This window comes from Citrus sinensis, chromosome 6, assembly GCF_022201045.2.
Source record: "Citrus sinensis cultivar Valencia sweet orange chromosome 6, DVS_A1.0, whole genome shotgun sequence".
Classification (NCBI taxonomy): domain Eukaryota; kingdom Viridiplantae; phylum Streptophyta; class Magnoliopsida; order Sapindales; family Rutaceae; genus Citrus; species Citrus sinensis.
The window spans coordinates 1,556,824-1,701,002 of NC_068561.1; the positions used below are offsets into that span (position 1 = coordinate 1,556,824).

Below are 144,179 nucleotides of genomic sequence, written 5' to 3' on the forward strand. Positions count from 1 at the left end.
CCAGCTTGCTGGTATGATGATGATCTTGTGCACAAGGATGTTACGAACAATGTGGGGTATAGTACCCTGAATGAGGAACAATGCGGGGTATAACACCCTAAATGATGAATGATGAATGATGATGACTACGAGGCATGAGCTACCAATGTTTACGCTTTAATGTTTTTATAAATGTTTTTATATGAATCCACCCCTTATGCTAAATGAAGATATAAAATGTTTAACGATTCTTGACAAAGGTTTTCAAATATTGTGCATGGATTTGCTTATCGAGTTGACGGCTCACCCCTCGTCTATAATATTTTGCAGATTGATTAGAAATGTGGCTTGGGTGCTTAGATGGAGAATTTTTCTTAGTGGATCTTTGGAGTTGCTTTAAAGATTAAATTTGGTTAGACTTTTTATTTTGGATTAGAGACTTTACTTTGGAGAGTTTATTTCATATGTTTTATGTAAGGATTCAGTTGAAGTATGAATAATAGTTGTTTATCTTGAGATTTATTAATAAGAATAAATGATGTGAGGTTTCATTCCAATTTTACCCTTGTGTTTTCATGGGTAATTTTTGGGGTGTTACATTATTATCATCTCTTCATTGAATTTCTAAAACTAGACAAAGATCTCTTTAGAACTGCTTTCATTACCTTTTATCAAATTTACAATATTTTCATAGCATCTGACTCTATCATCATCAAAGGCAATAGCAACTTGGACTTGAAATCTAATTGCTTCTGCCTCTACATGCTGCCAAAATTTTTGTTATAAACCTATACAATTATACATGTGTGATAAAATTACTATTCCCTCCTGCAACCTTATTTTGTCTAAGATCAAATTTCACTTTCTTCGGTTTGATGAAGCTTTTAACTTTGTTGCCTTGTGATTCATAAGACTGTAACGGAAAAAGACATAAAACAAAGTAATGAGCCTTTTTTTTAACTCTCACAAAGATACAATGTAAATTTATTTCACTTCGACAAAAGCTACAAGAGAATATTGTATCATCTAGTTATATTTGTTTGCTTGTTGAATAGTTTCACATTCAAGGAGAATTTTCTTGACCGATTGTAACTCATGGACAACATTAGTCATGTTCATTCGATCTTGCGGTGACTCCATTGAACAAGCAACTCCAATTCTAATTAGAGAAATGAGACATTCTAATCTTCTACTAATTCTTGCTTGCCTTTGCTTATGGTTATCAGTGCTAATCAAAATTTCACCATCATTTAGAAGTATTGGATCCACAATATCCATCACACGATCAGGCAAGGCCATTCTTGCAAAGTTGTGAAGATTCAAGTCCCCCTCAAACATAACATCTGTGGGTTTTTTTGTTATCACCATTTCTAATAGCAATATTCCATCTTATTTTGTCTAAGATCAAATTTCACTTTCTTCGGTTTGATGAAGCTTTTAACTTTGTTGCCTTGTGATTCATAAGACTATGACTGAAAAAGACATAAAACAAAGTAATGAGCCTTTTTTTTAACTCTCACAAAGATACAATGTAAATTTATTTCACTTCGACAAAAGCTACAAGAGAATATTGTATCATCTAGTTATATTTGTTTGCTTGTTGAATAGTTTCACATTCAAGGAGAATTTTCTTGACCGATTGTAACTCATGGACAACATTTGTCATGTTCATTCGATCTTGCGGTGACTCCATTGAACAAGCAACTCCAATTCTAATTAGAGAAATGAGACATTCTAATCTGCTACTGATTCTTGCTTGCCTTTGCTTATGTTTATCAGTGCTAATCAAAATTTCACCATCATTTAGAAGTATGGGATCCACAATATCCATCACACGATCAGGCAAGGCCATTCTTGCAAAGTTGTGAAGATTCAAGTCCCCCTCAAACATAACATCTGTGGGTTTTTTTGTTATCACCATTTCTAATAGCAATATTCCATAACTATAAACATCTCCATTTGTTGACACCTCACTTCCAAGGCCATACTCTGCCATTCAATATAAGATTTATTAAGAAGTTAGGAGTTGCAAAAAGAAATTAAAAGACAAAATATATAAATTATGAAATAGAATATAAGTTATAACCTGGGGCTGCATAGCCAATTGTTCCCCTTACACCAACGGAGCTGGTTAAAGCTGGATTTGAGACTGCTTGATGAAAAATTCTAGCTAGTCCAAAATCACCAATTTTAGCAGTCAAGTCATTATCGAGAAGGATATTGCTTGGCTTTAGATCACAATGGAGAATTGGTTCTTGGCAGTGGTGATGAAGATAGTCTAGTGCAGATGCCACATCAATTGCGATACTTATTCTCCGAAGAAGGGTGAGTTTCTGAATTTCAATTTCTTCATCTCTTTGTGCAACTGCTTCTGGATGCAACCATTTTTCAAGACTCCCATTTAGCATGTACTCATAAACAATAGCCTTAAAGTCATTACCTTGAAAATCAATACTTGAGCATGAAGTTATGACCTTGACAAGATTTTTATGACGGATATTTTTCAAGGCTTTGCATTCAGCCTTGAAACTCTGAGAAGCTCCTTGGCGTTGAAGGTTAATCACTTTGATTGCAACAATAGTTCCATCTTCATCAAGTAATCCCTTATACACTGAGCCAAAGCTACCCACTCCAATCAAGTGTGTTGAAGAAAACCCATCAGTCGCTTTGAAGAGGCTTTTATAACACATCTTTGGAAATGTTTTTGTTGTCATTGGTCTTGAAGGTTGCCTGGAAGGCTCCCTCCTCCATTTGTACCAATAGAAAATGAAAAATGACACCATGACTAGTCCTGAAAAGGCACTTACAGTTGAGATTATTATTTTCAATCTTCGAGAGATCTTCTGACTACTTGATTTATTCTCGGTGCATTTGGGCAGCTGGAATTCAGGTATGCCCCCACAAAGTCTATTACAACCCACAATTGATATTGCACTTGCATTTGCAAAAATTCCTTTTGTTGGTAGTTTTCCCTCGAAATCATTGAAGGATAAGTTAAGATATTCCAGAGAAAGAGTCTCGAGGAATATTGGAATTGGGCCAGACAAATTATTCCGAGAAAGATCAACCTTTTTAATACTTTTCAAATTACTGAAAAATGAAGGAATAGATCCGTGGAAGTAGTTTCCCACTAGATAAATATCTTCAAGACTAGAGCAAAGACCAAGTTCACTTGGAATTTCACCAGATAAGTCATTACTAGACACATCAAAAATCCTCAAAGCTTTTAGATTACCGATTCTTGGAGATATAGATCCAACAATGTGGTTTTGGGCTAAAATCAGTGAATTTGAAAGAGAGGATATATTGAAAATCTCTTCTGGGATCGTTCCACTGAGGTCATTTCCAGACATTTCTAAAAGTGCCAATCGTTTCAAATTTCCAAGACTAGAAGGGATGACTCCGGATAAATTGTTATTGCTTAATACAATTTCACTTAATGATGACAAATTTCCTAGAGTGGAAGGAATTTTCCCTGAGAAATGGTTGCCTCCAAAATCCAAGCCCTGTAAGTTCAAAAGCTTACCCATTTCTTGAGGAATTGTGCCTATAAATTGGTTTTGCTCCATCGCTAATAAATATAAGTTAACAAGGTTACCTATCCCTGAAGGTATGCTTCCATATAACTGATTAAACCCAAGGAACAAAACTTGAAGTTGACTTGACAGATTAGTTATTGAATGTGGCAATACTCCTCTAAATTGATTTCTACCAAAACTTAGAACTCGCAATTTGCTACAATTGGCCAAAGAATTAATAAACCCCATCTCATCACTTTCCCCGCTTCCTAAATTACTAGATTGTAAAATTAGGTGTGAAAGATTTTTCATGCCTCCAAAATTGACTGAAAATTTTCCAGAAAAACTGTTATTCGCAATTTGAATAACTTCTAGTTTTGAAGCATTGGATAAAGATACAGGAATGGATCCAGTGAAGAAGTTTTGGTCGATTTGGAAGAATTTGAGATTAGGAAAATTAAGACCTAAACATGATGGAAGACTCCCATGGATTTGATTTTGAGACACCGAAAAATTGACAAGGAAGGAAAGATTGCAAATGGAAGGAGGGATTTTACCGGAGAGGTTGTTTACGCCAATTGCAAGACTTTTCAACTCTTTCAATTGACCCAATGAATCTGGAATATTTCCTTCAAAAGAGTTGTAAGATAGAGACACAAGTTCGAGGAATGTTAGATTCCCGAGAAAGGGAGAGATGCCTCCTGTCAAATTGTTTTTGTGTAAAGATAGTCCTTTGAGTTTGTATAGAAAGACAAACTCAAATGGAATACTTCCTACTAGCTTGTTTTGTCCTAAAGATAGTACTGTGAGCCTGGAACAATAAGACAAGTTGGCTGGAATTTTCCCAACCAGGGAATTATTTGCTAGAAACAGAGCTTCTAACCTGAACAAACGCCCAAATTCAGGAGGAATTTCACCTTGGATAGTGTTATCCATAAGATTGATCTCTCTCAGGAAGCTGAGGTTGCCAATATGAGGAGACAATGAGCCACTCAAGGCTTTTGACATCAGATCAAGGGCTATGACTCGTCTGTGCCTGCGACCGCATGTAACGCCGTCCCATTCACAGAAATGGCGAGAATCATTCCATGAGTTCAGGATTCTTTGAGGGTCATGAGCAATCATTGACTTAAAGGCCTGGAGGGCTGCACGGTCTCCCTCCTCAAAGGCTGCAACATGCAACAGTGTGATGAAAAAAAGAAGCATGGGTGGAAAATAAACGGAGTGGGTATTCATTTCTACAAGTGAGGAGGCAATTTCCTTGGCTTGCCTTTGTATGTGAGCTTCACCTACTTCTGAGAGTTGTAAATTCAAAGACAACAGGACAAGTTCAGACATAACACAAAGACGACGCCTTTCTTCCCTTTTTATTTTTTTTTTCCTTAATTTGAAACTAGACTTGACTTGGTCATTTTCAAAATATAAATGTCGGCCATTATCAGTTTGTTCACAAGAAAAAGCTAAGAAAATATAAATGTTGGCCACTATCAAATTGTTAAGGAAATTTGACATGATCGTTGGCCACTTGACAAAAGCTAAGGCAAAGTTGACATGATCGCAGGCCACTTGACAAAAGCCAAGGCAAGTTGACATGATCCACTTGAGAAAGTGAGTGGATTTTAAGCCTTTTGCGAAGCGGTAATACTGCACACTGCACTAGAAGTCTTGCGATGTGGTAATACTGCACACTGCACTTGAACCTAAGACTTCAAGGCTTCTATTATTAAGAGTGGATTCCCTTAGCTTTGCGTCAAAACTGAATTTTAGTGAGAGAGTGCACAAAGTATTTTATACGCTTAGTTCTACCGCCTAAATTCCTTTAACTCCCCGTTATTCTATAATAATTCTCCATTTAAGCATTATTATAAAATAACTACTTATTACAATTAATTATTAAACTTAATTAACTAACAAATATAAGTTAAGGGTAATAAATATGATATAAATTATGCCAACCGAAAACCCTCAATCTAAATTTTGCTAGTTCTCGAGCAAAACAAAATGTAAAAAACTGAAAATAAAATCTTACTGCAACACTTTTGCTGGTAATTTCGATTGCATTTTGCATATTCAATAAGCCTTTAAATCTCTAGGTGTCCATAGTGAATAAGTTATGTGAGGAGAGGAATGAAAACATTCAGCCTTTTACTATACACATAAACAAGTTCTTCTTATTAATTTAAATTTTTTTCGGCAATTTGTTTTGTATTTTTGACTCCCTTATTGTGTAAAGCTAACAATGAGCCTATGGTCATGGCTTAAGTCAAGTGCTTGGATGATTGAATCGCTAAATCTTCATGTGATTAAAAAAAAAAAGAAGAAAAAGATTGTTGAAGACTTCGATACTGCTAGGAAGCTTTTACCACCTTTATGTTTTGTTCTTTCATTACTCTAAAGGGTAAGGTAGTCTTTTTATTAATTTGTTAATCCAACAGTAAGATGGTCATAGCTTGTCCTATGGACTATGCAGAAATTTGCAAACATTATATGAGGGATGATGTAGTTCATCACATTTTGACAAGCTTCTGGTTTATTTGAATTTTAGTTAAACAACAAGTGTATAATTTTGTCACGTTTGCCAATTTGTTTCATTGATATGGTTTCACCGTCATTGTCACCTAGATTACACGATTGTAGGGCGTCCGTCATTTATTTTATTTTATTTTATTTTTTCCCCTCTGTATTTGAATTATGAGTGGATATTTGTTCATGTCTTTTAATAGGGGGCAGAGTATCTATAGTTTTAACTCAAGGAACATGTGCACATAAGAATGATGATTAATTTAGTTATCAAAACTGTCCAATTTCTGAAATTATTTTTAATTTCTCTTTTTATAACTATCTTTAACTTCTTTTTTTAAGGAACTTAAGCCACCAGTTGCAAATTTTATTTTCATCCGTCCTTTAATGCATAAAGTTTTCTCAAAGAATTTTAGCAATTCTTTCCTCCACTCTTCAGTTTCGGTAAGTAAATTATTTTTAATTGTTGACCTTGGAAGTGTTTTTGGTCCCAACCATGTTCTCTTAGGATCTAGTTTTAAAACTTTGGCAAGACACTCCCACACTTTGAGATATGATAAGTTAGGCATATAGCCTCTTCATAATTCATAATGTGTCTTACATATTTTCGAACAAGGTATTCTATTTTTAACATGGCAAACAGACAATATCGCTTCCCCCCACAAGTTCAGTGGTGCCCCAGAACTTATTTTCATGGCATTTACCATGTTCTTCAAAGTTCTGTTTTTCCTTTCAACTACACAATTAGATTCAGGTGAATAGGGAGGTGTCCCTTCATGAATGATATCATGATTCTCACAATAAGCATTTAACATACTTGAATCATATTAACCTCCTTTATCAGTTCTTAATCTTTTAATTTTCTTATTAAATTGATTTCAAAATCACTTTTATAAATTAAGAACTTTTCAACTGCTTCATCTTTATTTCTCAATATATATATTTTTGTATAGCTTGAGAAATCATTATTAAAGGTAATATAATACCTTTTGCTTACTCTGGTCATGGTCTATTTCAAATCACCAAGGTCACTATGAATTAAACTAAGAAGTTCAATTTCTCTATGTTGAACTTGTTTACATGTCTTCTTTGTGCATTTGGCTTCCACACACACTTCGCATTTGTCATTAGACAAGCTTAAACTAGATAGTAAACCAAGTTCTTTCATTTTCTTAATATAAGAAAAATTCACATGACCAAGTCTCTTACGCCAAAGATTAATAGAGTCAATAACATTAGTAGGAGAAGAAGCTTTTTCATTTATTATGATATTGAATACATTGAGTTTGAAGAGTTCTCTAGAGCAATACCCTTTCCCAACAAACATCTCATTTTTTTATCATTACAATTTTGTCACCCTCAAAAGACACTTTGATCCCAGCTTTGCCCAATATAAAACAAACATTAGATTGTATCCAATCTCAAGAACGTGGAGTACATTACTCAGTGAGATGATTTTTTCATATGTAAGCTTGAGAAGAATTTTACCCTTGCCTAGGACTAATGTAGACTAATAATCGCCAAGGTAAATGACTTTTTCTCCTTCCCTCACGGGAGTATAGTCAAAAAAATGAGTTTTTATTACTACATATATGTCTTGTAGTACCAAAATCAATTACCCAATCTTTGCTTCCATCCACCATGTTCACCTCAGAGATAACTATAGCAACAATGATGTAAATGACTTTTTCTCCTTCCCTCACGGGAGTATAGTCAAAAAAATGAGTTTTTATTACTACATATATGTCTTGTAGTACCAAAATCAATTACCCAATCTTTGCTTCCATCCACCATGTTCACCTCGGAGATAACTATAGCAACAATGATGTCATCTCCTTCTCCTTCAACCATATTGGTTTTAGGAGGTTTTTGTTGTCTCCCTTTCACTGAGCTTTGTGTCTGCATTGATTAGCATAATGAATAATTTTGCCACAAACAAAACAATTACCTTTCTTATTAGCAATGAGCCTTTTGGGGTTATTAGAGTGTCCATCATTAGGATTGTTCTGCGTTTTATTAAGTTGAGGAGTGTTCTCTATTAGATTTGCATTGGAACGAAATTCCTTTGCTTTATCAAATACATCTCTAATTTTATTCTTCTCCTCAATCCTAATATGTATAATAGCATCTTTAAGACTCACTTGCTTTTTCTTATGCTTTGACGTTTTGATATAATCTCCCCATGATTCTAGTAGTTTTTCAATTAAACAACCAGTCACAAATCGTCAGGAAGAAATATTTCCTCCTTTTTAAGATTATTAACTAATACATGATATTCATAGATTGCTCAGACATATATTTATCATCCATCATCTGATAATGTAGAAAATCACTAATATATTATTGAGTCTCAGTATCTTCTACCATATATTTTTTCTTGAGTAGTGCCCATATCTCATATGCATTCTAACATGGATAATAAATATCACAAAGGGAACTAGCAAGAGAATTAAGTATTGTATGCCTGCAGACCTTATTACCAGCATTCCAAGTCTGGAGTTTCTTGTCGTAATCTTCAGTGCCCTCTTCTAGTAGTGATGATTGTAGGTAGTCAGCAAGGTTATAAACATGCAGTACATGGAAGACCTTTTCTTGCCAACACTTGAATTTTTCACCATTGAACAATTCAATCTTGGAGGCATCTGGCAAGTTTTTTCCAGTGTTGGAAGTGGAAGCAAGAAGATCATAAACAAAGAGATCAAGAAGTCTAGGGGCTGCGAGTGCAATAGGTGCAGTGGCTAATGAAGGTGGAAGATCACTCATATTTGGTTTGAAGATTGTTGAAATTTTGATATGGAAACAGCGAAAGTTTGGAAGGAAACTGGGTAGAAACAAAAACAAAAACAGTCAAGGCATGCGACAACACTGCCCTTAAGACCAAATTCTGCACCTTAAGATACAATATCTCGGTGCAAGATGGTGTAACAAAGACAGTTTAATCTTTAGGATACAATGATTCTACTATTGTGAGGTTGCACTCCAAATGATAGTGTAGAATAGTAAAATGTACAACAATGAAGGCAAAAGCAAGAAGAACAAAGAGCAAACTTTTCCAGATAAAAATAATGTGATCTAATCGCCCTTTTAAATAGATACACACCCTAGCCCTTTTTTCTTTCAAAATTCAAATTATAATTAAAGAATGATTAAAAATAAATCCCAATATGATTAGGAATCGAATTCTCAATATAATTTGAATTAAAATAAATAAAATTAAAGCAAAGCCAAAATTATAAAAAGCAGTCAAGCTGGCTGTCGCGGGATGAGTGTTTTACGCAATGAACCTGCGTGGCACTCAGACAAATTTTGCTGAATATTGCTAAATAAGCCTTGAGCTTCTCGACTAGCTAAGCCTAGAGGTTTTCAAAGAATTAGAGAGAATAGAGCAATGGAGCCAAATGAGAGAAATTGTATTACTAGCAAGAAAGATTACAAGAGAGCTTACAAGAGTGTTTGAGTTGCTTGCTCTAAGCTTGTTGCTCAAATGCTAAATGCCATGCCCTATTTATAGGGGAGGCTTGCCAAGCTTTAAAACTCTAGAGAATTCTACCACTTGCCTAGAATTCTAGATATTTACATGAGCTAGAAATGTGTAGAGAATTCTAGATATGTACAAGCTTGAGTGTGCTAGAGTTGCCTAGAATTTTTCGGAATCGGGCCAAGCTAGCATTCTTGGCTTTGTCTTGGGCTCTCTAGCCTGAAATTGTGGGCAATTGGGCTAGGAACTTGGGCAGTCCGCAACATCCTCCCCCACCTAAGCTCGTGGCGTCCTCATCGCGCTCTCATGCTTAAAATTCTTGATGTGCTCAGTGAATTGCACAAATCGTCTTCACGTTCCCAAATGGCTTTGCTCTCGAGGAGGTTTTTCCACTTCACGAAGTACTCATTGTATGGTGGCACGCCTCTCCTCCAAATCACGCGATCTACAATGATGTAGTCCACATCTTTGTCGAATGCGGTGACAACAGTAGTTGGCGCACACCTCGATTTTCCGCGACTTGGGTCTTTTACATCTCCGTGATATGGTTTGAGAAGGCTCACATGGAAGACCGGATGGATCTTGAGTCTTGGCGGAAGTTGAAGTTGGTACGAGACGTTGCCCACACGTCGTACAACTCGAAAGGGTCCCTCGAAGCGCCTCACTAACCCCTTGTGAACTTTCCACAATGTCTTGAATTGTTGGGCAGGAGCTTGATCATGACTTGATCACCTTCCTTATACTCAAAATGTCGTCTCCTTGTATCCACCCACTTTTTCATCTTCCTCGCGGCCTTGTCGAGATAGGCTCGTGTGATGTCCGTTTTCTAGTGCCATTCACGGGCGAGCTTGTGTATTGCAGGGCGTTTTCCTCCATAAGTTGAGGGTATGGCGTTGAGGGTCATGGGTTGGAACCCCATGACGATTTCGAATGGACTCTTGCCCGTAGCCTCACTTCGCTGCAAGTTATAAGAAAATTAGGCGATGTCAAGTAGCTTCGCCCAATCCCGCTGGTGAGCGCTTACATAGTGCCTCAAGTACATCTCAAGGAGGCCATTGATGTGCTCGGTCTGTCCATCCGTTTGTTAGTGAAAGCTTGTTGAGAACTTGAGATCGGTACCCAACATCTTGAAGAGCTTCATCCAAAAACGCCCAGTGAACCGAGGGTCTCGGCCACTCACAATGCTCTTCGGAACTCCCCAAAGTTTCACAATGTGCTTGATGAAGAGACGGGCTGCCTCGTCAACTTTGCAATCGGTTGGTGCAGCAATGAAAGTTGTGTACTTGGTGTAACAGTCGACAACGACCATGATGCTACCGCACCCTTCGGATTTAGGCAGTGAGGTGATGAAGTCCATGGAGACATTTTCCCATTGCCTTGTTGCGAGTGGTAGCGACTTCAATAATCCCATTGGGAGTTGATGATACCTTGTCTTGTTGGCACACAAGACAAGTTCGCATGTATGCCTCAATGTCGTCCCTCATGTGCGGCCAAAAGTACGAGGCTTGAACTAGTGCGGTGGTTTGCTCAATTCCTGGGTGACCAGCCCACTTTGAGTCGTGGCACTCCTTGATAACTTCTTTCCGTAAATTTCCCCACCTTGGCACGAACAGCCGATCTCCCTTGGTGAGGAGGATGCCTTCCTCTTGCCAAAATCGCCTTGTCTTGCCTTCGAGCACCTTCTCCAGCAAGTCATTCGCTAACGGGTCTTGTTAGAGGTCTTCCTTGATGCGTGAGACAGAGTCGGACTTCGGTTAGCTCATGCTAAGTTCGCCAATTCGGCTTTGCGGCTCAGGGCGTCCGCAACGACATTGGCTTTACTCGGTTTGTACTCGAGCCGATAATCGAATTCCGCAAGAAAAATCTTTCCACCGAGCTTGCTTGGGACTCAACTTTTTTTGAGTCTGAAAGTAGCTCATTGCTACATTGTCCATTATGATCGTGAAGTGTGAGCCAAGAAAGTAGTGTCGCCACACTCGCAAGCAATGTATGATTGCAGTCATCTCCTTCTATTGCACCGTGTAGCGGCATTCTATGTCGTTTAGCTTTTGACTCTCGAATGCTATGGGGTGGCCTTCTTGCATGAGGACTCCACCTATGGTGAAGTCGGAGGCATTCGTTTAGACTTCGAAGGGCTTAGTGTGGTCTGGAAGAGTGAGGATGGGTTCCTCCGAAATTACCTTCTTCAATTCCTCGAATGTGCGTTGGCACTCTTCGAACCAATGCCACGTTCTGTTTTTCTTAAGTAAATCCGTCAAGGGTGCCGCCTTGGCTGAGTAGCCCTTGATGAAGCGTCGGCAGTAGTTCACCAACCCAAGGAATGAGTGAAGCTTGGGCACTTTCAAAGGAGGTTCCCACTCGAGGATGGCCTTCACTTTAGCATTTTCCATCATGAGTTTTCCGCCCGCAATCTTGTGGCTAAGGAACTCCACCTCTTGTTGAGCAAATAAGCACTTCTCCATTTTGAGGAAGAGCTCATTGTCTCGAAGTACTTGGAGGACTTGTCATAAATGGTGGGCATGCTCTTCGAGTATGGTGCTATACACCACGATGTCGTCCAAATACACGACCACAAAGCGGTCGATAAATGGTTAAAGCACCTTGTTCATGAGCATGAAAAATGTGGCAGGTGCATTGGTGAGGCCAAATGGCATGACAAGGAATTCAAAAGACTCGTACCTTATTGTGCTTGTTGTCTTAGGTTCATCTCCCTCGGCAATGCGCACTTGATAGTACCCGGAGTACAACTCGAGTTTGGTGAAGTATCGCGCCTTACCAAGCTGGTCGAAGAGATTCGTTATCAATGGAATCGAATACTTGTTCTTGATAGTGATCTTGTTGAGCACTCTATAGTCGATGCACATCCACAGCAATCCATCCTTTTTCTTTTGGAAGAGGACTGGTGCACCGAATGAGGCCTTTAAGGGGCGAATGTAGCCTGTGTCCAACAAGTCTTTGAGTTGTCTCCGCAACTCCTCAAGTTCAGGTGGCGCCATGCGGTAGGGAGCCAAGGCTGGTGGCTTCGCGCCTTGTTCCAGCTCGATCGCATGATCTACCTCTCTTTGCGATGGGAGCTTCTTCAGAAGTTCGGGAGGCATCATGTCCTTGAACTCAGTGAAGAAGTTTTGTATTTGTGGAGGGACTTGGCTTGGTTTGTTTCCGCAATCTCCTTCCTCGTTTAGTTCCCGAATGGAGACCAAGAAGTTTGGGTCCTTCTTGAAAGCCCTTTTGAATTACATGGCTGAGACCGTCTTCTTCTTGGACTTGCCTCGTTCCGTGGGAACCATGCATGCTTTACTCCCGTCGAGGATGCTTAAGGAGTTTGTAGCGAGCAGCAGGAAGGCATGGACTTGGTCAAAGAATTCCATGCCAAGGACCATCTTGCAGTCATCCATGGGAACGATGGAGAAGTCAAGCTTTCTGCTCCATGTTCCAAGCGTCGTGTGCATGCCTTGTGTGATACCCGCAATGGGCTTGGCGGGTGAGTTTACTGCTTTCATCGTGCCTCCTTCCTTGGTGGTCTTAAGGCCTAAGCGCTTGGCTTCATCTACGGATACGAAGTTGTGCGTCGCTCTCGTCTCTAGCATTGCCCAAACAGACTGGCCGTTTATTTTTGCGCTCACGTACATGAGCCATTTCTTGGCGAATATAGGCTGTTGGCGATTGAGTGCGCCGAGGTGTTGGAGAGAACCCATGCTGAGTTGGGGTTCTTCCGCGAACATTGTGGGATTGCTCTTGAGTTAGGCAGCAAGAGCGTTGAACGACTTCTTTTCCGGACAGTTGCATACCCAATAAGTGCCATTGCATATGAAGCATGGACTTCGAAGCTTCGGCGGCTTTTTCTTATACTCCGACTTGCTTTGCTCGTTCTTGTTGATAGGAGGCTTTTTCTGCCCCCCAATCTTTACGGTTGTTGCCTTTGTCCTTGCAACTCTCTCCCCCACCTTTGCCTTGGTTGGCCCTTTTGTCTTTGGATTTGGTGGAGTATTCGGTGATCGATTCTGTAATGGCGATGGCATCGTCAAGTGTTTGAGCGCCACGCCTCTCAAGCTCGGTCTTGGGCCAATCCTTGAGGCCATCTTAGAAGTATAAGAGTGAGTCCTTGTCGGAAATGTCACTTATCTCGAGCATGAGGGTAGTGAACTCATTGATGTAGTCGCGGACACTACCCGTTTGTTTAAGGCAACGCAGGTGCGCTCGCGCTTCTTTCTCCGCATTGCTTGGGGCGAACTGCTTTCGAAGTTCTTGCTTGAAGTCGGCCCAAGTATCGATGGTGCAAATGCCCTTGCCCATCTCTCTATGCTTTCGATGCCACCATAGTTGTGCAGCGCCTCGAAGATAGGTGGGTGTCGTGCCCACTTTCGATGCCTCATCTCGTACGCCCATGGCATCGAAGTATTGATCTAGCCCAAAGAGAAATTGTCCACGATAGTGGCATTGCATGTGCCATCGTAGGTGTCGGGCTTTGGCACGTCAATGCGTCGCGCATCACTCGTACTTGCGGAAGCTGGACTAGCGGAGAGTGTGTGCTTGTGCCACGCCCAGTCCGAGCGGACTTCCTCCACTTCCGCGTGGACAGTGCGTAGTTCTTCTTGAACAAAGCTGCAAAGTGTTGTGCAAATTTTAATGTACTCGCAAGCGCACGAATCTATTGTAGTATAGACTAATGGTGACGAGTGTCGATCCCACGAGGAGGTGGATTTTAATTATATATAGAATTAATTTTGTAAATGGGTAGTTGGATTTATGGTGGAAATGATTTGGAATATGCTAATACTTAAATTAAAATGGCGAGAATAAATTCTAAAATTGGAATTGCAATGGAGAGAATAAATTGAAGAGAAAATCTATTAAATTGACGTACTTGGGTATCTGGATCCGTATCAACATGCATCATGGGCTAAATAATCCGTATTAATGCCAATTAAATCATGAGGGGGGAATCCACACCTCATGAACCACGCTCTAATCAATATGGTGCTAAGGGCTTATCGTGCCAAATAATAATAACCTTGTACTAGAGGGCCGGTGAAACCAAGGCGGTACTAGACAAGATTAGTATTATTTGTCGACGAGAAGTCAAAACATCCACAAAAACTAGAGGGGAAGAGAAAATAAATTTACCAAATTAAGCCCATGACACATGTTGAGACTTCACCTTCAACCCAAGCTTGAAAGAAAATTAGCCACTCATAATTGAACTAGGGGCAAAATGGGAATTTATTAAAATACGAAGAAAATACAAGATGGAAAGGGAATTACAGAAAATGGATCCCAAAAATGGATTCAGAGATATCAAATTAGGGGGGAGGCCCCCTTTTTATAGATACATGAGTAAATCATGGCCATCAGATTAAAAACAGTTTGGACGCTCAGGATTGCGCTACGTCATCAGTCAACAGTCCACGGTTTGACCACGCGGATGAACAGTAACACGGTTTGACTCGGATGAACAGTAACGCGGTTTGGTTAAAAATAATCCTGTTTGATGCATGTACCGTACGCGAGATTTTTCATCCACTGATATGCTGCCACGTCACCATCAACAGTACATAAGAATTTTAGCCCAATAGGATCGTGACACCTCATTAGTCAATGCCACATCATCGGTCAATGCCACGTCATCGATCCGTCTATGTGAACAGTAACGTAGATAGTACCGTACACGTGAATAGTAACGTAGATAGTACCGTACACGTGAATAGTACCGTACATATGAATAGTGCCATTTTTCCTTTTATGCTCCTCCTAAGGTTTTCAACCGTCCTGAGTTCAAAAGTGATGTCCGTTTTGCCGTCTGATCTCTCCTTTATTGTGAAATGACTATAATGCCCCTAAAATACATAAAATACTTAATTAAAATAAAACACATGTAATTAAATCACAAGAATGTTAAATACATAAAAGTAAGGGTTGTTAGTAAGACTTGAAATGTAAAATGACGGTTTTCTCTTTTATAAATATGCATTTTCTAACACTCAACACACCCCCCAACCAGCTTATTGCTAGTCCCTAGCAAATAAAGCGAAAACAAAATTCAAATTCAAAAAATATGTATATATATTTTTAATAGAAACACTCGTATTTATTCCGTCAGATTAATTATAGCAATCAAATAAAAGTATAAGCATTATCTCCAGTCTAAAGCAACATCACACCCACATCAACCATCCACATGAATCAGCCCAGTAGACTTTGTCATAGCTACTTTCAAGAATGACATGTCAATCCCCAAAATCTCACTGGAAGTAGTGACACTCTCACAAAGAAATTAAAACCAATAAAAATAGTCACTCCAATGAATGGTAATTGAGAGAGAAAATAATAAAGAAGTGATATCACATGCTCTCACCAAGATGAAATAAATATGCCATCAGCTTATAAATAATACGAACTCAAGTCAAACAAAAATGCTAGTCAACCCACTTTATTTATCTTTTTTTTATTATTATTATTATGCATCACTACATCTTTTTAGCCCATATAACTAGCTTCTACTTCAAACTATAGTTCCCTAAAATCAAGAAGGACTTTTATTAGGACGAAACGTAGGCTAGGGACATGGCTAACAAAGAAGGAAAATAAGGAAAACAAAGTGTATGTTTGAGAAAAATGCAGAGAATTTTTTTTTTTTTTTTGGAAGTTGCAAGGTGGATTTCACCTATTTTTATTCTTTTGAAACAACAACTTTTGTTTTTGTTTTTTTGTTTTTTTTATTTGGCATAACTTCACTGAACAAAATAATTATTTACATTTTCTCAAACATAAATAGGTGATGGAACTTATAAGATATCGGGTAACACTCCAAATCGGAGTGGGTCAAGATGATAAGTTGACAAAGAAAAGGTTTTTTTTTTTTTTTTAAAGGCTCAAAAGGGGTAACTATGGATATTTAATAAAAGGGATAGCTAGAAAGGCTCAAACGGATCAAAGATGGCCTCTCCATCGTCTTTTAGGGCTCTAAATAATCATCCATATCTACTAGTTAGATGGGCCTCCCAATGTAGCAACACACTTTTTTTTCTTTTTTTCTTTTTTTCTTTTTTTTTTAATTAAGGGTTAACTCAAAAAAAATCTAGAGATCGTGTATACAATAATAAACTGTTAAGCTGTATAAAGAATGTGCAAAAGGGTTACTCTCCAAGAAAAATGATAAGCTCAAAAACTCACTTGGTACTTATTATGACATGTTCATTCCTTCAAGCAACTCATATATGTCTCCGACATCAACATGTAGAGTAGCAAACATAATGTAACATCACTTAAGACCAAAGATAATACAAATACTAAAATTTGAAATTAATCATGTCATCCAATGTTAAAACAAATCACACAATTTTTATTTTTTTATTTTTTTTTATTTTTTTTTAAACAACATTCTACCCCCCAACATATTCTAAACATAAAAGAAAAATATGCATGCAGAAATGTGAAAATGATGTAGAAAAATTAATTAGAAAAGTTACACTTAAAATGATAGAAAAAGAAAATGATTTTTTTTTCTTAAAGAAGATGCGTTTCTAGAGGCACTACACTCCATATTCAGCCATCTTCGACTCAAAAGTTGGAAAATGTATATTTATAGAGGAGAAAATAAAAAGAAGAAGAAAAATAAACATAAAAACAGAATAAAGAAAAAGAAAATGTCTGAATTTTTTTTTTGTTTTTTTTATTTTTTTTTAAACGATGAAGATGCGTTTCTAGAGTCACTACACTCCATATTCAGTCATCTTCAACACAAAAAGTTAGCAACAGTTAGTTTCTACAACAAAAAAATTAGTAAAAACTTAACCAAAATTCCATAATTGTCGACTATTCCCTCCCCCCAACCAGAACGAAACATTGTCCTCAATGTTTGAAAGGAAAGAAGTAGAGTTTAGAAGACATCACCTGGGTGGTGCAACACAGAAAACAATATTTACAAGCGGAGAGTTAAATCTAATTTGTACTTCTTACTGCGGCTACTGTTACCATCATTATTTGGATGCTCCAACATAAAGGTCCAGGGGTCTGGCTCCGGTCTATAAGCTTGTAATAGATCAAGTAGCTCATTAGCAGTGTGAGCACAAATAAAGAGTTTTTTTCGCATTAGAGGGAATGAAATAGTTTTTTATTGCATGGTTAAGAAATGCGATAAAGCCATCATAAAAGTTATTGACATTTAACAAACCGATGGGTTTCTGGTGGATGTGCAGATGGGCCCAAGATGCTAGTGTGATAAGTGCCTCTAGTGTTGCAAGATCTCCTGGAAGGAAAATAAAAGCATCCGCATGATTAAGCATTTCAATTATTCTTTCTTGCATACCTGAGACGACTAACTCTTCTCCAGTTGATGAGTCAGACGAACTGCCCAATGGTTTTAGGACTCTTGGGATGATGCCTAACACTTGACTTCCTCTGATAAAAGCTGCTTCTGAGACCATTTTTGATAACCCTCGGTTACCTCCTCCATACACCAAGTGTAATTTTCTCGCTGCTATGCTTCGACCAAGATCTATAGCTGCCTCAACGAACTCTTTATGTTTGCCATAGGTAAATCCAGAAAGCACACAACTGTTCTTGAATTGTCTATTTGGAGTAGCTGCCATTGGAATATTTCTCAAAAATAATTTGTGAGTGCTTGACAAAAAAAAATCACATTTAAGAGTCTTGGTGACAGTGGGTCACAGTTGTGTATGAGGTAACATGTCAGTATCAAATAACGTGTAAGCACGTGGCTTGCGAGTCAAAAAGGAAACAGTAAAAAGGAAAAAGCAAACAGTAATAAGGAAAAAGAAAACAGTAATAAAATTATTAAAGACAATAATGTAAACAATAAAACAACAATGAAGTGAAATAAAATAACAGTAAAGTAAAAAGGATATTTACAGGTAGTTGCGACTGTGGCTCACATCTTCCTCTGGTTTTACGTCCAGAAACGGCTTGACGCCCTCTATGGGTCGAGGATAGGCTTCCTATCCAGTTTTCTTATAAACTGGCAAACAGGGTCGTTTATAGTCAGACTCCCGAGACTATATCGTGCATGCTCTTTCTGGAATAATGGCCATAACTGGAGAATCGCTCCTTGCACATATCCACTGGGATGCGTTTCAAGAGACAAAAGGATATCATCCAATGACTCCTTATTCAAGCCATCCCTAATGAATTGAATCTTATCTTCCCTGTTATCAGACATCATTCCTAAAGAACATGGATTTTTATTGCAACTCATTCTAACACACTTATGACAAGCAACAAAAATTCTTCGAGCTCGTCGTTTTCTTGCATAATTTCCTTTACCACAACCAGGCATGTATGCAATAAATTTTGGAGGTAACTCACCTACCGATCGTACTTTAGCCTCGATTAACCAATGGATGTCAGCAGGTATGTTATTCCTCATGAGTAATCGCATGCGTTCGGACCGAGCTTTATAGATCGTAAGGAGGGCATTCTGAGGAAGTGAAGGGAATCGCTTGTGAAGTTTCGCTAGAATCTCGTTTCTGTCCATACCTTCGCCTCAGAATATCAGTTATTATGGGAAACTGAAGTAACCGACTTGATTGTCACGGAGTACCGTTATCCGCCACTTCACCGGGGTAACAAACTAAAGCACACAAACAGAAAAACAAATTAAAACACACAAAGAAAATTAAAATCGTCCTCTTATTGAATTTACCTCAAGCTCCAACTGGATGTCGTAAACACTTCTCTCAATGTCTCTGAGTTGGCGTTCTAAACCCTCAACATAGGCTACTAACTCTGGTGGTTGTAGAGCCCAAATGCGATGTGTTTTACAAAATTGAATCTGCTTTTTGAGATGAGTTTTGACACGTTGAAGTGGTTTAAGAATGTTCAGGAGGAACGGTCTAAGTAAGGTACTCATGATTAAAAATGATAAGAGAAAACTTAATAGTTAAACAAACACACTTATGCAAAAATAATTTCAATTAGCAAAAGAATAATATAAAGAAAGAAAGAAAAAATCAAATCAACGAAAAGAAAAAAAATCAATTCAAATCTGGTGGGTCACTCAAATTTATTTCGGTGTCTTCTCCATGTGGTTGGTATTCTAGATATGGCTTTAATCTTTGACCATTAACTTTAAACGTGACACCGTTCTTTGGGTCCTTAATTTCAATTGCCCCATGTGGAAAAACAGTATGAACAATAAATGGGCCAGACCAACGAGAGCGTAACTTACCTGGGAATAGGTGCAAGCGAGAATTGAATAAAAGCACTTTCTGATCTGGAGTGAATGATTTTCTCATAATTTGCTTATCATGGAAGACTTTCATTCGTTGCTTGTAAATCTTGGCATTTTCGTATGCATCATTGCGAATTTCTTCAAGTTCTGCCAGCTGTAATCTTCTTTTTGAGCTGGCTTGCTGCATGTCAAAATTGAATTTCTTGATGGCCCAATATGCACGATGCTCGAGTTCCACAGGTAGGTGGCAAGCTTTTCCATACACTAGCCTGTAGGGTGACATCCCAATCGGGGTCTTGAAAGCCGTTCTATATGCCCATAAGGCATCATCAAGTCTTAATGACCAATCTTTTCTGTCCGGCCTCACCGTCTTTTCTAATATGTGCTTTATTTCTCGATTGAAGATCTTAACTTGGCCACTGGTTTGCGGATGATACGGGGTCGCCACTTTGTGTGTGACTGAATACTTTGTCAAAAGAGCTTTGAATGCTTTGTTACAAAAGTGGGCACCACCATCACTAATTATTGCTCGAGGGAATCCAAAGCGTGAAACAATGTTGCTTTTCAAAAATGCTATCACCACCTTGTGATCATTGGTCCTACATGGAATTGCTTCTACCCATTTTGATACGTAGTCAACAGCAACCAATATGTATTGATGGCCAAAAGATAGGGGAAAGGGTCCCATGAAGTCGATACCCCATACGTCAAAAATCTCAACCACTAAAATTGGATTTAGTGGCATCATGTTCCTTCGTGTAATGCTCCCCATTCGTTGACACCTATCACATGAAGAACAGAAAGTGTAAGCATCTCGAAATATAGTTGGCCAATAGAAACCACATTGTAAAATTTTAGTCGCTGTTTTCTTAGCACTGAAATGGCCTCCACAAGCTTGTTCATGGCAGAATGAAAGAATATTCTGAATTTCATTTTCTGGGACACATCGTCTAACAATTTGGTCTGCACAATACTTGAACAAATACGGGTCATCCCAAAAGAAATTCTTTATTTCTGCAAAGAATTTAGCCTTGTCTTGCTTGGTCCAATGCTCTGGAAGTTTACCTGTAACAAGATAATTAACTATATCAACATACCAAGGTAATACTTCCACATTCATCAATTGTTCATCTGGGAATGACTCATTTAATGGTAATGGTTCTGTAATTGTGTCAAAATGGAGACGAGAGAGGTGGTCGGCCACAACATTTTATGTCCCTTTCTTATCTTTGAATTCCAAGTCAAACTCCTGCAAAAGTAACACCCAACGAATTAGTCTGACTTTTGCATCTTTCTTTGTGAGAAGATATTTAAGAGCAGCATGATCCGTGAATATAATTATTTTACAACCAATGAGATATGATCGAAATTTTTCCAATGCAAACACTACTGCTAGCATTTCTTTTTCAGTAGTTGAATAGTTCAACTGTGCATCATTTAATATCATACTAGCATAGTAAATAACGTGGGGAATTCGATCAACTCTTTGTCCTAATACTGCTCCTACTGCATAATCAGATGCATCACACATTAGCTCAAATGGTAAGCTCCAGTTTGGGGCCTGAATGATGGGTGATGATGTCAACAACTGTTTTAATTTTTCAAACGCCATAAGACATGAATCACTAAAGATAAAAGGTACATCCTTAGCAAGTAAATTGCATAAGGGTCTAGAAACTTTGCTAAAATCTTTAATGAAACGTCTATAGAAACCAACATGCCCAAGGAAAGATCTTACTTCTCTGACTGTTTTGGGTGGAGGAAGATTAGAAATGAGATCCACCTTGGCTTTGTCAACCTCAATACCTTTGCTCGAAATGATGTGACCGAGAACAATACCTTGTTTTACCATAAAATATCACTTCTCCCAATTTAAGACTAAGTTCGTCTCGATACATCTCTGCAGAACTAGCGTTAGATGATGTAAATATTGATCAAACGAATCACCAAAGACAGAAAAGTCATCCATAAAGACTTCAAGAAATCGTTCAACCATATCAGAAAAAATGCTTAACATGCATCGTTGAAATGTAGCAAGTGCATTACATAATCCAAACGGCATCCTCCTATATGCAAAAGTGCCAAAAGGGCAAGTGAAAGTGGTTTTCTCTTGATCTTTTGGTGCTATGGGAATCTGATTGTATCCTGAGTAGCCATCTAGAAAGCAATAAAATTCATGGCCTGCTAATCTATCAAGCATTTGATCGATAAATGGTAAAGGAAAATGGTCTTTACGTGTGACAGAATTCAACTTTCTATAATCAATGCATACACGCCATCCTGTAGTTACTCTAGTGGGTATCAATTCATTATCAGCATTGGTAACTACTGTGACTCCTGACTTTTTGGGGACAACTTGTACAGGACTGACCCATGAACTATCAGAAATTGGGTAAATGATACCTGCATCTAATAGCTTAAGGACTTCAGTTCTAACAACTTCTTTCATGTTAGGATTTAACCGACGTTGCATTTCCCTAGTAGTTTTAGCATTTTCATCAAGGTGAATGTAATGCATGCAGTCTACTGGGTTTATACCTTTTATGTCTGCTATGGTCCATCCTAATGCTCCTTTGTGCTCTTTTAAAACATCCAACAACTTAACTTTTTGTTCGTCATTTAGGGATAATGAAATGATTACCGGCAGAGTACTTTCTTCTCCCAAAAATGCATATTCCAATGTGTTGGGCAATGGTTTGAGCTCGAGTTTCGGTGGTGATTTTGATGATGGGATGAGTTTCTTCTCTGATGGTGCTAGTTGTTCAACTCTTGACTTCCATTTATTAGTGTCCATGGATGGTGCTGAGTCAAGTAGAGCGTTGACCTCTTCGACCGATCTGTCAATATCAAAATCCAAACCAAAGTGAGTTAAACATGTTTGTAAAGGATCATCACTAAGGTTTGAAACAAAAGTATCATCAACTAATGCTTCAATTAAATCCACATCAACAATTCCATCATCTGCACTGTGAGGTTGTTTGGCAATGTTGAAGATGTTCAGCTCCATAGTCATGTTGCCGAAGGACAACTGCATATTTCCAGTCCTGCATTGAATGTGAGCATCCGCAGTTGCCAAGAAAGGTCGGCCTAGAATAATGGGGATGTGCTTCCTTGAATCCTGTATTGGTTGAGTGTCAATTACAATGAAATCAACAGGAAAATAAAACTTGTCTACCTGGATAAGCACGTCCTCCATAATACCACGAGGTATTTTCGTGGACCGATCTGCAAGCTGTAACACCACTGGAGTTGGGTGTAATTCTCCAAGTCCAAGTTTCACAAATACTGAATAAGGCAACAAATTTACACTAGCTCCTAAATCCAACAAAGCATTCTCAATTGTGTGGTTCCCTATGCTACATGAGATAGTGGGGGAGCCTGGGTCTTTGCATTTTAAAGGAATTTTATGTTGGAGTATAGAACTAACGTTTTCTGTTAAAAATGCCTTCTTTTGAACATGCATATTTCTCTTTTTAGTACAAAGGTCTTTAAGAAACTTGGCATAAGATGGAACTTGTTTAATAGCATCAAGTAGAGGGATGTTAACACTTACCTGTTTGAAGATTTCAAGAATCTCACCTGTGGTTTTTCCCTTTTTGCCTTTAGCTAACCGCTGAGGAAATGGAGCTTTCGGAACATATTCTCGTGGGTTGGTTTCTTCTTTCTCCTCCGATGATGATTCCTCAACATTCACAGGTACAATTTGATTTTCTTTTGTCACCGGCATCTCCACTTTGTTGTCGACTTCTTTTCCTTTTCGCAAGGTCATGACTGCTTTAACCTCTCCATGCTGCTGTGGTGAACTAGTACTTGCTTCATGTACTCCTTTAGGGTTAGGCACTGGTTGACTTGGAAATTTGCCTTTCTCAACAGTCATTGCCAAGGTCTGAACTGAAGAAGCAAGTTGTCCCACCATCTTCTCGAGGCTTGAAACTGATTGAGCTTGTGAATTGAAGCCTGCTCTCAACTCATTTCGTAGTCTATCAATGGTGCGATTCTGTTGCTCAATCGTGGAGTGAGTAACATTCTTGAGATTTTGGAATGAATCCTCCCATGGTCTGGGTTGAGAGTAGTTCTGGTTCTGATTATATGGTCTAAATGGGGGCTGAGAGGCTTGAGGAACTTGAGGAATTTGTTGCATTGGTGGAGCTGGAGCTGCTGGTCCATTCTGTTGGAATCCTTGAGACCATGAAAAATTGAGGTGGTCTCTCCATCCAGGGTTATATGTGTTGGAGTATGGGTTGTAATTTGATGGCTTTCTCATTACACCTATGGCATTGGCTTGATCTGAGTATGAGTCATGGTCATGTGGCTCTGTTGATTTAGCAGTCGATAACGATGCTATTTGTCGAGCAAGACCTTCAACCATCTCCTTGACTTCTTTGATTCCCGAAGTTGACTCGCCAATTTGAACCTCATTTACTCCCTTAAATCTTCTAGTATTCCTGAATGATCGACTCCGTTGTTGGGAATTATCTGCTTGTCGCTGGAAGAATTCCCAAATTTCTGATGCACTTTTTGACATTAGCTCTCCTCCACTTGTTGCCATTAGCCATTCTTGCACATTCGGTAGTAATCCCTCCAAAAAGTATTGACATTGGTGCCATTTCTCGTACCCATGATGTGGACACTTCAAGAGTAGCCCATTGAATCGCTCCCATGTTTCGAAAAATTGCTCGTCCTCTCTCTGGGTAAACTCCGAGATTTACCTGCGAATAGCATTGGTTTTATGCACTGGGAAATATTTATTCAAAAATTTCGTTACCATTTGTTCCCATGATGAAATGCTATTAGCAGGTAAAGTATTTAACCATGAACGAGCTCTATCCTTTAAAGAAAATGGGAATAATCTGAGTTTTACATCATCATCTGAAAAATTCTCATATTTAAATGTTTGACAAATGGCATGAAAATCATTCAAATGATTATATGGGTCCTCATTTTCTAGGCCATAAAATATGGGGAGACAATTTAGCACACTAGGTTTTAGTTCAAAACTCCTAGCAGCTACATTTGGGTATCTTATGCATGATGTGCTCAAATTAACTAAGGGACTAAAATAGTCCTTAAATGGCCTCTCCTGTGGTGCTTGTAAATCCATTCCAAATTTATTTTTAATGTGCTTTTGTGTGCGAAGTGTTTTTTCTAATTCAAATTCTATAGGTTCAAGATTAGGAAATAATGACCTACGACCATGCATGCAAAATAAAAATAAAGATGGGAACAAAACAAATAAAAATAAAGAAGAGAGAGAAATTACGATACTAACCTTATTGCGCTGTTACAACCTTTCTATAAAAACGCACTAAAACAAATACGTGAAATAAATTAACTAAAAGTAAATTAATAAGAAAAAAAAATTACAAAGAAAAAATAAATTGAAAATTAAATTACAGAATTTTAAAGAAGAGAAAAATAAAATAAAATTCTTAACTCAAAATGTAAATTCACTCTTTTTTTTCTTTAATAAAAAAAATACAAGAAAACAATTTAAAAGAAATTATTCACAAAAATTAATTCTATGAATAAAATTACTTACCTCCCCGGCAACGGCGCCAAAAATTTGTTGTGCAAATTTTAATGTACTCGCAAGCGCACGAATCTATTGTAGTATAGACTAATGGTGACGAGTGTCGATCCCACGAGGAGGTGGATTTTAATTATATATAGAATTAATTTTGTAAATGGGTAGTTGGATTTATGGTGGAAATGATTTGGAATATGCTAATACTTAAATTAAAATGGCGAGAATAAATTCTAAAATTGGAATTGCAATGGAGAGAATAAATTGAAGAGAAAATCTATTAAATTGACGTACTTGGGTATCTGGATCCGTATCAACATGCATCATGGGCTAAATAATCCGTATTAATGCCAATTAAATCATGAGGGGGGAATCCACACTTCATGAACCACGCTCTAATCAATATGGTGCTAAGGGCTTATCGTGCCAAATAATAATAACCTTGTACTAGAGGGCCGGTGAAACCAAGGCGGTACTAGACAAGATTAGTATTATTTGTCGACGAGAAGTCAAAACATCCACAAAAACTAGAGGGGAAGAGAAAATAAATTTACCAAATTAAGCCCATGACACATGTTGAGACTTCACCTTCAACCCAAGCTTGAAAGAAAATTAGCCACTCATAATTGAACTAGGGGCAAAATGGGAATTTATTAAAATACGAAGAAAATACAAGATGAAAAGGGAATTACAGAAAATGGATCCCAAAAATGGATTCAGAGATATCAAATTAGGGGGGGGAGGCTCCCTTTTTATAGATACATGGAGTAAATCATGGCCATCGGATTAAAAACAGTTTGGACGCTCAGGATTGCGCTACGTCATCAGTCAACAGTCCACGGTTTGACAACGCGGATAAACAGTAACACGGTTTGACTCGGATGAACAGTAACGCAGTTTGACTCGGATGAACAGTAACGCGGTTTGGTTGAAAATAATCCTGTGTGATGCATGTACCGTACGCGAGATTTTTCATCACTGATATGCTGCCACGTCACCATCAACAGTACATAAGAATTTTAGCCCAACAGGATCGTGACACCTCATTAGTCAATACCACATCATCGGTCAATGCCACGTCATCGATCCGTCTATGTGAATAGTGTTGTGAACAGTAACGTAGATTGTACCGTACACGTGAATAGTACCGTACATATGAATAGTACCGTACATATGAATAGTGCCATTTTTCCTTTTATGCTCCTCCTAAGGTTTTCGACCGTCCTGAGTTCAAAAGTGATGTCCGTTTTGCCGTCTGATCTCTCCTTTATTGTGAAATGACTATAATGCCCCTAAAATACATAAAATACTTAATTAAAATAAAACACATGTAATTAAATCACAAGAAGGTTAAATACATAAAAGTAAGGGTTGTTAGTAAGATTTGAAATGTAAAATGACGGTTTTCTCCTTTATAAATATGCATTTTCTAACACTCAACACAAAGTTTTAACAACTCATCATGAAAGGATCGAAACTCACCTCGGATAGTGTTCGCTTGGTCTTAGATGAGGGCCTTTGTTGCCATAGTGAAGTCGTCATACTCCCCTTCGAGACCATCCACTCTTTCCTCTAATCCATCGAGGTTGTCCTGAACGGCGGACAATGCAGTTTCGAGAGTGGCTTCACGAGGCTCCAACGCATCCACAGATGGGGCCTTGGACTTGCCACGAGTCTTGCCTTGGGCACGTCCTTCCTCGTGATCGCGGCTTGGATCCGGTGGGGTTTCCACGCCAACAATGCCCTCTTGTATTGAGTTTGAAGGGTTGGTCATTGCTCGTGACCTAACTTGCGTGGGTGTCAACCTTAGCTCTGATACCACTTGTCACGGGATGAGTGTTTTGCGCAACGAACCCGTGTGGTACTTAGACAACTTTTGCCAAATGTTGCTAAGTAAGCCTTGAGCTTCTGGACTAGCTAAACCTAGAGGTTTTCAAAGAGGTAGAAAGAAGAGAGCAATGGAGCCGAATGAGAGAAATTGTATTATTCGCAAGAAAGATTACAAGAGAGCTTACAAGAGTGTTTGAGTTGCTTGCTCTAAGCTCGTTACTCAAATGCTAAATGTCATGCCCTATTTATAGGGGAGGCTTGCCAAGCTCTAAAACTCTAGAGAATTATGCCACTTGCCTAGAATTCTAGATATTTACACGAGCTAGAAATGTGTAGAGAATTCTAGATATGTACAAGTTTGAGTGTGCTAGAGTTGTCTAGAATTTTTAGCCCGAAATTGGGGCAATTGGGATAGGAACTTGGGCGGTCCGCAACATGGCGCACACATACGATACCCCCAATCCCCAGGGGGTTCCCCCTCGTGCCCAATTAATAAATTCCTAGAGCAGGCTCTATTTTTGGACTTGGTCTCGTGCGCATTAGCCCCCTCTTAAATCTTAATGGCCTTGTTATCATATTATTTTTAGTTTCTATATATAAACCAACTTATGCTCTCATGTCTAAGCAACATGGGATATTGATATTTTCAAATACAACTCATATCTCTAACATCAATATCCACTGCATATCCAAACCTGAAAATTTGACAAAACTATATGTTTGGGAGGGATACTGTTTGGGACAAATGCGTCGAAGGGACCAGGAATGACAAGCAGACATCTGATGGCGGAGTTCTGCGAACCGATGTGTTCCGTTAAAGCCTAGCGCGCGGAAGAACAGGATCAGAAACATCCTGCTCGTCCACGATGTTGTCGTCCGCGAGGCCAATTCCTATAAAAGGCATGAGGCCATTCCGGCTAGAGATCGAGAGGCGAGGAGACCCGGTCGACGGCAGTTGGCAAGACGTGCTCTCCAGCACGAGAATCTAGGCACAACGGCCACGCTTTCCCCAGAACCGCGACGTAACACGCAAGATCTCACAGAGCCATGACAGCCACACTTTCCCCAGAACCGTGGCGTAACACGCAAGGTCTCACAGAGCCGTGGCAGCCACGCTTTCCCCTGAACCGTGGCGTAACACGCTAGATCCCATGTTTTGCCCATAACGCAGCAGTTGAAGTCCCATACCGTCTCGAAAAGAGCGGAAGACTGAGATTCAGAGGAAGCCTATAAAAAGGTAGCCAACGAAGGTAAAAGGGTTGGCATTCTTGAGAAAAGGGGAGAAAACCACAAGAAACGCCATAAGACCTGTGGCAAGCTTTTCCCGAACCTTCATATCTGACTTGAGCGTCGGAGGGTTTGCGCCGGGAAAACAACCGGCGTACTCTGACTTATCTGTGTACGCAGGGACCTCCGGAGAAGAAGCCTGGCGAGGAGACCTCCTGGTAGTGACGAAGTTGATCGAGCAGAGATCCTGATCGTAGAACGAGGAGAACCGGAATCTCGCATCAACATTTTGGCGCCGTCTGTGGGGATCCAGAGCAAAAAGCTTCTGTCGATAGCAAGAAGAGGGGGGGAGTAAGCGAAAGGCAATGGAGATAGGAGGAAGTAGCGCACAAGGGGGTGACATAAGGCTTAACGATTCCGTGACGCTGAGGGAGGTAATCAGCGAAGCACGGGAAAAAGTCATGTTCGACCGGATGGAGCGAATGGAAAAGCAGATGGAAACCTTGACAACCATCCTGCATGAGCTGCGGAACGAGCGAAGGGTAACCCAAGAGGGAAGGGTGAGAGGCGGTGGAGCGGCACCAGGTACCGATAGTGCGGAGAGAAGTCAAACCGCTGGGAGATTTGGTGGTGAGAGAGGTAACGTACCTCTGCGAGGAGAATTTCATAGAGAAAGAGAGCAGTCCCCGGTAAGACAGACTTGTGACGGGGGCGACGGGGTGGTGAATGCAGAGGAAACGGAACTGAGGCAACACTTACATGATGTAGAGCGAGAGCGGGATCAAGCTGCAGCGCGCGACCCTGGTCGCGCAGGACAGCTGGAGGAGGAAGTGCGAAGGCTAGCGCAAATAATTGATGACATGCAAGGGAGGAACAAAGCCCCTGGTTGGAGGATAATGCTGGACGGGGAATCACCGCTCGCAGCAGAGATCATGAGGGCAGTTATTCCGAGAGATTTCCGCCTCCCCGACCTCAGATACACGGGAAGAACTGACCCGCTGATGCACATGGAGCGCTTCAACGACATAACGGGGGTACAGGGATTATCTCCATCCCAAAGGTGCAGGGTGTTCCCACTATCCCTTGAGGGACGTGCACGAGAATGGTACAGGAAACTTCCTCGGGGCAGCATAAAAACCTTCGAGCAGATGTGCCAGGAATTCGCAGAGCAGTTTAGTGGGGCAATGTCACCGGAAGATGACATGATGGAGCTGAAGAGCATGAAACAGGGGGAGCAAGAAACCCTTCGGGAATTCATCAAGAGGTTTCATCGGGCTGTCCTCGACTTGGGAGCCTTCAACCACCCTCAGGCGTTAAGGGGACTGAAAGAAGGGGTGAAGATAGGAAGGCTGTGGTACAATTTGAGAAGCCCAGCTATTCAAACGTATGCAGCCGCATACGAACAGGCTAAAAGAGACATCGAGATTGAGGAGGAGAAGGCTGCACGGATCAAGACAGACCAATTGGAAGGGTTAGGGAGGAAAGAGAAGAAAGCATCACCAACTAATGGGCCGATCAGGAGGAGGGACCACCAGATCTCCGGTAGTGGAGCAGGAGGTAGGGTAATTGCTTACCAGCCTCATCAGAGGCCGCCACAGTATCAGCGCAGCAGGGCGCCGCCTCCTCGTTCCCCAGCTAGGGAGCCTTGGAGAAGACATGATCTGGCATCCGGCGATCTTCATCAACATTCCCACGGTAGCAGGACGAGCAGACCAGAAGCACTCCCACCGCCCCCAACTCACAGTGGGGCAAACAGAGAAAGAGCAGTGCATCTGGTCGACCGGAACCAGGACTATGGGCGGTACACTCCCTTGAAGATGCCCCTGGATGAGGTGTACGAGGCCATAAAGGGTCGAGGGCTGCTGCACCTCCCTACACCAATAACAAAGCTACCCAACAGGAGGGATAGAGGACGTTATTGTAAGTTCCATGGCACCCATGGCCATACCACAGCAGAGTGTAGAGATCTCAAGACCCAGGTCGAAGATTTGGTGAGAAATCGGTACCTGGACGAGTTTATGGATGGGACTTTCCCGACGGTGGCCACAACGGATGAAGGGGAGCAGAGTGAAGGAATCTTGAGACGCGAGCCGCCCGCAGCGAGGGTGATAGCTGGGGGCCCAACGTTGGCCGGAGATTCGAACAGATCGAGAAAAAAATATGCCAGATACGCCATGACCAGTAAAGAGATACTCTTCAACACCCCAGCAGCCAAACGAGCAAGGGTCAGGCAAGTGCCAATCATGTGGACGGATGAGGATGAGGAAGGGATTCTATACCCCCACGAGGACGCTTTAGTCATCAAGGCTACGATCGCTAGCAAGAAGTTTGACCGGATACTGGTTGATACGGGGAGCTCAGTTGATGTGCTATTTAAATCAACTTTGGAAGAAATGGGAATAGCCGACCGGAAGTTGGAATACACCAACACCTCCTTGAAGGGGTTCGGAGGAGGGAAGCTGGTCCCTCTGGGCGTGGTCGAACTGCCTATCACAATCGGGGGCCCCCCGACAGAAAGAACAATGATACTGGACTTCGTCGTAGTGGACGAGGAAGGTCCTTACCAGATGATCCTAGGTCGGCCATTTTTAAGGATGAGCAAAGCGGTGCTGTCCAACCATTATCTGGCTCTGAAGTACCGGGTGAATGGGGTAGTCGGAGTGGTACGAGGAGACCAGAGGATCGCAAGAAGCTGCTACTCCTCGGCAGCAAGGGAGGCGATGCAGATAACATCCCTCGATACCCGAGTGGAAAACAAGACTGGCAGACAAGAACCCGTAGAGGATCTGGAAACAGTAAGCATGGGACCAGAGAACCCGGGAAAGACGATCAGAATCGGGTCGAGACTTGAGGGAGAGCAAAAGCAGGAGTTGGTGAAATGCTTACAGGCTCACGCCGACGTGTTTGCCTGGACACATGAGGACATGCCAGGGATTGACCCAGAGGTAGCATGTCATAGGCTGGCAATAAAGAAAGGTGCTCGGGCAGTAAGGCAGAAGAGGAGGTGCTTCAACCAGGAGAGGTATGAGGCTGTAAATGATGAGGTGGAGAAGCTTCTGAGAGCAGGGTTCATTCGGGAAGTCAATTACCCGGAGTGGATATCAAATGTGGTGTTGGTAAAGAAGGCAAACGGCAAGTGGAGGATGTGTGTGGATTTCACAGACCTCAATAAGGCGTGCCCAAAAGACAGCTTCCCTTTACCAAAGATCGATCAGCTAGTAGATTCAACGGCTGGACATGGTCTGCTTAGCTTCATGGACGCATTCTCGGGATACAACCAGATCCCCATGTACGAGCCGGATGAGGAGAGCACGGCTTTCATCACTAACCAAGGTCTGTTCTGTTACAGGGTGATGCCATTCGGTCTCAAGAATGCTGGGGCCACCTATCAAAGGCTGGTGAATAAAGTCTTTAAGCCCTTGATCGGGAAAACCATGGAGGTGTACGTGGACGACATGATCACCAAGTCCAAAATCCCGAAGGAACATGTCAGACATCTCGAGGAGACGTTCGAGCTTTTGAGGAAGTATAAGATGAAGCTCAACCCGGAGAAGTGTGCTTTTGGGGTCGAGTCAGGGAAATTCCTGGGATTCATGGTGAGCCATAGGGGGATTGAAGCAAATCCCGAGAAGATCCAGGCGATTGTGCAAATGACGTCTCCTCGAAACCTGAAGGAGATGCAGAGCCTCACGGGGAGGCTGGCGGCGTTGAGCAGATTCATATCCAAGGCTACAGATAAGTGTCAGCCATTCTTTCAAGTGATAAGGAGGGGAAAGAAAACGGAATGGACCCCAGAATGCGAGGAAGCCTTCCAGAACTTGAAGCATTACTTACAGCAAGCCCCGCTACTGTCCACACCGAGGGATGGGGACAAGTTGAATCTGTATTTGGCGGTATCTGATCGGGCCGCCAGTTCCGTTCTAGTGAGGAAGGAAGAAGGAATTCAGTATCCGATATACTACACCAGCAAGGCCCTGCTCGACGCTGAGACCAGATACCCAACGACGGAGAAATGGGCACTGGCCCTTGTGGTTGCTGCTCGGAAGTTGAGGCCGTACTTTCAAGCATTCCCGGTCTCGGTAATCACCAACCAGCCATTGCGTCAAATTCTGCACAAGCCGGATGCCTCTGGTCGGCTCGTCAAATGGGCTGTAGAGCTGAGCGAATTCGACTTAGACTATAAACCCCGCGCGGCGATAAAGGCCCAGGCAATGGCCGATTTCGTAGCTGAGTTCGCGGAGCCCGAAGTATGCTTGGGTCAGCAAGATGCAGATGTAGGCAACGACGAAACTCAAGTATGGCAGATGTCTGTGGATGGGTCATCAGGAGAGCGGGGTTCAGGAGCAGGGATTGTCCTGGAAGGCCCAGAGGGGGAGGAGATCTCTTATGCTGTAAAGTTGGAATTTGCAGCCACAAATAACCAGGCAGAATATGAAGCCTTGATAGCAGGGCTGGAATTGGCTAGGGCCGTGAAAGCGGACAGAGTTAAGATCAGAACCGATTCCCAGCTGGTTGCGAATCATGTCAGTGAAAGATTCCAACCAAGAGAGGAGAAGATGGAACAGTACCTAAGGATAGTCAGGCAGATGATGGGGAAGTTCGAAGCAGTGGAGGTGATACAAATCCCCAGGGAGTAGAATAGTCGAGCAGACATTTTGGCTAGGATGGCAGCCGTCGCCGACCCAAAAATGCCAAAGTCGGTCCCCCTAGAAGTGAAGTCTCGCCCGAGTATCGAGCAAAATTTGGGGGTGTTGCGGATAGAACAAAAAAGCTCGTGGAGGGACCCGATAGTTTCATACCTTAGAGACGGGGTCTTACCACCAGATAAGCTACGGGCTCGGAAGATTAGAGCTCAGGCCTCGAGATACACGATGATCGATGGGGTACTGTATCGACGAGGATATACATTACCGTTCCTTCGGTGTTTGGACGATGACGACGCGGATTACGTGCTGAGGGAAGTGCATGAAGGAATTTGCGGAAATCATTCTGGCGGGAGGTCCCTGGCCCACAAGGTTCTAAGGCAGGGATATTTCTGGCCGACGATGCACCAGGATGCGCAAAGGAAGACCAGGAGCTGTGCAAGCTGCCAGAGTTTTGCGAATTTCTCTAACCAACCACCAGAGAAGCTCACCTCCATGGCCTCCCCTTGGCCATTCGCTCAATGGGGAATTGATCTGATCGGCCCATTGCCAAAGGGACGAGGAGCAGCAACACATGCGATAGTCGCTATAGATTACTTCACGAAGTGGATAGAGGTAGAAGCCCTTAGCAGGATCACAGAGAAGAAAACAACAGACTTCGTGTGGAGAAACCTGGTCTGTCGATACGGGATCCCATATGCCTTGGTAACGGATAATGGCAGGCAGTTCGATAATCACAGCTTCAGGGATTTCTGCCAGAACCTCGGGATAGAACTGAAGTATTGCTCGCCTGCTCACCCTCAATCGAATGGACAAGTAGAAGCAGCCAACAAGACAGTCAAAAGGCTTCTGAAAACCAGGCTCGGAGCAAAAAAGGGTGCGTGGGTTGACGAGCTGTCAGGTGTGCTATGGGCATACAGAACAACCCACAAAACCGCAACGGGGGAGACACCGTTCGCTTTGGCTTTCGGACATGAAGCGGTCGTGCCGGCTGAGGTAGGAACGACCACACACCGGACAGATCATTTCAATGAACAGGAGAACGACGAGCAGATATGTTTGAATCTTGATCTGCTAATGGAGAGGAGGGAACAAGCAGCCGAGCGATCAGTCACTTACCAACAGAGGGTTGCTCGGTATTATAACCAGAAGGTGAACATACGGCAATTCAGGGTCGGAGACTGGGTACTGAGAAGAGTGAATCAGAGCACCAAAGATTCGACTCAAGGAGTGCTGGGACCGAATTGGGAAGGGCCGTATAGAGTCAAGCAGATAGCGGGGCCCGGAGCTTACAAGCTGGTTCGCGCGGACGGCCACGAAGTGAAACGCCCATGGAACGCAGCACACCTCCGAAAATACTTCCAGTAAGACTTGCTCACATTTTAAAGCAATTTCTGCTCATGCTGTCTATCTTTTATTTTTATGTTTTATGTCCGAACAATTTCATGTAAGTCAAATCCTGCCATTAATGTAACGTCGACGAATTTATTTCGCTTGAAACCGAAAAAAAAAAAAATCCTAAGGCATGCAAAGGCTCGCCAAGTCTCAGAGCCTGTCTTATGGCGAGACAGAAGCCAAGCATGCCAGGATCTGCTCGGCCACGAGAAGGCAGCAGAATCCAAATCGTTTGAAGAAAATCCTAAGGCATGCAAAGGCTCGCCAAGTCTCAGAGCCTGTCTTATGGCGAGACAGAAGCCAAGCATGCCAGGATCTGCTCGGCCACGAGAAGGCAGCAGAATCCAAATCGTTTGAAGAAAATCCTGAGGCATGCAAAGGCTCGCCAAGTCTCAGAGCCTGTCTTATGGCGAGACAGAAGCCAAGCATGCCAGGATCTGCTCGGCCACGAGAAGGCAGCAGAATCCAAATCGTTTGAAGAAAATCCTGAGGCATGCAAAGGCTCGCCAAGTCTCAGAGCCTGTCTTATGGCGAGACAGAAGCCAAGCATGCCAGGATCTGCTCGGCCACGAGAAGGCAGCAGAATCCAAATCGTTTGAAGAAAATCCTGAGGCATGCAAAGGCTCGCCAAGTCTCAGAGCTTGTCTTATGGCGAGACAGAAGCCAAGCATGCCAGGATCTGCTCGGCCACGAGAAGGCAGCAGAATCCAAATCGTTTGAAGAAAATCCTGAGGCATGCAAAGGCTCGCCAAGTCTCAGAGCCTGTCTTATGGCGAGACAGAAGCCAAGCATGCCAGGATCTGCTCGGCCACGAGAAGGCAGCAGAATCCAAATCGTTTGAAGAAAATCCTGAGGCATGCAAAGGCTCGCCAAGTCTCAGAGCCTGTCTTATGGCGAGACAGAAGCCAAGCATGCCAGGATCTGCTCGGCCACGAGAAGGCAGCAGAATCCAAATCGTTTGAAGAAAATCCTGAGGCATGCAAAGGCTCGCCAAGTCTCAGAGCCTGTCTTATGGCGAGACAGAAGCCAAGCATGCCAGGATCTGCTCGGCCACGAGAAGGCAGCAGAATCCAAATCGTTTGAAGAAAATCCTGAGGCATGCAAAGGCTCGCCAGGTCTCAGAGCCTGTCTTATGGCGAGACAGAAGCCAAGCATGCCAGGATCTGCTCGGCCACGAGAAGGCAGCAGAATCCAAATCGTTTGAAGAAAATCCTGAGGCATGCAAAGGCTCGCCAAGTCTCAGAGCCTGTCTTATGGCGAGACAGAAGCCAAGCATGCCAGGATCTGCTCGGCCACGAGAAGGCAGCAGAATCCAAATCGTTTGAAAAAAATCCTAAGGCATGCAAAGGCTCGCCAGGTCTCAGAGCCTGTCTTATGGCGAGACAGAAGCCAAGCATGCCAGGATCTGCTCGGCCACGAAAAGGCAGTAGAATCCAAATCGTTTGAAGAAAATCCTGAGGCATGCAAAGGCTCGCCAAGTCTCAGAGCCTGTCTTATGGCGAGACAGAAGCCAAGCATGCCAGGATCTGCTCGGCCACGAGAAGGCAGCAGAATCCAAATCGTTTGAAGAAAATCCTGAGGCATGCAAAGGCTCGCCAAGTCTCAGAGCCTGTCTTATGGCGAGACAGAAGCCAAGCATGCCAGGAACTGCACTGCCACGAAACCGCAGCAGAATCCAAATCGTTTGAAAAAAATCCTAAGGCATGCAAAGGCTCGCCAGGTCTCAGAGCCTGTCTTATGGCGAGACGGAAGCCAAGCATGCCAGGATCTGCTCGGCCACGAGAAGGCAGCAGAATCCAAATCGTTTGAAGAAAATCCTGAGGCATGCAAAGGCTCGCCAGGTCTCAGAGCCTGTCTTATGGCGAGACAGAAGCCAAGCATGCCAGGATCTGCTCGGCCACGAGAAGGCAGCAGAATCCAAATCGTTTGAAGAAAATCCTGAGGCATGCAAAGGCTCGCCAAGTCTCAGAGCCTGTCTTATGGCGAGACAGAAGCCAAGCAGGCCAGGATCTGCTCGGCCACGAGAAGGCAGCAGAATCCAAATCGTTTGAAGACGATTCCCAAGGCATGCAAAGGCTCGACAAAGTCTCAAAGCCTGTCTTAGGGCCAGACAAAAGCCCAGCATGCCAGGATCTGCTCGTTCGCGAGAAGGCGAGCAGACTCCGAAGCATTCGGAAAGTTTTCTACGGCACGCAAAGGCCTCACCAAGTCTCAAAGCCTGTCTTACGGCGAGACAGAAGCGATCAGCGTTTCAGACGAAAATTAATTCATGAGTACGACACGAGATAGTAATCAACAACATTTTTATTAATGGCTAACAGAGGGGATAAATTTCATAAACGTTGTTCATTACAATACAAGAAGAAATATATCAAAAAGATGGTGGATCAGTAAGCCGAGCAGCATCGGTTGGCTGGACCTCCTCGGGTACGGGGGGGGTATCACCAGTTGCGTCCGGGGGGGTGCTCGCCTCGCCAACATCAGCAGGGACTGCACGAGGAGGAGAGTTACCCTCCTCAATCACGATCGGCTCTAACCCCTCGGCATCTTCCTTGGCCGCCTCCTCGTCCATATGTTGAGCAACACCAGCTGCAAGGTCATCCATCTTCAGATCAGGGTGTTGCTTCCCGAGGACGGCCATGATACAACGATAGGAATGCCGAAGTCCCTGGTCGTACTGGTTGTCGGCCTCCCTCTCCAAGTTCTCTACATGAGCTCGGTGGGAATCGCGGAGAGATTCGAGCTGAGCCTCATACATAGCCCTCTGCCCTTGGAGATCCTCCTTAACCTTGGTCAGCTCCTCCTCGAGGGTAATGGCTTTTGCTTGAGCAAGGGACTCTTGCTCTATCAGCTTGAGGTTCTCAACGTTTAGCTCCCCCGCCTTTTTCTCGGCAACGTCAGCTCTGGTCGTCGCCGATTGAATGTCCTCCTTCATCTTCCTGTCGTAACGGCCAACCTTGGCCTTATAGTAGGTGGCCATGCAGCTGAGATGGAAAGCACTGTACTGCATGGCTCCCACCAGCTCGCCCAGGGTACAACCGTCAAAGCCCTCCAGGTCCTTCTTGCTCACGAGTTTAGACAACTCATTGAGATAGGGAACCAAGTGTTCTGGTCGGCTGTCGGGTAAGCGAGACCGAGGCACAACAGGTGGAGAAGAGGAAGCAGGATCAGTGGCTGCTCTACTGGATTCCCCGACTTTAGCAGAGGCAGGAGGGAGAGCCTGCAAGGGAGGAACCTGCTGCACGATGTTCTTTCGCTTCGCAGCGGGAGCATCTTTGTCCTGGTCCCTATCGGTTGTTGGAGGCCGAGAGCGTTTCCTGGTCAGAGCTCCAATCACTGCGTCCTCCATCTTATGGCCAGGAAGTATCAACCGAGACTCGAGGAAGTTGTATGTAGATAGCAGTTCTCGGCTCGAGCAGGAATTGGCCAATACAGCCTCGACCCGTTTAAGCAGACCAGGTCGGAGCGGGAAGTGAACACCCCAGGAAACTACAGCACAAACAGACACTTGATTAGAGACAAACCAATACAGCAGGAACAATTATGGATACAAGACATCTAAAGCGAGCAGGCAACCTGGGACCGTGAAACGGGGTGGGACGCGACAATCCTTCCCGTCTATTTGTGCAACTTGACCCCAGGGACCCCCAGCAAAAAAGAATTTCCTCTTCCAAGTCCCACCACCACCAGTTGGAAGATCAGTTATGGGTTTCCTGCTCTTGGTACCAGATTGGAAGTAGTACCAGCCGGCATCTTTAGGGCTGCTCTTCAGCTGGTACAGGTGCTTCACCTCATCAACCGTGGGCTCGCTTTGGCTACATCTGTCCCACAATATGAACAGACCAGAGAGCACTCTCCACCCGTTGGGGTTCAGCTGACCAGGAGCCAGATTTAGCCCGTTAAGTATCCGGGCAAAGTAAGGCTGCAAGGGACACCTCAGCCCATACTTAAAGCTCTCCAGATACAGGGTAACGTATCCCCTGGGAGGCCGGCTAGGTGTATCCTTCTTTCCTGGGATCTTAAGAGGTATCTCACCAGGAATACTATACCTAAGTCGGAGGTCATTGAGCTCGTCAAACGTGGTCGTACACGACATGTAATCAATGGCATAATCACGCGACAAGGCTCTACCTCCTACTGTACCCCGTTCTTCTGGTCGTGATGCTCCTGATGGGGACGCCTCACCAGAATCATCCCCTTGACCCTCACTCAAGGTGTTCTCCGATCCAGAAGATCCTTCTTCATCGCTACTGTCGCTCGAGGAGGTTGTTTGGGGAGACATCCTCCTAGCGCTAGTACCAACACTAGACCTAATGGGCTCTAAGGGGATCCCGGGATCAAAAGCAAAATCAGCGGACAGACTAGGCAAAAAACCTAGTTCGTCGTCACCAACCTCAACGACCTTCTCCTTACCCTTCGACATATCCTAAGTTCTAACCAAAACACCACCGCCAACTACAACCTCAAGCAAAGCAGAGAGAAAGGAAATTACCTACAACTAACCAATACCGAAAAAAAATAGAAGAAATACCTGAAGCAGGGACTCGGTCAGAGAGAGACAGGGATGACAGCTTTGGCGCCGAGGTTCATTCGCCGGAGAGACAAGAATGGAGAAAATGACGAGTTCGTGTTTGAAGATTTTGGGTTTCCTTACTGAGAAGCAAACTCTTGGGCTGCCAGCATTTAATGACGCATATTCCGAGAATCCCGTAACCGTCGGTTTGAAATTCAAATGGAGGGGGGGGATTTCTGCCACGTCACCTCGTCCGCAATTAAATGCGACATGACTCCTGGCAGCCTTTTCCAAACCCACGCGAGCGAGTACTATCGAGTTTCTACTGCTGGTCCACTACATTACCCAACACCAGAAACTGGGGGACCGGTGTTTGGGAGGGATACTGTTTGGGACAAATGCGTCGAAGGGACCAGGAATGACAAGCAGACATCTGATGGCGGAGTTCTGCGAACCGATGTGTTCCGTTAAAGCCTAGCGCGCGGAAGAACAGGATCAGAAACATCCTGCTCGTCCACGATGTTGTCGTCCGCGAGGCCAATTCCTATAAAAGGCATGAGGCCATTCCGGCTAGAGATCGAGAGGCGAGGAGACCCGGTCGACGGCAGTTGGCAAGACGTGCTCTCCAGCACGAGAATCTAGGCACAACGGCCACGCTTTCCCCAGAACCGCGACGTAACACGCAAGATCTCACAGAGCCATGACAGCCACACTTTCCCCAGAACCGTGGCGTAACACGCAAGGTCTCACAGAGCCGTGGCAGCCACGCTTTCCCCTGAACCGTGGCGTAACACGCTAGATCCCATGTTTTGCCCATAACGCAGCAGTTGAAGTCCCATACCGTCTCGAAAAGAGCGGAAGACTGAGATTCAGAGGAAGCCTATAAAAAGGTAGCCAACGAAGGTAAAAGGGTTGGCATTCTTGAGAAAAGGGGAGAAAACCACAAGAAACGCCATAAGACCTGTGGCAAGCTTTTCCCGAACCTTCATATCTGACTTGAGCGTCGGAGGGTTTGCGCCGGGAAAACAACCGGCGTACTCTGACTTATCTGTGTACGCAGGGACCTCCGGAGAAGAAGCCTGGCGAGGAGACCTCCTGGTAGTGACGAAGTTGATCGAGCAGAGATCCTGATCGTAGAACGAGGAGAACCGGAATCTCGCATCAACACTATACAGCGAACTTTTTATCAGCATTTTGAGTATATATGTGTATATATATATCCTGATTCGAATTCTCGGGAGTAGAAATACAGCAAACTTTTTAGCAGCATTGCTATAATGCTATTAAAGGAAACATAAAAGGGGTTACATTTTGAAATTTTGTCCAAAAAGTCACAAGTTCTCAAAACTATTATCGTTTTTTCCAAGTGCATGTCGCATTCTGATGGTCATTTTACACGTAAAATTTGGAAAAAAAAAAAAAAAAGGGAAAGGCAGATCATAAAGTGACAATTGAACCACATGATGACTATCTTTTTTCTTCAGATTCAAAGTCTTTCGCTGTATGTTCATTTTTCAAGCATTTGACAAGATAGCTGGGGCCGTAAGTTTAGACAAAGAGAAGCCAAAACAAAGACTGGGTGACACGCAAAAAGATCCAATTACAAGGACCTGAGAATAAGGACCGCCAAATATACACATTATCAATGATTAAAAATTTTCAGTTAAAAACTGCTCTTTCCAACTCCAATGCAAAATTTTATTGAATATACAGAGCAGTAATTTTTTAAATAATTTTATTTAATTAATTATGTAAATTTAAATCTTAAAAAAGATAAGAGTTAAAAGAATAATTTAGATTTTATTTTTATTTTTTTAAAGGATGGAGTGATTGAAATTCATTAAATTACTTATGAAATTTATTTTAAGAAAATATTTTTTTATTCTAAAAAATATCCATAACCTAAATTGCTAGACCCCAAAAAAAAAAATCCCTCAATCTATTTACTGTACAATCATTTTCTTCGAATTTTTTTTTCTAAGTCGTCTCCTGGTCTTTCTTTGTCATCAACACCTATTAAAGGAATGAAGCACTGTTAATGATTGGATTAGGCTTCAATCTTTCGGATTTTGTTGATATATTTTTCCTAGTCAAGTTTATTGGAATTCATGTAAATTGATTATCTTTTCGTGGTTAAGCCATATAATTAAGCAAAACAGCGCCATATGAGAATGCAAAAATTTATGTCAATTTTGTTATTTGGGCGCTATTTTTTTTAATGATTTAATTAACTTAATTTCAATCATTTAAGTCATTAAGTCCGTTTGCTTTTTCAACTTAATGAAAATTTTCAATGATTAAGTCTTTAAGTTATGAAGCCAATTTTTTAGGTTTTTACTTAATCTAAAACGTACGAATTATTTCATCAAAAGATATTCTCCAAAATATCTCTATCTAATTAATTAATTTTTATCCTTACCAAAATAAAATTAATAATTAGTATTATTACCCATATTTATAACTTGTGACAATATAGCGGTAGATTATTATTATTTTTATCTTTTTATTTTCTTCAAATTAGCATTACTTATCTTCACAATTTTTTATGAATATTTTTCATATAAAAAATCATAAACTATAATAAAATTGATTAATATATACTAATTTAGAATATAAAGGATTGTATTTAATTAAACATAATTTATATTATATTATCTTATTTAAAAATAAGGACAACACCTTTCTTCTCATTCTCCTTTTTTCCCCCTCTCTCTCTTAATTGAAACTAGACTAGACTTGACTTGTCATTTTCAAAATATTAATGTTTGCCACTATCAATTTGTCCACAAGAAAAAGCTAAGAAAATATAAATATTGGCCATTATCAATTTGTTCACAAGAACAAGCTAAGCTAAGTTGACATAATTAATATTCAGCACTTGATAAAGTGGGTGGATTTTAAGCAAAGCTGATACGATTAATGTTGGCCACTTAATCAAGATTAATGTTGTCTAAATAAAATGAATTAATAAACTGCTTTATTAGTAATAAAATTTATTGTTCAAACTTTTATATAAAGAAAAATAATAGATAAGACGCACTACCTTAGTGCGATTACAAGCCTATCTTATGCATAGATCAAAAGGATTTCACATTATGATTCACTTGACCTGTGAAAATAACAAAAATTTATACTGAGGTTGTTTACCGGACTCGTATAAATTTTCCTCCCACTTAAGATAATAGTTGTAAAGTATAATATTATCTATGGATATCCGAGGCGTATCCAAATTTGAAAATTTGACAAAATTATACAGCAAACTTTTTAACAGCATTGTTGTAATGCTATTAAAGGAAATATAAAGGGGTTTAGAAGTCAGAAGTTCTATCGTCAGATACTCCACAATCCTCAGATACTCCATGACCTGAGCCTTCCATCACTAAGTAGATTACGGATGCGGGGTCCCCGATCACCAAACCTATGAAGAACCAAGCTAACGTTACAAATTCTACGTCCGTTCAGGAGCTGATTGCCCAAGATGCCACGACTCATGATTATAGGGTCCGAGAACCTCGTGATCAAAGCTTGTCTCCCCTGCGGAGCATTAGTGAGTATAATCCTCATCTTCATCGAGCATCCAGCACAAATTTTAGGCATTACAATTCTCATACTGATAATGATGATAGTTCTGACGAGCACCTGGCGAATAATGAACATTTTTTGTCTGCACTTGAGAATTCTAAGAGAATTGACTTTAGCCCTGATTTTAGCATTCCTGGTCAATCGAAAAAGGGCTTTAAATTACTTGTCGGCCGCAAGTATCGTAAGACATATTATCACCGTCTACATTAGTCATTTTTATTATGATTCTCTTGTTAGGCTATGCCTTAATCTTTTCTTTTTCTGTTGTATTTTTTTCTCTTGATTGGAGGTTTTAGGTTTTGCCCTCCTCCTTATATCTTTCATTATCTGTTCTAAATGACAAGTAGGGGTCCTGCCTAACCCCCCACCACAAAGTAGTATGCTTATATATATAAAGGGGTTAAACATTTGAAATTTTGTCCAAAAAGCAGTAAGTACTCGAAACCATTATTGTTCTTTCCAGGTGCATGTTCTGATGTTCATTTTACACGTAAAATTTGAAAAAAAAAAAAAGGAAAAGCAAATCATAAAGTGACAATTGAACTACATGATGGCTACTTTTTTCTTGAGATTCAAAGTCTTTCTTTGTATCCTCTCGTAATTTTCTAAATTTCAGAAGCAGGACGCGCATTTGACCATAAGTTTAAACAAAGAAAAGCCAAAAGAAAACTTGTTTGGTATTAAGGTGGTGTAGTTTAAAAGTAGTGGTTTTGAAAAAACGCTCTATAAATATAAACTAAAAGTCATAGTACATAGTAAATATGATTTTTAGGTAATAATTTTGATAAAATTAGTAAAAATATAGTAGATTTCTCGTCATACAAGTGTAAAATTAAATTAATTCAGTTTCTAAGTTACAACAACTGGTGTTTACCAAACACTTTAGTGCTGTAACTTTTAAGTTACAGTTACCCAACGTCAATCCCAAACAGGACGTTAGACTGGATGACATGCAAAAAGATCAAATTACAAGGACCTAAGAATTAGAAGCACCAAATATACACATTATATCAATTGAAAACTGCTATTTCCATCTCCAATGCATAATTTTATTGAATATATGGTGGAGTGATTTTGGAATAATTTTATTTAATTAGTTTTGTAAATTTAAATTTTAGGAAAGATAGGATTGCAAAACATAATTTAGATTTTATCTTTTTTTTTTAAGGATGGAGCTATTAAAATCCATTAAATTGTTTACGAAACCTATTTTCAAAAAAAAAATTAATTCTAAAAATATCCATAACCTAAATTGCCATATATATATATGTATATATTCACTGTATAATCATTTTCTTTATTTTTTTTAAAATCATCTCCTAGTTTTTTCTTTGCCATCAACATTGTTGGTAGAATGAGGCACTGTTAATGATTGGATTAGGCTTCAAACTTTTGGATTTTGCTTATATATTTTTCCCAGTCAAGTTTACTAGAATTTAGGGATGGCAATTGGTCGGCTCGGGCTCGGTCTTGAATCACTAAAATTAAAGGCCTGACCCAAAAAAAAGTTCGACTATTTATATTTTTTAGTCAGGTTGGGTCTGAACCGCTGATTAGGGTCAGGTCAGGCTTTTTTAAGGTTGGCACATTTTAATCAAAAAAAATTTTAATGAACATTTTAATAAAAAAACTTAAAGTTTATTATCATCAAAATCAATATTAATGAACATATACATGTTAACAGAAGTGATTGTGAGCAGTGAGATTATAGATTAACAATATATAATTTGTACAATACATCTCTTGACAGGATTTCAATACTTAATCATACAATTCTTTGGTCAGAGTGTGTCAACATAATTAGTATGTTGAAAATAATCATTGGAGAAAATCAGTAAGTGTTAAGGAGCAAAATGTAATTAAATTGAGTACAAAGCATTGTTCGGTAAAAAAATTAATATGGTATGGGTTGAATTATTATTTGAGAATATTATCCTAGATAACATACAATTATGGAGGTCAATTCCATTATTTTAGTAGAGTATATTTGGATTAAATAATTGGGTTAGTTTAATTGTAAGCCTAGTTATTATCTAATTATTATAGCCACTATTGTATGTACCGATATGATCCCCTGGTTAGCTCATTTAATTGACTGCACCACTATTGGGTTAATAAGCAAAATAACGGTCTATTTGGGTTAAAGCCTAAATGTATTATTTAGTGGGAGACTGCATTTAATATGCTTGTGTGTAAGGGACCTTGTGTTAGTTTACAAGGCAGCCCCTATAACAAGTTGCGCTACTTTTGGTTTTATCTTTTTTAATTTAAATCCAATTTGATTTAATAGAATTAAAAAAGAAGATAAATAAGGAGCCTAGGGTTTCCACCAAATAGAAATATAAAAATGTTTGTATTCTCCACAAAAAGAGATACGGTAGCCATATAGATCAGAGAAAAAAGAATTTTTCTCCCTAATTTTGAGAGGAAATTTTTTCTCTTACTAGTTGCTTTCAATCGTGACAAAGAGACCTACACGTCAAGTGCAAATCAAACTTGAGTTATAATCTGGAAGATTGTTGGTGACGAATCGTAATCTACCAGAATTGGTGGTGACAAATCGTGATTTGGAAGCCTAAATTTATTCTACAAAAATGCAAAGGTACGATTTTTAGATTATAGTAATTATATATATTGTATGAGAATTTGATGAGGTTGGAGAGCCACGCAGGACAACGAAGGTGACAAAACCAAATTCCAAGTATTAAGGATGAGGTCTAGACGTGTGATTTGGGCATGCAGGACGTGAAACTCATGCATGCAAGGGAGTAGGAATCGGAGCAATATTCACTAGTGGATAATTTGCATAGTATCGCCTTAAAGTAGACGTTGGAGGATTCATAGTTTGTTTAGCTTGTGTTTTGGGGGACAAATTCTTCTAGTTTGTATCACTCATGCATGCAAGGGAGTAGGAATCGGAGCAATATTCACTAGTGGATAATTTGCATAGTAACGCCTTAAAGTAGACATAGTTTGTTTAGCTTGTGTTTTGGGGGACAAATTCTTCTAGTTTGTATCCATTATAATAAACCTCCCATGTGGCCTATTGAAAGAATTAAGATGGACCAAAACTACAACAGTGATTGGGAATTCTTGTTTTTCATGAAATATTTGAGATTTAGCCCAAAAAAAGTGATGGATTATAACATCTCAACTATGTTGTAGACTGGTCTGTTTTATGATTTTACAACTTCATTTATTGATTCTAAAGGATAAAATTAAAAAAAATAATAATATGTCTCTTTAGTGTGTGAAAATAATAATCGTCATATAAATATATTTTGAAAAATTATTATTGCACCACATTTCTTTTGCCTTATATTCATCCAACGACTACAAAATTATAACATGCTCTCTACACCACTTTTCTTTTTAAATTTATATCAATTAGCCACTTTTACACTAACACCGTTAAATAATTTAAACGAAATAATAATTTTACCCCTAAAAAAATTAAATGACCATTTTATCTTATAAAAACTTTCTAAAATAAAATATATATAATTAAAAAATACCACTAAATTTAAAAAAATAAATCCAAAATAGATGTGCTCTGTTGATTTTTATTAAATTTAGATTTTACAAAATTTTAATAATTATTTTTATTAAAAAATTATAATTTTGCAAAATTTATTAAAATAACTGAATTTATTTATTAAAAAATAAAATCCCAAAATTATAATAATTTAGAGGATTTTTATTAAATTCCAAAATTTCGTAATTATTTTTATAATTATAATTTTTATTAAAAATAAAATTTTTGGATTTATTTCTTTATTAAATGTAGGGGTATTTTTATAATTATAATTTTTTTTATTTTTAAAGCTTTTACAAGATAAAATGATTTTTTAATTTATTTAGGGGTAAAATTATCATTTCGTTTGGCAGCTTGCGTTTCTTTTTTTTTTTTTTCCTTCTTCTTTCTTTTCCAATTGCTTTTTGTTTTAACTTTTGTTTTTGCTTATAATAATAATAAAAAATAAAGATAATTTTTTAATTTAATATAATATTATATAACATTTTTATTTTTAAATTATAATTTAATATAAATTAATAAATATATAATTTTTTATTCAATAATATTATATTATATTTTTATATTATAATTTATTAATAAATTTATAATATAATATAACTAATAATAAATATTTAAATATGAATAAATTTGAATAATATTAATTTAAAATTAATAACAATATAAATATTAATATAATAAAATTTAAAATTTAAATTAATTACAAAAAAATTAATACAGTACAGTGTAGTGTCAAACATTGTACAATATTATTATAATACAATACTAATACAATACAGCATAATATAATACATCAGCATTAAAATAATGCAATACAGCATAATACAATACAGTGTACCAAACGCAGCCTAAAGGTGTCAACTGGGAGCGTTTTGGTCTTAACAGAATCGAAGCAGTCACGCTAGTAAGCACGTGATCACTTGCGAAGCCGAGTTCGTTATTACGACCTCTTGGATACGTGTCAAGCATCTGTGCATTTTGGGTTGTCAAAGCTGTTATGAAGTTGGTTTATAAGCTGAGCTTTCAGTGTGTTTGATAGACAATTCAATCTGAAGCGAGAGAAAGAATAATCTTATTCTCTGTAATCTCAGTAATATAGCTCTGTAATTCAATCCTTGAATCATTAATGAAAGCTTGCCTGATGGATTCACCCGTATATGTAGGTCATGCAAAAGACTGAACAACGTACATCTGTGTGTTTATTGTGATTTGACTTGCAATCTACTCTTAATTCATTCTTTGGTTCATTTTGAAAGTCTCTTTTATAATCTGTTTGTGTTATTGAATTGATCTGATTTGCTCAATCAAGTATGTGCAAACTTGAATTGATCTTGTAAAGATCCCTGGGCAGAGTTTTGATCTTGTTAAGTTATCAAGAACAGATCAGACTCTACACTGCCAAATACAGTGTCAAAAAATTTTTTCTTTTTATTATGTTGTATATAATACATTAACCACAAATACGGTATCAATAAAATTTATTCGCAATAGAAAATGTTCCTGCAATCAGGTTATAGATTTCAATCCTGAATCCTTAATGATTTGAGCATGCACGTAAGAGAAAGCTTGAGAATGTCGTAGAACAATTGAGACGTATTACAAGAAATTTAAGAAATATATATAAATGCTGGTGTATAATCAAGTCTAAATGCTGATACTTAATGTTTCATTGGCGTGAAATATAACCGCTGATCTCAAAATATAAAAAATAAAATAAACTGATAATTAACATTTTACTGGAAAAACTACCATAAGTACCCAAGCCAAACCTGTTAAAAAGATTTATTACAATCAAGTCTAAAAAACAAATTAAAGTGTATTATCTGTTTTGCTTTTGGTAGGGGGGGACAAAAAATTTGGGAAATAAAAAATCGAATCGAACTGCTGGTTCTATTCGATTTCGTTTAATTTTTAAAATAAAGAAAAAATAGATCAGTCCAATTTTTAATAAAAATAGAATTTTCGGCTTGGTTTTGGTTTAACTCTATTGAACCTACAGCTGAAAATTGAAAGTTAAAAAAAAATCACTTCTAAATAAAAGGCACACAAAAACCAAACGGACATATGCCAATAGGTTATGTATTTTTATTTAATTCAATTTAATTATGATTTAAAGAAAACCAAACCGTGACCACCTCTAATTTTTTTTCTTTTATTTTTATTTAGTGTAATAAGAAAATTAAATTTTAGTTAAATGGAGTTAACATGCTCTACCTTCCAGGGTTTATTACACCACTAACATCATCAATGATGCTTATCTTGACTTGCTGTGACTTGAAACCCAACAGCTTTGCAAATTCCTACAGAAAAAATTGCCCTGCGTAAATGACTTGCAAAATGACAAATATAAACAAAGATAAATTAGTTTAAATGTTTATGGGTACAGTTAATTGATTTTTTAAATATTTTATATTAGACCTTGCTCCTTGTCAAGGTTTGTTGAGCACTTTCGATCAACAGGTCAAGCTTTGACTTCTAGCTACTCTATCTGACCTTAGATGGTCATTTGGCTTCCTATATTTAGTGATAACATGCAATGGTTTGTCTACACATCAGCGGTGAATTGGGGATTTTTTGGTGCACAAATTTATGCATTGTCTTCTAAAATGAACCTAAAATTACTTTTGACTGACTAAAGATCATCAGCACAACTGCTTAAGTGATAATTTTTCTTATTTAGATATGCATACTGATTTTGTAGGTGACAGATGAGATTCCTTTTCTACTTATTCAAGCACTGGCATATGTGATCGTCGGTTATCCAATGATCGGATATTATGGTTCAGCATATAAAGTTCTTTGGAATTTCTATGCGATGTTCTGTACAATGATGCTTTACAATTATCTGGGAATGCTACTAGTGTCATTGACACCAAATTTCATGATTGCTTCAATTTATCCGAAGTTTTCTACACATTAATCAACCACTTTTCTGGATTTTGATTCTTGGACCGGTAAGCCTCTAAAGTCTACCATAGACACTATGTTAACATTTCTGTGTATCAATGTGTGTGTGTGTGTGTGTGTATTAGCAAAATGTTTTGAATATTAATTTTGATAATAAGTTTCCTGCAGAAAGTTCCCAACGAGTGGATTTGGTTGTATTATATGATGCCTACCTCTTGGGCACTAAATGGTACGATTACTTCACAGTATGGAGATATATATTGACGAGGAAATTACTTTATTTGGTGAAACAAGAACATTGTCTTCCTTCTTAGAAGATTACTTTGGGTTTCACCATGATTGCTTGCCGATTACAGCTACTGTTCTTATTATCTATCCTCTTGTTCTCGCAATTATTTTTGCATATTGTATAGGAAAGTTGAACTTTCTCAAAAGGTGAAAAAATTTTTTTTAGAGAGGGTGTAATGTTGCAGCATATATTGCGTAGAATTAGAATTTATATTCTTGATCAATATTGCAGCAAATCGTTGAACACAATTTAGCTCTTCTATGAGCTGAACAATTACGATGATATCATCTCCTCTGTAATTTCTAAAACTGCCTAAAAGATCTCTTTAGGGCTGCTTTCATTGCCCTTTACCAAATTTACAACATTTTCAAAGGCAATAGCAACTCGGGCTTCAAAGATTATTGCTTCTGCCTCTGCAAGCTCAACATCACCATTAAAGCCGGAATTTGTAACAACTGCCCTTAGACCTGCCAAGTTCTTTTAGGCACTAACATCCACATCTACATTAAGCTTGTACTAATTTTCTAAAGAGGGAGTCCGAATTGGCTTATTAGTACTGTTTCTACGTTGTTTTATCATCACATTCATAGACCAAAGGGAAAAAAATCCGAAACTTTTTTTTTTTAATTTGACACGGTTTGAATACATATGTAGTCGAAATTCGCAAAAGTGCATAGGTTGTGTTGATGCGAGATTCCGGTTCTCCTCGTTCTACGACCAGGATCCCTGCTCGATCAACTTTACCACGACCAGGAGGTCTCCTAGTAATGCTTCTTCTCCAGATGTCCCTGCACACACAGACAAGTCAGAGTACGCCGGTTGTTCTCCCGGCGCAAACCCTCCGACGCTCAAGTCAGATATGAAGGTTCGGGGAACGCTTGCCACAGGTCTTATGGCTTTTTTGTGGTTTTCTCTTTTATCTTGAAAATGCTAACCCTTTTACCTTCGTTGGCTACCTTTTTATAGGCTCCCTCTGAATCCCAGTTTTCCGCTTTTTTCGAGACGGTCTGGGGCTCTGACTGCTGCGGTATGGGCAAACGGGGGATCTTGCGTGTTACGCCACGGTTCAGGGGAAAGCGTGGCCGTCGTGGTTCTGTGAGATCTTGCGTGTTACGCCACGGTTCAGGGGAAAGCGTGGCTGTCGTGGTTCTGTGAGATCTTGCGTGTTACGCCACGGCTCAGGAGAAAGCGTGGAGTTCGTGCCTAGATTCTCGGGCTGGAGAGCATGTCTTGCCAACTGCCGTCGACCGGGTCTCCTCGCCTATCGACCTCTAGCCGGAATGGCCGTATACCTTTTATAGGGAATTGGCCTCGCGGATGACAACATCGTGGACGAGCAAGATATTTCTGCTCCTGTTCCTCCGCATGCCAGGCTTTTATGGAACACACCGGTTCGCAGAGCTCTGCCTGAGCTCTGCCATCAGATATCTGCTCGTCATTCCTGGTCTCGTCGACATATTTATCCCAAACAGTATCTCTCCCAAACACCGGTCCCCCAGTTTCTGGTGTTGGGTAATGTAGTGGACCAGCAGTGGAAACTCGACAGCACTCGCTCACGTGGGATTGGAAAAGGCTGCCAAGAGTCATGTCGCATTTAATTGCGAACGAGGTGACGTGGCAGAAATCGCCCCCTCCATTTGAATTTCAAACCGACGGTTATGAGGCCCTCGGGATTCGGCGCAGTTATATGCTGGCAACCCAAGGGTCCGTCCTCATTTGGAAAGCCAAATCCTCTCGAACGGCATATTCACCATTCACTCTGTCTCCGTCTACGTCTCTGTTTCTCCGGCAAAGAAGTTCTGGCACGAAGCCCCCCCTCCTTGCCTTTCTCCGATCGAAGCGGTACTTCAGGTATTACTTCTCTCTCCTCGGTCTCGAATAGTTTGTAGATAACTTCTTTTTTCTTTCGTTTGGGTAGTAGTTGGTGGTGTTGTGGTTAGAGTTTAGGGAATGTCGAAAGGCAAAGAGAAGGTCATTGAGGTTGATGACGACGAGTTGGACTTCCTGCCTAGTCTGCTCACCGATCCCGCCTTTGACCCCGAGGTCCCCTTAGAGCCTGTTAGGTCTAGTGTCAGGACTAGTGCTAGGAGCATGTCTCCCCAAACGACCTCTACGAGCGGGAGTAATGGTGAGGATGGATCTTCTGACTCCGAGGATACTTTGAGTGAGGGTCGAGGAGATGATTCTGGTGAGGCGTCCCCATCGGGAGCGCCGCGACCAGAGGGGAGGAGTACAATAGGAGGTAGAGCCCTATCGCGGGATTATGCTATTGATTACATGACGTGCACGACCACGTTTGATGAGCTCGAGGACCTCCGGCTGAGGTATAGCATTCCTGGCGAGATACCTCTCAAGGTCCCGGGAAAGAAGGATGCTCCCAGCCGGCCTCCTAGGGGATATGTTACCCTGTATCTGGACAGCTTTAAGTACGGGCTGAGGTGTCCCTTGCAACCTTACTTTGCCCGGATACTTAACGGGCTAAATCTAGCTCCTGGTCAGCTGAATCCCAATGGGTGGAGAGTGCTCTCTGGTCTGTTCATATTGTGGGACAGATGTTGCCAAAGCGAGCCCACGGTTGATGAGGTGAAGCACCTGTACCAGCTAAAGAGCAGCCCCAAAGATGCCGGCTGGTACTACTTCCAATCTAGCACCAAGAGCAGGAAACCTATAACCGACCTCCCTACTGGTGGTGGTGGGAATTGGAAGAGAAAGTTCTTTTTTGCTGGGGGTCCTTGGGGTCAGGTCGCACAAATGGACGGGAAGGATTATCGGGTCCCACCCCGTTTCACGGTCCCAGGTTGCCTGCTCGCTCCAGATGCCTTGTATCCATAATTGTTCTTGTTTCATTGGCTTGCTTCTAACCAAGTGTCTGTTTATGTTGTAGTTTCTTGGGGCGTTCATTTCCCACTCCGGCCCGGCCAGCTCAAACGGGTTGAAACTGTGCTAGTCAATTCCTGCTCGAGCCGGGAACTGATATCCACATACAACTTGCTCGAGTCTCGCTTGATACTTCCTGGCCATAGGATGGAGGACGCTGTGATTGGGGCTCTGACCCGAAAACGTTCTCGACCCCCGACCACGAAGAGGGACGAGAGTAAGGATGCCCCTACCGCGAAGCGGGCCAACATCGTGCAGCAGGCCCCACCCTTGAAGATTTTACCTCCGGCTCCTGTAGAAGTCGGGGAAGCTAGTGGAGTAGCCACAGATCCTGCTACCTCTTCTCCTCCTGTCGGGCCTCGACCTCGCTTACCGGACAGCCGAGCAGAACATCTGGTCCCTTACCTCAATGAGCTAACTAAATCCGTGAGCAAGAGGGACCTGGAGGCCTTTGACGGCCGCACTTTGGGTGAGCTGGTGGGGGCCATGCAGCATAGCGCTTTCCACCTCAGCTGCATGACCACCTATTACAAGGCTAAGGTTGGCCGCTACGACCGGAAGATGAAGGAGGATATCCAATCGGCGACGAACAGAGCTGACGTTGCCGAGAAGAAAGCAGGGGAGCTGAATCTCGAGAATCTAAAGCTGATAGAGCAAGAATCACTTGCTCAAGCAAAAGCCATTACCCTCGAGGAGGAGTTTACCAAGGTCAAGGAGGATCTGCAAAGGCAGAAGGCTATGTATGAGGCTCAGCTCGAGTCTCTCCGTGACTCCCACCGAGCTCAGGTCGAGAACTTGGAGAGGGAGGCCGACAACCAGTACGACCAGGGACTCCGGCATTCCTATCGTTGCATCATGGCCGTCCTCGGGAAGCAACACCCTGACCTCAAGATGGATGACCTTGCAGCTGGCGTTGCTCGGCATATGGATGACCTTGCAGCTGGCGTTGCTCGGCATATGGATGACCTTGCAGCTGGCGTTGCTCGGCATATGGATGAGGAGGCGGCCAAGGAAGATGCCGAGGGGGTGGAGCCGATCGTGATTGAGGAGGAAAACTCTCCTCCTCGTGGAGTCCCTGCTGAAGTTGGCGAGGCGAGCACCCCCCCGGAGGCAACTGGCGATACCCCCCCCGCACCTGAGGAGGTCCAGCCAACCGACGCTGCTCGGCTCACAGATCCGCCGTCTTTTTGATATATTTCTTTTGTTGTAATGGACAATGTTCATGAAGATTATCCCCTCTGTTAATCATTAACCAATTAATAAAGATATTTTTTGATTACTTTCTTGTGTTGTAATTATGAGTTAATTTTCGTTTGAGAATCTGCTTTTCTTTGTCTAGACGAGCAGGTTTCGGCTTGGCTCATGGTTTTGCCGCATGCCTTTTAAGATCTCTCAATGCCTGGGATTCGGTTTGCCTTTGCGCGGCCGAGCAGATCCTGGCACGCTTGGCTTTGGTCTCGCCATAAGACAGGCTTTGAGACTTGGCGAGCCTTTGCATGCCTTGGATAATTTCTTCAAACGTTGGGATTCTGCTGCCTTCTCGTGGCCGAGCAGATCCTGGCATGCTTGGCTTCTGTCTCGCCATAAGACAGGCTTTGAGACTTGGCGAGCCTTTGCATGCCTTGGATAATTTCTTCAAAGGTTGGGATTCTGCTGCCTTCTCGTGGCCGAGCAGATCCTGGCATGCTTGGCTTCTGTCTCGCCATAAGACAGGCTTTGAGACTTGGCGAGCCTTTGCATGCCTTGGATAATTTCTTCAAAGGTTGGGATTCTGCTGCCTTCTCGTGGCCGAGCAGATCCTGGCATGCTTGGCTTCTGTCTCGCCATAAGACAGGCTTTGAGACTTGGCGAGCCTTTGCATGCCTTGGATTCTTCAAAGGTTGGGATTCTGCTGCCTTCTCGTGGCCGAGCAGATCCTGGCATGCTTGGCTTCTGTCTCGCCATAAGACAGGCTTTGAGACTTGGCGAGCCTTTGCATGCCTTGGATTCTTCAAAGGTTGGGATTCTGCTGCCTTCTCGTGGCCGAGCAGATCCTGGCATGCTTGGCTTCTATCTCGCCATAAGACAGGCTTTGAGACTTGGCGAGCCTTTGCATGCCTTGGATTCTTCAAAGGTTGGGATTCTGCTGCCTTCTCGTGGCCAAGCAGATCCTGGCATGCTTGGCTTCTGTCTCGCCATAAGACAGGCTTTGAGACTTGGCGAGCCTTTGCATGCCTTGGATAATTTCTTGGTTTCAAGCGTAAAATTGCTTCATTAATGGCAGGATTCGACTTACATAAAATTGTTTGGGACATAAAGCGTAAAAGATAAGCGATAATGAGCCTGAGCAGAAATAGCTCTCAAATGTGAGCAAATCTTACTGGAAGTATTTTCGGAGGTGTGCTGCGTTCCATGGGCGTTTCAACTCGTGGCCGTCCGCGCGAACCAGCCTGTAAGCTCCGGGTCCCGCTATCTGCTTGACTCTATATGGCCCTTCCCAATTCGGTCCCAGCACCCCTTGAGTGGAATCTTTGGTGCTCTGATTCACTCTTCTCAGTACCCAGTCTCCGACCCTGAATTGCCGTATGTTCACCTTCTGGTTATAGTACTGAGCAACCCTCTGTTGGTAAGTGACTGATCGCTCGGCTGCTTGCTCCCTCTTTTCCGTCAGCAGATCAAGATTCAAACATATCTGCTCGTCGTTCTCCTGCTCATTGAAATGATCTGTCCGGTGTGTGGTCGTTCCTATCTCGGCCGGCACGACCGCTTCGTGTCCGAAAGCCAAAGCGAACGGTGTCTCCCCCGTTGCGGTTTTGTGGGTTGTTCTGTATGCCCATAGCACACCTGACAGCTCGTCAACCCACGCACCCTTTTTTGCACCAAGCCTGGTTTTCAGAAGCCTCTTGATGGTCTTGTTGGCGGCTTCTACTTGTCCATTCGATTGAGGGTGAGCAGGCGAGCAATACTTCAGCTCTATCCCGAGGTTCTGGCAGAAATCCCTGAAGCTGTGATTATCGAACTGCCTGCCATTATCCGTTACCAAGGCATAAGGGATCCCGTATCGACAGACCAGGTTTCTCCACACGAAGTCTGTTGTTTTCTTCTCCGTGATCCTGCTAAGGGCTTCCACCTCTATCCACTTCGTGAAGTAATCTATAGCAACTATTGCATGTGTTGCTGCTCCTCGTCCTTTTGGCAATGGGCCGATCAGATCAATTCCCCATTGAGCAAATGGCCAAGGGGAGGCCATAGAGGTGAGCTTCTCTGGTGGTTGGTTGGAGAAACTTGCAAAACTCTGGCAGCTTGCACAACCCCTGGTTTTCTTTTGCGCATCCTGGTGCATTGTCGGCCAGAAATATCCCTGCCTTAGGACCTTGTGGGCCAGGGACCTCCCGCCAGAATGATTTCCACAAATTCCTTCATGTACTTCTCTCAGCACGTAATCCGCGTCGTCGTCATCCAAACACCGAAGGAACGGTAACGTGTATCCTCGCCGATACAGTACCCCATCGATCATCGTGTATCTCGAGGCCTGAGCTCTAATCTTCCGAGCTCGCAGCTTATGTGGTGGTAATACCCCGTCTCTAAGGTATGAAACTATCGGGTCCCTCCACGAGCATTTTTGTTCTATCCGCAACACCCCCAAATTCTGCTCGATACTTGGGGTGGACTTCATTTCTAGAGGGACCGACTTTGGCATTTTTGGGTCGGCTACTGCTGCCATCCTAGCCAAAATGTCTGCTCGACTATTCTGCTCCCTGGGGATTTGTATCACCTCCACTGCCTCGAATTTCCCCATCATCTGCCTGACTATCTTCAGGTACTGTTCCATCTTCTCCTCTCTTGGTTGGAATCTTTCACTGACATGATTCGCAACCAGCTGGGAATCAGTTCTGATCTTAACTCTGTCTGCTTTCACGGCCCTAGCCAATTCCAGGCCTGCTATCAAGGCTTCGTACTCTGCCTGGTTATTTGTGGCTGCAAATTCCAACTTTACAGCATAAGAGATCTCCTCTCCCTCTGGGCCTTCCAGGACGACCCCTGCTCCTGAACCCCGCTCCCCTGATGACCCATCTACAGACATCTGCCATACTTGAGTTTCGTCATTGCCTATAACTGCATCTTGTTGACCTAAGCATGTTTCGGGCTCGGTGAATTCAGCTACGAAATCGGCCATTGCCTGGGCCTTTATCGCTGCGCGGGGTTTATAGTCTATGTCGAACTCGCTCAACTCCACAGCCCACTTGACGAGTCGACCAGAGGCATCTGGCTTGTGCAGAGTTTGACGCAATGGCTGGTTTGTTATTACCGAGACCGGGAATGCTTGGAAATATGGCCTCAACTTCCGAGCAGCAACCACAAGGGCAAGTGCCCATTTCTCCAACGGTGGGTATCTGGTCTCCGCGTCGAGCAGGGCCTTGCTGGTGTAGTATATCGGATACTGAACTCCTTCTTCCTCTCTCACCAGAACAGAACTGGCGGCCCGATCCGATACCGCCAAATACAGATACAACTTGTCCCCGTTCCTCGGTGTGGACAGCAGCGGAGCTTGCTGCAAGTATTGTTTCAAGTTCCGGAAGGCTTCCTCGCATTCTGGGGTCCATTCTGTTTTCTTTCCCCTCCTTATCACTTGAAAGAATGGCTGACACTTGTCTGTAGCTTTGGATATGAATCTGCTCAACGCCGCCAACCTCCCCGTGAGGCCCTGTGTCTCCTTCAGGTTACGAGGAGACGTCATTTGCACAATCGCCTGGATTTTCTCGGGATTTGCTTCAATCCCCCTATGGCTCACCATGAATCCCAGGAATTTCCCTGACTCGACCCCAAAAGCACACTTCTCCGGATTGAGCTTCATCTTATACTTCCTCAAAAGCTCGAATGTCTCCTCAAGGTGTCTGACGTGTTCCTTCGGGATCTTGGACTTGGTGATCATGTCATCCACGTACACCTCCATGGTTTTCCCGATCAACGGCTTAAAGATTTTGTTCACCAGCCTTTGATAGGTGGCCCCAGCATTCTTGAGACCGAATGGCATCACCCTGTAACAGAACAAACCTTGGTTAGTGATGAAAGCCGTGCTCTCCTCATCCTGCTCGTACATGGGGATCTGGTTGTATCCCGAGAATGCGTCCATGAAGCTAAGCAGACCATGTCCAGCTGTTGAATCTACTAGCTGATCGATCCTTGGTAAAGGGAAGCTGTCTTTTGGGCACGCCTTGTTGAGGTCTGTGAAATCCACACACATCCTCCACTTGCCGTTTGCCTTCTTTACCAACACCACATTTGATATCCACTCTGGGTAACTGACTTCCCGAATGAACCCTGCTCTCAGGAGCTTCTCCACCTCGTCATTTACAGCCTCATACCTCTCCTGGTTGAAGCACCTTCTCTTCTGCCTTACTGCCCGAGCACCTTTCTTTATTGCCAGCTTATGACACGCTACCTCAGGGTCAATCCCTGGCATGTCTTCATGTGTCCAGGCAAACACATCAGCATGAGCCCGTAAGCATTTCACCAACTCCTGCTTTTGCTCTCCCTTCAGTCTCGACCCGATTCTGATCGTCTTTCCCGGGTTCTCTGGTCCCATGCTTACCGTTTCCAGATCCTCTACAGGTTCTTGCCTGCCAGTCTTGTTTTCCACTCGGGTATCGAGGGATGTTATCTGCATTGCCTCCCTTGCTGCCGAGGAGTAGCAGTTTCTTGCGATCCTCTGGTCTCCTCGTACCACTCCTACTACCCCATTCACCCGGTACTTCAGAGCCAGATAATGGTTGGACAACACCGCTTTGCTCATCCTTAAAAACGGCCGACCTAGGATCATCTGGTAAGGACCTTCCTCCTCCACTACGACAAAGTCCAGTATCATTGTTCTTTCTGTCGGGGGGCTCCCAATTGTGATAGGTAGTTCGACCACGCCCAGAGGAACCAGCTTCCCTCCTCCGAACCCCTTCAAGGAGGTGTTGGTGTGTTCCAACTTCCGGTCGGCTATTCCCATCTCTTCCAGTGTTGACTTAAATAACACATCAACTGAGCTCCCTGTATCAACCAGTATCCGGTCAAACTTCTTGCTAGCGACCGTAGCCTTGATGACTAAGGCATCCTCGTGGGGGTATAGGATCCCTTCCTCATCCTTATCCGTCCACATGATTGGCACTTGCCTGACCCTTGCCCGTTTGGCTGCTGGGGTGTTGAGGAGTACCTCTTTACTGGTCATGGCGTACCTAGCATAATTTTTTCTCGATCTGTTTGAATCTCCGGCCAACGTTGGGCCCCCCGCTATCACCCTTACCGCGGGCTGCTCGTGCCTCAAGATTCTATCACTCTGCTCCCCTTCATCTGTTGTGGCCACCATCGGGAAAGTCCCATCCATAAACTCGTCCAGGTACCGATTTCTCACCAGATCTTCGACTTGGGTCTTGAGATCTCTACACTCTGCTGTGGTATGGCCATGGGAGCCATGGAACTTACAATAACGTCCTCTATCCCTCCTGTTGGGTAGCTTTGTTATTGGTGTAGGGAGGTGCAGCAGCCCTCGATCCTTTATGGCCTCGTACACCTCATCCAGGGACATCTTCAAGGAAGTGTACCGCCCATAGTCCGGGTTCTGGTCGATCAGGTGCACTGCTCTTTCTCTGTTTGCCCCGTTCTGAGTTGGGGGCGGTGGAAGTACTTCTGGTCTGCTCGCTCTGCTACCGTGGGGGTGCTGATGAAGATCACCAGATGCCAACTCATGCCTTCTCCAAGGCTCCCTAGCTGGGGAACGAGGAGGTTGCGCCCTGCTGCGTTGATACTGTGGTGGCCTTTGATGAGGCTGGTAAGCAGTGACCCTGCCTCCTCCCCCACTACCGGAGGCCTGGTGGTCCCTCCTCCTGATCGGCCCGTTCCCTGGTAATGCTTTCATCTCTCTCCTCCCCAGCCCTTCTAACTGGTCTGTCTTGATCCGTGCAGCCTTCTCCTCTTCAATCTCGATGTCTCTTTTAGCCTGTTCGTATGCGGCCGCATACGTTTGAATAGCTGGGCTTCTCAAATTGTACCACAGCCTTCCTATCTTCACCCCTTCTTTCAATCCCCTTAACGCCTGAGGGTGGTTGAAGGCTCCCAAGTCGAGGACAGCCCGATGAAACCTCTTGATGAATTCCCGAAGGGTTTCTTGCTCCCCCTGTTTCATGCTTTTCAGCTCCATCATGTCATCTTCCGGTGACATCGCCCCACTGAACTGCTCCGCGAATTCCTGGCACATCTGTTCGAAGGTTTTAACGCTGCCCCGAGGAAGTTTCCTGTACCATTCTCGTGCACGTCCCTCAAGGGATAGCGGGAACACCCTGCACCTTTGTGATTGAGATAATCCTTGTACCCCAGTCATGTCGTTGAAGCGCTCTATGTGCATCAACGGGTCAGTTCTTCCCGCGTACCTGAGGTCGGGGAGGCGGAAATCTCTCGGAATAACTGCCCTCATGATCTCTGCTGAGAGCGGTGACTCTCCGTCCAGCATTATCCTCCAACCAGGGGCTCTGTTCCTCCATTGCATATCGTCAATTATCTGCGCTAGTCTGCGCACTTCCTCCTCCAGCTGCCCTGCACGACCAGGGTCACGTGCTGCAACTTGATCCCGCTCCTGCTCTACATCTTGCAAGTGTTGCCTCAACTCGGTTTCCTCTGCATTCACCACCCCGTCGTCCGCGTCACAAGTCTGTCTTGCCGGGGACCGCTCTCTTTCTCTGTGAAATTCTCCCCGTAGAGGTGCGTTACCCCTCTCACCACCAAATCTCCCTGTGGTTTGACCTCTCCCCGCACTATCGGGACTTGTGCCACTCCACCGCCTCTCACCCTTCCCTCTTGGGTCACCCTTCGCTCGCTCCGTAGCTCATGCAGAATGGTTGTCAAGGTCTCCATCTGCTTTTCCATCCGTTCCATCCGGTCGAACATGACTTTTTCCCGTGCCTCACTGACTATCTCCCTCAGCGTCACGGAATCGTTAAGCCTCATATCACCCCCTTGTGCACTACTTCCTCCTGTCTCCATTGCTTTTCGCTTACTCCACCCCTCTTCTTGCTATCAGCAGAAGCTTTTTGCTCTAGTCCCCACAGACGGCGCCAAAATGTTGATGCGAGATTCCGGTTCTCCTCGTTCTACGACCAGGATCCCTGCTCGATCAACTTTACCACGAACAGGAGGTCTCCTAGTAATGCTTCTTCTCCAGATGTCCCTGCACACACAGACAAGTCAGAGTACGCCGGTTGTTCTCCCGGCGCAAACCCTCCGACTCTCAAGTCAGATATGAAGGTTCGGGGAACGCTTGCCACAGGTCTTATGGCTTTTTTGTGGTTTTCTCTTTTATCTTGAAAATGCTAACCCTTTTACCTTCGTTGGCTACCTTTTTATAGGCTCCCTCTGAATCCCAGTTTTCCGCTTTTTTCGAGACGGTCTGGGGCTCTGACTGCTACGGTATGGGCAAACGGGGGATCTTGCGTGTTACGCCACGGTTCAGGGGAAAGCGTGGCCGTCGTGGTTCTGTGAGATCTTGCGTGTTACGCCACGGTTCAGGGGAAAGCGTGGCTGTCGTGGTTCTGTGAGATCTTGCGTGTTACGCCACGGCTCAGGAGAAAGCGTGGATGTCGTGCCTAGATTCTCGGGCTGGAGAGCATGTCTTGCCAACTGCCGTCGACCGGGTCTCCTCGCCTATCGACCTCTAGCCGGAATGGTCGTATACCTTTTATAGGGAATTGGCCTCGCGGATGACAACATCGTGGACGAGCAGGATATTTCTGCTCCTGTTCCTCCGCATGCCAGGCTTTTATGGAACACACCGGTTCGCAGAGCTCTGCCATCAGATATCTGCTCGTCATTCCTGGTCTCGTCGACATATTTATCCCAAACAGTATCTCTCCCAAACAGGTTGCTAGAATGTTATTGCCTCTATCAGGCCCAATATTCATTCATTGAGGCATTTCATCAAATAGTTTTGGATTTTCATCAAACAGTAGGCTTGAGAAGTTTCCCTTTTATCAACCACTGGCAAAATATGTTCAATGATCCAAGCAAGGGTAGTTTGGTCTGCCTAGTTCCCAACAGTTCCTACGCCAAACGAAGATCAAACGGATATTACAATAAACTAATCAAGCTCAAAATCAACGCGAACAACAAAAGTTCATCATATTGCCGCCTTAATTGGAATACTCCGTACAGCCAAAATTTTTATTATAAACCTATCGAATTATACAATTGTGACAAAATTGTTATTCCCTTCGACAGCCATGTTTTCCCTGTCTAAGATCAAATTTCACTTCCATTTGATGGAGTTTTCAACTTTGTTGCCTTGTGATTTATAAGAATATGACTGTAAAAAAACATAAAACAAAGTAATGAGCCTTTTATTTATCTCACAATATACAATGTAAATTTATATCACTTGGGCAAAAGCTACAAGAGAATATTATATTATCTAGTTATCCATTTGCTTGTTGAGCACATTTTCATGTTTAAGGAGAATGTTCTTGACTGATTGTAGCTCATGGACAACATTAGTTATGTTCATTCGATCTTGTGGTGACTCCATTGAACAAGCAACTCCAATTCTGACCATAGAATTGACACAGGCTAATCTGCTGTTGATTCTTGTTTGCCTTTGCCTATGGTTATCAGTACCAGCCAAAATTTCACCATCATTTAGAAGTATTGGATCCACAATGTCCACCACATGATCAGGCAAGGCCATTCTTGCAAATCTATGAAGATTCAAGTCTCCCTCAAACATAACATCCGTGGGTTTTTTTGTTGTCACCATTTCCAACAACAATATTCCATAGCTATAAACATCTCCATTTGTTGACACCCCACTTCCAAGGCCATACTCTACCATTAAAAAAACATAAATATTTCTAAGAAGTTAGAAGTTGTGAAAAGAAATTAAAAAATTAAAAAGAAAGTAAATTATATATTAGAATTTATGTTATAACCTGGGGCTGCATAGCCAATTGTTCCCCTTACTCCAACAGAGCTATTTAAAGTTGGATTTGAGACTTCTTGATGAAATCTAGCTAGTCCGAAATCACCAATGTGAGCAGACAAGTCATTGTCGAGAAGGATATTGCTTGGCTTCAGATCACAATGGAGAATTGGTTCTTGGCAGTGGCAATGAAGATAGTCTAGTGCAGATGCCACATCAATTGCAATGCTTATTCTCTGAAGAAGGGTGAGTTTCTGAATTCCAATTTCTTCATCTCTTTGTGCAACTGCTTCTGGATGCAACCATTTTTCAAGACTCCCATTTGGCATGTACTCATAAACAATAGCTTTAAAGTCATTACCTTGAAAATCAATACTTGAGCATGAAGTTATGACCTTGACAAGATTTCTATGACGGATATTTTTCAAGGCTTTGCATTCAGCCTTGAAACTCTGAGAAGCTCCTTGGCGTTGAAGGTTAATCACTTTGATTGCAACAACAGTTCCATCTTCATCAAATACTCCCTTATACACAGAGCCAAAGCTACCCACTCCAATTAAGTGTGTTGAAGAAAACCCATCAGTTACTTTGAGGAGGCTTTTGTAAGAGATCCTTGGTAGTGTTTTTCTTGTCAATAGTCTTGAAGGCTGCCGGGAAGGTCCCCTCCTCCTTTTGTGCCAATAGAAAATGAAAAATGACACCATGATTAATCCTAAAAAGGCACTTGCAGTTGAGATTAGTATCTTTAGTCTTTGGGAAATCTTCTGACTGCTTGATTCGTGCTCGGGGCATTTGGGTAATTGCAATTCATGTATGCCCCCACAAAGTCTATTACAACCTCCAACTGATATTGCACTTGCATTTGCAAAAATTCCCCTTGTTGGTAGCCTCCCCTCAAAATCATTGAAGGATAAGTTAAGATATTCCAAAGAAAGAGCCTCGAGGAATATTGGAATTTGACCAAAAAAATTATTTCGCGAAAGATCGACCTTTCGAATACCTCTTGAAGTTCTAAAAAATGAAGGAATGAATCCGTTGAAGAAGTTTTCTGCCAAATAAATCTCTTCAAGACTAGAGCAAAGACCAAGTTCACTTGGAATTTCACCTGATAAGTCATTATTAGACACATCAAAACACCTCAAAGCCTTCAGATTACCGATCCTTGGAGGTATAGATCCAACGAAGTGGTTTTCGGCTAAATCCAGTGAAACTGAAAGAGAGGATATATTGAAAATGTCTCCTGGGATAGTTCCACTGAGTTCATTTGCGAACATTTCTAAAATTGCCAATCGTTCCAAATTTCCTAGACTAGAAGGGATGACTCCTGATAAATTGTTATCGCCTAAGAAAATTTCATATAATGATGACAGATTTCCTAGAGTGGAAGGAATTTCCCCTGAAAAATGGTTGCCACCAAAATCCAAGCCCTGTAAGTTCAGAAGCTTACCCATTTCTTTAGGAATTGAGCCTGTAAATTGGTTTTCCTCAGTCTGTAATGAATATAAGTTAACAAGGTTACCTATTCCTGAAGGGATGCTTCCATATAACTGATTAGTCCCAAGGACCAAAATTTGAAGTTGACTTGATAGATTAGCGATTGAATGTGGTAATGCTCCTCTAAATTGATTTCCGCCTAAACTGAGAACTTGCAATTTGCTACAGTTGGCCAAAGAATTCATAAACCCCATCTCATCACTTTCCCCGCTTCCTAAATTATTATATTCTAAAATTAGGTATGAAAGATTTTTCATGCCTCCAAAATTGACTGAAAGTTTTCCGAAAAAACTGTTACTCGCAATTTCAACATATTCGAGTTTGGAAGCATTGGATAGTGATATTGGAATGGATCCGCTGAAGAAGTTTTCGTTGGTTTGAAAGAGTTTGAGATTAGGAAAATAAAGACCTAAACTTGGTGGAAGACTTCCATGCATTTGATTTTCAGACACCGAGAAAATGACAAGGAAGGAAAGATTGTAAATGGAAGGAGGGATTGAACCGGAGAGGTTGTTTCCGCCAATTCCAAGAGTTTTCAACTCTTTCAATTGACCTAATGAATCTGGAATATTTCCTCCAAAAGGATTCCCAGCTAGAGACACAACTTCCAGGGATGTTAGATTCCCGAGAAAAGGTGGGATGCCTCCGGTCAAATTATTCATGGGTAAAGCTAGTTGTTTGAGTTTGTATAGAGAGACAAACTCAAATGGAATACTTCCTACTAGCTTGTTGTTTCCTAAGACTAGTACTGTGAGCCTGGAACAATAAGACAAGTTGGCTGGAATTTTCCCGACGAGGGAGTTATCTGAGAGAAGCAGAGTTTCTAACCTGCGCAGACGCCCAAATTCAAGAGGGATTTCACCTTGGATAGTGTTATTCATAAGATTGATCTCTCTTAGGAAGCTGAGGTTGCCAATTTGAGGTGACAGTAAGCCACTTAAGGCTTTTGACCTCAGGTCTACGGCTGTGACTCTTCTGTGCCTGCGACCACATGTAATGCCCTCCCATTCGCAGAAATGGCGAGAATCATTCCATGAGTTCAGGATCCCTTGAGGGTCATGAGAAATCATTGACTTAAAGGCCTGCAGGGCAGCAAGATCTCCCTCTTCAAAGGCTGCAACTTGCAACAATGTGATGAAAAAAAGAAACATGGATGGAAAATAAAGAGAACGGGTACTCATTTCTACAAGTGAGAAGGCAATTTCCTATTTTCCTTGGCTTGCCTTTGTATGTGAGCTTCACCTAGCTTTGAGAGTTGTAAATTCAACGACATCTTTTTCTTTCTTCTTTTTCTTCTTAATTTGAAACTTGACCGGCCTCGGTCATTTCCAAATATAAATGTTTAATCAAATGACAAGAGAAATGTGAGCATATTATACTTTTGATGTTGTCCATATTTTCTTGTTTGAGCTTTGATATTGACAGGCGTGATTTTGTTCAAATTTTGGATCTTTATGAACTAATTTCAAGGTTGTTCCTTCTCCAGTTTTCCTTCTTTGTGGACAAATGCAAGTCTATTCCACAGAAGGTTCCTTGGCCTGAGCTGTTTGTCTTATGCAACATATTCTATTCCACAGAAGGTTCCTTTCCCTGAGCCGTTTGTCCTAGGCAACATATTTAACTGCCCAACAAAAAGTAAAAACACCTAACATTTCCATATGGACTCATTTTCATGATTCTAAAATTTAATATCATATCATAACTCTTTCATAAATTAGTTTTCAGAATTTAATATTCCAAAGCACATTAGAAAATAATCAATATGAATATACGACCAAGTCAGCTTGGGAATGCTACATATATTTTCTCTTTCTTTGTAAAAATTTAAAAGTAATAATTTCGGCTTGGTTGGTTGTTTATGTTTTTTTCAAATGATGCTCTAAGAATAAGTTGTTTGATTGATTAGTTTGCGTTTGATATGTGTCCCATGGCATAGAGACATGAATTCATGCATGCCCACATATATGCTTGAGTATGTGTAAGCTGTGTGGATTTTTCTCTAGTTGATGTCAGTATGCCCGCTACTGCAATTCTGCACACCATTTCGCAGGAAAATATGTGTATCTTTATAGTACTTGTGTCAAATTCGGTGCCAAATTCAGCACTGATATAAGAGTCCATGTAGCTGAACCTATCGTCTCATGAGAAAGACAGGTTTTGCCTCTCCAAAGGAAGCAATGAGAGTTTTCCTGAGATTGGAAGAAAGATTGTTTGTTTGTTTGACATTGAGAAGAGAGGTTCTAGCTAGTATAATTTTTTCATGTTCAACCATTTGCAATTATCTAAACATAGATCACAAATTACATGCATGTGGTCTATGCCTTATACAATGTGGAAACATTAATTCTGCAAACAGATTCACTTTTGCTGAAAGTTCGACCTTCCTACACAAAAATACAAAGAGAGAAGCAAAAAACTAAAGGAAATACTGTGAGAAAAACTGCCACAGAAGGTAACCGATCAAAATGAAACCCAAAGTATTCTTCTAAGAAATCAGCTTTAGTTATCTTTTCTAGAAGCACCTGTATTTCCCGGTCTATATCTCCATATTGTGAAGTGAGCAATCCCTCCATTGTCCAAGATGCTGGAGTCAGACTGTACGACCACATCCACCATTTCGGAATTTGCTGAAAATTTATATTAACAGTCATTCGAAACTCAAAACTATCAACATATTCTATGCTAAGCAATCTTCTTCAAGTTCTAATTCTGTTCAATGCATAGATTTGGAATCAGTAGTAGCTTACCGGTTTAGGAATCAAAAATCCAGAAGGACAGATAGAATGTGGTGTAGAAAGCAGAGAACAGAACTGAAACAACCATGATATGTGGTGTCAACGACACAAGCAGCATTCCCAGGCAACTGAAGTACAATGTTGTGCAGAATATCGTATAGAAGTTCCAGAAAATCTTATACATCGACCAATAATATCCAATCATCAGGTAAGTGGTGATCACATTGGCAGCTGCTTGAATAAGTATATTAGGAATCTCAACCAGCACCTTAAAAAATAATGATAAGTGTGCTTGGTTCATTATACATGCTCTGGATTCCAACTAGGAGTTATTGCCTAACTTCTCTATTGAAAGAATCATTTTATTATTCCATAATTGCCTAACTTGTATGTTATATTGGATACATAGCTTGGTTCACTTTCGCACGCACTAAATGCAATCAGAATTTTATCTATTTTGGCGTTCTTTTTATTTAAGGGGAATTACTGTGTAAACCTTTAGCATCATAAATATAGTTGTTTTAACATGGGGGTCAAAATGCAATCGAAGCTTTGTAGTGTTTCACAAGTAAGCTGTATGTATATTAGGGATGGCAATGGAGAGCGGAGGGGAGGAGATCGATCTCTTGTACTCATCTCTAATATTCTATTTTTAATCCCAAAAAAATAATATAACAAAATTATACAATTCCAAAAGAATAATATAACAAAATTATACAATCCCAAGAGAATGAAATGATCAGAATGTCCTAACAAAAATTATCTATATCTTCTAACACCATCACGTGACCAAAATTCAAAATATATTTACAGTCACTGAGTTGATCTAGTATACTTGCAACCTCCTGTTGGGGGAGGGGGGAATATAATAAAACGGGATGAGTATAAAACTTAGTGAGTGGATAGTAATTTTTTGAAAATAATTTTAATCATATCATTTCTAAACATGGTTTCATCAAACCATATACGGGAAAACATTAATAAATCATTTAACATGTAAATCATATTACTAACCTTCAAGAGCATAAATAATAATATATGTAATAACCATAGAAATCATATCACAATATCATATAAAATACACAAATCTGAAATCATCACTAAACAAGCACCCAGGGGAATAATTTCGTCATATCCGGGCCTCAATGGATGGACAATGGCATATTATTTAGGTACCATCATGCTCCGGAGCTATACAGATAGACGGGAAAATGTCATCTCATATCTTATCATATCTGTGCACGGATGATCAAATCCCCAAAGGATAAAAACGTCCAAGCACACGACCCCAAGCCTCTATGTGTATTCAAACCAACTCCAAAGGCCTCATCATATCAATATCATTGTAACTAGAGAAAGGTATTGTCCAATAATTTACAAACAACGCCTTATACACGTATACATGAACATAAAATCATACTATAAATCTCATTTCCTTTCTATTTAACATACTTTAAATCTATCTTCTTTTTACTATCACATTTAAATCCATTTTTCTTGTTTTTAAAATACTATAATATATTATCCAAAGTCGATACGGAAAATCATTAACCAAACATTTCAATAAAATATCAATGCGGGAATTAAATTCATTTTGAGAAAATCATTAAATCAAAACATTTAAAATACTTATTTCGCAAGCATGTTTTACTATCATAATTAACTATGAAAATAGGTTTTGTATATTCCACTTACAGTGACGATGCTCAGATTTGGTTATCGTCCACACCTGCGGACTAGTTCTCGTTCGCGAATCCTCCTAAATCAAGGAAATCACATAATTATTTTTCGTAAATCTAAATTATGACTAAATTTATTCAATAAACTCGAAACGAACATCTATCTATAATTTACAATTCTGTGAGTGGAATATACAAAATCACCAATAAAGTCCGTTAATCATTAAAATACTCCAAAATCATAAATCAACGAATCACCATCGGAATTGTAATTACCAGCCAATCCTTAATTTCAGGAATTACTAAAATATCCACAGGGTTTCAAATTACAAAATCGCCCTCAAAATGGAAATTACCGAATTGCCCTCGCAGGTCAACGCTGACCGGAATTTAGTCAACGGTGGCTACGAAGCTCAAGTCTGAAGGTTTCGGCCACAATGGGTCCAACGGTGCCAGCGGTGACGTCCCACGCAAGACGACGGCGGTGGAAATCTAGCTCGACAACTGTGTAACTCCAACGGCTGAACCACCGCAAATCGACCGCTTTCGGTGGCTTTGAATGGTCGAAGATTCAAAAGGGAGTCGTGGGGAACAAAACCCAGCTGGTGGCGTCACCCAAAACTTGCGAAAATCCCGGCGGAGCAAGATGGAAAAGTTGCAATTTTTCAAACTTTGGTCGCCAACGTTCTGGCTGTTTTCCGGCTACCTAGACGGCGGGGGAATTATGGCCGGTCTTCAAGCTTCAGATTGGTACCTCGCTCGACCGATAAGGTGGCCGGAAATTGGAGGTATGTCCGGGTCGGGTTCGCGGTTTGGGTCGGGTTTCGGGTCAGCTTTTGGTAGCTTCCTCTCTCTCTCTCTCTGTCTCTGTCTCTCTCTCTCTCTCTCTCACGTGTGAATATGTTTGGGAAATTTACAAAAATAGCCATAAAATTTTAGCGTTTTTCAACTTTAACCCCCCAAAGTTTTTTTTATCATAACTAGCCAAATACCCTATTTTTGGACTACATTACCCTCATCACTTTCATCAAATTTACAAAGACATGCCACTTTTCCCTTTTCAATTCCAGCACTATTAAACCTTACCTCAACAACTTTTAATCTATTGATTTTATCATTTGAGTTCGAAATTGAAGTGAGTTTTTATTGCAAACGTTGTTATTTTTCATTAACAAAATAATGTGACTTGTTAAAGTAGTTAGCTTGAGTTGAGAAATGAAGATTAATCATTGAAACTCCTGAAAAATCGAGCAAAACAGAAGCCCAAAACAAGTGAGACAGGCGCCTGTCTCACATAAAACCAGCAGGTTTATGTGAGACAGGCACGTGTCCCACTTGTCTGTCTCACCAAAATATGTGCGACAGGCAAGTGGGACAGGCGCTTGTCGCACATATAAAGCCATTAGTTTTATGTGAGACAGGCGCCTGTCTCACTTGTTCACACTAGTTTTATGTGAGACAGGCAAGTGGGACAGGCGCCTGTCGCACATAAAAACCCACTGGTTTTATGTGAGACAGGCACCTGTCCCACTACATGTCTCACTAAATATCAGTTATTTTTCGAAAGTAATAACTTGGGCTACATGTGTCCGTTTTAGGCGTATAATATATCGTTTTGAAGCTTACGATGAGACGAAGCAAATCCAAAATTGTATACTTCATTTTATCCACATAAATGTACTGCATATTCACTTTACTAGGTTTTGTAGCGTGAAATCTTATCTCTTTTGTTTTGTTTTTTATAATTTTTAGGTTTAATGGATTCCGTTGTACTTCAATTATTTAAAGGTTTAAGTACTTTTGGCATCTTATCTTGAATAACTCAGCATTCGTGTTAAGAAATCCAAAAAATCTCAAGAACTAATTTTATTTCAAATTAGGAAGCAAGAAATTGCAGATATCAATTTTCTCCAGTAGGAATAATAAAATAAAATAAAACAACTAATCTTTGAAGGGATGTGTATATAGCATCATAAAAATAGAACGTAGACTGTAAATTATATGATATTGATAATACACAAACACAGTACAATATAGATATTGCAAAACTTAAGGTTTGGACTTGTGCACATCATAAAATGGATTACCAAAATCCCCATTGTATTACATATATTGCTCTTTGAAGTCCAAGTTTTAGCTGTCAAACCAACCAGTTCAAGGGATTCTGAATATAAATATTCAGCTAGCATAACATGAAGCTCCGGGGACCCAGTTTTAGGAGCTCCAAACTCTATAGACCACCTGCAAAACAAAAGAACTATAAGTTGAGAGCAGTTATTTCCATGCTTAAGAAATCACAACATCCACCAAAAGCAAAAAGTCCAATAATACAATGAGGCAATGATTTCTCACTTAATAGCAGCCTTTAAGAATGATGAGCAGCCCTCTACACGCAATTAAGCTGCACCAAGCACCAAGCGCGCTGTCTCTTGGTGCGACATGCACCAAGAGGCAGCACCAAGATCGCGCGAGTTGCGCGCAGGCTGGCACACGCATTTCGCGCGCGGCATGCGCATCTCGCGTACGCGAGGCCGCGCATGTCGCACGCAAAATGCGTGCGACAGGCTCATCCCGCGCGCGCGGATGGGCATGTCTTGCGCATCTCGCGTGCGACAGCCACGGCCTCGCGCGCGGGATGCAGCATGGCCTTCCCTTTCACTTCCCTTTCCCTTCCCTTTCTCTTCCCTTCCCTTTCCCACATGCATCTCACCCACCACCGCCATTAAACACCAACAACAGCCCAAACAACAACAGCCCAAACAACAACAACAACAACAACTCACCTAGGGTTTCCAATTTTTTTCTTTGATTTTGGAGATCTCCGAAGATTTTCAACGTGATTTAGCTTGTTTCAGCCGCCGACAACTTCCTCCACTGCCGATCTACGCCACCGATGATGTATACGAGATTCCGGTGATGAGATTTTGGTGAGAGGGGGAGGAATTTCGCTTGAGAGAAACGTGAGAATGATGAGGGCAATTTCGTCCATAATTTGGTGATTTGGCTAATGTTGGTAGAAAAAATTTGGAGGGGTTAAAGTTGAAAAACGCTAAAATTTTATGGCCATTTTTGTAAATTTCCCAATATGTTTCCCCTCTTTCCAGCTTCTTTTTTTATTTTTATTTATTTTCCTTTAACTACTTTTTTTTTTCTTTCCTACATATGTTACATCTCGTCCCTTTGAAAATGGGAGTGATAAAAATTCTCAAATAATAAAAGGGAATTCCCAAAGTATCTGATTTTTTGAATAACTGATATTTTTATTTTTTAAAACTTAATTTAATCATATTAAAGTATAGAATTATATTATCGACACAAAATTATCAAAATAAACTAAAGTAATTAAAATAACTTCCTTCAAAATAAGTAAATGTAATCAAAATTATAAGATAATTTTTGAATTAAGCAAAAGTGGAGCTTCAAATTAAGTTGAACACATCCATAAGGTGATCGCTTAGTATAAATCATCAACAAAATTATCTTCACCAACCTTCAAGTGTTTATATTAACTATTATTTATATTATTTCTATAAATATTATGATTTTTTTTTACATCCGCACTGTTACAATCTCAAATTTAAATGTATTTACTAAAAATTTTAGAAGAATTAAAATAAAAATTAAAAATTAAAATAGGGAAATGGGGGAGTGAATGAGGATCTCACCAAATCCTCATTCCATCTTAATAAGATTTTGGATATTAAATTGTCCTTATCTCTCCCTAAAAAAAATGAGTATATATAAAATTATCATTGTACCCTATCCTAATGGGGAAAATCTATGGAGCCCTCATCCTCATGGAAATTTTTGTCATTTACCCTATCACAATGGAAAAAATCTATGGAGCCCTCGTCGTCATGAAAATTTTTGCCATTCCTAACGTATCTATGGATGGATTATCCTCATGAGAACTCCTGATCAAAAGGGAAGAGAGATTCTTACAAGTCTTTAGCTTCTCTTAATTAAATGGATGAGTTTTGGGCGAAGAGCATTTACATGTATGGATTCGTGAAGGTGAAGAATGCGTGCTTGAAGCTTAAATCAAACTATTTTACTATAATTGAACATATTGTATATTAGATTGAAATGTATTGTATTAAGTGTATTAAAACTTTCTTTTAAAAAATTGTATATTTTCCTCATTAAACAATATGAGATTAAGCACACATGGTGTGAATTGATAACACCTCCTTTATGGTATAACATTTATCTACAAAAGTTTAAAATTTAAGCTCATCATAATAGAGGTAAATTTTTTTTTTTAGTTCATCATGCACTCTACTCTATTTTAAAAAGATAATAATAATGATTCTGCACCCAAATGAACCAAAAATTTTTTTTAAAAATGGTTTAGAAGAGCTTTTTGACTTTAATTAATGGAAATTCTTTTTTTTTAATATTATATAATCTTGCAAACCTTTTGATACGTGCATCAAAAAGTATGCTAATCTTAGGTAGTGTTTGTCTTTTTTTGTCTAAAAATCTGAATGGGCCTAAATTTTTCTAAAGTCTAAATAGGTCTAAATACGAAAATTTGAATAATATGTTTGTTTTTCTTTTTTTAATATATGAATATAAGTGGTATCTTATTTGTTTTTATAATAAAAAATATCTTAAACTTGATTCTTTAACATTTACATCCTTGTAAATTAAAATAAAGAAAGAGGATTCTATTTTATAGTTTAGGAAATAAATTATTTTATAGAGATATTTCTAGAATATAATATTTACTTATCATTCAGACCTTTTTCTGTTCAGATAAAAGTTACAAAAGTCTACTTTTTCTATTCAGATGTAAATGTTTGAAAGTCAGAAATAAGTTACAAAAAATAAACAAGTAAATTTTAAAAAATCTTGAAATTAATAAAATTTCAAACTTCAAATATTTAACAAACAACCTCTTAGTCTCAGTGTAGCATATAGTTGAAGCACAAACACAAACCCTCCGCCTTGATAATAAGGTGTAGAAGTGATCTACCGCTCGGTGAATTTAGTAGGAATTCAAATATTTCCAATGCAATATGTGTCAGCACTCCCAAAAAAACAAATTCCTTATTCGGTAACGTAAATAAATACAACGCATCACCATCAAACTTCGGATCTTGATACCAATCAATCAAGCGATGATTTTGAGTCGAATTGTGTACATGTGTACAGATTCTGAATTGGAACCAGAAGGATAATAGAGGCCGGATTTTGATGCATGCAGACAAAATAGGCTAAAATTTGAAACTACGGCGGCTGATTCCATTCAATTGATCTTTTATTCTTTGAACCTTTAATTGCATATATCCAATATTCATATCCCCATCTGTAATTAGATACCACGAATCAGAATTTTGTCAATTGATTTCCTTCCCCCAACAACCCCCCCCCCCCCCCCCCCCCCACCAAAAAAAAAAAAAGGGGCATTTTGTAATTTAAGCATGTGCACTAAGACATTCTTTGCCGTTTGTGTATCTGATGGACTCTGTATATATTATCTTTTTCTTTTTCAACAATGCTACATTGATAAAAAAATTAGGTAATAAAATTTTGACAAAGGCATCAACAGACTAAAATATCGAGATAATTATCAATCAACTTATTTTTTGTCAAGATATTTTAGTCTTTTTATGTTTTTGTCAAAATTTTGTAACCACTTTTTTTTTTTTTGTGCGTCAAAATAGCATTTTCTTTTTTTTCCCAAAGATAAAAGGATGAACAGAGTTCAAATCAAACTTTTAACTTTTATTTCTTTAAAAATTAAAGGAAAATTATCAACCGTCACCCGTTTTTTCTAATTTTTTCAAAAATACACAATTCTTTTTCTTTTTTTTTGCTGGAATCCACATGAAATTACATTTCTTTTCACTTTTCCACTTCCGTTTGGAGACCGTTTAGAAAACTAACGGAATATTGTGTAAATAACTTTTTTACCCTCAAATATAAAAGATAAATTTCCACCTACTACCTTTTTTAAAAAAAATACACTATTCTTAATTTTTTTTTTTGCTAAACTCCACTTGAAGTTATATTGTTTTGCACATTTCCACCACTGTGTCATTATGAAAGGACAATTTTACCCTTATGATGTCAGCAAAGTTCTAACGGTATTATAACGAGAGTGGACCAATGAAAAAAATGTTAATTTCAGGTGGAGCGAAATGGTGAAAAAACAGGTGGACGGTGGATAATTTCCCAAAATTAAATTTGAGTGACTTGTCAAATAAACTGCTTTCACATGACTCGGTTTAGACCATTGGATATTTAGTTGAATTTTGCGAGCAACTTGGTTGTTGGAATTTAGCTAGATTTGGAAATAACTAGCTAGCTAGCATAAAAGCGTCATGGCGGGATGTATAATAATTAATAATTTGACTGAAATTTTTGTTCAGCAGTTACGTGAAAGGAACTTGCTTTAAATTTAAGAAGTCGGCAACATTAATTAAATTATATTTATTACTTGTGAGACACTACAAAACTTTGATTGCATTATTGCAGTTGTTTTCTTTTAGAATATGATTTGTCCATTAATACTTTTGCAAAACCTATTTCAAACTACCACAGATTCATTCAAGTTATACAATAATATTGACTAAAGAGACTACTTGAGTACATGCATTTTGATCGAATAAAAGGTTTGAGTTATCCAAAAATTAGACAAAAGTAAAATACAAATTTCAGAAATCATCACATTTCGTACCAATTCCCTGGTTTTGTTGTCACATTGTGACATAACAAGTACCAATAAGTCTAGTTAAATTAATCAAATTCACGCTCTCATTTCTTCCATATGCCCTGTCAACTGATGAATATCAGCGTCGATCGATGGTGGCGTTGGAGGTATGCTCGTTCTCAGCAGCGACGTCGATAACAGCGGCACGGCCAATGTTGGCTTTGGCTTCCATATCCTTCATTGGGACAACACAATCTCTGGTCAAGGATACATCATTATTCTTTATATGTTTGGCTTCATCTTTGAACTTGTTATAAATATCACCTTGGTAAAAGTTTTTGGTCCTTAGCACCAAAATAATTGAAACAATACAAGCAAAAAATGTTGCTGCTGAGATTGTAACAAAGGCCACTCTGTAACACCGCGCGCCAATGCAATTCAAGTTGTCTTTTCCTTGCTTCAAAGCCTCTCTGTCATAAAACCGACCAGCCACTCTCACATTGAAAATATATGACCCAATCAGACTTGAAACTGATCCCACATTGTACAACGTTTAGTAATGTTTAAGGCCAAATAGTTCTGATATGATTGTAACCAATAATGACAATTGTGCTCCAAGGCAAAAGCCTATAATTATTGAAGCAAAGTAGACAGAATTATGGACAGCAAAGGCAATCAAAAGATAGCCAATACAAGAGAATAGAATAACAAGAGTGAGCAGCAGAGGACAAGGGAACTTATACTTGGCTAAGAAGATCTCAGAGGCAAAACCGGCAACAATTCATCCCAGGAAATTCCATATGCTTATAAGCGATATGAAACTCGCAATGCTATGTGTCGGATAGCCTAATGTCTTGCCTATCTGACCCATGTTGTCGATGGCTGCCAATGTGCCGCCAATGCTACAAGTTGTTGCTGTGAACAGAATTAGCATATCAATGCTGAAAATTGCTTGTAACAAGGCATAGTCGTCCCCTCTCTCAGGTTTCTTGGAAACATTTTTCAACCTAAAAAGTGTCAAGAAATTTGTTTTCACATTCAATGCTGGAATCGCTTGATCATAATGAGCATCAAAGGCTTGTAATTTGTTGCCCTTCCAGATATTTAGTTCTTATTTTATGACCACAGCAAGTGGGATAAAGAGTGAAAGAGCAACTACAACTGAAGCAGTGGCAATATACTCACTTCTTGTAAACCTGAGCTTGTTTTGAATGATGATTGTCACCATTATAAATCCAGCCAAGACCAGCAAAATATAGAGGAAACTGTAGAAAACTTTGAGCTCATTTCCTGGCCTAGCGATCTTAATAATCCGAATTGTTGGAATAAAAACAATGGGAACAATGGTAGGAAGACAAGCAAGCAGTAAGATAAGAGCCTTTGTGTTGTCTCCATTTACGGCATGGTAGATTTGTGTCATGATTGCACCACTAAGACCAATAAGACCCTTCAAAAGGCCTATAACAATGCCTCTGCTTTTCGGAAAATTCTTAACACATGTGACTAAAGCTCCAGTGTTTGGAAATGACTCTGAATTTGCACCAATCAACATGTACAAACACATTTGCCACACATGGGGTTTGGCGCCTAAACGATGAGAAACACTCAACCAGATCATAAAAAAGCCAAAAAAGTTCATGATTGAACCAGATAACAGAAAAATCCATGGCGGCGCAACCTCATAGGTTAGCCTTGCCAGGACTCCAAGATTGCCGCCCAAGTCCTTGAAGAAGCTTATCAAATTGAGTGTGGTCTGATCATAGCCTAACGATGATTTTATGTCGTTAGAGTATAAACCAAACATGTAAGATGAGCCATTTACTGACATGATTAAGAGGGTAGCAAAGAACATGAACCATCTGCTATCAAGCAAATGCAAGCCAAAGCCCTTTACCTCTCTCCAATTGGCGCCAATACAATTGAACTTGGACATAACCATTTTACTCTCAAGTTTTAATTCCCTCTAGTAACAACTGCTTGAAGTTTGATTTTGATGAAATTTTGTAAGAGAAGCTGGATCAATTTAGCAGACTTTTTGAAATGAAAAAATAAATTATTATCTCGTGACCCATAATACTACTTATTTACAATTTTTCTGTGCAAGCGAAAAATTAAAAATATTGGTGCTAAATTAAATTATATGATTGTCTTGCCTTAATTGTCGGCTTTACTTGTCTTCTTGTTTATGAAATTAAATAGAGTTTAAATTGAGGTCAATGGCATGCTAAGGCTACTTGATACTAATTAATTAAATGAAATTGATTAATTTCGATTTCATCATTTTGTTGCTTTTGATTTGTCTGCATTAAGGAAAAAGCAATAAAACAATTGAATAAGTTTGTTAACAATATTGAGGGCCAGTTCCATAATATTGTAGTATTTAAAATAATTGTTATTAGTTGTGTTGTGGAAAAAATTAATTATAAAGAGAATTAGTTAAACGTTTTATAAAATTTATTTTTAAAAGTATCATGAATTTTAAAAGCAGTCGTATGTGCTTAATAAAATTCTATAAAAAATATAAGTGACTGAACTAGATATAACGTTGGATAAAATTTATTTACACATTTTTATATAAATAAACTTGTTTTACACAAATAATTCATTTAAGTGGAATGAGGTGTTGAGGTGTTGAGGTGTACATAGCCCTTCATCATTATGCTCCATCATCATGGTCCTACCATGTTATGTTTATGAAGCATCTAATTGAGTGGAGATTAGCTTTACACTTTGGATGCCATTAAAGGATTCCTTTAGAGCATGTTAGGTGAAGTGGTGCTATGATGAAAGCTTGGTGGAACATGTTAGGTGATGTGCATTGTTATGATTATGTTTGTGTTTCATTCACTAATCACTATAAATACCTATGCCATTTGTGTTGTATGCATCAAATGTAAGAAGAACAAAGCATAAGAAGCAAAATAGCTTCTAAGAGTGATTTGTGAAGAGGGTGTGAATTGTTCTTGTAATGTTTTTGAGTTTTCTTTAATAAAATTTGTGTTTTATTCTTCAAATTCTCCAACAAAGTAGTATCAGAGCTAGTTTTCGATGCTATATATGGTCATATAGCATATCAGATCGAAGATCTTGACGAGAGGAACGCGACATCACAAAACTCAGCCTGATCAGAGTCCAAATGCGCCCACACTTGCTGCCAGAAGTTTTCTGTCCTAAAGTTAAGTCAACTCACCAAGTTGAACCGAGTTGAACCAAATCGAACCGACCCAAACCAAGCCAAACCGAGCCGACCAGGATCCAAGTTGACCAGAGTTGACTGTTGACCACTGTTGACCATTGATCGAAAGTTGATCCGAGTTCCTCCCCAGGTTTTTCGACATTCCGAATCCATCCGTGCATTCAGAATCGCCAAATTCTCACTCAATTTGTGAGTTATGGAAAATAGTGGTATGATGTCATTTCAAGTTCCACAATTAAAGGGAAGTAAGTTCGACAACTGGAGTATCAAAATGAAGGCTCTATTGGGTGCACATGATGTATGGGAAGTTGTGGAGAAAGGCTTTACTGTGCCACAAAATGAAGTTACTTTAATTGTGGCGCAAAAGGAGAATTTGAAAGACTTAAAGAAGAAAGAGAATAAAACAAAATATATCATCTTTCAATCATTAGATAAAGATGCTTTTGAAAAGATTTCTGGTGCAACCTCTTCAAAAGGAGCATGGGAGAAGTTAGAGCAAGTTAAGAAGGTTTGTCTCCAAACATTAGGAGGAGAATTTGAATCCTTACACATGAAGGCATCCGAGTCGATTTCTGACTATTTTACTCGGGTTGTGACCATTTTCAATGAACTAAAAAGAAATGGTGAGGAGTTAAAAGAGGTAAGAATCATTGAAAAGATACTTCGATCAGTAGATTCGAAATTTGACCATATTTGGTGACAATTGAAGAAACAAAAGATTTGGAAGCAATGACAATCGAGCAACTTCAAAGAATATTGCAAGCCTATGAAGTAAACTGAAAAAGAAGTAAGGAATTGAAGAACAACTTCTCAAGATGGAAGTCAATCTAAAGAAAAGAGAAGAAAATTCCGACAATGGGAGAAGGCAATATGTTCGAGGAAGAGGTCGAGGATGAGGAAGAGATCGTGGTCATGGACGAGGTTGGAATTTCAATAACAACTCCAATTATGCAAAAGGAGAAAGCTCAAGTAGAGGATGAGGCAGAGGCCATCCAAGATCGAGGTATGACAAATCCCAAGTACAATGCTATAATTGTCAAAAGTTTGGGCATTATGCTTCAGAATGTAGAGCTCCAAATACCAAAATTGATGAGAGAGTAAATTATGTTGAAGAGAAGAATGGTGAAGATGATATACTTTTACTAGCACGCAATGACACCAGTGGAGGTCAAGAAAATACATGGTATCTTGACACAGGTGCTAGTAATCACATGAGCGGAAACAAAAGTATGTTTGTAGAACTAAATGAATCTATGAATGACAATGTTGCTTTTGGAGATGATTCAAAAGTACCAGTGAAGGGCAAATGTAATATTCTTTTTCGTACAAAAGATGGTAGCCATCAATTAATTTCAAATGTTTATTATGTGTCAGTATGAAAAGCAACATCCTCAGTCTATGTCAACTCTTGGAAAAAGGCTATGATGTTTTACTTAACAGATTATAGTCTTTACCTAAGAGATGATAAAGGAAACCTAATAGTAATGGTGAAAATGTCAGAATAGAATGTTTCCTTTAAATATTCAAAATGATATTGCAAAATGTCTCAATGCTTGTCACAAAGATCTAACCTGAGTATGGCATCTTCGATTTGGACATTTCAACTTTGGCGGACTAGAACTACTATCAAAGAAGAACATGGTGAAAGGCTTACCTTCAATCAATCATCCAAATCAACTTTGTGAATGATGTTTACTTGGCAAGCAATTCAGAAAGAGCTTTCCAAAAGAGTCAAACTCAAGAGCTCGGAAGCCAGTCGAGCTTATTCATACTGATGTGTGCGGTCCATTCAAGCCAAGTTCCCTTAGTAAAAGTAACTACTTCTTTCTTTTCATTGATGACTTTTCAAGAAAAACTTGAGTGTATTTTTTAAAGCAAAAGTCAGAAGTCTTTGAAGCTTTTAAGAAGTTTTAAGCTGTAGTGGAAAAAGAAAGTGGATACCAGATTAAAGCCATGAGATCTGATTGAGGTGGAGAGTTCACTTCCAAAGAATTCGTAGAATTTGTGAAGCAAATGGAATTCGATGCCCTTTGAGAGTACCAAGATCCCCCCAACAAAATGGTGTTGTAGAAAGGAAGAACAAAACCATAATTGACATGGTAAGAAGCATGCTCAAGAGTAAGAGGCTACCTAAAGAATTTTGTGCTGAAATTATTACATTTGTAGTCTACTTATCCAATTGATCTCCAACAAGAAGTGTGTGGGACAAGACACCACAAGAAGCATGAAGTGAAAGAAAGCCCAGGATCGCCCATCTGAGAGTTTATGGAAGTATTGCCCATGTACATGTACCAGTCGAGAGAAGAGCCAAGTTTGATGACAAAAGTGAGAAGTTCATCTTCATTGGCTATAACAATAATTCCAAAGGATACAAGCTGTACAATCCAAGATGTAATTTTTTTATGAAGAAAGATAATGGGATTTTGGCTTTGGTGTGGATCACTTCAACTTCTTTCCTATTGAAGAAAATGATCATACACAGATAAAACAAGTAGAAGAACAACAAGAGCCAGTTGCTCTACCTATCTCACCAGCATCAACCACATGTGGAGATTCACCACAATCTTTATTAAATGAAAGAATCGAGGAACGTACAAGGAGTCTTCAAGATCTCTATAAGGTAATTGAGAGACTTGATAATCTCACTCTCTTTTGCCTCTTTGATGATTGTGAACTAGTCAACTTCTAAGAAGCTGGACAAGATGAAAAGTGGAGAATCGTAATGGATGAAGAAATTAAAGCCATCGTGAAGAATGACACTTGCTAACTTACTATTCTTCCTAAAGGTCATAAGGCAAGCGAGCGGTGTCAAATAGGTATACAAGATGGAGAGAAATGTCAAAGGAGAAATTGAAAGGCACAAAGCAAGACTAGTTGCAAAAGACTATAATCAAAAGGCTGGCACAGACTACGATGAGATATTTGCTCCTGTTGCCTGACGTGAAACTATTAGACTTATTATTTCTTTAGCTACTCAGAACAAATGGAGGATTCATCAGTTGAATGTAAAGTCTGCTTTCCTAAATGAAGTTCTTGAAGAAAAAGTTTACATTGAACAACTGTTGGGCTATGAAGTGAAATGGCATAAAGACAAAGTTTTGAAATTGAAGAAGGCACTTTATGAGTTGAAGCAAACTCCAATTGCATGGAACAACAGAATTGACACGTACTTCCAAGAAAATAGCTACACCAAATGTTCCTATGAGTATGTTTTATATGTTAAAGATGGAGACATTTTAATCGTGTGCTTGTACGTGGTTGATCTTATCTTTACTGGAAATAATCTAAGCTTATTTAGAGAGTTCAATAAAGTAATAGCAAAAGAATTTGATATGACAGACATCGGGTTAATGGCATACTATTTGGGCATTGACGTCAAGCAACAAGAAGATGACATTTTCATTTATTAAGAAAGCTATGCAAAGGAGATACTCAAGAAGTTCAAGATGAATGATTGCAATCCAATAAGCACACAGATGGAGTGCAAAGTCAAGCTATCCAAGTATGACGAATGAGAAGAAGTAGATCCAACTTTTTTCAAAAGCCTTGTTAGAAGTCTGCGTTATTTAACATGTATGAGACCTGGCATCCTTTATGTTGTTGGACTTATGAGTCGATAGATGGAGAATCCAAAGATCACTCATTTTAAGGCTGCAAAAAGAATCATTTGCTATATCAAAGGTACAACTAATTTCGGCTTGTCATACTCATTTTCTAATGACTACAAGCTTGTTGGATATAACGATAGCGATTGGAGTGGAGATGTAGATGATCGAAAGAGCACCATCGAATTTGTGTTCTTTATGGGAGATACTGTTTTCACATGGATGTCAAAGAAGCAACCAATTGTCACACTTTCCACTTGTGAAGCTGAGTATGTAGCTGCTACATCAAGTGTTTGCCATGCAATTTGGCTAAGAAATTTGCTGAAGGAGATGGGTTTGACACAAGTAGAGCCAACCAAGATTTGTGTGAATAACAAGTCAGCAATTGCTCTATCCAAGAATCCAATTTTCCATGATCGAAGCAAACATATCGACACTTGCCATCATTATATAAGAGAGTGCATCACAAGAAAGAATGTACAAGTTGATTATGTGATGACAAAAGATCAAGTAGCTGATATCTTCACCAAACCACTCAAGGTAGAAGATTTTATCAAATTCAAAAATATACTTGGTGTCGTAAAACAAATTCAAGGGGGGGTGTTGAAAACAATAAACTTGTTTTACATAAATAATTCATTTAAGTGGAATAAGGTGTTGAGGTGTACATAGCCCTTCATCATTATGCTCCATCATCATGGTCCTACCATGTTATGTTCATGAAGCATCTAATTGAGTGGAGATTAGCTTTACACTTTGGATGCCATTAAAGGATTCCTTTAGAGCATGTTAGGTGAAGTGGTGCTATGATGAAAGCTTGGTGGAACATGTTAGGTGATGTGCATTGTTATGATTATGTTTGTGTTTCATTCACTAATCACTATAAATACCTATGCCATTTGTGTTGTATGCATCAAATGTAAGAAGAACAAAGCATAAGAAGCAAAATAGCTTCTAAGAGTGATTTGTGAAGAAGGTGTGGATTGTTTTTGTAATGTTTTTGAACTTTCTCTAATAAAATTTGTGTTTTATTCTTTAAATTCTCCAACATACTCTATATATATAATAATTGATAACTAAAATAAATTTTTATATTATTAATTTTATTTGTTGTTTTGTTATATCAATATAATTAGTAATAATAATAATCTCGTTAAATTTAGAAAAATTATCTTTGCACCATCTTTCTTTTGTCATATATACATCTAATCACCACAAAAATTTAACATGTACTTCGCACCACCTTTGTTTTTAAACTTATATTAATCAACCACTTTGACACTCAAAATAACTATTTTACCCCTAAACGAATTTAAAAACTATTTTTTTCTACAAAATTTTGAAAAATAAAAAACTATAATTATAAAAATACCCCTAAATTCAATAAAATAAAAAAATCTCAAAATCTAAGATGATAATTTTTAAATGAAATTATAATTATAAAAAATAACATTTTGTAATTATAATTTTTGTAATTATAATTTTATTTAATTTTTGTAATTAAATTAAGTATAAGAAAGTTTACAAAAAAAATTTTATTTTTTTTATTTCATTATTTATATTTCTTCTAACGTTTTCTTTTTAGTTGTCACTTTTTTTTAAGCTTTTCCAGCCCATCCAGGTGTGTTCTCTCCAACTTTCTCTTTATTATTTATGTTTTTATTATTATTATTATTATTATTTTTCTTTCATTTGTTTGCATGCATATCTTTTGTTTGTGAAACATTGAGGACAATGTTCCAAATAAGTTTGGGGGTGGGAGTAGTGTGTGCTTTGTTTGTTAAAAAAAAAAACCAAAAAAAAATTTTTTTTTTTAAATTTCAAAAATTCAAAAAAAAAATTTTGTGTTTTTTGTTTTTATGTGAAAAGCCAATGATAAGAATTTGATTGACAATGAATATGATTTTTAAAAAGGGTTGAATATTGTCTTAGTTTATACTTGATTCTTGTGTTAGTTCCTCTTGATTGAGATTCTTTAAACCATGAGCACTAATATCAGTTCTTTCATGATTTTGACTTGAAATTTGAGATTGACGCAGCCTGAGTTGAGAATTTTAGATAGAGTAAATGACTGTTTGTCTTGATTCTTATCTCCATAATACAAAATAGTATACACGGGCGCCAAAGTCAGAAATAGCTACCTATAACCCTTAAGAGTGAAGCTATCCTTGAGTAATTTGAGCCTATGTACCACAAGTATGTAGAGGATAATCTACCATGAGAAGAAGGCTACCTTAAGGGGTAGAGTGAAAGCTCCTGACTATGGTTAAAAAAAAAGAGAGAAAAAGAAAAGAAAAAAAATCAAATCAAGTGCATGTGCTAAAAAAAAAAATCAAAAGAAAATGCACATAAAAGCCTGTGAGAGAAAAAAAAAATTGGAGATCAAGATGATAAGATTAGTTTGACCTACTCTGTTCTTTGTTTGAGGCGAAGGTTGTTGATATTGATGATTTTGGGAATGGATTTGATTGAATTGATTTCACAGACACACACTACAAGAATCGAAAGAGAGATGGGATTGACTATTGAATTAAAGTTAGAACTTTGCCAATATTTGAAATTTTCTTTGAGCTATATAATTTTTGCAATCTTTGAGGCTATTTTTCATGTTTTATTTAAAGTTTTTTTTCTTGTAATTTAATTTAATTTTTTTTTTAAAATGATGTTTGTGGGTATCATCACTAAAGCCCTCACGAGACTATAACTCGTCCACTAGGGCCGTCTAGGGGTTTAAAGGCTTGTTGCATGTGCTAAATGCAATCGCGATTACCTGCGAAAGTGGTTTAGTTAGGATTTACTTTTTGTGTTGTTATTTTTTTTTTTTTAAATTTTAGTTTTGCTCGAGGACTAGCAAAATCTAAGTTTGGGGGTATTTGATGAGCATATAATATATACATATTTTACCCTTAATTAAATAATTGCTAGTTATATTTATTTGTTATTTTTAATTAATTGAATTGTTTTATTGAATAGGGAATTAATTGGAGATTATGGATAAAAAGAGTATAAAAGAGTTCAATTTGTGAGCATTAAAGATTAATTGATTTGGAAGCAATTAGACATACGTGCATGTGGAAGAAGCCGAATCCAATAAATTGAATTCTCCATGCTCGTGCAAACAAAGAAGAAAGTTAAAGCTAAAGTGGGCAGCACATAAAAACAAAGCTTTTAATTAAGCCTTTGAATGGAAAGTCAAAGTAGAATAAAGGAAGGAAATCAATAGCTTTTGGCTTTTATTGTTTTCAATTACGTGGCAGGCTTAGAGCTTTAGCTTGTAAGAGTTGGTTTAGTTATTAGAATCACAATAGGATTCCGTGGCCAAGCAATATAAAAGGGAGCTGCTGGACGGAAACAAGGGGGGAGTGCAGACGCAAGGCAGAAGAGGGGAGACAAGGACGAGTGCAGCAGTTCGGCTTCATGGCTGATTTTATTTATTTTGTTGCTCCCAATTCAAGTATGTCTAATTAATTTTCTTATACTGAGGTTAAGGATGAAATCTTATGCAATGAAATAATTATCTTTTTATTTAATTAATTCCCTATATATGTTTTTTGATGATTATGGTTTTTATTTCACATGATTAATTGGATGTTAATAAAATCTTTTCATCAATTCTGTCATGCATTATTGATTGTTAGGATTAATATTCGATTAAATCTATGCTTGGATTTATAAAGTTTATACATGATTATCTTTGATTCTATGTCTTTCATTAAATTGTTTACATAGAGTGCTTAGGAAACTTTGACTCTTTTTTATTCAATATGTTTACATGAGATTCTTAGATGTCATATTATCAAGCAGAAAAAGAACCTACATTAGATTTAATTACTTGGGCTTAATTGTTATATCTATGAGATGACATAGATTGATTTCGAGTTGTCACTCTAAAATTGGGGGTTAACTAATAATTAGATAATTACTAGTTGAATAGTGGTGGATTCTGAAACCTTGGTAATTTCTCTTATTGATTTCTCATTTGCTTTAATTGTTTTCTTGGTTTAATTAGTTTAATTTCTCTTAAAACTCAATTTGCTCAACTAGGTTAGAATTAATATTAATTTTAGATTTAAATTAGACTTTTCAATTTATAACAATCCATGTGGGATCGACCTCGTTACCACTATTCTATCTCTAGATTCGTGCGCTTGCGAGTACATTAAAATTTTCACAACAATACACGAATTCAAGATTTGGGGTGATGAAATTACAATCAAAGTAATTAGAGTTTAACTTATATATGTTCAGAGAAACAAACTAATTGTTAGATAAACTTGTCCTTAACAGTAAATTTAGTTGTGGTTATTTTAAGAATCAAGAATAAAATTTTTATTGAAATTTAAGTGTTCTAAGTAATTTTTAGCTCAAAAAGCCATACATATAATTCAAATAATGTAGTGCATTTAAATTTCTTTGGTTGAGTTGGTGATATGTTTCGCTTGCACTTAAATAGATATTTAAAATAATAAGGAAATTCATACAATAAAATTTGGAGGAGTGAGTAGCAAGAATTACCTCAGAATTCGTCGAATAACAGTATCATAATGCATATATTAACTGGTTTGATACTAAAAAAATTTAACGTGTAATTAACGAGCACGGGTATCCAAAAAATTCGCGTATTAGAGTTTAAAAATCCCAGCATTACATATATAATTTATGAATTATGATCGATGTTAATTTTTTTAATATTTTATGTATGCAATTCAAATAATGTAATGCAATCAAATCAATTTCGTTGAGGTGGTGATACCTTTTGTGTGTATTTAATTAGATATCAAGAATAATACGCAAATTCAAAGGGCCGTAGGATTACAAACTGGAACGCATGGTCTCCAAAATGTTTCATTGCCCACATCCATAAGTGCAATCCCCCTTGTGCTTAAATCAGCCCTGAGCTAATCACTCATTGAGAAATCTTTGTTTTTCCTGGCTGTTGTTCTTTTTCTCAATCATAAACAGCACATCGGCTTCCACCAGTCCTGCTCTCTTTAATGCCTTGTCTTTTAACTGCTGCAAAACCTGTCCAAAAACATTTTTGTTCAGCTCTTAAATGTCAAATAAATGGAGAATATCAACAAAAACAAGCAAAAGGATCAGAAAGGCCTCTTGACCTGGGAGAAACCGCTGCGTGGCAGCAATCCCAGAACTTTTAGTACTTCTTTAACCTTGTTCTCTATTTTACGAAGAGACCGAATCATGACTAATTGCTGATTCTTGGGTTGCTTCTTCTGCAATTATAAACCAAAAAAAGGGTTTTTTTTTTTAATATTAAAAAAGAAAGTGTTATTCCACACATACAAACACTGACAAAGAAGGGGGGGGGGGTCGCATTTCCAACCAAGTACCAAATGAGTACCTTGAGCATGTTCAAATGACTGTTTATGAATTTCAAGGCATCTTGGAAGGCACCAGTTAGAAGGTGTGATGTGTTCAAGTCATCTGACATTCTTGCATAGAATTCATCTTGCAGATTCTTGAAGCAAAGTTGAGCAGGAGCGCTGATGCGATCCTTTTCGCCATCATCTTCTTGGAACACGTCAAACAAAGCAACTTCACAATCTAGCAATGTCTAAACAAGTACAGCGCAAACTCAAATGTATTAATATAGGTACAAAAATGTACATGCATCTTTCAGTATTTGTTTCCTCCTCACTTCTGTGGAGTAGTAAATTCAAAGAACAGATAAACTTAATAAACACAGAGTTATTCATGCATTCAAGTGGTAATTGATGAAAACAAAGCATGAGATTCTATCTAAACTAAGTTTCTCGTACCATATCAGTTAACCGATTGCAATGTAGAATAAACAAAATCTGCTAGAAATTCAACAAGAATAGAAGTGGGTGCATATAGATTAAGATGCCGGCAGAACTTGACAAACAATCTAATGAAAAGTGTTCAGTACCTAAATAATCTTCAAACCTGATATATGTAAAAAATAGAATCTGATGCACTTTCCAGTTGCATGACTGAGTAATTGAGGGGAGAACGATAGTGTGCACTTATTAAGAAGTGTCTCAAGGCCAGGGGATGATATCGTTCAGTAATCTACAAAAGTGAGATGCGTAAAACACTAGTACCATGAAACTGCAGCTCACTTTAAAAGAGCAGACCAAAGCAGGCGCTTGGCTCACCTGGCGAATTGTGAGAAAATTGCCTGATGATTTTGACATTTTCTCATTGTTGATAGTCACATGGCCATTGTGCATCCAGTACCTTACACAGCTCTCTTGGCAAGCAGCACGATTCTGGGCAATCTCATTCTCATGATGCGGAAAAATCAAATCAATTCCACCACCATGGATATCAAACTTGAAAGTCAAATAATGCGCACTCATGGCACTGCATTCTATGTGCCACCCTGGTCTTCCTTGACCCCATGGGCTGTCCCAACTTTTCTCTCCAGGCTTTGCTGCCTGCAAAGTTAAAGGGGAAAAAAAATCAGATTATAAATGACCAAGACAAAATGTCATGTCCAAATTGTTTTCAAGCAACTTTATTCGGCTTCCCACCCGAGTTTGATTCCTGGAAGTAAGGGCTAAAACAAATCGATCTGGGCTTCACCCACCACCACTTACCTTTAAAAGCATATTTTAAAAAAATAACCAAAATGTCAATATTTAGCAGCGTCAATAGGAATATAATATTCAAACCTTCCAAAGGGCAAAGTCAGCAGGATTACGCTTTCGAGGGTCAACAGCTACACGCTCACCAGCTCTATTGTTTTCCTACCTCTGTCTCGATAATTGGCCATAGTTGGGAGACTTTTCAACATCAAAGAAAACATGTCCCTCAACCACATATGCACAGCCATTGTTGATAATCTACATGATACAAAGAGTGCTTAAAGGTAGATCTATTATATTCCTATAATCACCATCCATATTGTAGATTGATTTCTATTCAATTTCTATATTTACACATTATGTTGCAAATCAGTATGACCGAGAGATTTCTTAAATCTTTCTAAGGTACTGTTGATAGAAATAGGCTACTGCTGATTCTCTCGTTCAAGACTAAGAACAATTCATCACTAGTCTTAAATTTTTATTTGCATAAAATAATTCAAAACAAGAACTTGCCTAAATTATTATGATAACTAACAAAACGTATCAATGGATATCATTGTTATATTTCCAAGTTGGTTTTACATATATCAAGTCATTCATGAAGAGGGAAACTTTACCTCTGTGCTATTATAAATAATGACTCTGATGTATTCTAATTATTATGTGATGTATAATGTATTCTAACAATACCATATATATTTTAGATTGTAGATTGCCAAGCCACTATTAAAAGAATTATGAGAGACAAATAGAGCATAAGTACAAGAACAAACCTGGGTTATCATATCCGTGATCTGTTTCATGTGTCCAGACACACATGGCTGTTTGGTGGGAAGGCGGCATTGTAGATCACCCATGTCATTCAGATATTCTTCACAATATCGTTTACTCAAACTTAAGGAATCTTCCCCGAGCTCATTTGCTCGACGAATTATCTGCATAGGTCTACTTATTAGCAACTCTACAAAATAATAAAGAAAAGAAGAAAAAAAGCTCCCCCCCCAAAAAAAAAAAAAAAAACATAGTAGTCTCACAGAAACATTTTATTTACCCAACCAATATGTAAAAGCGTCCATTAGGAGAAGACTGATACGTATCACAAAAATAGATGTCCATGAATTGTTAAAATTGGAAAAAGGTACATAATCCATGCTTTACATGATCGAACTAGTTGTGTTTAAGAAGTGCTTCATGGAACATTCATGAAAATCACAATGCATCAAATCAATGTTATCTCCATTGATTTGTAAAGTTTTACTACATTACTGATTTTTCACATGTAATATTGTTTCCTCCTTCCCACAACAATGTAATAAATTTCAATTCAACATCTATGTCAAATACATATTTTAAAGAACCACTCTACAATTGACCCACGAAAAATTTCAGTTTAAAACCATGATATACAGTCATCCCAGTATATTATTTATCTCCTTGTCGTCTATATCAGTGAAATTTCGAACATAAGTTACTTCATACTTTAGATGTTTTAAGTATCTGCAAACTCGAAATCACATCAACGAAATTGTAGTTTCATATATCAATTGTAAACCCTTTTAAAATTATTTCAAGTACATAGAAAAACAAAAACACAAAAACAAAAGAAATACAAAACAAAACAACCGCACTTTCTGCACATATCATGCTCATTTAAAAACTCGATTATTTGATCCACTGAGAGAAACAAATGAATGACCCAAAAAAAAACCGAAAAGAGGGTTAATCCATAAAGTAACTAAATCAATATTAAGTTGCATTCAAAGCTTCAAGCTCCATATCTTTCCTCCATAAGATGATCCAAAATTGCTACTCTTTCAGCCAAATTTAAGTACATTTTAGGTTGACAAAATTAAAGTATAAAAGTTGTCTACAAAGAACCGACCTCATAACATTGTATAACTCCTATCACTTGTGCATACATTTTCATGTAAAAAAAAAAAAAAAAAACTACCAAAACTGTACCACTTATGCTGTCCACTCACACACTGTCCACAATTTTGCACAACATAAATCACATTGCTCTCCTAGGTGTATTGCGTCATAATAATTATTTATGGTTGGGACTGATTTCTAATTTTATCAAATAATATCAAGTTCAGATCATTTTTTTGGGCTAAAGTGCCAGAAACTCCATACAGAGTAGCGTTAGCTTTTATTTAATTACTCACTAGACATGTTGAATCAACAAAAGCTAACATCTACGTTAAAAAACTCATCTTTTGACAAAAAACCAGTTTAGCTGAAAAAACAAAGAACAATTGGCGTGAAGAGCTCATTAATCTGACAAGAATTACCTGTAAAGAATGTCGAAGGAGATGGCAGCACGAGCGTGGCCGAGATGGCTGAGGTCATATGCGGTGACGCCACAGACGTACATGCCAACTTTGCCAGGAACAATTGGCGTAAAAAGTTCTTTCTGTTGCGTCATCGAATTGTAAATCATCAAATCCATGTTTGGAGCTGCAGTGGTAGTTTCCTTAGATGTCTCCATTGTGAATTTCGAGAAACCCTAAACCTAAAACCTGACTTGGAAATTACACACCGAAAAGATGAAACATTAAACGAGTGTGGGTAAGACTTTGGAGATTCGAGTTCGGTTTGGGTTTTTTCAAAAACTAAACCAAACCTATTTTACAAATAGAACTTCTTAGAAACAAAGAATATTTATTTAAAAAAAAAGAAGACCATATGCTCTGTTTCCACTTTCTTAGTTAATCTTCCAAGTTTAGATCTTTAAGCTAAAACACTTCCATACCATTAACCGAAGCTCAAGGAAGCTTCCTTTTATTTATATTTTCATGGTCCATGGAACATGAAATACGACCAATGCAATGCCGACAAAGCCAAATCTAAAACCGCCACACGATGCAAATAAACTTTATAAATGCACAATAACTTTTAAATCCGTGTATTTGTTAATTTTACACTCTCTACAAACTGAACCTGAAACCATTAGATTCGCATCTATCTTACACTCATCTTTTACTATACGGTATAAAGATGCAAGAGTTTGTCAATAGATTAAATTTATGATGCTGGACCGTAATCAAGATTCTAATAATTCTCCATTAGCCATAGTCTATAACCATGTCCACATCCACTAGTTTAACATGTTGCACAGGATAGGCGCATTACGTGCTGAAGCAAATAATCAATACAATGTGATTTGGTGGTACGCATGTTGTACCAAAACAAAAACACCCACACGAAGCCGTATGTTTCTGCAATGTCTCCACTCCAAGAAACCATAAAATAAAAATAACAAAGGACAAGCGAAAGAAATAGAGAAGACGAAACAGATAGACAAATTTTAACACACTAGATATTTAAATTAGAACAAATATAGATCCGAAACTAACTATGTTACTAATGTAATTACTTAGCTTCTTCAATCCTCGTGATTGAAACTAAAACATAGTAGAAATCTGATTTCAGCAGTAGTATTCAATCGAATGAAGCATTTGCGGAAGAAAATAGTATTAAAAAAATAAATAAATAACAGAACTCACAGTCACAACGCGGCAGGAGTAGCAGTCGATGGAACCACAGCACGACAGTGATCGACGGAATCATAGCGCGATAGCTGCAGCGATCGATGGAAACACGTCGCGCAGGAGGTGGGATTGTGGGAATCACAGCCCTGCTACGAGGGAAGGAAGGGAACCAGCGGCGACGAGAATATAACAACGATCTTCACAGTGGCTGGCTCGTTGGCCGTACGTTTGTGGATTTTGGTTTTTCTTTTCGCGCCTGTTTGGTATAACTTATGCAATAAGTCAAGTGTTTATTTAATTGACAAGTTCTTATTAAAATTTTTATTATTATTTATTTTTTAATAAAACTTTTAAAAGTTAAATAAATTATTTTATCTCTATTAGTAAAAATTTTAAAATAGAAATTAATTTTTAAAAAATTAAAATATTTAAAATATCATTAACTTATTTGACAATCACATTTTTTGTTTCATGACATAATTTTAAAAAATTTATATATTAAAATAATTTTATAATTTTTAATAAAATTTTTTATTGACAGCCAAACAAAATAATTTTTTTTTGAGTATAAGCTCTGCCTATAAAATCTTTATTTAAATAAGATCTATTTAAAAAACTATACTAAGGAAAGTCTTAAAAGTGTTCAGTGAGAGGTGATCAGTGTTTTGAGTTTGGAGTTTGAGTACATTGAGGCTAGGGATGTGTAAATTGGGGTTCAGATCAATTTGATCGGTTTTGTATTGATTGGATTGGAAAAAATGTATTTGAATCAGATCGAATCAAATAAAAAATTTGACTTAATTTTGGATTGAATTGGGTTATGATTATATGTAGATCACGTTGGATTCGGGTTAAAGTCGTATTCGGATCAATTAAGATGATATTTAGATTATGAGTAATTTTGAGCCTTTTTTTATTACTTTGAGCTTGTTTACAAAATATTTTAGTTATTAGAAGATCGTTTCAATATAATTATCTCATTTTAGTCAATTTTTTTTTACTAATTTTCAACAAAAAATAAAAATTACTACTATGAAATCAAATAAATTAAAATTAAAATTAGGTATTACTAGCGGATCGGGTTGGGTTATTTGTCCACTCCTAAGATTATGTCTAATTATTTTTTCTTTTTAGTTAATAGGTTGCCTTTGTTTACCTGACCACATCACAAATTAGGATCAAACAGCGATGCCTTGAATACAAATATCTCGATTTAGAGAATCATTGAACATTTAAACTCTCTAATGCTTGAGCAAGAAATCAATTAACCCATTTGACGCAGCAATATTAGCCTAAGTTTGGGAAGCATATATAAACTGGTCAACTTTTTGGAATTTTAATGAAATAATTTTCATTTTGTGTAAATTTGACCTCACACTCGGTTTCCACACACAAGTTTCTGTATCTCAGAAAAAAAGTTACATATGATCAAATGCCCTTAATTGCTTAATCCTTTCTACAGGTTCACCTTTGCTGAAAGTTCAACCGCCCTACAAAAAATGCAAACAAAGAAGCCAAAACTACTGGAAATACAATAAGAGCAACTGCTACAACTGCCAAATGGTCATGGTGAAACCCAAAGTACTCCTCTAAAAATGAAGCTATTGTTTTGTTTTCTATAAAAACCATAATTTCTTTGTCAATATCTCCATATTGTGAAGTGAGCAATCCCTCCAATGTCCAGGATGTAGGACTAAGATAATATAACCAGATCCACCATTTCGGAATTTGCTGCAAATACAAGTAACAACATGTTCATAACAATTTGTCAATTGTAAGATATAAATTAAAATTTTTTGACATATTCTAGTGGTAAAACTGATTGACCAATAGTATTAAAGACAAGCTCATTTGAAATGATCAATCAAGTCCTCTATAATTTCCTTTTATCCTTAAGCCCAATGTTTTTACCCGGGCGATTTGGTCCTTTCATGTCACAAGAGTAAATAGTAAAATTATTCTTTCGTTGATGGAACCTTGAGGGGGTTCCCGATTGTGAAGTGACCAAGCGAATTAAAGAGAAATTATTATCGTTCAAACTACTTATGGATTTAGATTTAAAGTTAGGTTTAATTCCTGCACATATTGATAGGGCTTATTTGATAAATATCTGAACTATGAAATTTTATTAATTTCAGATTTTTTAAAGTTTATTTTTTTATAATTTATGTCTGATCCTTAAATATTTACATCTAAACAGAAAAAAGTAAATTTTTATGACATTTATCTGAATGGAAAAATATTTGAATGAGAAGTAAATATTATATTCTACAATTTCTCTATAAAATATATGCATTTCCTAAACTATAAAAACTAATTCCTTTTTATTTTGATTGACAATGACATAAATGTCCAATAACCATGTTTAAGATGTCTTTTATTTATAAAAAGAAACAAAATGCCACTTATATTCTGCTATTAAATGCAAACATGTTATTTAGATATTTGTGTTCAGACTGATTCAGACTCATTAGATGTCAAAAAAAAAAAAAAACAAACAAACGCTACCTTTAGAATCAATTATGGTAACATTGTTAGTGGAGTATAGAAACATACCGGCTGAGGAATCACAAATCCGGCAAAAAGGCTGTAAGTGGTATAGAAAGCTGAGAATAGAGTTGAAGCAACGGTAACATTTGGTGACAATGCAACAAGCAACAGTCCTAGATAACTGAAGGACATCATCGAGCAGAAAATTCCATAGAAATTCCAAAAAATCTTATATGCCGATGCATAAAATCCGATCATCGGATAAGTTATGATCACATATAAAGCTGCTTGAATTAGTAAGTATGGAATCTCAATTGTCACCTACAATCAAAACCAGTAAGCTGGCCTGAGTAATGGAAAATTAAGTCCTATAAAAAATATAATGAAACTAATATGGAAAAGATTCTATTAAATTTGTTTCCTCTGTTGTCTCTGTTGTCAGTTTTACATAAATGTTTTGGAAATGCTCTACCAGACATGTACTCTAATCTAAAAAGACCAAATTTAAAACGTCATTTTCATTTCCACAAATAGATTATAAAGCATCACTATAAAAATAATCAGTTGTCAAATAAGAATTATACCTGCGCAAATGCGTAAGCCAATGGAGAGTACATTCCTGCAGATTGTTCGCGATACATAACAGTTCGTTCTGATGCAGCATAAGGTAAAGCCGATGAGCAGTTCATTGATCCCAAGAATATAAACGAAGCATATAATGAACCAAGTATGTTGAACAAATCCTGCTGATTATTTCTGACAGATCAAACGAAGAAGAAATTAGTATTAGATTGCTGCAAAGCAGTTATCCTTATGCATTGCATAATTACATTTCAGTTGTCGCAAGCTGATTTTAATTGAGCTAATAAATAGAAAACAAAAAGGACAATCAAGAAACAAACTTACATTTCCTTTCCTTTGTTCCAAAACAGCAAACCAAAAAGAAATGATGCTGCAATCGTATTCAAGATCCGCATTAAATTGTACGAAGGAGTTCTCCAGTAAGACAAGTGCTGCTTCCAAAGGCAAGATTTGAATTGGCCCCACCCGTTTTGTGAGAAACGAGTTGTAAAATGCAAATCTCTAGCAGCACCTCCTGAGGTACTCAACTGCCTTACGAGCTCTTTGTTATTTCTACAACAATATTGACCATTTAAAAACACATAAGAAATACATAGTTAATTTACAATACATGTCTATATCCATGAGGCTCAAACTCAGCAATATATTGAATCATCAAATTAAAATTTTTAACCCCAACAACATGAAAGGAAGCACATGTGTTAGGCCCTTTAATATTCTCTTCGAGATATGAACAAGATTCAAATTGAAGTGGTAACAGATTGTAAGAGAACACCAGCACATTATCATGTAAACATGTAATGAACTTACTCATACAAAAGAGAATCTTCGTATATTTGGGAAAAATCTAAACCAAGTTCAGCTTCTGTAGATGCAGAAGTGACCTCTAACATCCATGTTGCTGGATTATAATTATTTCTAATCTGCGGCACCCCAGGAATACCCTGTGAATAATAACTTTCCACTGAGCATCGGCAAAAAGAAAATTTAGAGTAAAAGGAATGAAAAAGAAAAGCTGTGTTCACGTTTATGATATGAAACTAACCTCAAAATATTCTATAACTCTACTTGAATGATTTCCTAATGGTCCAGAGTAGATGATGCGCCCACCAGTTTTCAAAAGGATCAACTACAATGGGAATAGAAAGGTTATGATTTCAAATATTCATTTTTTTTTTGGGCGAAAAGTTATGTCAGTGGTTTTAATTTTGAGGATTACATTGATATGTCTAACCTCATCAAAAGATTCAAATATGTCGATACTTGGTTGGTGGATGGTACAAACAATTGTTCTTCCAGTATCAGCTACATTCTTTACGGCTCGCATGACAATTGCCGCGGCTCTTGCATCCAAACCAGTTGTAGGTTCGTCCATAAAAATTATTGATGGTTTGGCAACAAGTTCAACACCTATAGTTAGCCGTTTACGTTGCTCAGTGGATAGACCGCTGACACCAGGTATTCCAACTAAGGACTCTTTGATTCCATCAAGCTCAATGGTTTTAAGGACGTGATTCACACAGTCCTGTTGAAACAATGTGCCATAGCAGCTTCAGAGTTAGATAGGGGCTCAACATTAGTACAGAATGTTCAATATACTAACTTACCGCTTTAGTTTTCGAGTTAATCGTTGGAGGCAGACGTAGCCAAGCAGAAAAAAACAAAGATTCTTCTATAGTGATATGAGGAGAATGTATGTCAGTTTGCTCACAGTAACCTGAAACCCTAACAAATGTTTCTTGAATCTTAGGGTATCCATTAACTTTTATTTCTCCTTTAAAGCAGCCACTTGTTTTTCTACCAGCAAGAACATCTAGAAGAGTTGTTTTCCCAGCTCCGCTAACACCCATTAGTGCTGTAAGAACGCCAGGCCTTAATGTGCCTGTAACATCATCAAGGAGTTGGAGTTTGTGAGCTAATCCACATTCCCGTCTTCTCATTTCCTGAAATCAAAGTTCAGTGAAAAAAAACATGCATTGAGATAAAGAAATAAACAAAAAATTAAATTATTGCTATCAAATCTAACGGCTATAAAATTTCTATAATTATCTGAACTCTGAATAAAGTGATGGTTAGAAAGGTTACCAATGGGGTATCAATAGAGTACTGCAAATCTTGAAAAACCATTGTTATGGGTTGAAATGGTAAAACCATCTGGCCTGTGGATTATTGTGATATGGGATCCATAAAAATGATGGGAAAAACCATAAAAATGATGGGAAAAACATGTAAGACAATAAGATTGAAACAACCTGAAGTATAGAAGTGAGAAACCGATTTAACCTTTATAATAATCTTTACTGGTGTTGGGATGAGCATTCATATCAACATCTTCAACATGTTCATCATCACAGGAACCTTTGCTTCTTTGTATACCAGAAAACTTTCCATGTGAAATCATAGCAGGAGATGATCCAGGAGCTGTATTTGTATTTAATTTGTCAACATATTAACATGCATTTGCTCTAATTATAGATTTAATCAACAAATTAAAATGCATTAATGCTCTAATTATCGATCTCAAGTTAATGTATAATAACAATAAAGATATAATGATGATAGAACTTACGCTTTAAGAAACTTAAGGCCAAGGCAAAGGCAAAGTTGAAAACCAAAGCCAATCCAAACAAGGCACCAAGTGAAATCCAGAAAAAGTATTCATCAAAGTTTAGCCCACGGCTTTTGAGAATTTCTCGCCCTATTGTAGTGTTTGTAAAAAGAATCTACAATGCCATCAAGAAGTATGGATAGCAATGAATACTTTTCTTCAAAATTTAATGGAGATGTTGTAAGTATACTTAAAACATAGCCAAAATCATCAGCCAAGACAATAGCAATGACAATAAACAACAGCGCTAAGAACTGACATAAAGAAACTGGACTTCCCATTAAGCTATTACTCAAAGCCTCAACATTAGAATATATATAAGACAAAACTTAGTAGTAGCTAAGGCTAAAAGACTTGCCTTTTCCCATCGAGGAGCAAGAAATTCATTTACCGAAATGCCTATTTGTCCGTATGAGAGAGGAGAAACCCAAAAGCACCACTTCAACCACACTGGCATAGAGGCTGCAGTCATTAAATATACAAATTTAAGTTTATACCTTTTTCCAGTGTATTAATTTGAAGTAGACAATCATATTATTGGAAGATAGCCTTACATTGTGGGATAATGAAGCCACCAAATAATAGGATGAACCATATTGCAAAACTTCCAGCTGCCATACAATAATCAATATTTCGGAAAATTGATGCCAGAAATCGGAACATAGATGATGACGTAAAATGCACAGAAAAAAGTAGAATGAAATGGCGGAAGAACCTGAAAACACATAAATTGATCAATTTTGAGAGTCTCAGCACAATGATCTACAGAGGATTCAATGCAAAAATAAACAAAAGCTTTCTCAAATGAAACCCACCTCCAGAGCTCTGGGCTAAATCCAATGACATAGTAAGTAAGAGAAGTCCAAACTAGAGATTCAACTAAAGAAAGAGGAACTTTCAGAATAGTTGCCGGGATCACATATGCCCAAGCTGGGTAAAGGCACATCTCTTTCTGTTTATAGAAAACTGCAAGTCTTTCGAGACTCATAGGTATTTCCGAAATGCCATCAACGATGAGTATAACCAGTGTGTAGAACAAAGAACCCATGAAATAATTTGCATGAAATACATCAACCTCCATCCCAGTCCGTAGAAAAAGAGTCATTGTCATGGTTGCGATAATAATAAGCTGTAGCCAAAAAAAATCTTTACATAACAATATAAAGTGAAAAGAAAAGTTTCACTAGCACCCAAAAAAATAAAATAAAATAAAATAAAATAAAAGAGGGATGAAGAATGAAGATAGATAGAATATGGAAGTAGGAAAGTAACCTGAATTGTTTTGAATAGATAGAGAAAATAATTCCTCTTTGCCAGAAGAAGCTCCCTTGACATGCAAGCTTTGAATAGTTCCCATCTAGAAAGAGAAAACACAGCAAAAGAAACGGAACTCTTCTTGCTTTCAGATTTATAATACACCTGTGAGAGATCCTCTTCAAGCTTTTTGCCAAAAGGAGATTCCTTGAATTTCTCATGGAACATGTCTACTGAAACAAAACTGTGTGGAAGTTCATTGTGGAACCAATATTGGGCTTGGTCTTTTCTAGATATAACCTGGGGGAAAAGAAAATGGAAGATATAAGATAGAAGCACATAAATTTGCGAATGGAAATGATGCAAATGAACTTGCCTCTAGGACAAAATCAGCTACAGCTTTTCTATCTGGACATCTAAATCCACAACTCTCAAAGAATTCTAGAACACTTTCACGTGGACCATGATACAAAATCTTTCCTTCTGCCATTAATATGATGTCATCAAAGAGATGAAAAGTTTCTGGTGACGGTTGAAGCAGTGAAATCAGTATGGTAGCATCAGTTATATGCGCCAAATGTTGCAGACAAGTGACAATCTGAAATGAGGTGGAAATGTCTAAGCCATTTGTTATTTTATCCATGAACATAGCTTTTATTGGACCAACCAACATCTCCCCTGCAAAATTTCAGATGAAGTCCTTAGTAAAGCTTCAATTGAATTTGAGATTTCAATGAAATAGAGAACACATTTTTCCCAATTCCTGAAACAGAATTTAGAGTGGGGCACTACCTGTAGTCAATCTTCTTTTCTGACCTCCAGAAATGCCTCTTCTTATAGCATCTCCAACCAGCGTGTCAGCACAGATATCAAGTCCAAGGATCTGAAAGAAAAATGAAAAATAACGAGACCTATAAACTGCTCATTAAGACATTTGCTGAATGTGATAAGGAAACTGATACGATATATGTTTATGATTAGAATCACCTTTAAATTATAGTCTGTCTGAAGGTTTTTTTTCAACCGGTGGACAGAAGTTGCCTAAAAAGGTAAAATCTATAATTATCAACAATGTATTGCATCACCATACTAATCTTTGGAATAGTGGAAGCTTCTGAGTTAATAAAATTTTCTTTCATCAATGGTAAAACTTTGAGGAAAAAGAACACTGTATATAACTCTATGGACCTTCATATAAGTATCTATGTCTGGATCAGGGATAATTCTTGCCTCCTCCTCTCTTCCACTGAGTTCCAAAAGAATATCTACATAGGTGAAAACAAAAATTTTAATTGATATCAAAAACTTTAGCGATGCCGTGTTCAAGAAAATTAAATACCTGCTCGGCTTCCAACACCTTGACAATATGTAGAAAAATCAAGTGTTTCTCTCACAGTCATCTCAGGAATATGCAGGTCATATTGGCTTACATATGCAGATAATTTCTGGGGTACAAACTCTTCAAGTTTATAACCATTGTACGAAACTTCCCCAGTGACCTATTGGAGAAACCAGGGCACACAAAAACTAAAGCAGTGAGTAGGACGTGATGGTATTACGTAACATTCTAGGAAAAGATCATATCCAAAACCAAGCCCGTACAAAACCAGGATATGACACTCAATCCAAACCCTATTCTATCATTAAGAGAACTCATCAATTGAACCAAGTAGCACTCAGCCCTTCTTCTAGTTACGTACCAGCAGGTGATTTTATCACATAAATAAGAGAAGAGTGATGCTATGCTTACTCAGTAGGTATACTTAATTTGTATCCCAACTAACTAATCATAGCATTATTATTGACTAGAGAATTGAAAACTAAACTGCAGTTAGTTAAGTAAAATGTCTAAGGGAGCATTGTTATAGGGACGGTCTGTATAACAGCATCGGGTATTCAAATCCCTTGTTATTTCTCCCCAAATTCTTAAATTCTAATCCAAAAATGACCGTCGGAGGGCAACAAAATAATGTTAAGCGTGGGAGGGCCATAAAAAAATGATAGGCCTACATTTTAATAGAAAGAATAACACCTTAAAAGGTTGATTTAAGCTTCCCGAAAGAGCCTTTAAGAGGGACGTCTTCCCACATCCTGGAGGACCAAGCAACAGGGTCATCCTGCAAGAAAGTTAACCTCATGCATCTAATTTTATATATATACATGGTTGTTTATCATCGTTAGCATATCATTGTTGAATTCTAGTTATTTAGCAAGTTGCTAAATTCAGATCTGACGCTGTACAAAGCGTCAAATCTGAATCATTCAACATGTGAACGCCTGCACTGGAGAAGGGTGTTATACATATATATATATATATATATATATATATATATATAGCGGTTTCACCATTGAACTATGGAAGATTCTCATTAATTTCTAAATATTTAGGTAACATGGTCATGTTACATTCGACAATATAAATCATATTGGTATATATATCATACCTTCCAGGCTTTATTATACCATTAGCATCATCAATGATAGAAATCTGGACTTGATGGGACCTGAAACCCAACAGCTTTGCCAAGTCCTACAACAAAAGGATTTTATGTTTGATATATTATAAATTGAAACCATGATATATAACAAAATGACATATAAACGTACGCGTACGTATTACATTTGTTGTTTATTTTTTTACACATATCCTGTATATATATAGTCAAAAGCATATATATAACAGGCTGGTCTAAGCATTCAAGCAGAGGGGAATCATTCATGAACCGGAGCTTAAACCATCAGGGCAAGGCAACTTCAGTTAGGTAAATATGATCTTCAGTCAAGCATTTTATCAAACAGCTTAAACATGAAACCCAAGAAACAGAAACTATGGCCTTTACTAACTTCAGGGGTATTAATGACTTTGCATGCCTCTCCAAATTAAAATTTATGGCCTTCATCATGTTTCACGTCTTGAAAACCAGTTTGGCCAAAAGGTTAATTGATTTCAATTAGGCATCAATAATAATAGTCACAAACAGTTTTACACAAATGTATATAAATTGATGTGGCATGTCGAGGTAGGTTGAAAAGTAATAACAATTATTTGTTTTAGTTATAAGTGCCCATGATGATCTTATACAAATAACCTCTTTTATGTCATATCAGTTTTTGTATACTCATTCATACAAGGTGGCTTTCAGAAAACATAATGTAAAAAACATTTTGCTTTTATTAATGTTTTTATGTTTTAAAAGGTAGAGGGATGGGTACTCAAACCAATTTTTCAACTTCTAAATAAAAATGTACGACCTCTAATTTCAAATTTAAGTGGTCAGTTAAATAAAACTGCTTAAACCACTAGACTAAAGCCTAGTGGTTAGAACCCATACCTCACAATTGTGAGGTCATGAGTTTGAGCCCCCACAATGCATTGTGGGGGTTTAATTTACTTCCTCAATTTGAGTTAAGACAGTATTCTCTCTTTCGAAATGTGAGTGGAGTAGACGTTCCTCGAATATCATAGAGGGTAAAAATCTAGGCGGACTTTATAAGAATTAATATAAACTAGTTCCAGTAATAATCTGATTTGTAAATATCAGTTGTAATCTCATGTAATCTGAGTTGTAGTCTTGAGTAATAGTCTCATATAATCAAAATAATAATAATAAAAGTGCTTAAAAATCACTTAAAGTCCTAAAGGGCTGAAATTTGTGCATTGTATACATACAATCATTGCTTGCTTCCATTTTCTAATTCAAACATTCACACATTTTTCAGAGAAAAAGGTACAAATTTAGCTTTAATTCAGTTCAGATTGTGTTTATATATAAAACTCTTGAGAATTTTTATATAAATAGAGAAAAAAATCTCATCCATTAATTGTATTTAATTCAATAGTAGAAAATGTGGATAAGTGATAATACTTAAAATGCGATATTCATTTTTTGAGTACTGTTGAAATAACACAACACCAGCCCATTATCACGAATCCAAGCCCAACCCTTGAGAAGCTTCTAAGTTAGATTGTGGTGCTAACGTGTGAAGCATAGAATTTGTTTAATGAGAGTGGAAATCATGGTGTGAAAATAATATAGCTTTTTTAATTTAAGTGGAAGACAATGGAAAGCCATGTGTAAGGCAATAGTTGTTTTTTTAATGTGTGGCCTGAAATGCATTTGTAAAGCTATAAATACCCCCCGCTTGTGTTTGTATTAATCATCTGAAGAAATAAAAACAAATAAGGCAATTAGCCTTTTGTGTCTTAGTTTGATAATTATTTAAAGAGTGTTTCATAAGTGTTTTATTCTTTAGATTTCTTCTTTGAATAATTAAAGTTTAGTACTCTATTTATTCTACAATTGGTATCAGATCCGGACGGTCTTGGATTGTTCTTGGTGGAGCTATCTTGAGTCGTTAGCAGTAGAGTCAAAATCTTGCCGACACGATGGGTGATCTTCAAGTAGTTGGAGGTATCAAGAAGCTCAACAACCAAAACTACAACACGTGGTCAACGTGTATAGAGTCCTACCTACAAGGTCAAGATCTTTGGGAGGTTGTTGGTGGTAGTGAAGCTACACAACCAACAGTGGAAGATGCCAATGGTGTTTTGCAGAAGTGAAAGATTAAAGCAGGCAAAGCAATGTTTTCTTTAAAGACCACAATTGAAGAAGAAATGATGGAGCACATTCGGGATGCCAAAACACCGAAGGAAGCATGGGACACTCTTGTTACATTATTTTGAAAGAAGAATGATACAAGGCTGCAACTTCTCAAGAACGAGCTACTATCAATAGCGCAACGTGACATGATGATTGCTCAGTACTTTAACAAAGTAAAGTCAATATGCCGCGAATTTTCAGAATTAGATCCAACAACTGCTCTTAGGGATGCGAGAAAAAAAAAAGAATAATTGTCCATGGTTTAATACCCGAATACTGAGGGTTTGTTGCTGTTGTACAGGGATGTCCGACACAACCATCACTTGTTGAGTTTGAAAATTTACTTGCCGGTCAAGAAGTTATGGCCAAGCAGATGGTAGGAGTCTCACTAAAGGGTGAAGAGGAAGCACTCTACACCAACAAAAGCAAGGACACTTTTAAGCAGCATACTGGTAATGAATCTAAAAAAGATGGTGACAAGGTGACAAATCACCATGGAAAGGGAGGCTCTCGTCCACGGGGAGCTTCAAAGAATCACGGTAATACGAGAAATTTTGATGGTAAGTGTTACAACTGCGGGAAGATGGGCCATATGACGAAAGAATGTTGGTCCAAGAAAAAGCCTGCTGAGAGTAATGCTGCTACTTCTAGTCCTAAGGAGAATAGTGAAGATGGTTGGGATGCCGAAGCGACATTCGCTATGGAGGAAGAAGAATTAGCTCTAACGGTAACAGCATCATAACAAATTAACTATGAGAATGATTGGATTGTAGATTCGGGTTGCTCAAATCATATGATGAGTGATAAACAAGAGTTGCAAAACTTGACTGAGTACAAAGGAAGTCGTATTGTGGTGACGACTGACAACTCAAGGCTAGCAATAGCACACATCGGTAAGGCAATATTCACACCTTGATATAATTCTAACCATGTGCCACTTCAAGTTGTTTATCATGTCCCAGGAATGAAGAAAAATTTATTATCTGTGGCTCAACTAACATCATTAGGCCATTATGTCTTGTTCGGTCCCCGAGATATGAAGGTGTATCATGATCTCAAAATCTCTAAAAACCAACAATGGAAGGGCGACGATTGGAGTCAGTCTACGTAATGTCAGCAGAATCTGCATATGTACACAAGACAAAGAAAAACGAGACAATGTATCTATGGCACATGCGGTTAGGTCATCTTAGCTAGGGGTGTTCGCGGATCGAATTTTACGGATTAGACATCAATTCATATATGATCCATGATTTTACGGATTATAATTTTTCAATCCAATCCAATCCACGGATTGAAAAAATTCAATCCAAATCCAATCCATACATCTACAAATCGGATGCGGATTTAACTCAATCCATATCCAATTCATACGTCTGCGGATCGGATGCGGATTTAACTTAATCCATATCTAATCCATCATTTTGCGCATTAGTTTCCAAATTAAAAATTTTTAGTTCTCTCCAATCCATGAACTATGGTTGGCAATGGGAAGAGATGGGATGGGATTTACCAATCTCGTTCCCGTCCCATATATGTAAGTGGGATGAAAAAACGTCTCACTCCTGTTCCTATTTTTTTTTTTAGACAAAAATATGTCTTGATCTTGTCCCAAAAGAGATGGGATCCTACGGGATCCCATCCCAATTGAAAATATTCTCATTCTTAGTCGGCAATGAGACGGATGGGACAGAATTTGTCAATCTCACTCTCATCCCGTGTATGCAAGTGGCATAAAAAAAAGTCTCACTCCCGTTCCTAAATTTTTTATGGGACAAAAATATGTCTCAATCTCATCCCAAATGGGATGGGATCCTCCCGTCAGGAAAAATTGCCATCCCTACCATGAACTAATGAAATAAAAAAAATCCAATATAAAAATAATTTTACTACTAATTAAATTTAAAATTGAATAAATTTAAATAAATTAATTGTTTAAATAAAGATAAAGCAATACATTTATAGTTTTAAAATATAATACATCGAGATTAATTGTTCAAATAAAACTACAATAATATGTTCAAAGTTTCAAAATATAACACACTAAGATTATTTGTTCAAATAAAGTAACAATAATACATTAATATAACACCAAAATTAATTGTTCAAATAAAGCCTTAATTAATTGAAATGGCGAAGTTTCTAAAACCAAACACAGTCTGATCCTTCACCAGGGTTGTTGCGCCTGTCGAAAAGTGGTGATTATGGAGCCGTCAATTATGGGAACCTGCAGAAGCTGTACGGGTGGCGATCTTGAAGGTTGTGATAGTGCAATTGTTTGGCTAGAACCAGTGATTGTGAAGTGGCTCGATGAACTCGGGGAAGAAGATGGCTTGCTCTAGCCGGAATCGCGCGGCTGACGTCTTTCAAATCGGTGTTGAGAGTGTATCGAACCAGTATTGGGTGTTGCTAGTACGTGTGACGGTGGGGAAGCTTAGAGCTTTTTGTTTGCAAATTGTTGGTGACATGCATTATGTTACTTTATTTTTGGGTGACTTTGCAAATTGTTGGTAACTTGGTGTTATGTTAGGTTGCTTTTGCTAGTGCATGTGACTTTGTTTTTATTTTGTTTTACAATTTTTACTAGTTATATTTGTATATTTGATTATTTAATTATTTTTTATTTTATATTATTATTGGGTAATGACTAAGATATGTTATAGTGCTTGTGTAACTATGTAATGTCACATTTATAATATTTTTTAATTAAATTTATAATAATTTTTAAGTAAATAAATAAATAATTTTTTTTTTGCAGATTCACGGATTTTTGCGGATTTACAAAAGTAAATCCATATCCAATCCATCGACTGCGGATTTTTAAATTTTCAATCCATATCCAATCCACCAATCCACGGATCGGAATTTCACGGATAAGACGGATTGAGCGGATCGGATTGGATTCTGCACACCCCTAATGTTAGCTATTCCAAGCTAAATGTGATGGCGAAGAAGTCGATGCTTAAGGGGCTTCCTCAACTTGATGTGCGAACATACACGATCTGTGCGGGGTGCGAATATGGTAAAGCACACCAATTGCCATATGAGGAATTAAAGTTTAGAGCAAAAGAACCATTAGAGTTAGTTCACTCTGATGTATTCGGGCTAGTCAAGCAACCATCAATTAGCGGTATGCGGTACATGGTGACATTCATTGATGACTTCTCCAGATATGTGTGGGTTTTCTTTATGAAAGAAAAATCTGACACATTCTCAAAGTTTAAAGAGTTCAGAGAATCAACTGAAAGAGAAGTAGGAAAGAAGTTTCGATGTTTACGCTCAGACAATGGAGGAGAATATAGTTCAAGTGAGTTCTCTCAATACCTCAAGAAATGCCAAATACGTCATCAATACACTTGTGCCAACACACCATAACAAAATGGTGTAGCTGAGAGAAAGAATCAGCATCTTGCAGAAGTTTGTCGAAGTATGCTACATGCAAAGAATGTACCTAGGAGATTTTGGGCTGAAGCAATGAGGACTGCTGCCTTTGTGATCAACAGACTTCCTCAACCGAGGTTCGCATTTGTTTCACCTTTTGAGAAATTATGGAACATGAAACCTACGGTTAGTTACTTTCGAGTATTTGGTTGTGTGTGCTATGTAATTGTCCCTGATCATTTACATAGCAAATTTGATAAGAAAGCAGTCAGATGTATCTTTGTGGGATACGATAACCAAAGAAAGTGGTGGAAATATTGCGATCCAACAAGTGGAAGGTGCTACACTTCACGAGATGTAGTGTTCGATGAAGTATCTTCATGGTGGTCCTTAGAAAAGCAAGTGTTGCCAGACTCTAAAGAATTTGAAGACAAGGTGCAAGAAAAGCTGGGGGAGCACATTGTCTAAATCCAGTCCAGTCCTGACGAAGCTGATGGTGATGATCAAAGGATAACTCAGATTCCCTGGCAAACTGGTGTATATCAATAACCAGAAGCAGAAGTATCAACACTACAATCAGAACTCCGACGGTCAATAAGAACACGAAGGCCAAATCCCAAATATGCCAATGCAGCCATAGTTGAAGAAGAAACTACACTAGAACCTAAGATGTTCGAATCAGCATCACAGAATTTTGAGTGGATGACAGCTATGAAAGAAGAGATCATTACACTTGAACAAAACCAAACTTGGGATCTGGTGCCAAAGCTAAGAGATGTAAAACCCATATCCTGCAAGTGGGTTTACAAGATAAAACATTGTCCAGATGGGTCAATCAAGAGGTATAAAGCTCGTTTGGTAGCATGTGGCTTTTCTCAGCAGTATGAACTAGACTATGATGAAACATTTAGTCCAGTGGCAAAACTTACAACTGTACGAGTTCTACTTGCGCTAGCAGCCAATAAAGACTGGAACTTCTGGTAGATGGATGTGAAGAATGCTTTTCTCCATGGAGAGCTAGATCGAGAGATCTATATGATTCAACCAATGGGTTTTCATAATCAAAATCATCATGAGTACGTATGTAAGCTGCGGAAAGCACTCTACGGATTGAAACAGGCACCCAAGGCGTGGTATAGTAATATTGCTAAATTCCTTACTCAAAGTGATTATTTAGTAACACCTGCAGATTTTAGCCTGTTTGTTAAAGCTAATGGAAGAAAACTAGTTATTGTACTAGTGTACGTGGATGATTTAATCATAACCGGTGATGATGAGGCAGAAATTCATAGAACAAAAGAGAATTTGTCAGTTCGCTTCCAGATGAAAGAACTTGGACAACTCAAGCATTCCTTAGTCTAGAGGTTGATCACACACAAGAAGGAATATTTCTCTGTCAGCAAAAATATTCTAGAGATTTGTTGAAGAAGTTTGGGATGCTCAAGTGCAAGTCGATCTCAACAACGATGGAACCAAATGGCAAAATGTGTTCACATGAAGGGAAAGACTTGGAAGATGCAATGATGTATCGACAATTGGTTGGTAGTCTTATCTACTTGACCTTAACTCGACCTGACATTTCTTATGCAATTGGAGTAATGAGTCGGTACATGCAAAATCCAAAGAAGACACATTTGGAAGCAGTTTGACGAATATTGAGATATGTTAAGGGTATAATTAACTACGGTCTTTTGTAAAAGAAATGTGAAGATTGCAAACTAGTTGGCTATTGTGATGCTGACTACGCAGGAGATCATGACACCATGAGATCAACAATTGGGTATGTGTTTAAGCTCGGTTCCTAAACAATTTCTTGGTGTAGCAAAAGACAGCCGACGGTATCATTGTCAACCACTAAAGCTGAGTACCGAGCAGCAGCAATGGCAGCTCAAGAGAGTACATGGCTGATACAACTGATGAATGATCTACATCAACTAGTTGATTATGTGATTCCGTTATATTGTGACAATTAGTCGGCAATTCGTTTAGCGGAGAATCCAATCTTTCATGCAAGAACTAAGCATGTTAAAGTGCACTATCATTTTATTAGAGAAAAGGTTCTGCAAGGAGAGATTGATATGAGGCAAGTCAAGACAGATGATCAAATCGCTAACTTGTTCACAAAGGTTTAAGCACCGGTAAGTTCGAAATGTTTCGTTGCCAACTCGGGATAGTCCAAACAGCGGGAGCTGGTGTTGAGGGGGAGTGTTGAAATAACACAACACCAGCCTATTAGCATGAATCCAAGCCCAGCCCTTGATAAGCTTCTAAGTTAGATTATGGTGCTAACGTGTGAAGCATAGAATTTGTTTAATGAGAGTGGAAATCATGGCGTGAAAATAATATAGATTTTTTAATTTAAGTGGAAGACAATGTAAAGCCATGTGTAAGGCAATGATATTTTTTTTTTTAATGTGTGGCCTGAAATGCATTTGTAAAGCTATAAATACACCCTGCTTGTGTTTGTTTGTATTAATCATTCGAAGAAATAAAAACAAATAAGGCAATTATCATTTTGTGTCTTAGTTTGATAATTATTTAAAGAGTGTTTCATAAGTGTTTTATTCTTTAGATTTCTTCTTTGAATAATTAGAGTTTAGTACTCTATTTATTCTAGAAGTACCGGATGTTTAAGGTTACATTCTAAGGAAGGGGTGGGCATTTGGTTTGGATATCGAACCAAATTGTATTATGTAAGCTCAATTCGGTTTGATTTAAGTAGCATAAATTAAATGATTTTAAATTGTCTGAATTAATTGGTTTGTGTTTAGTTAACTCAAAACCAAACTTCACCAAAAGCACCAAATGGGTCACAGATTTAAAATTAAAAAAATATTTTGAAAAATGAAGAATGAAAGAAGTGGCGAATGATCTGTGTTGAACTTTATATATGTTGTTTCATTTGTGGTGGAATTTATTATGTTGCTTGATTTTGTAGTGTTGTGGTTTTCTTAATTGCTTTGTGTTTCTGGATTTTTCTAGCAGGTTGCGAGTCTTGTAACTTGTGTAATAGTTGTTAAGCTTTATTGCTTTTGGATTTATCTAATTAGAACATGATTTTTGCTATTAAGTTTTATTGCTACTGGATTACCTAGCAGGTTATGACGTATGCAATCTTTGACCAAACCAAATCAAACCACCATATGGAAACGAACTGAATGAATTATTTTGGATCGTTTCGATCTGATTTTATTATTTGGTTTGTATTTGGTTCAATATTTGATGAACCAATTGGCTTCGGTTCGATTTATTCTAATTTAAAATTAAACCAAATCGAATCGGATAGTGCCCAACTCTAATACATTCAACACGGATTCACATTCAATCCACTATTTACTTTTTCAATCCAATTCAATTTTATGAAAGTAATTTTAACCTAAGGTCTAGCTTTAGTAGTGAAGACCAAACATAAGTCTTAAATCTTGGGTTCGAACTCCAACAAATGCATGAGTTAATAAATATAATATTTTCACATGTTTTTTTATTGGATGTGGTTTTAATACATATCCACATCCAAACTACCGAGATCAAAATGGTGTTTTGTAAATCTATATTGACAATAACTTTTAAAAGTAGGTTAAGGGGTTGTTTTTTATAAGCAACTTACTAAACAAAGCATCACACGTTTTTTAAATTACAATTATAAACTTAATATTTTAATAAGAAGACTATTATGTGTTATTTTTTCATAAGCCTTAATCTATTCCAGAAGGCAATTTTGGTTATTATTTAATAAAACAATACTTTTGTAGTCAAATTTATTAAATGCACGTACTCTACTTTTCTAACTCACAACAGCCCCAACTACATAGTTTATTAAACAATAAGCTACTTTTTAGATCAACAGTTTATTTCATCCATAGAATAGAAGCAGCTTATTTTATCAACCACTACAATATGCCAATCTCTAACTAACAGTATTAATTGATTATATTATTAATTATAAACTTATTATTTTTACGAACAATTCAATGAATTACACATAAGATGTCATATCAGTAAGCATCTCAATTGAATATTCAAAGTGAATAAACATAGCATTACTCTTATGAATAAAATTTTTAAATCAAATCTAATCTATCATTTTGTAATGTCGTACCTCATTCTCCCGATCACTTTGTCGGATAAGGAAACTTAATACAACTATAATTCAAATATTATTCTCCGACCAAGATTATGAGTACTCTGCACATGTGTCGTCACTTTAAAATATTCTAAAACGATATGGGTTTGGAAAGTTTTCCCTATAAAAGGATTGCCCAGCCCACGAGGTAAGTATTCTGGTTCTCAAGCATCTAAAAATAAGAACTAAAATTTCTCTCTCAAGTTGTTACTTCGGCAATTCCCGATATCTGACTTATGCATTAGAGGTTTTTTTGCTGGTAACAACACAGACACCTTCATATAAAAGTGCCGAACTCGAAGTCCAGAATCTCCTTCGCACGAAGACGTCATTAAAGCCTAACCTGCTGTGACCGATCACCTGAACATATGAAATATTAGTATCAACATCTGGCGCTGTCTATGGGGAGATCAGGGAAAAAGCCGCACTCCTCAAATTCTGCAATAACTATGGCCCCACAATCCCTTTAAAACAGCCGCCTCGAGACTTGAATGGCACTATTCCCGTAAATCCCCCAGTGATGTTGACACCAACGATCCTAAGGATGAATCGATTCATCTTTCCATTAACAGACAAATGCCGCCCATTCTTTTGAGTTTTGACTCACCAAGAAGGTCACAACTTTAGTTGGGATAGCAATTGCGAGAATGCTTTCTAACCAATAAAGGAGTAATTGGGAAATACACCAACATTAGCAAAACCAACACGTGGGGGAACTTTATTTTTATATCTACCTATCTCCGAACACGCGGTCAGTGCGCTTTTGGTGAGTCAATACACTTTTGGCAAGTCAATGTGACATAAATATTCAGAGACCTATCTATTAGGACATACCAATCACAATCATCAATCAAGGGACAAGTTGTAGCAAATTTTATAGGAGAATTTGCACTTCATAACGTAATGTCTATCGAAGAAACATCCACGAACACAGTAATTAGTCTGGCGAAGGGAATTTTACAACCAACACACTCTTAGTATCTAATGCTACACAATTTTTTATTTCTACGCATAATTCTTAGGAAAAGTCATAAAAAAAAGGAGGAAACAGCTTAGGAAGTAAAAACGGAAATGGACCTTTTCCGTCAATCCAGTTGTTTTAGTAAATCGTATCTCTGATTCTTCTGCAAAACTTCCTTATCTTGCACTATTTTAAAATTTGAATTAATTCGGGTTTCTGAATAGAGGTGGAAATGAATCAACTTTTTCCATTTTAAACACGTAATCAGCCATGGCTGGTTGAATTTTGAATTAAACTAGCATCTCCTGGTTGCTTCCCACCATTCTACCCGAGCCGTTCGATTATCAGTTGCCTTCTAAGATCTTTCCACGTGGAATGTAATAATTGGACGCATTCAATTGAAAGCCATGCTATGTCATCTCCTATTAATGCGCACGCGTCCTTAAGACCAAATCTCTTGTAATTATTGCATGTGGTTCACCCCGTTCCTATCTAATCTTTTATCCAGCAAAGACTCTCAGGATTCCTCATTATATCTAACAATTTGGTGGTTGATTTCTCTTCATTTGAAATCCGATCACATCATTGTGTTTTTTTTTTTTAATACAGTGATATATTATAATCTTGATATTTATAATCAGAAATTTATATACTTAACCTGAGTAATTTTATTACAGTACAGTTCAAATATCAATCATCACTAAACTGAAAGGAGATTTGCCTTTACTATTAATTTCCTTGTCCTATGTCTGGAGTAAGATAACAAGTAAAGTAGGAAACTAACTATTGTACCCTATTCTCCTTATCACTTTGTTGAGTAACGAAACCTAATACGACTATAATCCAAATATTATTATCCAACCAAGATTACGAGTACTCTGCACACATGTCATCACTTCAAAATATTCTAACACAATATGGGTTTGGAAAGTTTTCCCTATAAAAGGATCATCCCGCTCTCTAGGTAAGTATTCTAGTTTTCAAGCATCTAAAACAAGAACTAAAAGCTCTCTCTCTTAGATTCTTACTTCAACAATTCCTAATCTCTAACTTAAGCATTGTACTACAATATTTCTTCTCTCTTTTCTTCTTAAATCTCAATTTCACTTCTTGGGTACAAACTCTACATATCAGTGGTATCAGAGCAGCCAATAATCCATGACCACATGCAATAAATCCAATGCTGAATTTCGTGAAGAGGTTCAAGAAATCCTTGCTAGACACGAGTCCAATTTTGACCAAGTTTACGCCACTCTTCAAACAATCCTTACCGAACTTCAATCCTTACGTGTCCAACACACTTTCCAAGAAGGGAGATCAACTCATTCGCCACGACTCACATCCCTTCACACCAGCCAACCTCACTTTCCTCAAACTTCTTTTTCCAAAGTTTAGTGGTGATGACCCTACCAAATGGATTTACAAAGCTGAACTATACTTTGATTTATAAAACATTGCTTCAAAACAGCAAGTCCAATTGGCCTCTTTCCATCTCGAAGGAATAGCATTCCAATGGCATCGCTGGCTAACCAAATCCAAAGGACCACAAACTTGGACTAAATTTACCAAAGCTATATTACTTAATTTTGGTCCAACGGATTATGAGGATCCTTCTGAAGCTTTAACACGCCTAAAACAAACTTCCTGAATGGCTAAGTATCATGAAGTTTTTGAAAAGCTTTCTCATCAAGTCGATGGCTTACTTAAAACTTTTTTAATTGGTTGTTTCATCGCAGGTCTTCAGGATGAAATATGACTCGATGTCAAGATTAAACAATCTCGTACCTTGGCTGACACAATTGGTGTGGCAAGATTGATTGAGGAGTGGAATTCTCTCTACCGCGGCACCGAACACTTTTCTCAACCACCACCTATTTCCGTGATGCAACCGCCAATCCCAAATAGTTATGCTGGGATCTTGGGCCCCCCTCCTAAGACAAACCAAACAACCAATGCCAACACTCCTCCTCCTATCTAGCAGTTGACTAACCAAGAAGCATGGGTCCAACGTGATAAAGGACTATGTTATTATTGTGACGAGAAATTCATTCCTGGCCATCATTGCCAAAGGTCACAGCTATTCATGATTGAAGATCCTCCACCATTCACACCACCTTATACTGGTTAAGTAAATGGGGCACTTTGACCTTGTGGACAAGGTGGTTCTAAAGGGTGGGGAATGATATGTGCTCAATATGCATGGGCATTACGTGCACGGTTGGAAAGCAAAAGTGGAAGACTTATTTAAGTTAGTTAGAATTCTATTAATTGGTAGTCTTAGTGGGTTCGGTTGGATAAGCTTTTGTTGCTGATTTTCAACATGAATCTAGTCATTTTCTAGATTATTTTGCCATCATTTTGCTATTGTTGTTCTATTTCATAGCTTAGTGTGTGTGTAGAGGTCGGAGGCTATATATGCGTAATATAGAATGATTGGAGGGGGAATGGAAAACTTAAAAAGAATACTACAATATTTCTTCTCTCTTTTCTTCTTAAGTCTCAGTTTCACTTCTTGGGTACAAATTCTACATATCACATTGGACGAATTTTACCAGTAATAACAACGGCACTCTTACGATTTCTTTGTTTTGCAGATAAAAGTGCCGAACTCAAAGTCCAAAATCTACTTCGCACGAAGACGTCATTAAAGTGTGACCTCATGTGCCCGATCAACTCAATTTATTCCTTTATTTTTCCTTTTGTAATTTTGAAAGTTTAAGTTAATGAAAAAATTAATAAAATAATTCTTTAATTAGTTCTCTCTTTCCTAGTTTCCGTCTATCTATGCGTTAATAAATAAGTGTTTTTCCTTTAATGTGAGTAAAGTCATTTTAGCTTAATGTGATAAATTCAATTCAGCTTAATGCGACAATTACTAATATAGTGCCGCATTTAAACATTTTTTTTGTTTAAATTAAAATATAAAAATAAAAATATAGTGGTTTTTACAAATTGAGTTAAATTTTTTTTAATACTTGCAGTAGCAAATCAACATTCAATCCACTAATTCCAAATTTCAAAACTTTAAATTCGGTCAAATATTGGATTAAAGGTTATGAGACTTGGTCAGATTGAGCAAATTGTATAAATTAGATTAGATATAAAAAAAATGTGATGAGAATGAAAGACCTCATCTACTCTAAGCTCCAATAATTGCTCTTTGTTATTACTTAAACTAGAGTGATCACAAGCACAAAATGCATTTAAGATCAGTCAAGTTATATGTCTTCGAACAAATTGAATTTAATTTTGAACGTCCTCGTTTTGAGTCTGGACCCTTGAATATGTGTTAGAGGCTTGATTAAATCAAGGATGGGAATATTTCCAACCTATAATTTGTGTAAATTCACATAATTTAAATAAAATAAATAAAAATTCAAATAGAGAAAAGTTTGAACAATTAATCAATTAAATCCTCCTTTCTTTTTTGGTGACTTAAGTCTCTTGACCATCTTTGACCACTAAGCTAGCTTTAACACAATTTTAATAATTATAATATTGCTATGCTTACTTAGTTGAAATACTTAATTTACATCCCAATATAACAAATGATGTGTTACTTCCTAATTCGCTCAAATGATAGTTAATTATTAAGTTTTATTATTACTAATTTAAATGGTGAAATTCTATTGGTGACACAATAGTTGAAATACAAATTAAGTATTCCAACTGAATAAGCATAGCATCACTCTTTTAATTACATTATTTTACATTACAAGATAAAATATCCAAATATCCCAAAAAAAAACTGTTATTGTGCTAAAATAATTTAGATATTTAGTTTTGGGTGGGACTATTTGAATTCACTAATTTTCTCTTTAAACTCATCTAAAAAAATATATTATTATTAAAATTTTAATTTTTTTTAAAATTATGAAGTTAACCTTCTCTATTCTCCTTCTTCTCCAACATCACTATCACAAAAATCTCTATCTACCATGGTTGTTACTCTCTTATTAAATTTCTTTGAGCCATTAATTTTTTTCTTTTTATATGAGAAAACCATCAAATATTTTTTCTTCTTGATCAACTTATTAAAAAAAGTATTTATTTAAAAAAAAGTATTCGACCTAAATTATTGTTTTAATTGGGTAATTTACTGATTGTAGAAGCATCTTGTCAAAATCTAAAATATTTTCTTTGTGGTAATTAAAATGGAGATATTTATTAGTTTAAATTATCAACTTTAGATAAAAATTAGGTGGTGTGGTGTTAGTTTTTCTTTATGAAAATTTAGATGACGAAAAATCCTTTATTTTTCATGTTATGTGAAAATTACATCTAGATAGTAGGTTTGGTTCTTTTTTATACTTGATAGTTAATAGGTTACAATAATATCTCTTTGAACAATTGTCTCTTACGATCCAAGAGAGAGAGAGAGAGAGAGAGAGAGAGAGAGAGAGAGAGAGAATGGTGAGGAATTTAAAAAATGGGAGAAAGAGAAAATGGGTGGATTAGAGGAATAGAAAATAGTGTTACTTAGGTAACTTCATCTAATATTTTCTTAATAATAAAAACACTAATTAAAAAGAGGGTGTAGTGAAGAAAATCTTGGACTCAAATAGGCTTCTTTACTTTTATAACCTATATAATTTTACGTTTTTAATCAAAACTCAATAAATTTTCAATACCCCACATATGTAAATAACATCAATTTGACAGTCAAAAGATTTCATGTTTCAAGGAATTTTTTATTCTTTGTTACTTGATTGAATATTTATAGTCATATTGATAAAGTAGCATTAATAAATCATTTTGAAATATAGAATTTTTTGTAAAAATAATTTTGTGGGTACATGGTACTTTTTACCTTATAAGGGTAAAATAATCAGATTGAAAAAAGAAAATGAGGATTTAATTGATTAAGTTTTCAATTTTTTATTTAAAAATATGAAAAATAATGTACTTTTTATAATTATTTTTTTGAAGCTGGGTTGGGAATATAACTACCCTTAAATCACATTCAATTGTATAGTCCAAACCAGAGTCTACTAGGGGAGAAGAAGCTCGAAACCCTTGGGAATCTATACGTACACTTGAATCTAACTTGTCTAACCTACTAATAGGACCGAGACTATTGGCACCCCTTTAAAATTCGAATGAAACTCCTCTTCTAAAAAAACCCCATTAATTAATTAGAAGAATTCATAATTTATAAGAATATATATGTTCTTCCAAAATTAACCCTAATTCAATCTTTTTTTCATCTTCTTTCTTTATGAAAGATGTCTTTTTCAAAAAAGAAAAAAGTAATGCTGCATTAACAGAAATTATTACGAGAGAGAACTACAAATTGCAGAAGCTCATCCCCTAGCTAAATACACGACTAGCTATCATTTCAAACACCCCAAATTTCTTATCAACCTTTTCCTTAACAAAAGCAATGAGATTAAGCACGTTTCCAGAAGTCGAGTCACCGACATCTACTGAAAAGTTGGCATGAACATTTGAAATCTCCTCTAAAGTCTTGATGAAATTGAGCATAGGTTGAAAAGATGACTCCCTAATTGGTTGGAGCATCCCCTTAGGGAAAATTTAGTTTTCTTATAATGTTCTTTTTATTTTTTTGATGAATTATTAATTAAAAAAAAAGAATTTGTTCGCAAAGAGAAAGAATCGATTTACTGGAATTGATATAGGGGCAATTTTGAAAGAATATAGATATGCTTATGAATAATGAATTCTTTCCATCAGTAATGGGGTTCGTTTAGAAGAGGGGTTTTATCAAGACATTAGAGGGGTGCCAATAGTCCAACTCCACTAATAGCCCAACTGAAAATCTAATTTTATCTTACTAAAATCCAATTAGCAAAATTTTAGGCTCCTGTCGAGCTTGGTAAAGCCCGGGCTTGGCCGGAACATGTCTCCTGTTGGGTTCGGCTCAATCCTAAAAACCCGAATTTATGTGTTACATTTTTTAGAAATTTTTTTCATTATATTTTATAAATTTATAATATATAAAAATTTTGTTTTTATTAGATTAAACTTTAAAAATTAGACTGAAAGAATTTAAAACTTTAAATATATATTATGGGTGGTTTAAATAAATATCAAAAAGTGTATTTTAATTAAAATAAAATGATTCCTTTTTCTTAGGTATTTATCTTGCTTTTGGGCTGAGCTTGAGCATTTTAGGTATGAACCAAGCCCACGTGTTTAAAAAATATGACTAAATTAGACTAAACCCAGCCAGAAACACCTGGGCTCAAACCGGGCATGCTATCCTATTGGGTCCATTTTATTTAGGTGGCCAAAGCCCAAAGCCTCCATTGGTTTGGGTGTTTAAGTGATTAAAAGAAAATTGTGGGTTTAGGTGAATTTAACCATTAAATTAACTTCGAAACTCACGTGAAAAAAAGGAATAAAAGCAGGCGGTGGCAGTGGCATTGGATAATGTGAGAATAACGCATAAAAGACGAGAGAGAAAAAGAACGCAGTGGCCGATTATTAAATTTGGGGGAAAGGGTTTTAATTTTTTATTAGGCTATTGAAAAGCCAATTTAACTCTATTTCTCTCAAATTTAGAGAGTAAGTTTCTGTCACTACCTTCTATATTTTTTTTGGTCTTAATTTTTATTTTATCATCTCGTTAGCTATTATTTGAGATATCCACTTGTTAGAGAAATAGATATTAGGTTGTTACTGTAAGCGAAGATTATTGAGATTCTTGATGTTGTTAGTCTTTAGTGTTATCTAAAGAAAAATTTATGTTGTAATCCCATATTAATATAGTGGAAGGTTATATTGGACTACAATCTCATGAATTTGGGTTTTCTACATAAAATATGTGCCTCTTGTGATTGACTAATTGCTTTGGATCGTGTTAGTTTAATTTCTATTTATTTATGGCACCATCCAATTTTAATCACACACAAAAAGAAAGAGTTAGTATAAAGGAATCTTGGAAGTTCATGATTAAATTGAAGTCATGGAATTGTGATATTTGGAAGTCTAGAATAGAGGATTTGCTGTATATAAAAGATTTACATGAAACCATTAAAGGTAAAGAAGCTAGACCTATCGATTTAGATAATAAGAAATGGGATCAATTAAAACAGAAGGTGATGAGTACTATCAGGTCATGGATTGGCCAAAGTGTGTACCATCATGTCTCGAAGGAATCTAGGATTGTTATTCTTTGGAGGAAATTAGAAATAATTTATGAGCAGCCAACAGCATATAACAAAGTCAATATGATGAAAGGCTTATTTACTTGAAATACAAAGAGGAACGCAGTATAACGAAACACACTAGTGAGTTTCAGGGCTCAGTTGATTAGTTGACATGTATGAAGATTATTCGAGATGATGCAGTACGAGCATTGTTGTTACTTAGTTCTTTACCTGATAGTTGGGAGTCATTAGTGGTGTCAGTCAATAATTCAATGCCGAATGGAAGACTCACTTTAGATATAGAATCTAGAAGAAAAAGTGTTGAAGTGGTTCCCTCTAAGTCAGATGCACTTGTTATAGAAAAGTAAGAAAGGCAGGGGATAAGCTAAAGAAAAAATTTCCTTTAGCAAAACAATTATAACCCTAGAGGAAGATCTAAGTCCCAGAGGAGAAACGTCAAGTACTTTCACTATAAAAAAAATAGGTCATATAAAGGGTGCGTAGATTGTTGAAAAAAGAACAGGCGAAAAAAATAGGTGATACTAAAAAAAATAACAAAGAGAAATTGAAACCATGGTTGATGGTGATATGGTTATTGTTTATGATAAGAGTTCTATGTATTTCACTTGCTATACTAGTGATTTGGTGATTGATTTGGGTGATTCATTTCATGTTAATGCATATCATGATTATGTCACATTCTATGCTAATGATGATTGTGGTAATTTTCAAATGGGAAATGAAGGGGCATCTAAGATTGTGGGTATAGGAGAAATTTGATTGAAACCAGTGTGGACTGTAAGTTGTTGCTCAGAGATATTGGACATTTACTAGATATTTGCCTTAATTTGATTTCCATAAGCAAACTTGATGACGATTAGGGATGGCAATTTAACCCGGACCCGGATAATCCGGTCCGGGTTCAACCCGTACCGGATTAAAATAAATCTGGTATCCGGATTAAATTTTATTTACCCGGATGTATCCGGGTCCGGTTCCGGGTTCGGATGAACCCGTATATCCGAAACCCGGACCCAGATATCTTTAATTTAAAATTATTTTTTTAATATAAATAGAAAAAAAAAAAAGAGAAATGCCCTAATTTCACACTTTCACAACCTAGCCGCCACCTTCATTCTTCTCTTCTCTTCTCATTCTTTTCCTCCTTCAACTCTTCTCTTCTCTTCTCTTCACAAATCATGCTCTTCTCTTCATCAAATCATCATCGTCACTCATCATATCTTCGTTGTGTTCATGTTCACCAGCACCATCAACCTCCATTTGGCCGTTGTTTGTCCATCTTTGCCAATCGTAATCGCGGCTGTGACGTTGTGGTTGTCATCATCGTCATCGTCCGCATCATCATCATCAATAGCCGACGTTTGTTGCTTCGCCGGACGCCGATCCTTGAAGTTCATGAATTGAAGCCGTGAATCGTGAGTTTGAATTGTAGTCTGTAGACATGGATTTTGTATTTTGTGAATGTTGTGTTATAGATTTGTATTTGTGAATGGTTTATTGCTGTGAAACATTGAATTGAATAGTATATTACTGTGAAACATTGCATTGAATGGTTTATGGCTTTGAAAACATTGAAAATTTTACAATTTGGATTTGATTTTTAGGAATTTGGGTTGTATTTGATTTCTATAGAACTGGGTTTGTATTCTTTTCGTTTTTCTTTTTATTTGTATGTGATCCGGGTTTAAAAACCCGCAATCCAAAAACCTAGATTTTCCAGGTTTAACCTGGACCGGACCCGTACTCATAAAAGACGGGTTTAAATCCGGGTCCGGTACGACTTTTTTGGTGTCCGGATCCGGAACCGGAAAGACCAAACCCGGACCCAGACCCGGAGATTGCCATCCCTAATGACGATGGTTATATTAACAAAATTGCTAAAGGAAAATAGAACCTCACCAAAGGCTCCGTAGTGTTAGTTAAGGGAAAGAAAGTAAACACTATGTATGTAATTAACTATGGCCAATGGGCCGTGCCGGCACCAAGTGTCGGCCCACAAGGGCTTGTGGGCCGTGCCGTGCCGTGCCCAAAAAAAGCCCACCAACTTTTTTTTTTTTTTTGCGTGCCTAAAAAAGCCCACGTGCCTAGCATGTTTTATTCAAGCCCACGTGCCTAGCGTGTTTTATTCAAGCCCACGTGCCTGACGTGCTTTTTTAAGCCCACCAACATAATAATAATAATAATAATAATAATAATAATAATAATAATATTCACAATCATAATCATATTAATTTTTATTAAGAGAGCAATTAACATTTTATTATTAGTTTATCACAATTTCACAACTATATATTTTATTTCACAATAATCAATCATAATTCATAACACAACAATACATAAATTTAATTCCATAGATCATAATAATAGTTAATTAAAATTAAAAATACAATCCTCGAATAATCATTATAATAATTAATTTCTAGATGAACATCGGTCAAGATTCTCATCAGAGACATTAGACTCTTTGTTGTGTTTGAAAGATTGGGAAGATGTTGAACGCCGAGTGCAACAAGATTGGCAAAATGCTTTAATTAAACAAATTGAGAGTTTGAATGTTGATCAAGATGAAGTGGATCCAGATTATGCAGAGTACTGAACATTTAAGCCACTTCCAAAGACTAGAGATTTTTTTTTCTTGTAACTTTTTGAAACAATTTTTATTAGTGAGAAGGTTGTAAATTTGCAAATGATAGATGGTTCAGTAGGTGCCAACCTAGTTGGGATGTACTGTTAACTGTAGTGATGCAAATTACACCTAATTTTATTTGAATTACTAATATTATAATTGTACTTTAATTTCATTTAATGAAAATGTAATTTTTAATTTATCATAATTTTTCTTGTGTATAAAATGGAAAATATTTCATTCACAAATGAAACGTACCTCTATTAAATATTAACTAAGTTATGATTTAATATTAATCTGAAAAATATTTCATATGAAAAATATTTTATTATTAATTTTGTAAAAAAAATTATTTTTTATTTATAATTTATAAATTTATGATATTTATAACCTTATTTATTAAAATCATGATATTTACTTATTCATTTAATAAATTATAAACATAAATAAATAATTAAATAAATATCATAAATAAAATTAAATATCATAAATAACATTATTCATTTCATAAATATCATAAATAAAATTATGATATTTATAATTTTATTTATTAAAATCATGATATTTACTTAGTCATTTAATAAATTATAAACATAAAAGATTAGAATATTTATTTAAACTAAGATTTAATGATTTAAATTAATTTTTAAAAGTCTATGCTAAAAAATATATTAAAACATTTAATTTCAAGATATTGTACTTTAATTTCATAACATTTTATATTTACTTTTTGTTAAAAAAATTTACTTAGATATATTTTGGCCCACATGCTATTAATGGCTCACGGGCCGTGTGCTAGCCCACTAATGAACCGTGCTTATTATGTGCTTTTTCGCGTGCCATGCTTTGGCCAATCTCTAATCGTGCCGTGCTTTAAGGCCAGGCACGGCCCACGTGCGTGCCGTGCCGTGCCTCGTGCCTCACCGAAACGTGCTCGTGCCGTGCCGTGCCGTACGGACACGTCTGTCCTTAAAATATGGCATAAAAAGCTTAGTCACATTGAAGAGAAAGGATTGAAAACTCTTGTCAGAAAAAAGTTTCTACCTAGTTTCATATATATGTCTCTCTAGACTGTTGTTTATTGTTTAGTTGGAAAGACACAGTGTAGCTTTTAAAAGCTTCTCTATCTAAAAAGTTACATATCATTGATTCAATTAAAACTAATATTTGCATGATGTAAAATAGATTAATAGAAAGTGTTCTTTATTTTGTTACTTTTATTTGTGATTGTTTTAGAAAATTGTGGGGTTTTGCTTTGAAATCTAAAGACCAAGTGCTTGAAATGTTTAAGTTTTTCCATGCTTATGTTGAGAGAGAGACATGAAGAAAGTTGAAATGTGCCAGGGCAGACAATGATGGTGAGTAAAGAGGACAATTTGAACAGTATTATCAATTCCATCGAATTAAACTTGAGAAAAGTGTACCAAAATCCCCTCAGCATAACAATGTAGCAAAAAGGATTAACAGAAGAATTAAAGAAAGGATCATGTGTATGCTTTCTAACGCCAAGCTTCCTAAATCATTTTGGCAAGATGCTATGCATACTGTAGTTGATTTTATTGCCTTTTAGCCCATTAAATAGTGATGTACCTGGGAGAGTTTGAATCGAGAAAAATGTTTCTTATAAACATTTTAAAGTGTTTAATTGCAGAGCTTATGTTCACTCCCTAAATATGATTGATCGAAGCTTGATGATAAAGATAAGGAATACATTTTCTTAAGCTATGGCATGAAAAAATTGGGTACAAATTATGGGATCCAATGACAAGAAAACTAATTAGAAGCAAAGACATTATGTTTCTTAAAGATTAAAAAGTTGGTAATGAAGAAAAGAGTGATCAACCTCAGTCATCTCTAGAGATTCCTATGATTCCAAATTCAGTTTCTTCACCCATAGTTTATGATGATTATGGGGAGCTGCCAAAGATAATAATGATAGTCTAATAGAACTAGTTGACTAAGCACCTCTAAAACCACCAACACCACTAGTTAAGCTAGAATTAAAGAAATGCACTAAGAACAACAATGATAGTCTAATAGAACTAGTTGACTAAGCACCTCTAAAACCACCAACACCACTAGTTAAGCTAGAATTAAAGAAATGCACTAAGAACAACAACCTTTCACTAGATATCCTTTACATGAATATATGATGCTTACATATGAAGGAGAGGCAGAATGTTTTGAAGAAGGTATATCTCATTAATATAAAAGTGAGTGGGTTAAAGCCATGCAAGATAAGATGAAATCCCTAAATGAGAACTACACTTATGACTTAGTAAAGCTTCCTAAGGGAAATAAGGCACTGAAGAACAAATAGATTTTCAGGTTGAAGATTGAAAATAACTCACGACAGTGATACACTGCTAGATTGGTTGTGAAGGTTTCTATAAAAAGAAAGGTGTTTATTTAAAAAAAAAAATATTTTCTCCTATGATAAAGATGTCTTTTATCTGAGTTGTTCTAGGATTAGGAGTTAGCTTGAATCTAGAGATTAAAGAGCTTGATGTTAGGATAGCTTTCTTTACACAGTGAGTTAGAGGAGGAAATACATATGAAGCAACCTGGAAGTTTAAATGTCAAAAGCAAAGAAAAACTTGTGTGCAATTTGAAGAAAAGTTTGTATGGGCTGAAATAGGCACCAAAATAGTGGTATAAGAAGTTTGAATCTTTTATAGAGAATCATGATTTCAACAAGACTATGTCTGACCATTGTGTTTTTGTGAAGAAGTTTAGTGATAATAATTTTATCATTCTTTTGTTTTATGTAGATGACATGTTGATTGTTGGCTTGTTAGTAAGATTTATAATTTGAAGAAAGAACTTGGTAAGTCTTTGCAATCAAGAACTTAGGACTAACAAAGCAGTTTCCTGGCATGAAGATTTCATGTGAAAGAAAAATTGAGAAATTATAGTTATATTATGAAGCATCTGTTGAAATGGTTCTTGAAAGATTCAATATGGGCATGGTAAAATATGTATGTTCTCGACTTACAAGACATTTCAAGTTTAGTTTCAAGTCTTGTCCTACAAGTGAGAAAGAGAAGCAAGAGATGAGAGCAGTTCTTTATGCTTCATCAGTTGGCAGTTCGATGTACGCCATGGTTTGTTCAATACCAGATATTGCTCATGCAGTTGGTGTAGTTAGTCAATTTCTCTCCAATTCAACAAAGAACACTAGACAACAATGAAGTGAATTCTCATGTATCTCAGAGGCACATCTTGAGATTGTTCATGTTTTGGTGGTGACAAACATGTATTACAAGTGTACACAGATGCAGATATGGCAGGGGAACAGTCTCATGGCAATCCAGATGTTAGCAATGTGTCACTTTATTTACTACTAAAGCAGAGTATATTGCAATCACTAAAGATTGTAAAGAAATCTTGTGGATGAAGAATTTTCAAAAAGAGCTGAATGTGAAACAAGATAAATATATTGTGTACTACAACAATCAGAGTGTCATTCACTTGGCAAAACGTTTGACATACTATTCAAAATCTAAGCATAGTGATGTGAGATATCATTGAATATAAGACATACTTGAAAAGAAACAGTTGCAGCTTGAGAAGATTCACATAATGAAAAATGGGTCAAATATGATGACAAAGTTATTGCTGAAGGAGAAACTAAAAAGCTATAAGTAGAGAGCAAGCTTAGTGGTAATCTAGAGGGGGATATTTGTTGGGTCCATTTAATTGAGCGGCCCAAGCCCAAAGCCTCTATTGGTTTGGGTGATTAAGTGATTAACATAAGATTATGGGTTTAAGTGAGTTTAGCCATTAAATTAACTTTGAAAATCACGTGTATAAAAAGAATAAAAGCAAGCAGCAGTAGTGGCATTGTCTCTTGTAGTTAATTTATTGTTTTGGATTGTGTTGATTTAATTTTGATTTATTTATTTGTGATACCCATCCTATTTTAATCATACAAAAAGAGAAAAAATTAATTTTCATTTAATTTGCAGCTGCTAATGTGGGTTCATTTCCCAAGACATCCCTCTATAAAATGTTAATACTTGCTTGCCCATCAATTTTGATTTTCTTTAGTTATGTGATCAAATTACAACTTTTTTTTTCAATTTTCCAATATTACAATACAAATATATTTATAAAGATATGAGTTGCGGCGACTTAAACTGTTATGGTATGTTTGGTTTGAGGAAATATAAAGAGAGGAGAGGGGAAAAAATAAGGAGAGACAAATGAATTTCTTATTTATCTTAATAATGAAAATGAAATTGGTTTTTTTTTTAACTCATTTTCTCTCCCCTTCTTTCATTTTCATTCTTTTCCTCTCCTACCATTTCGTTCAACCAAACATGGGATTAAGGATGATTGAAGACGTATTAACCAGCAGGTGGTTGACACAAGATTACAAGTTTACAACTTTGTCTTTAATCACGGCATTTGACTAGGTTGTCTTTATATATTTGACCACATTTCATTATTTTGTTGCATTTATTTACATGACCACACTACAAGTCAGGGTCAATTAGGGATGCCTTGAATACAAAATTAAATCTCGATTAAGGAAATAATTGAACGTTAAACTCTCTAATGATTGACCTAGAAACCAATCAACCAAAATTAGCCTAGTTTGGGAAGCATAAATAATCTGGTTAACTTTTTATTTTTATTTTTTTAACTTTAATGATTTTTTTTCCAGTTTTTTTTTGTAAATTTTAGTATTAAATAAAAAATTAAAAAATTTACTTGGTGAACAATTTACTGATAACCTCTATAAATTAATACTTAAAAAATTAACAACATTTATTATATAATAATTTTTTACAGTTCTAACTTGAACTAATAGGCTAAATTAATAATTTTGGTAACTTTACGGTCCCATTCATATTAAATTTATAATTTATTAAAATTATAAATATAATCGTTATGATATTTTGTTAAATAAAAATGACTCTACTGTATTTTTACTTTTGTTTCTGGAAATCTAAATACAATTGGATCTCATCTCTAATTTTGCCTATTGCTTCTAGAAGTTTTGGGTTGAATTCTCAAATTTTAAGAATTTTAAAATTTTTTGGTTAATTTAATCTATATTTTGTGGATTAATTATTTTTTAATTGATTAGATTGGTAAAATACAATGAATGTATTGCTTAGTTGATCAAATATATGTTTGTTGCATTGTATATGCAATCTATAAATTAATAAATTATTAATTTATGGCTTAATAAATACTTCTTTGAATCAATAGGTTTTGTATGGTCCTAACTTTATTAATTTGTAGAGATTTTACTCTCGACTCATGTCTATTACGTTATCGGATGTAATTCATGTCATAATATTCAAAAATAAAAAATCAAATCTACTAAATACCTACGCTGAAACTCTATAACAACAAACACTAGCTAAATAAATTTTAAGAGTTGATTTTTTTTTCAACGTATCAGAAACAGAATTATCAAGTCTACAACTATTACCAGTCACAAGTTAAGATATATACTTACAAAAAACAAGCTCTTGAGGGAATTCCACAGCGTAGGCAATGGCTTCCCATGAACTACCTCGCACTTAGCTTCCACGCACAAGTTTTTGTATCTCACTTCTACTGTAGGCAATTTTATGCCAACCCTGCGTAAACAAATTCAAGCGAAGCAACGACTAAAAAAGAAGAAATGAACGCCGTTGAAATATAAATATAAATCGACCAGGAATATTCCTTCTTGTTACTACCTGTCACCTCATTTAACATATGAATAATTTCATATATTTTTTATATCCTTAGTACCGAGTTATTATTGCCATTTGTTGGTGGTAAATCACTTCTGTGTATACACATGTGGTATGGGTATGGTTCTGAATTAATTCTATTGTGTATAATGAGAAAAAAATTTCTTCCAATTATTTAGAGGTAAATCTAACTAGATTAAGATCCTTTCAATTTGACACAAATTTCATTCACATAATTAGTAGTTAATAAATTAAAAAATAAGAATAATTAAATGCTAATCATAAACTAACATTAAAAGATAGGTGACAGAAAATCTTTAAAAATTAAGAAGAGTTAAGATGAAGAGAGAAATCCTAGTCCAATCTGATCGGTTTTAGGCTTAGAAATTCCAGCAAGCTGCGTCTGGATGATGATTTTGGCCAATCAAAAGGTAATCTCTCAATTTTAACCCACTTTATTCATATTCATTATTTTTTTTATGTCGACCGATCATAGACATGTCACATGTCTCAACGGCCAACTCTTTAAGACATTTTAGTGGATCACTGACAAGCTTCAGCTTTTGAAAAATGCTGGAAACTATCATTTGTACGTAGTAGCTATTGAATTAATAAGAAGTCTAATTTATTGCTCACAGTGCCAATTGACTGCAGGCCGTATTAATTTGAACCACAAATTACTTTTCACACTCATTTAATTATTGAGCCCACAGTACTAGAAGTTAAATTTTAAATTTGACTTTGTACACCTACCTGTTGGAGCAATCTATGGCAATTGTTTACTCAATCTAACCCTTTTGCTCACAAGACCAATTGATTAACTCCCAAGATCAGACAAGATACACATGGAAACAAGAAATCTGGAAACACAAGCTGTGCCCGCAAGCAATTTCAACACCAGATCAATCTGTCCCAATCATTTACATGGATTTTTCATTATTATTATTGTAAGGGTTATATGGGAATGAGAAATCCCACTAACTATCCATCAACCCTTGCCTTAGTTGTTACTCAATTTCAAATGAGTATATGTATAAAGTGCATTCACAGTCAACAGAACTACGTTCAGAGAGAGCACGATTTATATATATATCCAGACATGGGAAGACTGGGGTAAACGGAAAAAGTTCATTCATTCATGAGATTAGTTATGGAGAGTAAGGACAGGGGGTTGAGTGTAATTAATCTAATTGTTTAATGTAGTAACTTCGTAGCCAGCGCGTGGATTTTGTTCGTCTAGACTTTCATCTTCAAAGATTCAGTAGTTAATATTTTAGCATTAGCAGCTAAACAAATGTATAAGTTAAGCTGCTCAAGCTCGATAAAGTGGTTTTCAAGTAGTTTTTTAGTTAATCATTCAAGTTTGGATTGTGGAGAGAGAGGGACTAAAAAAATATTTTATCTTTTCTCACCTGTGCCTTTTAAAGTGAAAAAAAAAAAAAAAAGCATAAGCAAATCAAAAGTTGGATATGACATCATATGGTTAGGGAAGACAATTTTTGCAGTTATATTAGAGTAATTAGTTCAAACATTTTGTTTTTAAAAGTTGTCTTCAAAAGCCAATTTAAGTAGAATTAAGATTTTTTCTAGATTTGAACTTCTCCTTATCAAAGTTATCTTCTATTATATGACCTATAAGTTATTGTTGTCCTAATGTCCCCTACAAATTCATTTTGCTAAAATAAGGATACTATTAATAGAAAAAAAATTAGTGTATTGAAATCTGTATTTTTTTTTGTATTTTAATAACATTCTTACTTTGTTAGAAGAGTACTAAAAATTCGCAATTTATATAATACTTTTGCAACTTAAACTATGGGAAACATGTGGTACAACTGTGTTACCGTGCCACAGTTGCATCCAGCCGTTGGATGCCAGTGGACCTCACCAATCTAAGTACATCCAACGACTGGATGCAACTGTGGCACGGTACCACAATTGCACCGTAGCCTGATCCCTCAAACTATTCTCAACACCAAACACTAAATTATTTTTTAACAGTTGATTATTTTTTCAACATATCCGAAGGAAAAGTGTCTATTCTATAGCAGTCGTAATCAAGTCATGATATATACTTACATATAGCGCAGGCAATGGCTTCCCATGAACTACCCTCACACTCAGCTTCTCACTTATACTATAGGTAATTGTATAGCAACCGCAAATTAATAAATTCAAGTCAAGAAACGACTCAAAAGAAATGAATTTTAATTGACTTGTACACATATAATGATGTACGTATAAAAAATGGACGAAAAAGATTCTTTATTTATTGTTACGAGCTTCACCTTATTATCATATGCATATTTTCGTGTTTTTTGAATCCTCAATATCACGTTATTGTTGGACGATACACCCGTTTGTTGTAAATCCCTTCTACACACGTGGTATGGGTAGGGTGTAAGTTTCCCTTGTGTAAAATTTAAAATAAAAATAAAAATCTTCCAATTATTTAGAGGTAAATCTGACCTAATTTAGGCTCAGATAATTGGCCGCGCTGTGTCATAGTAGAGTTATCTAATTCTAAACAAGATGGCGCGGGCAGTTTGTGAGTGTAAATATAATTTACGTATAAAAAACTTAAAAGTTTTTGGGAAGTTGATTGGTATAGAAAATAAATTTGTGATGAGCGGAACGAGATGAGAGTATTATAAATGCATGCATTTATGAAGTATATACGATTATACGTACCTGTCAACTCTATTTCTAATCCTTTGCAACAACCGAAGGTTATCATTTCCAACATGTTTGATGAGCTTGTTGATGAAACCATGCCTTTCTAGAGATTCAAGCTTTGTAACATCAATCATCTTCTTCCTTTTGCCATCAATTTCAAAATTTTCTTCCACATTCTCCTTATTGAACAGTGATGATTTTAGCCGATCAAAAGTTGGCAGCCTCTCGATTTTAGCCGACTCGATAGCATCTTCACCATTTTCTGTCAACTGATGATCATCGCTAGTACTCCTCATAGACATTTCTCTAACGGTACCTCCTTGAGAAAATATTGTAATGTACAACTGAGAAAAAGCTTCAGCTTTTGAAGAATGCTGGGAAGCCTATCATCTGCAATTGGTACAAGTGTAATTTATTGCTCAAAATTTTTAGGTCGTCGTCGCTGGCATTATTAATGTCAACCACCCACAGAATTAATCAGTTTATTGAGTTTATGAATTTAATTTTTATATATATATAGGAATATTCTAATCCGAAGTTTTAAAGTGCGGGAACGTCTCAAAAAACCTATAAACCGTGCGGTTTAAGCACTTCAAGTTTTTAGTCATTTTCTTAACAATCAAATTACTCCCCAAAACCCATTATCTCTCTGTTATTATTAATGGTTAAAAGGATAAAATAGTATTTATACATTTTCCTAACAGTCAATTAACTGAAAAAGGCCAAACCTAGGTAGACTAATTTTCATGGGTCCAAATCGTTCTAGATTTTCCAAAACACACATAAATATTTCAAATATTTATAGTATGCTCCCTAATACTAATACTTTAAAATATTTTTATTTTGTGCCTATATGACTAATTTTTTTAATGGATTAAATTTTACCTTTTCGTATTTAAAAAAATTATTTTAAAAAATAAATAAATTAATTAAAAGCTACAAATGGAAAAAGAATAATATTTTACCTTTTTTCATATTTTATTATTATCATTATTATTCTTTTTTCATTTTGTAAAGGTGCTTAAAGAAAATATAGATATAAAATAAAGAGGAAAATCAAAGAACAAAAGAAAAATGCTACTGGAGTTTCACCAAACAAATGAAAGGAGTAAGGATGAGAAAAATGAAAGAAAAGAAAAAATGCTACTGGAGTCATGTACATGAAAGAAAAGAAAAAAATGAAGGAGTAAGGATGAAGAAAAAAAACAATTGAAAGTAAAAGAGGAATGAGTAAAAATGAGAAAAATGAAAGGAAAAAAATGTTATTGGAGTCATGTACATGAAAGAAAAAAAAATGAAGAAAAAGATAAAGGAGTAAGGATGAGAAAAAAAAATGAAAGAAAAAGACGAAGAAAAATGAATGAAAAAGATAAAGATATTATGACTTTTAATTTTGATATTTGATATTGATGGCATTATCGTAATTTATATATGATGACATGTCTTATAATTTATTTAACTAACATGTCTAATTTTTTATTTTCTTCATCTTTTTCTTTCATTTTTCTTCTCCTTTAATTTAGGAAAACTATCATTTTATTTAGGTTCATTAAGTTATTTGAACATTTTATTTTTTAATTTATTTTTCAATGACTAGTCATACATCAACTACTTTTTTCATTTTCCAATAACTAGTCACACATCAAACTTTTTTAAGCCTCACAGTGCCGCCACTTTTTTTTTCCAAGAATATTCTGTTAAGATAAGGATACTTTTGTACTTTTATGAGTCAACAGCGGTTAATGATTAAAGATAATGAGTTTTGAGGGGCAACTTAATATTTTCAATAGTAAGAGGGGTGATTTGAAGATTGTCACTTTATGAGAGGGTACGCCGAAAGTTTCACTATATTTAAATAGTATAAAGTTATTATCTAATTAGGGAGAGATTTTAAAGTATATCGAAGGTACTACAACTAATTAATGCATGTATGTCATGTGTATATTTATTTTTAAAAAATAATGTAATTGGTAGTTATATTTAGGGCAAAAAATATCTATACACCAAGATTTAGGGAAATGATCATGAAAACTTTCAAATTCTAATAAAAAGACATCAAGAACCCTTTTTGACCATAATAATACCTTTAGACTCTATTAACCCAAAAAAATCCACTCCAATTTTTTATAATAAATGGAAATATAATATGAAAATAAGTATAATAATATAAAATTTAAATAATTTAAATATTAAAAATAAAATTTCTTTAATATAATAAAATATGTCTAATAGATTGTAAATATTAAAATAATAGATTGTAAATTTTACAATCTATTAGACATATTTTATTATATTAAAGTAAATTTCATAATAAATAAAAACATAATATTAAAATAAGTGTATTCAAATTTAAATTGTTTCAAATATTATGTGAAATAATAATTTTTAACATTACTAATCCGTGACTTTTTTTAATTACAAAATGTATTTAACCCAAATATTTATTTAAAATTTCTACAATATATAAAAATGTATTATTAAAATAAATATAATAGTTTAGATATCTAAATTTATTTAAAATATTTTAGTATGATTAGTTTACTAGACATATTACATTATTTATATTATATTTGTATTTATTAAAAAAATTTAATGTCATCTTTTATTTACTATATTTAAAGAGTGTTATGGTCAAAAAAGAGTTTCAGTGTCCCTATTTTAAAACTTAATTGTCTACATGATTATTTTCCCAAATCTTGGGGGTGTACATGTCTTTTTTCCCTATATTTAATCAAACTACACACGTCATATATATATTAATTGGGTGTAGTACATCTGATGTACTATAAAAGTTTCCTCTAACGAGGAATCCATTATGTTAATAAAGTAATAAATAAACTAAAAAAACAGACACACCTAATATACCTATAGGTTAAATTAAAATATATTGAAATATGTATTTTTATGTCTTTTAATGTCCTCCTTATTTTAATGAAATAAAGAATTCCTTATTTAAAAATTTTATATACACATATATAATCATTTTCTAGACTCTAATGAAGGCATCCTCATTTTGTTAAAGTGAGGATGCCACTAATAGATAAAAAATCACAGATTTCAATACACTAATGTGCAAAAAAATACAGTTTCAATGTACTGAAATTTATATTTTTTTGTATTTCAATGATATCTTCAATTTGTTCACTAGAGGAAGGGTTGAACCGATGACCTTGGTTCAAATGACACAATTGGAGAAGATTTGAATACCAATAGGTTTTTTGGTAATCAGAGAAGTGGTGAATAATTTGCCATTGACAGCTTTGAAATGTTCTTCATATTCTGTCCACCACAAGATCCTCCACCTCCACCAGCTCCATTACCCTTTTACCGAAAAGAACTCAAATGGATTGCAAAGCATTGCAAATCTGAGACTCCATCACCAATCCCACTTCCAACACCACCACTCACTTGTATGATGTTTTCATCCACTTCTTCAGACTATTCTTCTTCTTTTCCTCCTTTGATTTCCCTTTCCTTTTGGTCAAATTCGGGGCCATAATAGTGCTGGGCAAGCATAGCTCGTAGTTCAGAATCGAGTTGGGTAATTCGGGACTGGAGATTTTGGTGGATCTGCTGCATCTGTGCAGAACAATATATATATATATATAATCATTCTCAGATGTGGGTGCCTTAATTTTTTAATATAGTTTAATAGAGTCAATTTTCAATGCACCATAAAATTGTGTGGTTTAATAGTGAGTCTGCACTAACTCTATTAAACGGCATAATTTACTAACATGTTCGCATGAAAAGAAAAATGAGGATGCCTACACTATAGAAAGTTTATATATAATATATAGTCTTTCTCTAGGGCAGGTGCCTTAATTTTTTTATATACAGACATACTTTTAAATAGACTTGTACGCATACCAAAAACTTGAAAACTACAAAGAAGGAAAAATCATTGAAAATAGAAGCATGATCAATTTAAAATGGAAATGTGCACAACCACCACTAAATACATGCACCCACCACTATAGTTTATTCTAACTAAGACAATGACCATCAAAAGAAACTTGAGCCCTATGGATCTTGAGCACATATCAATCCCCACCCCTCAGGATAACCTTGTCGACAAGGTCAAAGTGCCCCATTCACTTAACCAGTATCGGGTGGTGTGAATGGTGGAGGATCTTCAATCATGAACAGTTGTGGCCTTTGGCAGTGATGACCATGAACGAATTTCTCGAATAACATATCCCTTTTACACGTTAAGCCCGTACTTCTTGGTTAGTCAACCACTAGATAGGAGTGGTGGCATTGACTGTTTGGTTTGCCTTAGAGGGGGGCCCAAGATCCCAGTAGAACTATTTGGAATTGGTTGTTGTATCATGGAAACAAGTAATGGTTGAGAAAAGTGTTCAGTGCAGCGGTGGAGAGAATTCCGCTCCTCAATCAATCTTGCCACACCAATGGCGTCAGCCAAGGTACGAGGTTCTTTAATCTTGACATCGAGTCAGAATGAAGACCTACAATGAAACATCCAATTAAAAACGTTTCACGTAAGCCATCGATTTGATGAGAAAGTTTTTCGAAAATTTCCTGATACTCAGTCACTGAGAAAGTTTGTTTTAGGCGTGTTAAAGCTTCTGAAGGATCTTCATAATCCGTTGGACCAAAATGGAGCAATATAGCTTTGGTAAATTCAGTTCAAGTTTGTGGTCCTTTGAACTTGGTTAGCCAACGATGCCATTAGAGTGTTATTCCTTTGAGATGGAAAGAGGCCAATTGGACTTGCTGTTCTGAAGTAATGTTTTGGAAATCAAAGTATTTTTCGGCTTTGTAAATCCATTCAGCAAGGTCATCACCACTAAACTTTGGAAAAGGAAGTTTGGGTTGGGTATGGGACCGATTTGGTTTGGAGGTGGAAAGTGAGGTAGGCTGGTGTGAAGGGATGTGAGCTGTGGCGAATGGGCTGATCTCCCTTTCCTGGGAAGTGTGTTAGAGACGTAAGGATTGAAGTTCGGTAAGGATCATTTGAAGGGTGGCGTGAACTTGGTCAAAATTGGACTCATGTCGAGTAAGGATTTCTTGAACTTCTTCACGAAATTCAACGTTGGATTTATTGCGTGTGGCCATGGATCGTTTGATGCTCTAATACCACTTGATAAGTAATTTTCACTTCAGAAAGGAAAGTCAGAGAAAGAGGGAAGAAATATGAATTGATTAGAAGGGAAAAGACAATTTTCATTCTCTAAAAAAAAACCTCCCCGTACAAGTTTAATAAGATTTCTTAAATAGACCTGTACACATACCAAGAAATTGAAAACTATAAAAGAAGAAAAAATCACTTGAAAATAAGAGTATGAACAATTAAAATGGAAACGTGCACAACTGCAGATAAATACATGCACCCACCACTATATTTTAGGAATTGCCTTAAAAGAAACTTGAGCCTAGGGATGGCAATGGGGTGGGGTGGGGTGGGGGTGGGGAGGCCTACCCCATTCCCCACCCCATTAAAAAATATTACCTCCATTCCCCACCTCATTCCTCAATAAATTTAGTGGGGTGGGGATGGAAAACTCCCATGTGGGGAATGATTTTCCCATTCCCACCCCATTCCCCATTTGCCTATTTTATAGTAGGTATAAATACATGATTTTAGTATATTAAAAATTAGAGACTTAAATAAAATCATTACCATATTATAAAGTATTTAAATTATTTTTAAAAAATCTCTAAAAGTTTGAAACAATATCTTAAAATGCTATTAAAATTGAAAAATGTTTGAAGAGAGCAGTATCTTAAAAGAGAAAAGAAAACATAACAATGTTTTAGAGTTGAAAAATAATTATATTATAGGATTTTCTTTTATTCATATCATGTTTATATTATATAAAAATAAAAAAGAAATTATTAATTGACACTATAGTTGATAAAATAAAAAATTATTAAATAAGAATTAAAAACATATTTATACATAATAAGGATTGGGGCGGAGAGTACAAAACTAAACCTCACCCCGTTAAAAATTTAGAGATTATTTTTCTCCCAATCCCTATCCCGTTCTCCAAAAGTTATTAAAAAAAATTTTCATTTGAAGTGGGGCTCCTTGGAGCTCCAAACCCGTGAAGTATTTTGTCATCTCTACTTGCGCTGAGCCCTATGCATCTTGAGCACATGCCAGTAGGCTATGGGTTAACCACGTGGGGCCCTGCACTGGCTTCAACGTGGAACTTTCGGTTGAAGCTTGTTGAAATTGAACACGTCTATTTAATGAAATCTGTTTGAGCGGTCCTTGTCATTGACACGCATTTTTCATTTCTATATTATAAGAGTTGGATGGAGATGGGAAATATCATCTATAATTATTTATCAATATCTTGATCTTATTTATTATTTAAATTTAAATGACTACATGTGTAAAATACATTTACTACCAATTAAGTTACATTCAAAGGTCCTTCTCTAATGAAAATATTATTAAAATATAAAAAATATATATTCTAATAAATTAAAAATTATATTTTTTTTATATGTTAGTATATTAAAATATGTTTTTTTTGTTTATTAGTGACATTCACACTTTCACAAATTAAGAATATCCTCATTAGAGAATGATTATATAGTCTTTATCTAGTGAGGACATTCTCACTTTATTAAAGTAAAAATGTCACTAAAACACCAAAAAAATACAGATTTCAATATTAGAAATTATATTTTTTGTCTGTTAGCCGTGGGGTTTAATACATCATATGGTTATGGAAGACAATTTTTTTTCTATAAAATCTCAATAAATTAATAACCTTGAACTATAAAAAAAAATCTATTAATTTAATGATATTAATTTATCTATTACTAAATAAATTATCAATTTACAAAGATATTTTTTATTTTAGAAAATATAGTCATGTTTATAGTATTGAATTACCTAAATTAGGTACATATTATGTTATATTTGAATATTAATTATTAACATTATATGGTTAGTACTAAGATTATTGTAGTATTTTTATTTTTTCATTTTAAAGATGATATATAGAGCATATCTCATGCAAAGAAACGCTTATATCAATACTGACATTGAATAATTTTATATTAGAAAATGATAATGCTATTCGAATTTTGCATTACAAAAAGTTAGATGTAAGATTTAAACTGAAATCAATTTTGAGGATTAAAAAAAAAAAGCAATATTGAGGACTTATTTTACAAAAACCACAGACACCTATCATAAGGATTTAGTTTTAAATTAGGTAATTATTAATTATATATAGTACTACTTAGGTTCTATAGTAAAATATGAATTTCAAAAATGTTATTATCTTATAAATTTATCAAATTATTTATTTACCATTTTGGTCCCAAGTCTGTAAAAACTATTATTTAATTGAGATTATCAATTAATAAGCATTAATTAATCAAGGTTTTATTGTAGTTACCATTGAGTAATTAGTTCAAACAACATGTTCTTAAAAGTCCTCAGTTCTTTCAATTTAGATTGTGTTGTACCTCCACCTTATATGTGAAATATGGTATTGAAGTGAATTTGAGCATAAAAAAGATCATCTCACTGAGCAAAAATACATATGGTGATTGATGGTTAATAAATAAAAATATAGAAAGTTAAATTTGATGTACCTATACACCATAACTAAAAGACATACCAACAAATTCTTTAAAACTTTGAGAGAGCTCAGATCCGGAGGATTATAATCTATTTGAGCAAGAAATCTCGTGTTCAAATCTGCAGTACGTTTGTATGCGCTTGTGATAGATTGTCTGTTACCTTAAAGCTTTCTAATTTAGTAGTTAATTTACATGAATGACTTTTCGATAATTTTTTATTCAAGCTTATGACAGATGGATTATTAAATATAATTTTGAAGAACAACCTTATACTTGTCGCATCATCATCATTTTAAGGATGGTTGTAAGGGCTGGTGGACAAAGTTAAAAGTTGAATTTTCTTACAAAGTTCTGGTTCCAAGGGCTGCATGGAGAACCATGTGTGATTGGTCCATGTTATTAACTATAGTTTATATACACAAATATCACATTGATATAGGGATTAATTTTAGATTACCCGCTCATGAAATTACAATCTTTAAAATGTCTCCTAAATTATTGTAAATTTTAAAATAGTTACTTTTTTTTTGTTAAGAAGATAAAAAAAAAAATTAATCAATCTACCTCGATTTTTCCCCTATCTTTTAAACAAATTGTGATAGGTTGAGATTTATAATAGTATGGGGATATTTTGAAAGTTGTCATTTCACGAGAGATAATTTGAAATTAACCTTATATTTTGTTGGGTGGCAATATTTCTACCTCACAATTTTTGTAAATCCACCCCATTTCTAGACAATAATTAAAAAAGTTCACATTATTTTAAAATTTTCAAATAAAAAAGAGTTTTGGAGAATTAATTAATTAGATCTACCTTAATTTAATTTTTTTTGTGGCTTTATTTTTATTATGTTAGACTACTAAGATTGCTTTAACCAAATTTAAATGGACTATTTTATCCTTTATAAGGTAAAATTACCACAACGTTACTTTTTAACTTTATTATATATAAGTTTTTACCTAACCAAACCTGATGACATAAATGAGCATCCAAGCTCGAGAATTCACATCCAATAGCAAATCCTAATAATATAAATAGATTAAAATAACACAAGTTCTAATCCTCACCAAACTCAAAGCCGACAAGATAGGAGATAAGATTTTCTAACTTAATTATATTTTTTTATTATTGCTCTTATATGAAGAGGTCACCACTCAAAGATAAGACCAAAGAAGAAAATGTATATTGGCCGCTGGGTGTCGGGGCTGTGTGGGCTGGGAATTGGGTATAATATCCTCCAAGCCTTTTCTCTTATTCTCTGTTTTATTATTTATCTAAGTGTTATGATGCTACTCATGATGTCTGACTTAAACATCAAAGGGTCTTTACCGATAATATCCTTAGATCAAGGAGCTCTTTAATGGTGGCAACCTTGAGGGCATCAATCTCACATATCCTATTACATGCCTTTTATCAACTATTACTGTAAGGTCAAATGTTTGGTATCAACAAACTTCAACATTTTTTTTTTAACTTTATATAAAACTCATTGTTTTTAAATGATGTGTCAATTCTACTTTATCAGTATGGTTATTATTATTTAATTAAATTTAATATAATATCTTTACACTAACAAATTTATGTCATTTACATGTAAGGTACTAAAAATTATTAGATTTCATTAAATAAATTAAATTATAGGCACAAATTAAATACCTAAATTATTGGATACAAGAGCACATATTTGTTAGGGCAATTGGGTCATTTTATGCTGTAAGGGTAAAATATTCAAATAAAATTTGTATAAGCCAACTTTAATGATCAAAGAAGCTTGAGTAAGAAAAAAAATTTTAAGAAGGCTTTAATTGATTGGTAGTAAAAAAAATTGTTGAATTTTATTTATTAAAAATAATGTGAACTTATTTTAAATATCTTTTAAAAGTAGGGTAAGTTTATAAAAATAGTGGGATGAAAATATGCCACCCTATTTTGCTCCTTTCAAAGGATTCTCATATAGAAAGTATCACAATACAAAAATACTAATAATAATTGCTCAGTAAAATATGTTGCACTAATAATTCTCAAACAAAATTAAGTTTCTTGTATGTAATCTCAAGTAAATTTCGCATCGATTATTTCTAGATCAAACTCTGTATACTAATATATTTTCATATGCTAAGACAATGGTTGACTTTGGTTCTGGTTAAGAAGCAAGATCTTTTGTTGACTTCCCATGTCATTTTGTATAAAGGATCACAACAAAGTTTGGATTTTAATTGTGTATATTATAAATGCACGCGTGACAGAAGATAATAAAATGCTCCGCACAGCTTAGTTCAACAGTAGAATCTGAGTTCTTGAGAGATTGCCTGATCTTTTAAAACTTTCCCACTTATTGTTTAATTTTCTCTTCAGGGAGTGAACAAATAGAATGTTCTCAAGTTTCTGAAAGAAAGAAAGAAAGAAAATATGTGTCACATTTTATATCAAATGTATCCAAGTTTTTTCTTCAAAATTTGAAGCTTTCCCTCATGATTACAATATGGCTCAAATGAATATGCCCTTCAGCACATTGCTGAAATTCGGAGATTTTTTCCTACATTTGAATGATTGAGCTTAGCTAGCTTTGTTTGATAATGTTGTTGATGAATGAAAGATGCATGTACAGTTGATGGCAACATGGATGTTAGAGGTTTCTTCTAAATCTGCTGAAGCTCAACTTGGCGTAGATTTAGCCCGGATATACAGAGATTCTGCTTTATACGAGTGAGTTCCATCTTCTCTACTTCAAACTGGCTACTAAATATCATATGTTTAAATTTGGCTGAGGCAAATTTAAAAGAAAAATGGGAAAGATTACAGAGAGATTGGGATCTAGCCAGGAAGAATCACCTCTTATGGAAACCAAGGGCTCAATGTTGACTATCAGTTGAAGTATCTACAATCTCATTGTGGTTGCACAGAGACCAAACTGGTGCAGACAAATGTCATCTAGAACACGTACTATATTAAACCACCCAGTCACACTTCAAATGCTTTCTGTGGCATTGCATATATGACATGCAGTAGAACAATGGTATCTACCTGAAAGTGTTTCTGGAAAAATTCGACTTTCACTGAATATGTGGAATGGCTTCAATGCTATTTTTTCTGATGAAGATCTTCAACTGAAATTTTTCTCTTACCTGACTTCTAGGAATAACAAAGAGATTGCAAGGACATTGGTATGTCACCTCCAGGCTCAAGTGATCTATATTTTCCAACCCAATTTGCACAAAATGGTTGGGAACAATTTAAGTCTTGCCTTTGGAAACAGAACTTATCTTATTGGAGAAGTCCCTCATAAAATTTGACGCGTATCACGCAAGCGTTTATCTTATCTTTACTCTTTGGTGTAATATATTGGAACCAAGGGAAAGAAATGTAAGTATACTTACTGTTAACTTTAATTTTTCTGTCAATTTAGCTGTACGAAAGTCAGATTGCAATATATAAGAGAGAACAATTGAGGAAAGCCCGAATATTATCATTTACCACAAGCAGATCACTTCAACTAGTCTAATGCATTCACTTCATAGCATTATCAATAGTATTAATTTTCATTTTCTCATAAGGATATGCAGAATATAAGCAAAAGCTGTGGCAGGAAATCATATGAGTAAGAAGGATAGCTTTTACAGGCTTAGTAAGCTGGAAAGGATGTTCTCCAGCGTTAAATCTTCTCAGTTCATTTTCTATAGCGTGTATATTTGATCCTTGTATATGTAGCAAACCATTAGAGCTTAAGCCTTAAAGAGTATATTAGGTCATTACCTATCATCAAAAACTTTTGAATTCTATGAAATTATTTGTTTCATTCGCATTCATTTTCATTTTCTGTTTAGAAATTATGAATAGTGCTGTAAGATATAAAGTTTTTCATTGGCAAACATTTTGCAGATATATAACTAAATTTATTTCACATTTGCCAGTGGTAACCAGCAGAATTTGTTCAATATACATGGTTCACTGAGTGCAGCTGTGATCTTCTCTGGCCTAATTAATTGCACATTAGTGCTACCATATGTTCAAACAGAGCTGACTGTCATGTACTGGGAAAGATTTGCAGGAATGTACTCTCCTTTGGCTTATGCACTAGGGCAGGTGAAATTTCTGGAAAACTTTCAGCTCATTCAATTAAGTATCAAGTCAATACATCATCTCTGTCATGATAATCTTATTCAAATTATATGTCATTATTCTCAGATCATAGCTGAGGTTCCCTATATATTCTTCCAAACAGGAATTTTCATCATGGTTACATATCCTATGGTCGAATATTATGGATCAGTGTATAAGATCTTTTGCTACTTCTATATGATGTTCTGCTCGCTGCTGTATTATAACTACCTGGGAATGTTACTTATGTTGTTGACACCAAACTACATGGTAGCAGCAATTCTGTCATCAGCCTACCACGCCATGTTAAATCTTTTCTCTGGGTTCTTCATTCTTGAACCGGTAAAAATTGAATAACACAATTTAGATTTGTTTTTGGTCCAATTAGTACATTCCGGTAAAACTTGGTTCTGTTGTTCATTTTACAGCAAGTTCCCAAGTGGTGGCAATGGTTCAACTACCTAATACCTTCATATTGGATATATTGGACAGTAAAAGGTTTGTTAAATTCCCAATACGGAGATATAGACAAGGAAATTACGGTATTTGGGGAGACCAAAACAGTAGCTGCCTTTCTGAAACATTGCTTTGGTTTTGACCATGATCACTTGGCCATTACAGCCATTGTCCTTGCCATCTATCCTATAGCTTTTGCTTCTCTGTTTGCTAGTTTTATAGGCCGATTGAACTTCCAGCGTAGATGAATAAATCTCCCAATTGATTACACAACAAACCTTTTATGCGTATATGGTGTTTTGATCATTGTTATTACATTATGCATAATGTAAATAGCATATACTGTTTATAGCCATATGTTTTGAAATAGAGGTGCCAAATGAGTCAAAGGTGGCTTAGTTTCTGTTCAAAAATGCATCACAAGGTGTCCTTAACAAGAGATCAAAAGGAGAAAAATCCAGATTCCAGACCAATTACTTGGTCTGGAATCCTAAAATCTGAATCCTAAAACTTAGCACCGACTTCACGTGCCACTAGCCTCTTTACTACTGGTTACCGACGGGCGGCACCAGAGTGTACAATTGTAAAATCGTTGCGACTTAAATGGGTTTACAGTCTATACGCAGCAACTGTTGAATATTTTTCAAGTCCTCTTATCCAATTTCTCAAATTAAGTAATATTTTTTGAGTTATATGGTACGAAATCTAAATATAACACAATACTTTTAGCAAATATAACAGGTGATAATGTGTATCCAAAACTTAACAAATCTAATGGCAGAATTGATTTTCCATGTACCACACCACAAGACAAGAGATAAGAAGTAGATGAATACTCATAATTTGATTATGAAGAAAAAAATGCATTAATAGTACATTAACAAATAACAATGTTTCTCCACAAACGAGCTCTTCTTCCATCTCTATTTCTCTTCCTAGCATATCTCATACAGGCAACTTCTCTGTAATTCTTTCATCGACTATGACTCAATTAGACCACATATATCTTTCTATTATGGCAAAGATAATACAAATTTATTTATAAAAAAAAAGGCCAAGACCAAGAGAGAAAAAAGACAGAATCTGACAGGCAGACGAAAGAACAAGTAAATTATTGAGTTCAAACAAAGAATGAAACTGCATACTTAAATTCTACTCTTGGGGTTTCTCATACTTGAGGGGCTTCACCACCTCCCATGTGAAGTCAGGATCCTCCCTTCCAAAATGCCCATATGCAGCAGTCTTCAAAAACCTGCTATTTCCTCCCCTCTTGAGATCCAAGTTAATGGCAATCATTCCAGGCCTGAAATCAAAGTTCTCCTTCACAATCCTCAGGATCTCCTTGTCCGGAATCTTTCCAGTTCGATAAGTGTCAACAAACACTGAAAGGGGCTCTGGGACACCAATAGCATAAGAAACCTGCACAATGCAGCGGCGAGCAAGGCCACTGGCAACGATGCTCTTTGCTGCCTGCCTCACAATGTAAGCACCACTTCTATCAACCTTGGTTGGATCCTTTCCAGAGAATGCACCACCACCGTGAGCTCCCCAACCACCATAAGTATCGATAATGATCTTGCGGCCGGTCAAACCAGCGTCACCATGAGGCCCACCAATCACAAAACGACCGGATGGGTTAAGATGGAAGATAGTCTTCTCATCAAGGTACTTCTCAGGAATAACAGGCTTGATCACATGCTCTTTCAAATCAGCAGCGATCTCATCATTAGTCACAGTTTCGTCATGCTGAGTAGAGATCAAAACTGTGTGAACTCTCACAGGAACCATAGCACCATTCTCATTGTAATACTCAACAGTAACTTGTGTCTTGCCATCAGGCCTCAACCAAGGGCAAGTGCCATTCTTTCGAACCTCGGTAAGTTTAGCACCAAGCTGGGTGGCAAGAACATGACTCAGAGGCATAAATTCAGGAGTCTCATCGGTAGCATAACCAAACATATGCCCCTGATCACCAGCACCGATTTCCTCGGGGCGTTTAGACAAATGACCATGAACGCCCTGGGCGATATCAGGGCTTTGTTGCTCAATGTAAACCAAAACCTTACAGTTATCAGCATCCAAACCCACATCATCAGAGACAAATCCAATGTTGCGGCAAGTGTCACGAACAATTTTCTCGTAATTAACATTAGCTTTGGTTGTGATCTCTCCAAAAACCATAACCAAGTTAGTCTTGGTACAGGTTTCACAAGCCACCTTGCTATCTGGGTCTTGTTCGAGACAAGCATCGAGAATGGCATCGGAGATCTGATCACAGAGCTTGTCTGGATGACCCTCGTTCACAGATTCTGAAGTGAACAAAAAAGTCTCCATATTTTTCTTCAAAAACTGCAAAATTTAAATAAAAAAATTCCCAATAAATTCACAAGAACTCCAGATCTATTGAATTAACACACACAGACACACCAAATGACAAATAAATAATAAAAAAATTCCCACATCAGCCTTATCAACCACGATCTATATGAACTTATCCAACATCAATTATTTTCATTACAATTCTCAGAACTCTCCGTTAAGTTTCTCAACTTCCATTTTT

The 144,179-nt window shown here is 37.2% G+C and overlaps 9 protein-coding genes, 1 long non-coding RNA gene and 2 pseudogenes across 18 annotated transcripts in view; 3 read left to right on the forward strand and 9 right to left on the reverse strand.

The window, feature by feature from the left end:
• Window positions 1-1,487: 1,487 nt before the first annotated feature.
• Window positions 1,488-4,820, reverse strand: LOC107177291 (probable LRR receptor-like serine/threonine-protein kinase At3g47570). Its single transcript, XM_015530933.3, has 2 exons — window positions 2,066-4,820; window positions 1,488-1,968 (listed from the first exon to the last, which is right to left on the reverse strand). The coding sequence occupies exons 1-2, from the start codon at window positions 4,731-4,733 to the stop codon at window positions 1,559-1,561; spliced, it is 3,078 nt and encodes a 1,025-aa protein (XP_015386419.3). The 5' UTR covers window positions 4,734-4,820; the 3' UTR covers window positions 1,488-1,558.
• Window positions 4,821-36,671: 31,851 nt separating this feature from the next.
• LOC127902984 (uncharacterized) lies at window positions 36,672-38,723 on the reverse strand. The gene is made up of 3 exons (XM_052443295.1): window positions 38,144-38,723; window positions 37,011-37,789; window positions 36,672-36,905 (listed from the first exon to the last, which is right to left on the reverse strand). The coding sequence occupies exons 1-3, from the start codon at window positions 38,721-38,723 to the stop codon at window positions 36,672-36,674; spliced, it is 1,593 nt and encodes a 530-aa protein (XP_052299255.1).
• Window positions 38,724-51,076: 12,353 nt separating this feature from the next.
• On the forward strand, window positions 51,077-52,602 carry LOC127902986 (uncharacterized). The gene is made up of 3 exons (XM_052443298.1): window positions 51,077-51,656; window positions 52,011-52,472; window positions 52,544-52,602. Exons 1-3 carry the CDS (start codon window positions 51,077-51,079, stop codon window positions 52,600-52,602), a joined length of 1,101 nt encoding a protein of 366 aa, XP_052299258.1.
• An 8,799-nt stretch (window positions 52,603-61,401) lies between these two features.
• Window positions 61,402-64,603, reverse strand: LOC107177289 (probable LRR receptor-like serine/threonine-protein kinase At3g47570). The gene is made up of 2 exons (XM_015530931.3): window positions 61,939-64,603; window positions 61,402-61,834 (listed from the first exon to the last, which is right to left on the reverse strand). The coding sequence occupies exons 1-2, from the start codon at window positions 64,601-64,603 to the stop codon at window positions 61,425-61,427; spliced, it is 3,075 nt and encodes a 1,024-aa protein (XP_015386417.2). The 3' UTR covers window positions 61,402-61,424.
• A 1,057-nt stretch (window positions 64,604-65,660) lies between these two features.
• LOC127903151 (uncharacterized) lies at window positions 65,661-68,705 on the reverse strand. 3 transcript variants are annotated; one of them, XR_008055871.1, is made up of 4 exons: window positions 68,193-68,705; window positions 67,853-67,916; window positions 66,170-66,232; window positions 65,661-66,049 (listed from the first exon to the last, which is right to left on the reverse strand). It is a non-coding gene; the product is annotated as an uncharacterized LOC127903151 (long non-coding RNA). The 3 variants fall into 3 exon arrangements; XR_008055870.1 differs by having other exon boundaries at window positions 66,170-67,916; XR_008055869.1 differs by having other exon boundaries at window positions 65,661-67,916.
• A 5,642-nt stretch (window positions 68,706-74,347) lies between these two features.
• LOC102609670 (uncharacterized) lies at window positions 74,348-76,562 on the reverse strand (annotated as a pseudogene).
• Window positions 76,563-78,545: 1,983 nt separating this feature from the next.
• LOC107177287 (uncharacterized) lies at window positions 78,546-81,100 on the forward strand. The gene is made up of 3 exons (XM_015530929.1): window positions 78,546-78,693; window positions 78,753-78,998; window positions 80,661-81,100. The coding sequence occupies exons 1-3, from the start codon at window positions 78,546-78,548 to the stop codon at window positions 81,098-81,100; spliced, it is 834 nt and encodes a 277-aa protein (XP_015386415.1).
• A 4,772-nt stretch (window positions 81,101-85,872) lies between these two features.
• LOC102611780 (cysteine--tRNA ligase 2, cytoplasmic-like) lies at window positions 85,873-88,799 on the reverse strand (annotated as a pseudogene).
• Window positions 88,800-92,695: 3,896 nt separating this feature from the next.
• LOC102611495 (pleiotropic drug resistance protein 3-like) lies at window positions 92,696-101,338 on the reverse strand. 7 transcript variants are annotated; one of them, XM_052443455.1, is made up of 23 exons: window positions 101,140-101,337; window positions 100,740-100,825; window positions 100,328-100,412; window positions 99,635-99,794; window positions 99,484-99,560; window positions 99,283-99,336; window positions 99,088-99,178; window positions 98,672-98,973; window positions 98,314-98,595; window positions 97,857-98,170; window positions 97,596-97,756; window positions 97,400-97,503; window positions 97,003-97,156; window positions 96,717-96,854; window positions 96,519-96,592; window positions 96,041-96,376; window positions 95,653-95,958; window positions 95,479-95,562; window positions 95,244-95,377; window positions 94,758-94,985; window positions 94,436-94,607; window positions 93,918-94,172; window positions 92,696-93,092 (listed from the first exon to the last, which is right to left on the reverse strand). In XM_052443455.1, the coding sequence occupies exons 3-23, from the start codon at window positions 100,409-100,411 to the stop codon at window positions 92,826-92,828; spliced, it is 3,777 nt and encodes a 1,258-aa protein (XP_052299415.1). In that variant the 5' UTR covers window position 100,412; window positions 100,740-100,825; window positions 101,140-101,337; the 3' UTR covers window positions 92,696-92,825. The 7 variants fall into 7 exon arrangements, with proteins under 7 accessions (XP_052299415.1, XP_052299414.1, XP_052299416.1 ...); XM_052443454.1 differs by having other exon boundaries at window positions 100,916-101,337; XM_052443456.1 differs by having other exon boundaries at window positions 100,909-101,337.
• A 1,112-nt stretch (window positions 101,339-102,450) lies between these two features.
• Window positions 102,451-104,068, forward strand: LOC102609402 (uncharacterized). Its single transcript, XM_006480237.4, has 2 exons — window positions 102,451-103,069; window positions 103,198-104,068. Exons 1-2 carry the CDS (start codon window positions 103,043-103,045, stop codon window positions 103,636-103,638), a joined length of 468 nt encoding a protein of 155 aa, XP_006480300.1. The 5' UTR covers window positions 102,451-103,042; the 3' UTR covers window positions 103,639-104,068.
• Window positions 104,069-126,543: 22,475 nt separating this feature from the next.
• On the reverse strand, window positions 126,544-129,809 carry LOC127903002 (pleiotropic drug resistance protein 3-like). The gene is made up of 2 exons (XM_052443459.1): window positions 129,508-129,809; window positions 126,544-126,717 (listed from the first exon to the last, which is right to left on the reverse strand). The coding sequence occupies exons 1-2, from the start codon at window positions 129,792-129,794 to the stop codon at window positions 126,570-126,572; spliced, it is 435 nt and encodes a 144-aa protein (XP_052299419.1). The 5' UTR covers window positions 129,795-129,809; the 3' UTR covers window positions 126,544-126,569.
• Window positions 129,810-142,444: 12,635 nt separating this feature from the next.
• LOC102609114 (S-adenosylmethionine synthase 2) overlaps window positions 142,445-144,179 on the reverse strand; it is a 2,005-nt gene continuing 270 nt past the window's right edge. Inside the window, exon 2 of the mRNA XM_006480236.4 lies at window positions 142,445-143,968. Coding sequence (XP_006480299.1) covers window positions 142,772-143,953 — 1,182 coding nt within the window. The 5' untranslated portion in view covers window positions 143,954-143,968 and the 3' untranslated portion in view covers window positions 142,445-142,771. The remainder of the gene's footprint in view (window positions 143,969-144,179) is intronic.

Coding starts and splice junctions, on each gene's coding strand:
- LOC107177291 (XM_015530933.3), bottom strand. CDS start 4,733: ATGAATACCCACTCCGTTTATTTTCCACCCATGCTTCTTTTTTTCATC. Junction 1,969..2,065: donor AATTGGCTATGCAGCCCCAG/GTTATAACTTAT, acceptor ATTGAATGGCAG/AGTATGGCCTTGGAAGTGAG.
- LOC127902984 (XM_052443295.1), bottom strand. CDS start 38,723: ATGTCGAAGGGTAAGGAGAAGGTCGTTGAGGTTGGTGACGACGAACTA. Junction 37,790..38,143: donor CGGGTGGAGAGTGCTCTCTG/GTCTGTTCATAT, acceptor TTTGTGCTGTAG/TTTCCTGGGGTGTTCACTTC. Junction 36,906..37,010: donor GCGATTCCCACCGAGCTCAT/GTAGAGAACTTG, acceptor CCTGATCTGAAG/ATGGATGACCTTGCAGCTGG.
- LOC127902986 (XM_052443298.1), top strand. CDS start 51,077: ATGTCGAAAGGCAAAGAGAAGGTCATTGAGGTTGATGACGACGAGTTG. Junction 51,657..52,010: donor TGGGTGGAGAGTGCTCTCTG/GTCTGTTCATAT, acceptor TTTATGTTGTAG/TTTCTTGGGGCGTTCATTTC. Junction 52,473..52,543: donor CTTTGACGGCCGCACTTTGG/GTGAGCTGGTGG, acceptor TACAAGGCTAAG/GTTGGCCGCTACGACCGGAA.
- LOC107177289 (XM_015530931.3), bottom strand. CDS start 64,603: ATGAGTACCCGTTCTCTTTATTTTCCATCCATGTTTCTTTTTTTCATC. Junction 61,835..61,938: donor AATTGGCTATGCAGCCCCAG/GTTATAACATAA, acceptor TTTTAATGGTAG/AGTATGGCCTTGGAAGTGGG.
- LOC107177287 (XM_015530929.1), top strand. CDS start 78,546: ATGGGAGAAGGCAATATGTTCGAGGAAGAGGTCGAGGATGAGGAAGAG. Junction 78,694..78,752: donor AGAGGCCATCCAAGATCGAG/GTATGACAAATC, acceptor ATTATGCTTCAG/AATGTAGAGCTCCAAATACC. Junction 78,999..80,660: donor AGTACCAGTGAAGGGCAAAT/GTAATATTCTTT, acceptor TTATTTCTTTAG/CTACTCAGAACAAATGGAGG.
- LOC102611495 (XM_052443455.1), bottom strand. CDS start 100,411: ATGACCCTGTTGCTTGGTCCTCCAGGATGTGGGAAGACGTCCCTCTTA. Junction 95,378..95,478: donor GAGTTATAGAATATTTTGAG/GTTAGTTTCATA, acceptor TATTATTCACAG/GGTATTCCTGGGGTGCCGCA. Junction 94,173..94,435: donor TGGCTTACGCATTTGCGCAG/GTATAATTCTTA, acceptor TTTTGATTGTAG/GTGACAATTGAGATTCCATA.
- LOC102609402 (XM_006480237.4), top strand. CDS start 103,043: ATGATGATTGCTCAGTACTTTAACAAA. Junction 103,070..103,197: donor TTGCTCAGTACTTTAACAAA/GTAAAGTCAATA, acceptor GCTGTTGTACAG/GGATGTCCGACACAACCATC.
- LOC127903002 (XM_052443459.1), bottom strand. CDS start 129,794: ATGTCTATGAGGAGTACTAGCGATGATCATCAGTTGACAGAAAATGGT. Junction 126,718..129,507: donor ATTAGAAATAGAGTTGACAG/GTACGTATAATC, acceptor TTGTTTACGCAG/GGTTGGCATAAAATTGCCTA.